The sequence below is a fragment of the Rattus norvegicus genome, chromosome 3 (genome assembly GCF_036323735.1).
Source record: "Rattus norvegicus strain BN/NHsdMcwi chromosome 3, GRCr8, whole genome shotgun sequence".
Classification (NCBI taxonomy): Eukaryota; Metazoa; Chordata; class Mammalia; order Rodentia; family Muridae; genus Rattus; species Rattus norvegicus.
In genome coordinates this window covers 171,983,968-172,124,306 of record NC_086021.1, presented here as the reverse complement: position 1 = coordinate 172,124,306, position 140,339 = coordinate 171,983,968, and the positions used below count along the sequence as shown (strand labels likewise).

At 47.2% G+C, this 140,339-nt stretch overlaps 4 protein-coding genes, 1 long non-coding RNA gene and 1 pseudogene across 14 annotated transcripts; 1 reads left to right on the top strand and 5 right to left on the bottom strand.

Moving 5' to 3' along the window:
* Nucleotides 1-7,809: 7,809 nt before the first annotated feature.
* On the bottom strand, nucleotides 7,810-32,716 carry Ift52 (intraflagellar transport 52). Of its 3 annotated transcripts, none has more exons than XM_063284213.1 (13): nucleotides 32,667-32,716; nucleotides 28,834-28,958; nucleotides 27,979-28,066; nucleotides 27,645-27,774; nucleotides 27,026-27,101; nucleotides 25,066-25,137; nucleotides 23,355-23,481; nucleotides 21,819-21,908; nucleotides 19,398-19,466; nucleotides 16,537-16,691; nucleotides 13,102-13,189; nucleotides 11,020-11,128; nucleotides 7,810-8,715 (listed from the first exon to the last, which is right to left on the bottom strand). In XM_063284213.1, exons 2-13 carry the CDS (start codon nucleotides 28,950-28,952, stop codon nucleotides 8,558-8,560), a joined length of 1,281 nt encoding a protein of 426 aa, XP_063140283.1. In that variant the 5' UTR covers nucleotides 28,953-28,958; nucleotides 32,667-32,716; the 3' UTR covers nucleotides 7,810-8,557. The 3 variants fall into 3 exon arrangements, with proteins under 3 accessions (XP_063140283.1, XP_063140281.1, NP_001295318.1); XM_063284211.1 differs by lacking the exon at nucleotides 32,667-32,716 and adding an exon at nucleotides 32,117-32,288; NM_001308389.1 differs by lacking the exon at nucleotides 32,667-32,716 and adding an exon at nucleotides 32,230-32,282 and having other exon boundaries at nucleotides 7,815-8,715.
* On the top strand, nucleotides 32,331-41,913 carry LOC120101778 (uncharacterized). Of its 2 annotated transcripts, none has more exons than XR_005502700.2 (3): nucleotides 32,331-32,506; nucleotides 37,574-37,788; nucleotides 41,094-41,913. It is a non-coding gene; the product is annotated as an uncharacterized LOC120101778 (long non-coding RNA). The 2 variants fall into 2 exon arrangements; XR_010065453.1 differs by having other exon boundaries at nucleotides 32,343-32,620.
* On the bottom strand, nucleotides 35,307-60,682 carry Sgk2 (serum/glucocorticoid regulated kinase 2). Its single transcript, NM_134463.1, has 14 exons — nucleotides 60,415-60,682; nucleotides 55,366-55,609; nucleotides 53,729-53,788; nucleotides 53,141-53,190; nucleotides 52,557-52,614; nucleotides 52,312-52,395; nucleotides 51,315-51,446; nucleotides 49,047-49,159; nucleotides 48,732-48,768; nucleotides 47,752-47,838; nucleotides 44,403-44,498; nucleotides 43,077-43,232; nucleotides 40,655-40,744; nucleotides 35,307-36,539 (listed from the first exon to the last, which is right to left on the bottom strand). Exons 3-14 carry the CDS (start codon nucleotides 53,762-53,764, stop codon nucleotides 36,375-36,377), a joined length of 1,104 nt encoding a protein of 367 aa, NP_604458.1. The 5' UTR covers nucleotides 53,765-53,788; nucleotides 55,366-55,609; nucleotides 60,415-60,682; the 3' UTR covers nucleotides 35,307-36,374.
* Nucleotides 60,683-71,125: 10,443 nt separating this feature from the next.
* Nucleotides 71,126-109,533, bottom strand: L3mbtl1 (L3MBTL histone methyl-lysine binding protein 1). Of its 7 annotated transcripts, NM_001419616.1 has the most exons (23): nucleotides 102,820-102,891; nucleotides 101,607-101,772; nucleotides 99,128-99,273; nucleotides 98,572-98,786; nucleotides 98,161-98,275; nucleotides 97,850-97,997; nucleotides 97,589-97,706; nucleotides 96,808-96,889; nucleotides 87,403-87,491; nucleotides 86,811-86,915; nucleotides 85,865-86,000; nucleotides 85,445-85,536; nucleotides 82,949-83,100; nucleotides 82,477-82,553; nucleotides 81,716-81,801; nucleotides 81,440-81,550; nucleotides 80,893-81,007; nucleotides 80,440-80,539; nucleotides 80,088-80,285; nucleotides 79,931-79,980; nucleotides 77,150-77,307; nucleotides 76,651-76,713; nucleotides 71,126-73,684 (listed from the first exon to the last, which is right to left on the bottom strand). In NM_001419616.1, the coding sequence occupies exons 3-23, from the start codon at nucleotides 99,261-99,263 to the stop codon at nucleotides 73,550-73,552; spliced, it is 2,481 nt and encodes an 826-aa protein (NP_001406545.1). In that variant the 5' UTR covers nucleotides 99,264-99,273; nucleotides 101,607-101,772; nucleotides 102,820-102,891; the 3' UTR covers nucleotides 71,126-73,549. The 7 variants fall into 7 exon arrangements, with proteins under 7 accessions (NP_001406545.1, XP_017447769.1, XP_017447770.1 ...); XM_017592280.3 differs by lacking the exon at nucleotides 101,607-101,772 and having other exon boundaries at nucleotides 98,161-98,302; nucleotides 102,820-109,533; XM_017592281.3 differs by lacking the exon at nucleotides 101,607-101,772 and having other exon boundaries at nucleotides 96,808-96,886; nucleotides 98,161-98,302; nucleotides 102,820-109,533.
* Nucleotides 109,534-109,911: 378 nt separating this feature from the next.
* Nucleotides 109,912-115,235, bottom strand: Srsf6 (serine and arginine rich splicing factor 6). The gene is made up of 6 exons (NM_001014185.2): nucleotides 115,000-115,235; nucleotides 114,652-114,800; nucleotides 113,266-113,390; nucleotides 112,956-113,164; nucleotides 112,720-112,803; nucleotides 109,912-112,621 (listed from the first exon to the last, which is right to left on the bottom strand). The coding sequence occupies exons 1-6, from the start codon at nucleotides 115,104-115,106 to the stop codon at nucleotides 112,276-112,278; spliced, it is 1,020 nt and encodes a 339-aa protein (NP_001014207.2). The 5' UTR covers nucleotides 115,107-115,235; the 3' UTR covers nucleotides 109,912-112,275.
* A 5,482-nt stretch (nucleotides 115,236-120,717) lies between these two features.
* On the bottom strand, nucleotides 120,718-120,955 carry Coa6-ps1 (cytochrome c oxidase assembly factor 6, pseudogene 1; annotated as a pseudogene).
* Between the last annotated feature and the right edge of the window lie 19,384 nt (nucleotides 120,956-140,339).

Here is a 140,339-nt window from a genome sequence, read left to right as displayed (position 1 = left end):
CCCAACATTCCTCTCACCAAACTTAAACCTCTCCTCTTGGGTTAAACTTGTTACTCCGTTATTGTAAAGGTCTTCCAGATCACCACACCGAGCCCAGAGAGACGAAATTTGGCCTCCCAGCTTTTTGTTTGGGTCGTTATTTGGACCAGTAACTCCCCACATCTCCCCTCATTGGGGTCTCTTGTCCATCTTGCTTTGTGCATTTCCCTAGCTGAACTGTGAGCATCCTGGGACTCCAGCAGCCCCGGGTTCAATTTCTAATGGCTAAGACAAGCTCTGATGGCAAGGGCTGTCCACTTTAGGCTGTCATTTACTATCTAAATACTGAGAGTCATCTTACTGGGACTTCCTGGAAGGGCCCCAGCCAAATGTCCTTTAGGCTCAGACCTCAGATCTCTTTAGAAAAACTGCTGGCCACCTTTAGACAGTACAATTCTGAAAACTTCATTCACTACAGCAGAATGAAGACTTAAAAGCTACCAGTTTCCACCAGGCATAATTCAAGGCTTTCCCCCACCTCTCTCCCTTCAAAGAAATTCATGTGGACATTGGCTCTGCACTGCTAGTGGGCTTACAGCCGTATTTCCCAGGGGTTGATTCCTAGCCCACCTTTCCCCGGGTCCATTATCTCAAACTATCAAACTTCTCCATGCCCGTTTCCTCATCTACAAAAACAGTTCATAAAAATCTTTGATCATCTTAAGAATCCAGTGAGTTATATGCTAAGTATTACCTGGTAGCAGATGGAGAAACTGAGTCACTGACTTCCCCCAAACTGTAATTCTAGAGGTAAAGAAAGGAAAGAATAGGGCTGGAGAGATGGCTCAGAGTTTAAGAGCACTGTCTGCTCTTCCAGAGGTCCTGAGTTCAATTCCCAGCAACTACATGGTGGCTCACACCATCTATACTGAGATCTTCTGGCTTGCAGTCCTACATGCAGGCATGCTGTATACATAATAAATAAATAAATAAATATTTAAAAAAAGAAAGGAGAAAAATGGTTTCCCCCCTAGTGTCTTTGGCTTGTTTGCAAATTGGATGGAAAATAAGTAAGAGGAAACTCATGTTTAATTACTTGCACATCCATTGGAATCCCATAAAAAAATGATGTCATACAAAGGCTCAGAAGTTTGAAGCTTCCTGAGGTACAAAAAGGAATGGGGTCCTAGGACTTCTGTCAGGATGGTGCTGCCACCCACTACTTGGGGACAAGGAAAGGAATTATGTGGCAAATAGGTGGTCTTGTGGTGCAGATAAAAGTCTCCCAGTTAAAAGAAAGTTATTGGCAGCAGCCAGTTCCTGGTACAGAGGCTGGCTAATGTAGATTTCCTTTACAAAAGGACTGCCTACAAAGTTATTTCCTAGTCTACGGTTTCTGCAGAATAACCAGGCCAAAGCATGCTGGAAAAGTAGGAGGTCATTTCCTTCTACACTTTACTTTGGAGTACTGTGGTGCGAACCTTTAACCCTAGGCACTTCAGAGATACCTCCCCTAAATGGCTAGGATCGAGTATGTGGAAGGCGCATACCACTATTACGTGGGGTGTGTTGCTGAGGTTAGCCCTGGGCCTTCCTATGTGCCTTACTCTCAACACCTGTACCTCCTCTATGATTATATTCTGACTCCATTTGTCTTCGCCCTTGCCCCCTGAGGTCTGAGAAGCCGCTCTGCAGGCTGCACACACTCCCATTTAGATTACCAGTCTCCCTTCCGGGCAAGAGCAGGACCTAGAAATCTGCCCAAGGCAAAAAGGCAGAGAGCAGATGCAGAGTCCACCTGGAACTTGGAACTGGCGCCAGTTAATCGGGACACCAGAGTTAGAGGAGCCTGGAGATCAGTGTTGAGGCAGTACGATCACTCCAGAGTCACAAGGAATCTGGTGACCTCCACAAGTGTGTCCTCTAGTTATCAGCATAGCAACACATAACCCCTGGGGAGAGCACTGCCAGCATCCAGGTGCTATCATACCTGGGAGTGGTCTCTAGGCTCAAAGCAGATAACGTACATTGAGAATTACATGGGTATACCCTTCTGGGATGGAAAGGCTCTAGCCATTTAGCCATGCAATTAGCTGTCCCACCCTAGGCTCCAAATTCAAGGCTATTCCTTTTTCAAGAAGACAAAGATCAAATCTTGTTAAAATACACTTGGCCTGGCAACAAGGAGGACACAACATTGACTGGTGGTAAATAATAAATAGGATACCTGTCCAGAGTTACGGTATCCCTCTCCTGAGTAACTCTGGTTTGGGTTTTCCTTTGTTCTGTAGGGCTGCACTTCAAACTCTGGGCTTCAGCCTGCCAGGCAACCAAGCTATAAATAAGCTGTGTGCTCAACCCACGAAGCAAGCTGAGACAATTGCACTGAGCACCTAGGTACTGGGCGGGCAGGAGGAAACTGTGTGCACTCACCCAACACAATGGGACCACTTTAGGATCCTCAGAGTGGGGTTACTTAGGAATTTGCAAGGTAGACAATGTAGGGAATGACAAAGAACACCCTTTGCATAGCAGAGAGGAGAAGGATTTGAAAATCTATGCAAGGTGTGGTGTCACATGTCTAATCTCTGTACTTGGAAGGCCAAGGCAGGAGAATCCCAAGTTCAAAACCAGCCTTCGCTACACCGTAGTTCCAGGCCACACTGAGAAACAAGGAGACCTTGTACCCCAAACCGAAAGATAATTCTCCTTGAAGTACTGGTGCATGCCTGAAATTACAGCACTCTGGAAGGCTAGAACAGAAGAATGGAGAGTTGAAGCATCTGCTTATCTAGCATGGACTAGGGAGATTCCCCAATCAAAAGAGAAAAAAGAGGGAAGGGGGGTGGGGAGAAGGTGGGTGGGAGAAAGGAAAAGACCAAAAGGAGGGGCAGGTGAGGGGGTTTCTCAGAGACTGGCAAGACTTCAAAGCCTTCTTGAGTCCTTTCAAGTCACAACCTTGATCATCTACAGATCCTACTGGCTCTCATTTCAAAATGCATTCAGTACCAAAAGCACAAAAGATGTTTAAAAGCTGGACATGGAGTTGGAGAGATGGCTCAGTGGTTAAGAGCACTGGCTGCTCTTCCAGAGGTACTGAGTTCAATTCCCAGCAACCACATGGTGGCTCACAACCACCTGTAATGGGATCCAATACCCTCTTCTGGTGTGTCTAAGACAGCTACAGTGTACTTATATGTGATAAATAAATAAGTCTTTTAAAAAAAAAAAGTTGGACATGACACAGATCCAGAATCCTAGCTTCTTAGGAAGTTGAGGCAGGAGGATTACAAGTTCAAGGCCAGCCTGGGCAACTTAGTGAAATCTTGCGAAAAGTAAAAAGAAGGCTAATAATATAACTCAGAGGTTCAGCACTTGTGTAGTAACCATAAGTCCCTAAGTATAATCTCTAGCAGTAGCATCAACATCATCAAAACAAAAACAGGAGGAGAGAAAGAAGGAACAAAAGAAAGGATGGACAGAGGAAGGAAATGGAAAAGGCTAAGCCTGATAGCACGTACCTGTAACAGGCACTCATGAGGCAGAGGCAAGCATTCCAGGACAGCCTGGTCTACAGAGCAAGTTCCAAGCCAGCCAAGACCACACCGTCAGATCCTAAAAAGAAGCATGGTGGTTATCTTAGATGGCTACTCTCCAAGCCTCGACAGCTTTGACTATTTGGAAGTGTCCCCCAATGGCCTGTTGCCATCTCTTCACAGAAGGGTGGATTGGACCCTCATTAGACCTTCACCCGAGGGCCCAACTCCTTCCTTCATCTCTCTCCCGGCCATACGGAACTCTATCAAGGCCTCTTGTAGACTCTCGGAGGCTAGAGGACATAGTATGTCTTCATTGGGTTAACTCAAGGGGATCTCCATCTTTCACAGCTCAGAGGGGGGTAGGAGGGGCTCAGTGTCACAGTGAGTTCTACAAGTCAGCCCAATAAACTCACTGGTTCTCCAAAATGGACTCTGGAGGAATCCTTACTTTGGTCTGTTGGTGGTGCCCTGTCTGGGGTAAATGGGCATTTTATCTCCCCAGGAAAAGTTCATGAAATATTGATGGACTTACGCAATCCTAGCCCTCGGGAGACAAGGGGGTTGTAAACTAAAGCCACCCAGAGCTAACTAGGAAGGTTCTGTCTGAAAGAAAGAAAGAAGAAAGGAAGGAAGGAAGGAAGGGAGGGAGGGAGGGAGGAAGGGAGGAAGGAAGGAAAGAAGGAAGTAAAAGAAAAGAGATGGGAGGTGGCCTTTCCATGTAGCCTGGGCTAGCCTGAAATGCATGCTATAGCAGCAGTTCTCAATCTATGGGTACTGATCCCTTTGGGGGAGTCGAATGACCCTCTCACAGGAACCACAGGTAGATATCTTGCATATCAGATATTCGCATTACAATTGAGTCACAGCAATAGCAAAATTACAGTTAAGAAATAACAAAGAAGGGTTGGGGATTTAGCTCAGAGGTAGAGCGCTTGCCTAGCAAGCGCAAGGCTCTGGGTTCGATCCCCAGCTCCGAAAAAAAGAAAAAAAAAAGAAATAACAAAGAAAATAATTTGCTGGTTGGGGGTCACGACAACATGAGCAACTGTGTTAAAGGGTTGCAGCATTACGGAGGTTGAGAATCACCGCTCTATAGCCAACCTTAAACTTTTAATTCTGCTTTATCCCCACAGTTGTTTCTTAAACACATAAATAGCTTTGATACAGGCCTATAGTACCAGCTAGGAGGAAGCTGGTGTGGGAGGATTAACTAAGCCCAGGAGTTCAAGACCAGCCTAGGCAACGTAAGTCCCTGGCTCAAAGAAAGGAAGAAAGAACAATGAAAAGTGCCGTAGTGGTTCGAATGTGCTTGGCCCATGAGAAGTGACACTGTTAGGAAGTGTGGCCTTGTTGGAGGAAGTATGTCTCTGTGGAGCTGGGCTTTGAGGTCCTATGCTTAAGCTCCGCCCAGTATAGGGAAGTAGTAGTCTCCTCCTGGTTGCCTTGGGATCAAGATGTAGAATTCTCAGCTCTTCCAGCATCATGGCTGCCTGCACACTGCTATGCTTCTCACACACATGTGCTTCTCTATGATGATAATGGACTGAACCTCTGAAACTGTTAGCCAGTCCCAATTAAATGTTGCCCCAGTTAAGAGTTGCCCTGAGGGTTGGGGATTTAGCTCAGTGGTAGAGCGCTCTAGGAAGCGCAAGGCCCTGGGTTCAGTCCCCAGTTCCGAAAAAAAAAAAAAAAAAAAAAGAGTTGCCCTGGTCATGGTGTCTCTTCATAGCAATGAAACCCTAACTAAGACAAGCACATGACTGTAATCCCAGCACTCAGGACGTAGAGACAAGGTTGCTAAAGATCCAATGGCTGGCCTACAAAGCGAGAGTTGGGGAGTCGGAGAAGGGATGAGAAGAAGCTTGGTAGTGTGCTTACCAAATAGGCATGAAGGCCTGGGTGTGATCTTTTTTACCCACATAAACCAGGCCTGGTGGCCCAGATCTGCAACCAGAGGCAGATGCAGGAACATCACTGAGCCCTGTTTGTTTTACATGGTAAATTCCAGATTACCCTGAGTTCTATAGTGAAACTCTCAAAACCCAACACCCCAAGTCAACCAACCAAACCTACCCAAGACAGCCCCCTCTCCCCAAACAGGAAGGGAAACTCCACATCTATATGCCACTGTATGACTGCTGCCACTTGTGTAAAACTCCAGGAACTGTGATCCCACTTACAAAGGGGACAGTGGCTGAAGGGGAGAGGAGAGGCTCGCAGCGAGACACAGTGAATTTTCTCCAGTTGCGTCACTCTAGGGGTCTCTCCCGACTCACTGGGGAAAGAGTGGAGCCTGAAGACCTGCAGGTCAGCACCTTGGCTCTTTCCCAGTGCTGAGTTCCCCTCAGTCAATCTAGTCAGCTTGACCTGGTACATGGGTGCAGCTGGCGGCCCCTAGTGGCCAAGACTGCACACGGTTCCCTCTCTGCAGTGGGAGTCCTAGTTTCCAGCATAAGCAGTAGACTTGTCCACCGTTTGTAAAGTTAAAGCTTATCTTTCCACTTCCAGTAACACTGGTTGCAAAGAAGAGGGTGGAGTTCTTTCCCCTTACACCCCATACATAGTTCACTGCTCAAGACTTAGAGTGTTAGTTTTTTGTTTTTCTTTTAATTAAAAACTAAACCGGAGTTTAGTGATGCACAACTGTGATCTATTTCAGTTTCAGGAGACCTGGTGCCCTCTTCTGGATCCACTGGTACCAGGCACAGACATGGTATACACACACACACACACACACACACACACACACACACACACACACACGCAGGTAAAACATGTATACACATAAAATAAAATAATTAAAAACTGTTTTTTCGGGGTTGGGGATTTAGCTCAGTGGTAGAGCGCTTACCTAGGAAGCGCAAGGCCCTGGGTTCGGTCCCCAGCTCCGAAAAAAAGAACCAAAAAAAAAACAAACCAAAAACCAAAACTGTTTTTTCAAGACAGGGTTTCTCTGTGTAGCTCTGGCTATCTTAGAACTAGCGATAAAGACTAGGCTGACCCCAAACTCAGAGATCTGCCTGTCTCTGCCTCCCAAGTGCTAAGATTAAAGGCGTGCGCCAATACGCCCAGAAACCCCTTAGCCAAACAAACAAACCAGCTGGTGATGGTCAGAGGCCTTTAATCCCAGCCCTGCAGAGGCAGAGGCAGACGAATCTGAGTGTGAGGTCAGCCTGGTCTACCGAGGGAGTTCTAGTATGGCCAAGGCTACACAGAGAAACAATGTCTCAAAAAAACAAAAAGGCAAACAACACTCCTCTCATTTCCATAGGGCACAGGAACAGCTCTAAGAACAGAGTATTAAGCAGCACTCTGAGGCCTGTGTGCTGTTTGTTGTTGTGGAGTAGCATTTCTTTATGTCCCCAGTCTAGCCTCCATCCTCCTGCCTCAGTCTCCCAAGGAGGTATGCTTACATGGGTGCTACACTGTACTCGCTGATATTTAAAGGTAGCTTGTGGGGCCAGCCTGGTCTTCATAGTTAGGGGTGTGTTGGATGGCCCAGGCTGGCCTGGAGTTAACTTGGTATGACAGGCTCCTCTCAGCCCTCAGCAGTCCTTTTCCTCAGTCTCGTAAGCGCCTGACCACAGACAGGAGCCACACTGGTTCTGACTTAAGGCAGTAGAGAGAGGATTGGTGCAGATCAGTGTAAAAGTGCTTGTCTCCTAAATATTTCACTGTATAATGCCATTGTCACATCTGCCATATATATTAACACCTGAACTGTCCCCCATGTGCTGAATTACGTTTGTTAGATTTATTTTATTTGGTGTGTTTTTCCTACATGTAGATGTGAGCACCGTGTGTGTGCCCCACATCCATGAAGGCCAGAAGAGGGAGAGAGATCACCCTGGAATGGAGTCATGGATGGCTATGAGTCACCATTTGAGTGCTGGGAATTGGAAATCTGGTAAGAGCAGCCAGTGCTCTTAACCACTGAGCCATCTCTCCTACCCCACTTTCTTCTTTTTGAAACAAGGTCTCCATAGCTCAGGCTGGCAATTCTCCTGCCTCAGTCTCTCAAATACTGGGACTACCATCATATGCTATCATGCTTGGCTCTCAAAATGTCCTGGGATGAAACGCATGTGCCACCCGCGTGCCTTGCTTTGTATTGTCTCTAATTAGTCCATGAGGCCGGCTTTAGCTTGAGCAGTTACTTCCTGCTGGGCTCTCCTCTGACTCTGAACCAGCCCTGAAGTCTGCACAGGACTCAAGAGAGCTCAAGCACTAGGTGTGTCTTCAATAAGATAATCTTGAGCAGGAATGAGAAAAAGGATATCAATGACAACTGTTTTATAAATTACAAAAGTTCAATCACAGATTTAATTTAAGCAAATGAATCATCTCTTCCATCTGGCACTACAGAGGATGGGCAAACCATCCACAGCGTTAGAGAAAACCAAGTACAGATACTTTCGTGAGAAGAATTCAGAAGCACAGAGCTCGGCGGGCAGAAGCTGCTCTATAGTCCTCGGAAGTTCTGGAATGTCACTTCAGCCACATCAACGTCACGTTCCAGGATGAGACAGGAAACAGAATTTCATTTTATTTCAGGTCCGAGCCTGAAATAGGAACTCTTTGGTATTTGGAACATTAATTCGACATTCAGAATCACCGTTAGCTGGACAAGTGGGGTTAGCCGGCCTGAAGGCTGATTCTAAGCCCAGGATGAAGTTCTCACACTCCAGGACGGACTCTGCTCACGACCACAGACAGCAACCACGTGTCACACAAGTGCTGTTGAAGGCTCTGACACAGACAGCACAGCAGACTCTGAGCCAGCTCTGCTCACTCTGCTGAATGCTGGCACACTAGATCCCTCCGGCCTGGCTCTATTGTTTCTATACCAGGGCACTTACCTGGTATCTAAGTGTTTGCTTACATATTTTGGTACTGTTTGTTGGGACCCTCCAGCTAGAACAGGAGTTCTATTCTCGAAGGGATCATCATCTGTTGCTCATCTGGGAGACACTTAGTAAGCACTGAAGAACTAATGAAGGTTGCCAACAGTGGGTAACATCACCTGAAGGGCTGCCACCTCAGTGGGCCTCCTGGTTCAGTTTCTTGAACTCCACCACTTGGAAGAAGATGTGCTCAAGGATATGTTTGGCATCCTGTTGATCTTTTGGAAGTTTGCTTGTTACTCCAAGAATGTCACCACACTTCCTGACATAGAATTCCAGGTCTTCATCAGTACCTAAACACAGAACAGTCTGGTTATCCCTTAACTTCCACTCTTGCCCGAATTCAGACATTGTGTTTGAAGTGTTCCCTTCTGTTCATTACTCAGTTCTTCCTACAGTGATGTCATCATGGATGTGCTGCTTTCATAGATAAGGGCAAGGGTGACATATTTTGTCATTCTTCAGTGAGACAGTCTCATATCATAGCCCAGGCTGGCCTCAAGCCTGTACCAGTCTTCCTCCTTAGACAAGTTCCCTGAGTGCCGGGATCACAGGAGGGAGGCGGTAAGCCCAGCCTGGTCTGTTCTAGCCTCCCCACCCCTAGTCAAGCCTGGTGCACCACAAAGCACAACAACGACCGAAGGGACTCAGGGCACCAGGTCCTAAATCCAAAGGCCACAGTGAAAAGGTCAGATACAAAGTTTAAAGTAACATTTATGCTGACCACAGGGGTACATACCCAGAATCCCAGCATTTGGGAGGCTGGGAAAAGAGGATTACAAATCTGAGCCTAGCCTAGGTGACACAGGATGACTCTGGCACATAAAAGAACCAGACCAGAGCCATGGCTGAGTGGTAGAGCACTGCACTGCAGTACTGGGATCCAATCTCCAGCCCCCAGGGAGGAGGACTGCATTTATCATAAGACGATTAGAGAAAAGTGAGGTTGTGGGTTCAATCCTTAATAAACAGAAACAAAACCCCACCATTTACTGTACATTATCAGAGAACAGCAGGGCATGACACAAGGTGGCTCATACCTGTCCTCACAACGTTGGGGAGGCTAGAACATGTGTCATGAATTTGAGGCCAGCTGAAGTGGCCCAGCTGAGGTTCAAGAGCCAGTTTATAATATACTGTGAAACCCTGTTTCAAAAAGCCAAAAATAAGGGGCTGGGGACTTAGCTCAGTGGGAGAGCGCTTGTCTAGCAAGCGCAAGGCCCTGGGTTCAGTCCCCAGCTCCGAAAAAAAGAAAAGAAAAAAAAAGTTTCAAAATCGCTAATATATAAAAAGCCAAAAAGAAGCAGGGCCTGATGGGAGATGGATACAGAGAAGTCGGAGTTTAAAGTCAGTCTCGGTTAGCTATATGAAACCATCTCAACCCTCATCTCGGCCCCAGAAAATTAGAAAAATACAAAGAAAAATTTACCTGTCATAACAACAGTCTTCTATAAAGCCATTCCTAGTATTCCTAGATCTAAGTTGTGTAGTCATTACTGTTCTTCTTGAGATAGGATAGCACACTGGAGCCAAGGCTGGCCTTAAACTCAGTGATCCTCCTGTCTCAGCCTCCTGAGTGCTGAGAATATGTGAGCTGTTCTTACACCAAGCTCCATACCACAGATTAAATATGAGACAAGTGACTCCCATTCCTTTGCTAGTTGCCATGAAGGCCTATTCCCAAGTTCGTTGCTCTTTTTTCTTTGAGGGATGGGGTCTCTCACATAGTTCTGACTGTCCTGGAACTCACAGATCTGTCTGCCTCTGCCTCCTGAGTGCTGGGGTTAAAGACATCATTACAATGTACAGCTCGCTGTATTTTTAAAATAAATAATTTCATCTGTGTATGCTTATGTTTTTTCTTAAATTGTATTTTTAGGAGTGGGACCACTGCTTGCAGTGGATGGTTAATTTTATCTCTCTTGCCATTTGAGTGCAGGCTTTTTTGCTGTGTTAGAAGTAGAGCCTATCAGGAGGACCAACAGGCAGAAAGACACTCCAATTTGAAGTCTACAGAAGTCTTTTGGCCCTGACTCCTTTTTCTGTTCTTGTTTTTTAAAACGATACTTAATTGTTTTATTATTATTACCTGAATGTGTGTGCTGGGGCAGTGGTTTGTACATGGCACACATGTGGAGGTCAGAGGACAAATTTATAGAGTTGGTTCTCTCCTTTCACCTGTAAGGGTTCCAGGACTGAAACTCAGGTAATCCGACTTTCTCTACAAGCTCCTTTACCTGTGGAGCCATCTTGCCAGCCTGTGAATCTTTCTAATCTAAATGTTCCTGTGACCAGTGACCCAGGTCTACCAGGTAGACACCAGGGTTAGTATTCAACGTGGGTCATTTAGTCCATCGGAACTAAGAGGCTAAGGGGGTCAAAAGTGACCCTTCAGTTCTCGGCACCATGCTGGAATGCTCTGGATGAACTGACCTCAGAGGACCACATTCCCATGCAATGAAGACATGCTCAGCTTCATCCATCTACCCAGATTCAGTTCTGCTGGAACCATCTTTAAGCTTTCTCTTTGAGCAAGTCACAGAGGTTTGTGGTAAATAAAATTCATAAGAGAAACAATGTAACCGGCCAGTACTCACACTTGTTGGTGATCTGAGCAAGGCGTGCCTTCTCAGAAGAGAATGTTTCATCTAGGTCAAACAGCTCCAGGGGAGGGGGTGGCAGCTCCCGGAAACTTGGAGGGAAGACCTAGGGGAGATGCAGTCTTTCAGCCAAGAGTTTCTCAGAGCCTAGCAGTGATGCAAGCACAAGTAATGAGAAACTGACTGAGCCCATTGCCTGTGAGGAACTGTCCCGCTTCATCATTTCATCCATTAGGCCCAAGTACGGCTGAATCTTCAGTAAGCAACCAAGCAGAACCAGCTTTAACCACACCACAAACTGACCAAGCCACTATAACAGCGCATGAATTCAGCCAAGCCTGGCACTCAGGGCTGTGTGGTGATGTCACAACTTGTTCCTACACACTCATGTCTTTCCTGGTTTTGAGACAGGATCTTGATATATATATATCCATCCATTCATCCATCCATCCCAAGGTGGCCCCAAACTTCCGAGCCTCTTGCCATAGCCTCCTCAGTCCTGAATTACAGGCGTACATCACTGCAGTCAGCTAGCTCTTACGTGTTCTTTAGGAACAGAAGTCACTGGGGAAGCACATGTATATTAGCAAAGAAAGGGCTAAACTTAACATTCCTAGGTATGGACCATAAGTGAACTGGTAACTACCAGCTCTCATGACAAGTAACCTGACCTGTAGGATCTGCCGTTTTTTAGGATATAAGCATCAGCATCACCAATTTCAAGCTAGCAAACTGACCAACGAGCTCTTTAAAATCCCAGAATGTGTGCGTACCTTTAAGCCCAGAACTAGGGAGGCAGAGACAGGTGGATCTGAGTTCAAAGCTGACCTGGTCTACAAAGCAAGTTCAGAAAAACGAACAACCCTTCCCCAAAAAAAGATGAACAAACAAACAAACAAACAAAAAGATCCCAGAATGTATGGGGCTAGGAAAAGATAGTGAACGTTCAGTTAATGCTGTACAGATGGCTGTTGTTCTATAGCTGTTGCTTCTCAACTGAAACATTACCCCAAGAAAGGAAAACAAAGACTCATAGGAGTCAGGAAACTTACAAGGTGTAGGAAGCTCATGAAGTTACAAGACTCACCAATCTATCTGGAGGTTAAACTAACAATAGAATGTGGGGAAAGGTGGATGTTACTCTCAGGTGGAACTTCCTTGGGCAGACACTCCAAGATGCAGTTCGCTGAGAAGTCACCCTTTCCCTGCCCTCCTGTGAATAACTCCTCACCATGCTCATGTAAGTAACTGATTAAAAATCTCTCTGGTTTACTAAAGTAGACTTGGGTGGAATCATGTTTCTGGTCTGTCATCAGTGTCCTCTAGGGTGAACATGGCTGTTCGAGTCTCCTCAGCAAGTCTGCAGCTGCCCCCAGGCTGTTAAAATCAAACTAAGGGTCTGAGTGCCCAATGCCTGGGAAGGCATCTCAAAGACTTTCAACCTCATTGCCCAGTGTGGTGATTTGAATGAGAATGGCAACCACAGGCTCATGTACTGGTGTCCTGGGTCCTTAGTTGCTAGAACTACATTGAGAAGGATTAGGAGGTACGCCACTGTTGGAGGAGGTCTGTCGCTGAGGGTTAGCTTTGAGGTTTGAAAGCCCACACCAGGCCTGGTCTTGTGCTCTCTGCCTCCTACTTGTGGATCAGATGTAAGCTCTTAGCTGCTGCTCCAATGCCATGTCTGCTTGCAGACTGCCACTCCTTACCATGATGGTCATGAACTCGCCTTCTGAAACTGTAAGCAAGCTCCCAACACAATGCTTTCTTTCATAAGTTGCCTTGGTCATAGTGTTTCTTCACAGCAATAGAAAAGTGACTAGGGCACTCAGGCAGTCTCATATATGCCTTCCAACCCCATACCCTCAAGATGGAAAGGTTCAATAGCCAGGAAAGTCCATGCTCTGAGGCTTGGGCACTTTCCCACATGGAAGCTCCTACAGCAGGCTAACAGATGTGGTGTCTGACTGTGCTTAGAGGTCGAGCATTAGAACTCCATGAGGGTGCCATGCACAGTACAAAGGTCCACAGGGAGGGTAAGCAGTGGAGCTCTGCAGCAGGCACCCATGACACACTCACCGCAGGCTGAAGGGCTGGCAGCGGCATCTCAAACTGAGGTTGGACGAGCTGCAGTGGTTCATGCTTCACATTTAGTTCCTCGTGAGCCCTGGGTTAATGAAAAGACAAAAACATGGGAATACAGGTAAGACCTGGTAAAGCACAGCTAACTGCTCACACTGTGGGCGCATCAACACTATGCAAAAAACGCACAAAGTGTGTCTGTCGTTCTAAAGGGCTTGGAAAACAGCTCAGTAACAGGGCCAACACGGGCTGGGGATTTAGCTCAGTGGTAGAGCGCTTACCTAGGAAGCGCAAGGCCCTGGGTTCGGTCCCCAGCTCCAAAAAAAAAAAAAAAAAAAAGAACAAACAGGGCCAACACATGTGAGGCCTCACTGCTTCCAGAAAGCCAAACAAAACACCTGTTCTGGACTGATGAGATGGCTCAACAGGTAAAAAAAATCCACACAGTAGAAAGAGAGAATGACTCCTGTAAGTTGTACACACACACACACACACACACACACACACACACACACACACACGCTATTGATAAAGGAAGTCCCAGCCGGCTCTGGACTATACCAACCTCTGAGCACACTGTCCAGGGTTTTTTTGTTTTGTAAGATTTATTTATTTATTTATTATGTATAGTAGCTGTCCTCAGACACACCAGAAGAGGGCATCGGATCCCATTACAGATGGTTGTGAGCCACCACACGGTTGCTGGAAATTGAACTCAGGACCTCTGGAAGAGCAGTCAGTGCTCTTATCCACTGAGCCATCTCTCCAGCCCTGATGTCCAGATTTTTTTTTTTTTTTTTAAAAAGCAAGTTTGCTGAGCATGAGCCAGAGGGAGCAAGCCAGAAAAAAAAAAGAAAAACATTCCTCTGTGGTTTCTCTTCAAACTCCTTTCTTGAGCTCCTGCCCTGACCTCCCTCAGTGATGAATTGTGACTTGGAAGGGTAAGATTAAATAGCCCCTTCCTCTCCAAGCTGCTTTGGGTCATGTGCTTATCACAGAAACAGAAACCAAACTATAACATACAAAACCAGATAAAATGTAATACCAAGGAAAAGTAATGTAAGAGTGCTACTCTCCAGAGTCATCTTTAAAGACCCTTCTCTTCACTCCCACAGTCCTGTCTGAGCTGAGAGAGCTCCCTTTGCCGTTTAATCCCATCGGGCTTTGGTCGTTATCCAGGTGCACTGTGAGCCCTGTAGCTCACGGCATTTCCTGACTTGTTTTCCCTACTGGAGACAGTGGTCCAGTATGAACTGCTTCTGGTGAGTGAGCACACTGAGGATATGAACTCTCATGTGTTCACTTTCCTCACAAGTACTCACTGCATGTCTGCTGTGGACCAGACACAAGCACTGTGGCAACAAGAAACCAAGGAGGCTCCTCTGAGACTTAGACTCTAGAGAAGAGACACAGGGCACACAGAACACCAGGTAACGCACCAGGTATCGGTGAGTAGTATGAAAAACACCAACCAAGGGTAGAGAGACAGAAAGGGGGCTGAAGTAGGGCTGGTCAGAGGAGTCTGAGTAAGAGAGAGGGGGAAGTTACCTTGAAAAGTATCCTAAGCTGAGTCAGGCATGTGTAGCCCGTGACTGTAATCCCAGTACCCAAAAGGCTATGGCAGAAAGGTCATTCAAGGCCAGCTTGGGCTACATTTTAAGTTTTAGGCTGACCTGCAGCACAAAGTAAAATTAATTTTAAGAAAAAGAGTTTAAGGAGGCAGCAGACTAGGCAGACGGGGCTAGAGTCCTTCATCGTCACAGCGCACTGGAGAACAGTGAGGGGGCATTAGAGACTCAAGGGCCAAGCTCAAGGGACTGCTATGGCTTCTGCTCTGTCTTCACTGTCTTTTTGTACTGTAAGGTAATTCTGCAAGCTAACTCCTAGTCCAGTCTACTCTGTCTCCTTTTTCTATTCACTTGGGTTTTTTGAGACAGACTCTCACTTGTCTTGAACATGTAATCCTCCTATCCCAGTCTCATAAATGTGAATAGGCCTGGCAGCTCTGTGCCTCGCCCCACATGAACATGTGATTCATATCTGTGGCCTTTCAAAATTAAGTGAGAGAAGCACATGCCAGTGAGGGACAACTTGAGGCAGGAGTGAGGTCTGTGTCTGTGGAGAGGTGATCAGCTGAGTTACTGCTGCCAATCACTGCCTCCGTATTCTCAGGACCAGAGGGAGAGCCTGTCCTAGGAATGAGGATTATGGGTTCAAGACAAATCAGACACCGCCTCAAACAACTGAAGGAACAGAATAAGGAGAAAAGTCAAAGTGGACTAGGAGTTGCATGAGCTCGTAGTTACGTATAGTAAAAAGGACACATTCCCAAGAAGAGAAGACACCTGCCTCCTACATGCCACACGTTTGACCCTGTACTCAACTCTTTTTATTAGGCCTCAAGACACTTTTTAGACTGTGGCATAATTCCTGAAGGTAATAGGTGTGGGGACTTGAAGTAGCTTCCAAGGCTGATTTTTTAAGGACAGGCAAGATGACTCTCCTTATGTAGCTTGGGCTGAGTTTGAACTCAGTCTTCCTCCTCCAGGCTCTCCACAGCCCATGCTGATTGATATTCCAAGGCTGGACCAGCACATCCTGCTCAACAGTGCTTCTTTAACCTGTGTCTGCTAAGCTGTGCTCTGCATGCTGTCTGGGATGAGAATGGTTTTAGGAACTGAATCCACTGGGATAGGGCACTCTGGGGCAAGCACCATTGTCTAAGCAAAGGCCTGGAAATTTTCCCATGTGGTCTAAGTCCTGGCAAGGGAACAGTTGAGATGCAGGGCCAGGGTCCAATCTTTGAGAAACTAGGAAAGACCTCTAGCACAAGTGCATGCTCTAATCTGTTTTCCAAAACCAGACAAAACATTTTTTTTTTCAGTATCAGGAATAGAACTGAGAGCCTTACGTGTTAGGTGGGCGCTTTTGCACCAAGCTGTACACACAATCCACACCAGTCTGTCACTAACTAAGTAGATGAAGAATATTGATGGGTGGAGCTAGGAAGTGTAGCTGAGCTTTAAAGGATCTCCAGGAGAAAGAGGCCACCAGCATGTGCCTAATAGGCTGTGATGAACAAGCCCCAAGAGCCTCAGCGGTTTCTGACATGTTTAAGTGCTTCTAAGGAACCACACACATCTGTTACTAAGTTCCTGGAACCAGGACTCTGTTAACCCAGAAAAGCTGTTGGCAAAGTGTTAACGGCTTGGCTCTCTAATGCCCTACAGTTCCTGGAACACAGAGAATTGAAACCAAAAGCAGTTCTCCTATGTCATCCATACACCCAACACCAATTTCCTTACTGGCTTCCACAGATCTGAGAATGTCATCCTGCTACACCTGTGTGACCTAACTACTATCGCCACCCTCATGTTTTCAAGCCAAACAGAGTGGAGTGCAGTGGACAGCCCAGGCAGCCTCAGTACTAACTTGATGACCTTGGGGAGGCAGGTGGTGTCCAGCTGGTAAATGGACAGGTCAAAGAGGGTGGTAAAGTCACGGGGGTTCTCATCGCCTTCCTGGAGACACACTCGGAGCTGCTCTGAAAGGGTGGCTGTGTCTGGCACCATCGTGTAGTCGGAAATCTAAAAGCCAAGAGAGAGTTCCTTTCAGCACAAGTAAATGGGAGTTTAATCTGTCGAGCATCTACCATCTTGAGTCTCAATCTACAGAAACTCTATTTGCTTGCCGAGAGATCCCCCCACTAGTCATCACTGACAACTGAACCTTCCATCAGCCACCACTTTATGCAGAAAAGAACAAAGCTCGCTGGGCCGGCAGAGTCCAAGTCTCCAATGACTCACGCCGTGAACGCAGCTGGAGGCAGGCTGACTGACTGTATCCCTTTACTGTCATGGTCATTCTTCAATTCTTGGCAGTCAACTCTTGCTCTCAAAGGTACTCACATCTCCACCTTTATCCATCAACATCCTTTGTAATCACTTCAACTTTGTCAAAAACAATTCTCCTTTTAATGAACAGCTTTTTTATTTTTTATTATAGTGAGAAATTGGAAGTGATAAGAGAAAGCTCATAAACCCCCACTACAACATACACACCGCCCGCATCTGGGCTGGGCCTGCTTTCTCCCATTGCACATCACATCTAAGTCCTTCTCCCCTAGCCAAGGATATCCCCAGCACTGCTCAGAATCAGAGCTGACATGTACTCTGAGTCGGTAATGGTAAAAGACCAGGAGAATCAAAATCTCCACTCTGGATCTCCATCTCAACAGGACACTGTTAAATGCAGTGCGCTATGAACAAGGGAAGACACCGCTCAGTGCTGAGAGCTTTTCAGAGGATTGGAATTTGGTTCCAGCACCCATGTCAGGTGGCTGCAGCTCCATGATGCCTTCTTCTGGCTCTGCTCCCGTCTCCTGCATGCTGGAACCGCAGGTATATGCCATCACGTCTAGCTCCAACAGTAATTTTAAAGGTGTGAAATAGTGTACTTACAATGTGTGCAATATCACCTGCATAAAAGACGAGGGAAGGAGAGTGCACACATAGAGGAGCCTACCTAAGTATCAACTGTCTCTGAAGAACCTATGGGACATTATAGTTGATGTCATGTGAGGGAAATGCTAAAAGGGCATGCTTGAAAGACAGAAGAAAGGCTGTTCACCGTGTATGATCTTCTTAACTCAGAACTATGTGAATGCATCACCTATTACTGTATGCCTGTAACCTCATCACTCTGAAATAGTTTAAAACTGCGCTCAGGCTCAGGGAAGCTCCAGGAGGAGGGAGCAGAAGACTGTAAGAAGCTATGACTTTGTTGGTTCCTCAACAAAGTAGCAACCTAAATAAGACCTGAACGGTGACAAGACCAATAGACTGGTCATTTGGAAGGGGCAAATCCTACAGGGTCCCATCTCTAACAAAGAACGGCAGAGAGCAGGAGAATTAGCTGGTCCCAAGGTTGAGCTCCCTAACTGGTTATCCAACCAAAAAACGTATGAAACTTAAACAAACAAAAAAGCCCTGATATGGAGCCAGATGTGACAGAACAGCCTGTGATCTCAGCACTCAGGAGGCTGAGACAAGAAGGCTGCTGTGAGCTCAAGACAAACACTGAGCATACAGGGACATTCCATCTCAAATAAAGAACAACAAAAGCTCTGGTCATCTGAAGGACCCCGATGGATGGTCAGACATTGAAAGCTTAGCATATAGGAAACTCCACCACGAAACAAACAAACCAAACAGCTAGACCTGTTTCACAAAATCTTTAGCTTTAGCACAGGAGATTAGACTGAGCATTATAGGAATAATAAGATATATTCACTTTTTTTTTTTTTCTGTAGCCCTAGGATCAATTTAATCCCAGTACTTGAGAGGCAGAGGCAGGAGGTTCTCTGTGAGTTCGAGGATAGTCTCCATTTTGAGTTCCAGGTTAGCCAAGACTATGCCATGAAACCCAGACTAAACAAAACAAACAAACAAACAAACAAACAAAGGAAAACAAGCAAACAACCTCTCCCAATCCTCAAACTTTTTTTAAATAAAAAAATAAGCAGATAAATGCCCTTCCCAGCAACATGTGACCTCTTTAGAGACTGAGTCTCTGATAGGATGGTGGGCAGAGTGAGAGTACTGACAAGGAGGCTAACGCCACCATGACACATCCCAGCACACAGCTCAGAGAGGGCAAACAGGCCTTCCATGAAATCCTAGCTCAGAAAGTTTTCAAGGCTTAGACATCCAAACAGAAACATCAGAGTGCTCCCCGATGACTAGTTGTCCTAACTTGCTCTCTTTTTGCATTTATTTTGCACTTTGTTTATTTATTGTATGAGTGGGGACCCCTGTGCCAAGGCGTGCACGTGGCAGTAAGAGGACAATATGTAGGGGCTGGCACTCTCCTTCCATCATGTGGATTCCTGGGACTGAACTAAGGCTGTCAGGCTTGGCAACATCCCTTTAGCTGAGCAATCTTCCAGAGAGCAAGCGTTAAATCCTGGTGTTTATATGGAAGCACTCAATCAATCTTATTACTAATTAAATAGTCCCCAAGTAGCATCTCTTTCTTTCTTTTATTTATGTGAGTACATTTAAGAGGGCATCAGATCCCACTACAGATGGTTGTGAGCCACCATGTGGTTGCTGGGAATTGAACTCAGGACCTCTGGAAGTACAGTCAGTGCTCCTAACCTCTGAGCCATCTCCCTAGCCCCTCTTCCAACTGTCTTAGGGGTGAGTTAAGAGACATCTTTCTGTTCCTTTGGAAGTGTTTCTAAGAGGCTGACCCCATTTTCCACTTCAGTCTTCTATGGTTCAGTCTCCTACCTCTGGGTCCTCAGCATCAATCTGGTTTAGGTGGATGTCTCCTGTTGTGAGCCACTGGAACACAACGTCCTGCATTTGAGAGGACAAATATAGTTAGAGCCCTAGCTACGTGGGAATGCTGAAGGTCAGGCCAGACAGAATAATCATGGGGGGCGGGGGGACAATGAAAATTCAAAATAGGATGATCAGCCTTCTATTGGTAAAATCTTGTGAAACTAGTGAGAATGTTGGTTTAAAAACCCAGTCATGTTATGTGAGAATTTAGTTTTAATCGTAGGTCTGGGATAAGAGGCTGCTTCACAGCAGGTGGTTATGATTTGCCTCCTGCACTAGCAGGGATGTGATCTGTGCCAGCTGCAGATAGTTTAATTGTGGGGACTCTGTTGAGGAGATAAATGGGAGAGCCCCAAGAGGTCCTGGCGGCTGCTGCTCCTTCTGCTGCTGGTTCCTCTTGCTGTGGTTTGTCAAGTGGTCATGAGTAAAGAGAGAAGAAGAAACTGGAGATATCCTAACGAGAAAATTGGATTTGCCCCAAGGAACCTGACACCCCTAAATCAACAGGAAGTAGTCTAAAGTATTCTACACACCCTTTCCCCTCTAACCTTTCTCTTCTAACTAGTGTTCGGGGTTGGAAGGGATTTGGGTGGAGAAAGTTAGAAGTGTAGTAGGTAATAAGAACCCAATAAAACAGAAGAGTATGCCAGCTAATGGGTGTTCTTCAGTCTAATGCTCCCTTTATTATCAGACACTTACCACTTACCTCAGAGCATTCTAACATGTAACAAGTCCAAACTTACTAAACGTTCACAATCCTAAAATCACCTCTGTTTACTGTGATAGTCTAAACTTTTAAAAACACACCTTTTCATCTCTGGCAACTGCAATATGACAAAATCATCTATATACACATACTATATATACATACATACTATATACATATATACATACTATATATACATATATATAATATATATACATACATACTATATATATACACACACACACACACACCCAGCCTTCAAAAGCAAACATTTAGGTTTCAGAACACAGTGAAAGTCACTGGAGCTCCAGGCAGACCCGTTAATCCACCTCCCACTACTGTAAGACTAGAAGGGCTCATTCCACTAGCAGAGTCCAGGCACACACCCTCCTCTGGCAGGTGAGTTGCTACAGTTCCAGTGTTCAGGTCTAGCAGTTCTAGGAAAATACTTGCTTCCCCATTATCATCCTCACAAGCCATGAGCTCTTCCCGCCACGCTGATAGCAAAGCCACACTCTGACTTGGTTCCTCATCAGTGATCAGCCCTATACATAACTCTTGCTACCCAGGCTGCCACCCTCACCACCTCACTAGTCACCACCTTCATTTAGTTGGCATCCTTGCCTGCCTGCCTGCCTGCCTGCCTCCGGTTGGCCTCTCCCTGTCTACCTTCCACACAACAGAGGGTGGTCTGAGTACCACCCCGACAGTGGTGAAACCCCAGCAGAGCTCTGGAGGTTAGTCAAAGGCTATGTACTGTAATGCTAAATTCTCACATTTACAAGCTTTTATTGAGTGACTTCTCCTATTTACAAGCTTTTGTTGTACAAACCTTGTTCCTAGATTTATAACTATGGGTTAAATCAAATTGCCTGCAGCCAATTGGGGGGGGAGGTTGGGGGGACTAAAGGTTTGGAGTGACCTGGTTGGAGGAAGGGAAAAGAGAAAGAACAAGAGAGAAGGAGGAAGCCACCACAGGGGAGAGGAACCATGAGCACAAGGCCAGGAGAAACAGCAGTATCTGGGGTATACCGCTGGGGAGGTAGCCAGGCCTGCAGTTAGAATAGTAGATTAGGGGATGACCCCCCAGTAATTGTCAAAGCCAAATAAAATAACCATTTATTTAGAGCTCATTTATTTATAAGCTCAAGGGGGATATGCTGAAATTGTATGTACCACATCTCTGAGCTTAAGCTACTCAATTTACAAGTGAGACCCCTCTTCCTCACCACTTTCCCAGAGTCAGCTACTTCTCTAATTCAACAATGCTTTTTCTACATTAACTCATCTGTATGTCACTGTCGGTGAGCAAGGCTATGGCTGACTCAACTTTGTATTGTCAGTGCCTACCATCTAATATGTTTAGCATATTATGAGTAATATATATACTTATCAGGACTTTCTTTTATTTAAAGATTTATTTATTATACAGAAGTGTACTGTAGCTATCTTCAGACACACCAGAAGAGGGCATCAGATCCCATTACAGATGGTTGTGAGCCACCATGTGGTTGCTGGGATTTGAACTCAGGACCTCTGGAAGATCAGTCAGTGCTCTCTTAACCGCTGAGCCATCTCTCCAACCCTCATCAGGATTTTCTAATGATATGGAAGTCATACTTACATAGTGTGCATTACTTTGATAAAAGAAAAAAGCTTACCATAATTTTGCTATTTTCTTCTTTATCTAAATATTGGTCACTGAACATATGACACGAGCCCAGCACTGCCAGCTTTCCAAAACCTTGGTTCTGTTGGTGACAAAACCATGTCAGATACTTAGATCCCAAACACAGTGGTTGTATCATTTATCACATCAGCATCCATCTGATACACCAATAAATGCCAATGCACAGATAGTTAACTTTTAAAAAATATCAAAACAATTTCCCTTTACTGTTATTTCTATTGAAAGACTTACCCATTTTTCATTTATGTACATGAGTGCCTCAGCTACAGGAAAACATGTGCAGCAAGTGCATGTACGAGTCTGCAGGCTGAGGAGGGCATCAGATGCCCTGGAACTGGAGATAGGTTTGAGCTCCCAAGTGGGCTGTGAGCCTCTAAGTGGGTTCTGAAACCTGAATGGGTCTCTGCAAAGGCAACAAGTGCTCCTAACTACTGAACCATCCCTCCACCCCCTACAATATGACAAAGTATCTTTGCCTTTCTGATAAATATGAAAAAGTGGTGATCACCAGTGTTGGTTAGGTCTCAGTGAGCGAGTCTTTCACCACACTGCTACTAAAATCGTCAACGTCTGCAGCTGAAGCTGGAGAGAGCGCTTGGTGGGGAAGGTGCTTATGTGAGCACCACAGAAAGCCAGCTGGGGTAGCTGTCCATAAATAAGCACAGCACTCCCCTGTGCTCATCGGGGTAGAGGTGGAGAGAAGAAAATCCCTGGGCCTCTGTGAGCCGGCTAGCCTGGCAGACACAGCAGGAACGAAACGAGACCATCTCAAACCCAGGCCAGGTGAAGACCAGCTTCCAAGCTCGTCCTCTGACCTCCATTTGTGTGCCATGGAACACATGTGCCATATTCCCACACACACATGCAGATACCTGGGGCATGCATGCGCAGGCATCCCCCACACCACATACATACATATAAAGGCAAAACAAAATTTAAAGAAGAAAAAACCGAAGCCCTGCAACGGACCATCTGAAGCATACGGGGATTCTGTGTGATAATCGTAATTATGAGTAATAGAAATAGACCCAATTGGGGCTGGGGATTTAGCTCAGTGGTAGAGCGCTTACCTAGGAAGCGCAAGGCCCTGGGTTCGGTCCCCAGCTCCGAAAAAAAGAACCAGAAAAAAAAAAAAAAAAAAGAAATAGACCCAATTGTTCAGTGGGGAAACAGACTCCAGCGGCTGCCTCATTAAAAGCAAATGCTTCACAGGAAAACTACAACTATTTTGGTTTTTTTTTTTTTGGTTTTTTTTGTTTTTTTCGGAGCTGGGGACCGAACCCAGTGCCTTGAGTTTGCTAGGCAAGCGCTCTACTACTGAGCTAAATCCCCAGCCCCTGTTTTTTCTTTTCAAATCAGGGCATCATTACGTGCCCTTGGCTGGCCTGGAACTGCACTCGCAGAGCTCCGTGTGCCTCTCCCCCGCACTGGGGTTAGAGTCCTGCCTTTCACAAAGTGGTTCTTTACTTCAACAACATAGCCATACCCCGTAACTAAGAAGCAATACCTTTGAGTGATAGAAAGCCAGAATGGGCCTGTTCAGTGGGAAGCAGACAGAGCCTGTGGACAGAACAGCCACTGCTGGTTTCATGACGCTCAATGTGGCACCATAAGGGTAGACAAAGGTGAGAGCCCTGTAAGAAAGCAGACACCAGTGATTCACAGTGGGTTTTCAGAGCAGGAGATGGCTCCGCAGGTACACTTGCCTCCAATCCGCAGAGCCCACACATGGCAGAAGGGCAGAAGTAAGAATGGCAAGCTCTTCTCTACGTTCCACACACATGCTAGTGTACATGTGTCTATCCACCGCACAGACAATAAGTAAAACCCCAGTGCTCACGGCCTGACACAAAGAGACTGAGGCCAGCTCACACACGACATAGCAGGTTCCAGGCCAGCCGGTGACACAAAGCTTTGTCTAAAATTAAAAAAAAAAAAAAAAAAAAAAAAAAAAAAGACTCTGGCGCCTACTAGGTGGGTCTGGATCTAAGTCTGACAACACATTAGACATGTGAGGTCAGACAATTACCTCTACCTCCATCACTACTTAGATAAGTCAGAATGCAGCCAATCCAATCCCGTCATTTAAAAAATAAAGTACTTAGATCATTATATTCAGGGAAGACCTAGAAAACTCCATCCTCATAAGATACAATGACCCTCTCGGGGAGGGGCACAGATTTTCAGTGCAGAATTACTACTTTGCTTCCTTTTGAGCTATGTCATGGGTCGGGGTTTCTGTTTTATTTACATCCCAACCTTAGTTTTCCTTCCCTCCCCTCCTCCCATCCACTATCTCCTCAGTTTCTCTTCAGAAAAGGGTAGGTCTCTCAAGGAGATCAACCAAGCATGGCATATAGGTCGTAGTAAGACTAGGTACCTCCCCTGTATTAAAGCTAGACGAGGCAACCCAGAGACATTACCTCAGAGTAAAGGGTTAGAAAAAGATTTTCCAAGCAAATAGACCCAAGATGCAAGCTGGTGTAGCAATTCTAGTATCTGTCAAAATAAACTTCCAATGAAAACTAATCAAAAGAGATGGGGAAGGACACTTCATACCAATCAAAGGAAAAATCCACCAAGATGATGTTTCAATTCTTAACATCTATTCCCCAAATGCAAGGGCACCCGTATTTGTAAAAGAAACATTACTAAAGCTTAAGTCATACAGTGAACCTCACACATGAATAGTGGGAGATTTCAATACCTGAGTCTCAAATGAACAGGTCATCCAGACAGAAACTAAACAGAAATAAGGGAACTCACAGTGACTGAAACAGACCTAACAGCTATCTACAAAACATTCATCCCACAAACTGACCACATACTCAGTCACAGAGTAAGTCTCAACAGGGACAAGACAACAGAAATAACCCTCTGTGTTCCTCAGATCGTCATGATTACAGTGTTTCCCTTTGGTTTTAGCTGTGCATATGCATGTGTACAGTACCCACAGTCCAGAGCAGGACTTCAGATGCCTTGAGCTGCAGGCGACTGCGAGCTTCCTGACACGGAAGCTGAGAACCAACCTTAGGTCCTGTAAGAACTGTATGCTCTTTTAACCATCTCTCCGGCTCCCAATTTGGTTTTTGTTGGTAATGGGTTTGGCGTTCTTTTGGTGAGAATTACTTTTATAAGCAGAAAACTCTTCATTTTGAAAAAGGCAACTCTTGGGAGAGCAAGTGCCTTCCTCCTCAGGGAGCTGCAGAAACACTCACTGGGCATTGTTTCCACTGTTCTCTTCATCAATGACTCCAGGCACAGCCTTCCCTGCAGCTCGGCTAATCTCTCTAAAAGAAAAACATTAAAATCTAATAAGCAAAAGGTTGGGGGACATCACACTGCCTTTATCAACAGTAAATGTGTACTAGACACAAGGACTCTGTACTTTGGCGGTTTTTAAAAATTGATAAAAGCATACCCACAAACCTACATTCTTCTCAGATATTTGCAAAAATTTAAAGAAATTAGGCTTGAACCAGGTATGGTGGTGCAGGCCTTTACTCCCAGTACTTGGTAAGCAAAGGCAGATGGATCTCTGAGTTTCAGTCAAACCTGACCTACAGAGTGAGTTCTAGGCTACCTAAGGCTAAAGGTATACAATGGCTCCCTAACAAAAAAGCAGGGCAGTGGTGGTGCATACCTCTAATCTCAGCACTCAGGAAGAAGAGGTAGGTAGATCCTTATGAGTTGGAGGCCAGCCTGGTCTACAGAGCAATGGAGTCTGAGGTACAGCCAAGGCTCCAGAAATAAACCAACAGAATGACAGTAACAACGGGAACCCAGGCTTGGGTGGGATATAGCCCAGTTGAAAGAGTGCTAGCCCAGCATGGTCCAGGCCCTGGGTTCAGTCCCTAGGAACACATGAACAGGCTGTGGTGGTACACTCAACACTTGAGAGTAAGGAAGAGAGGCAGAAAGATTGGGAGTTCAAAGCTAGTTTGGGCTATGTGAACCTGACTAAAAAACATGAGAAAAAACCTAGATAAATGTTCAGTTCCCTTGCTGTGCTTTAGGAAGAGGGTCTTACAAAAGGGAGGACACAAAGTTGGGAGGTGTGAGAAGATGGGTGGCTCGGGGAAGAATTAGGGGAGTAATATGATCAAAGGAGAGTATATGAAATTCTCCAAGAATGAACATAGGAAAGGGAGGGGAGAAGGAAGTCTTTCCATGTAGCACTGGATGGTATGGTTGGTTCTCACTATTTAGCCCAGGCTGGCCTCAAAATGAGACCAGTCCTCTACAGTAGACTAAGTGTGGGGATCCCAGGTGTATATAACCAGGCCCTCAGTTCCTCCATCTTGAGTCCTGAGGAAAGGTCTGTGACCTGAGATCCACATTCTACACTGTATAAGCAAGGTCAGCTGAGTACCCACATGCAGCAAGTTCAAGTGTGGGATGAGTAAATTACCACACAGGAAGTAGCCATCAGATATAGCCATCTCAGACACTCACTTCCTAATTCCCAAAGCCCCTCGTCTGTTAGGATCTATAGCAGTAAAAGCTGACTCAGTCTTGGTCTCCATGAGGGGAAATCAGGGTCGGTCCGCAGTGGGCACGGGGCCTGGGATGGCTCAAATAGCAAACCTTGGACTACTCTTGAGGGAATGGTGAGACCAAATCATATTATGCTATCTCTAGACAGTGTGGCAAGTAGCCGTGAGTCAGGGAACTGTTAATACCTGCTGGAATCTGGCTAAAGCAGCGCACACTTATAATTCAAGTACTGGAGAGAGTAAGGCAGGAAGTTTGAGGCCAGACAGGGCTACAAATGGAGACCTAGTTAAAAATAACTTTTTAAAAGGGGGCAGGGGGAAAATAATGACTTTTAACAAACAAACAAACAAACAAACAAACAAACAAACAAACCAAGATCTTCAGCTACCCAAAGAGGAATGCAAATCTGAGAACACTGGGGTCCTTATGCTGTGACTCCTTCAGTCCGTCCATACTCCATGCTACCCTGCTTCCAGGCTTTCCAGTAACACATGGTTTAATCCCACTTGGATGGACTTTCCTCTTTCTTGGAGTGAAAGGTACCCTGACCAAAGGTAAATGAGCAGCTTTCCAAAGCTGGAAGAATATCATTTGAGGAATAAGAAATAAATAAGCAAGAGGGCTGAGAAGCAAGGTGTGGCAGTGAGGGTGTGTGAAGGGCGGAGGCTTCAACACTCTTACCTGTTCAACACTCCGTCTGAAACCAGAGCTTCCTTAGGATGGAAATACTTGTAATACACATTTCTAACCACAGCATCTTATGGAGCAAAACAGGAAAATACATTTTAGATTAGAAACAAACCTGACATAGAAACTCATTCAAATTTTGTAATGAAAAAAAAAACAAAAACAAAAACAAAACTAGAACTCTGTCCAAAGACCTTCCATTTTCTCAAAGGTCCAGTCTACTGTAAGCTCAGAATGTCCAACCATGTTACCCACCAAGAGGTTTTTCCCACTATACCAGCAGGTCAAGAGAGCAATGATAAAATACTAAACAGGCAATCAATTCCTTTGTTTAATAATTATCGAACCGAAGACGGCTCAGTGAGTAGGGGTGCTTGCCACCAGGCCTGAAAGCCTGAGGCTGAACCTTGAAATCCACAGGGTGGAAGGAGAGAGCCAACTCCACCCCATTGTCCCCAACCTCCATACGTCCACGAGGCACACTCCACCCCGTTGTCTCCAACCCCCATAGGTCCACGAGGCACACTCCACCCCGTTGTCCCCAAACTCCATACGTACATGCGGCACACTCATCGACAAACCAACAAATAAAATGTGGTAAGATAACACTCACCATTATTAACCATGATTCCATATTCTTCTAGAAGGAAGTTAATATTGGTATCAAATCTGGATTCTCCCCCTTCTCCCAGCATCACAAGGATGTCCCCACCACTGTCAAGGTACTTCTTCAGGACTTCAAACTACGAAAGGAAAAGACAAGGAATACAGTCAAAGGATTTTTGTTAAAATACCTACACCATGAATAACGTATTAACTTCAAATCATACTTCAAATCTGCTAGCCACTTAAATGGTCATAGGACAGTATAAGACTTTCTCAAATTCATGGTTTCAGACCCTTGCTGGCCCCTGGCCTCCCTTGGTGTCTGCATGAACATTCCTTACCTCTGCAGCAGTAAACTTTTCCCTTGGTCCAGCTGTGATCCATAGTTTCACCCCAATTAACTTCTCAGAAGTGATTTCATCTTTTAAGCTGGAAAGTGATTTTAAAAATAAGTTAGAGCCATAATTTAAGCCAATTTATGAGTTATGTAGCCTTTTGACTATTTAGAACCATAAAGGTTGAGACAGAAGCTTAGAATAGCCTATGTTCAGAAACTCCCAATAAGCAGAGTTCAAGTTAACCCCCACCTAAAGTACAAAGAAATCTTCCAAATTCAATCAACTCTTCCATTACTTTATCTATATTTTAAGACAGAGACTTACAGCCCAGACTGGCCCCAAACTTAAGATGTAGCCAAGTCTGACTGTGAAGTCCTACTGCAACCTCCCAAGTGCCGAGACCCAAGGCACAGGCCACAAAGCCTGGCTCTAACTTAACCTCATACAACTACATGTTTTCACTCACTAAAGACAAAACCAAAGCTGTAACTTAGTGGTAGAGTACTTGTATAGCCTGTGTAGGGTATGAGGGTCAGCCTCGTGACCACAAGGGGGGAAAGACATTTAAAGAAAGCACATTGAAAAACAAAGACATTTTCATTTATCTCTCACTTTTCCTTCCCTAAGCTTAAGTGTTAAACAAACTTAAAATATGTCTGTCTCTTAGCCAAAGTTAAGTATAAAATACGGAGAGACTGTCTGATACCTTAAAATATTATATATGCATAATTATAATGAACCTTTGTTTTTTATTGGAAGGCAACTTAGTAATATGCTGACTAATCTTCAAACTATTGACAAGGTCCACCATCAGGCCACCATTAACTCTCAGAAAACAGTGCCCAAGATCATGATCACCTCTGAATCTTCCAATTACTCCGAAGTCTTTTCTGCAAAGATTTGTAGCCAGTGTTGGTGGTAAACACCTCCTTTTTGTATGCATTGAAAAGAATGGTACTCCTCAGCTCCTTCTCCATGGTTACCTTCGAGATAAAAGACAAACCAAAGAAGCAGGCATTTAAAAGTGCCCTCTAAAGCTGGGGAAGGACACACAGCTGCACATACCTCTAAACCCTAAAGATTCTCAAAGGCTGAGAGTGAAAACCAATGGCCAAACCCAATGCAGCCTGAACCTCGCCTTAACTCTCAGGCTGTGCCACCGGCTCTCGTGCCTGCCACCTTTCATGACTTTGCCTACCATCACCCTCCTGTCCTATACCGAGACTGCTCACAAGTGTAGGGCACACCTCTCTAGACTATTTTAGGCATAACTTACAGTTTATTTTTTAAAATAAGATCATTTATGGATGCTATTCTAAAACACTTTGTATATATGACAACCATTTATGTATGCATCAATTTTTCCAAATAACTACATAGCATTCTGTTTTAAGGACATAATACAACTATTTAAACCAATCATAAACCTAATGAATTTTTTCAATTTTCTTTGCTAGTAAAATACTAAACTAAACTTGTTTTTTAATTTTATCTAGATTCATTTTAAAGTTTTGTCTGTATGTCTATCTCTCTATCTCTCTATCTGAGACAAGGTCTCACTATGTAGCTCTGGCTGTTCTGACACTCATTATGTGGACCAAGCTGGCCTCAAACTCACAGAGACCCACCTGCCTCTGTCTCCAAATGTTGGGATTACAGGTCTGCATCCACATGCCCAGCTACACTCATTTAAATTTTACTTATATATGTGTATGTGCACGTACACGTGCCAGAAGGCAGATTCCCTAGAAGAAGCAGACTTACAGACAGTTATATGCTACCTGATGTGAGTGCTAGGAACCAAACCAGGGTCCTCTGCCAGACCTACTGCATGTCCCTTAACTGCTGAGAGCCACCTGTCCATTTCCCTAAAAGCATATGAATGTGGTGCTCTGTGTATTTTGCAGCATTAGACTACTATCTGTTGAATGGTTAAAGAAATGTACAAACGACCCCTCAAAACACTGATAACTCATATTTCCATTAACCATTTGTTTCCACATCACCATTGCTGTCCAGTCTTTGTCATCTTTAATCAACAAAACAGCAAAGGCTCCTTATCCATTGCTTTGCTTTTCAAGGGGGTCTAGCTTTACAAGAGGCTAAATATGGTCTGAAAATTTAAATGGAAAGTTCTAGAAATAAGAACCATTCTACAATCTCTCTCTCTCTCTCTCTCTCTCTCTCTCTCTCTCTCTCTCTCTCTCTGTGTGTGTGTGTGTGTGTGTGTGTGTGTGTGTGTGTGTGTGTCCTTGCCTGTCCTGGAACCAGCTATGTAGACTAGGCTGGCCTCAAACTCAGCCACTGCCTCCTGAGTAGTAGGATTAAAGGTATGTCCCTTCAAGCTTTTATGATCAAGTCTTAACACTATCCTACACTACCTTGCCCTGGACATGAGTCATATCTTTGTGTAGCCTATGCTATACATATTACCTAGCTATTAGTCACTCAGTTACCAATTCTGTCAACCAGGTTGATGGATGGTCTTGGTATCATAGGGCTCTATTCAATGCTACACAGGCACTGTATTATCTCAACCACAAGGGTATGCCTAGAATAAGGTATTTTGAGAGGAACTTTATTCATCTAACTTTGGCTTTGTAATATCAGTTTGCTTATTTGTTTATTCACTTATGAGTGCTCTATCTGTGTGTATGCCTGCATGCCAGAAGACATCAGATCACATTATAGAGGATTGTGAGCCACCATGTGGTTGCTGGGGACTGAACTCAGGACCTCTGCAAGTGCAGCCAGTGCTCTTAACCATTGAGCCATCTCTCCAGTCCCAGTATTATCAGTTCTATCAGTTCTAATAAACATACACACACACACACACACACACACACACACACACACACACACACACGATTTGATACTGTTTGTAGTCCCAGGCACCTTAGAATAGCTGCTACAGATAAGGGGAAACTACCACACTGGCCATTGGCCATTTGTATTTCTTCTCATTTTCCTGTCTGCCCTCTAAGGCATTTTTTTTCCATGGGGTTTTATAATTTTCTAATCAGTCATCGAACAAGGTTTTCAAAAGTTTATTTGCCTTTAGTCTTGTTCTAGTAATTTTTTTACTTAATTTTGCAGGTCATCCATTTTATTAATCCAAAAGAACTAATCTTTCTCTTTCTGGCTTCTGGATGGCACGATGCATCTAGAAGAGCTTTCCCTGTGGTAGGATTTTTAAGTGTTTCTGATGATGTTTTTTTCTTGGGCTTTTGTGATATAATTCCTTTTTATTAAGACTTTTATTAGCACCTATTAATGAGACAATTTCATGAATGCACAAAATGTGTTTGTACCATCCATTTCCCTTTGTACTCTTGTCCCCTCCCAGTAACTCCCTTCTTCCCAGTCTTCTCTCAACTTTCATGTCTTTTTTTAAAAAATAAGTTTGGTTAGGTTTGCTTATGGGAATGTGAGTAATGTGTGGAAATGCTTTACCATCAAAGAAAATGTCTTCGCTGCCACAGCAACTTTTAAGGGCCCACAGGGCCTCAGTGGGGGACAAGGCAGTACTGGGATATATAATACATACATATATATATACACACACACATACATATATACATATTTACACACACACACACATATATATACATATATACATATATATACATATACCTTTGAGACGTATTTGGGGCGGGAGCAGATTTTTGGGAAAAGTGAGTAACCCTCCTTGAGTATTGAATTGCTCTTAACGGAAGAATACACTTTGCGGTAACAGTTTATTATAGTTTAGCACCACCACCACCTTCTGAGGGAGCAGTATATTTGGGGCCCCGTCTTATTAGAATTAGAAATGAGTTTCCCTAAGAATAGGATAAAGCTTAAAAATCAGTAAAAACAAGAATATTAAAACAATATTTGGGTAACACTGTCCAACCATTCTCTTATTTTCTCTTCAATAACCTAGCAAGGTATATTAAATTTTGCCAGGGTGACGAAAAAACAAAAACAAGCGTGGTTGCAATCATAGCTGAGTCTGACTTGACGACTCCTCGCCCAGGGTTTTTTTTCATACTCTGCAAGACTACGACAAATTCGCGCAGTCTGAGGAGCTTGAAATTCTACATCATTTCCAGGACCAGCTCCTAGCCCATTTACGCGCCCTCAGTTTACCTCTACCGACCTCGGGATTCCCACAAGGTTGGCCTAGGGGTCTCCAGAGCGGCATGGCGAGGCCATCATCATCTCCAGCCAGCCCAACGACCTGGCGGCCCGTACAACCCGACCTCTCCTTACCTGAGGCCAGAGGCCGCCAGGTATCCAAGGCCGCGCGCCGAGAAGGCGTGGCTCCGGCCCCGAGCGACTTCCGTCGCGGTGCGATGACGACAGAGCGACAGAAGGGCTGTGCCAGGTGGCAGGGAACTCGAGGGGGCTGTTGGGTAGGGGTCGGGGCTAGCGCCGGACTGGCTCTCTTCCCCGGTGAGGGATGTCTCCAAGCTTAAGGAGTAATTTTTCAATAAGAAGCTCATTTTGTTCATTTACTAACAACTGCTATTAAAGACCGATAAAGATGGTAGGTCCCCAGGCCGCGAGCTCCGGCCTTCCCGTGGGCGGAGACTGCTGCAGCAAGCCACGCCCCGGCCTAGCCAGGACACGGGCACTGGGCTTATGGTCAGGCTCGGAGCAGGTACCTACAGAGTGGTTATCAGGAGACCTGAAGTGCTAGATCTTACCAAAATTTAGAAGTAGAAACTGGCGTGGGGAGTTGTGAGGCGCCGGAGATGTAGTGGAGCTGGGGAAGCGTTTCCGCCAGAGGTACTTGCCTGTGCAAATGATTGTCATGGTAACGGGAAACATGCTTGCATCAGCAGACACTTCACCGAGAGGGCTGTGGATTTGTGTTCAAAGCGGCAGCAACCTCAAAGCTTGGAGCAAGTACATGTAGGAAGCCCAGCAGTTTTGATTTTCGTCCTTGTCTTAAAAAGAGCACTATGCGTTTAGGATATTAAAACACACAACCTGTCTGGCACTTTCAAAACTGTGGTTACGACGATTTTAGAAAATGGGAAAGAGTGTGAAGGAGAACTATCTCTTCTCTCCCACTGAAGATCAAACCCAGTGCCTTCCACATCATGAGCTGTACCATTAAATTAATCCCCAGCCTGGAGACTCTTCTAGAGGAGTGCTGCAAAACTGAATGCAGTGTGCAATTAATGCAAATGAACGCGATCTGGACTTGGGCAGTAAGTGTACTGGAAGTGCTAGTTCACCAGAATGAGAGCTCCTCCTAGAGCATTCCTTACTGGGTTGCAGAAGGAGCTCGAGAGTTTTAGAGTCAGCTACTCCAAAGTCCAGTTTCTGAAAATGACTTGTATCTGGCAAACTTGGGCATGCTGCTTGATCTGAGTACGTTCTACACGAAAATTGAAAATAGATCCTAAAGGTTTATTCTGAGGATTGTATGGAATTGGGATGGGGCCTTTGATATGGCTCTGTGGGTGAAAAGGCTGAGTCTGACACCCCGAGTTAAGTCCCCGAGTCCCACATAATGGAAATAGAGAATCGATTTCTGTAAATTGTCCTCTAACCCCTACAAGTACTCTGTGGCATGTTTATGCACACACACACACACACACACACACACACACAAATACAAATTTTTAAAAAGATTTATTTACTATGTATACAGTGTTCTGCCTACGTGTAAGACTGCACACCAGAAGAGGGTACCAGATTGTTATGAGCCACCATGTGGTTACTGGGAATTGAACTCAGGACCTCTGGAAGAACAGCCAGTGGTCTTAACCTCTGAGCCATCTCTTCAGGCCCCACAAATACAAATTTTAAATGGGATATTCTAATATATATAGATATACATCTCACAATCAATTTCATAGTGTATTTGTTCATTTTTCTATCCTGGTAACTTTAAAATCTTAGAGCAGAACCAGCTAACTGTGGACTTTTGACAGCATGTTCAGGTTTCTGACAGTCCCCCTTCTGTAAGAGGGAAGATTTGTCCCTTCCGTGGACCCCACCTCTAGCCGTTAACCCACACTAGGTAAGGTAAAAATCAGTTCCTTTCCAGTATCAAAGCTTAAGAGTAATTCTTGCCTGAGCTTTGATCTCCAGTAGAACAGTGTTACTGGTGCTTTCTATGGTGGTTTTTATGTGTCCCACCCTTGCCTCCCCTCTTAATTCCTAGAGCAGGGACAAAGGGGACAACACTGAGAGGAAAGGAGTAGGACCAAGTATGGAGGAAAAGACAGTAAAAATCACCAGCATACACTGATTCGAAGAAAGTCCTCCCATTGTCCCCAATCCAGCGGGCTAACAGGGCTGCCCTGAAGTATGTGCCAGGAGTCAGTGGGAAAGAAATGAAGGAGAATAATGTACCCCACATGGGCAGTGTCCTGAGCACACGTCACATGCCCAAGTCTGGCTAGTGAATTACCTTCTGAAATGATGAATTGCGAACGCCTACAGCTTAATTGCTAGCCAGGGTATTGGCCTCCAAGATCAGCTCTGCCCTTAAGGTAAAGCACATGAACTTGATAACCAGGCCCAGACCTGGAGTGAGGGTCTCATCAAGACCCTTCTTTATCACTCTCTGGTTCGTTCTAGCCAATTCTTGCTTTATTCTAAGAGAATTTCTTTTTTCGAGATATGGTCTCATTGAGCCCCCCTGAATGCCTGGAACTCACTTTGTAGACCACGCTGCCCTGGAACTCACAGATCCACACATCTTGGCCTCCCTGGTCTTCCAGGCATGTGCACTATTCCCATCCACCATGAGAAATGCTAACTTATTTCTTGGCCCTGAGAGCCCAAGGGAGGAATAGACCTGACAAAGGTTACAAGGTAGAGCCCTAGGTCAAATATAGTTCACCATCCCAGCCTGATAGTAGTGTGGCTTCCAAGCCACAGGAGCAGTTTTCCTGACCTTGTCTTTTCATTGGAGAAAGAAGGGGATGTAATCATGACCTTAGGGTCATCTGGATGAAGACCGCTAACAGATATGGACATCAGCTCTACAACTTGTCCAAGAGACAAGCTCTGAGGCTGACTTTGGGCAACTAAGTAAAAAGGGAGTGTGTTAAAGACTTTGAAATCTTCGAAGGAAAGCTCGAGGCTGCTACAGTCTGCACTGTTGGCCCTTGTTTACAGTCCCATCCTTGGGCCCAGCTATGGCACACATGCATCTCTGGACCACAAGCCTCACTCGTGCTAAGAGGAGGATGAGGCAGAATCTACCATTCCCTGCAGTTCTAAATGGAGGTTATCACCCCCCTCCCCGTTCCGAGACAGAGGCTCAAAAGTAGGGAATTCCTTGACTATTGTAAGTTGTTGAGGCAACCATACCCAGTAACAAATATCCAGTGTGTTTAATGCCACCTCAAACAAAGACACCACCCACAGAGCAATGTGAAACCGAAGGCAACACATGACAGGCTCACTACATTTCATCAATTTATACACAGAAATAAAAATCCAGCTACCAAGAGGTCCTCTCCCAGAGTGCCGGTCGCCTCCGCCACATTCTCCCCTCTCCCTCAGCATTCGAACCCTCTTACTAAGAGAGGTAGCTTGTGCCCAGGCTCTATTCCAGTAGAGCTGGAGAATTTATGACACACTAAAGGAAGCCACCAGACCGGGCTTCCGGGCAACCCACTTCTGTCCCGTTCCTCCTTTTCTCTTGCTTAGAACACAAAAGTGACCAGCAGGCCACTTTGTGGTCTCGTAACCCAATATTCAAAGCCATCGTGCTTCTGATCTGAAGTGTTTTCTGAAGGTTGTGGTGTTCAGCTGATAAGGCCTTTCGTAACTGATTGGATCACTATGCAATGAGGGAGGGGCTCAGGCTTCCTCAGCAAGTTAGTCCATTCACAGATTTGTAATTTTATAGCACGGAGAGGTGATAACTAGGACATTGGCCCCACTGGAAGGGAGTGGGTCACTCAGAAATATCTTATCAGAAGGTATCTTATTCCCAACCCAGACTCAGTTTCTGTTTCCTGCTAGGCATAGGGTAAGTCACTCCTTCCAGCAAGATGACTCAACTTCGGCTAAAGACCACAGCAATGGATCAGCCAACTATGGGCTGAACCTTCTGAAACTGTGAGCCCAAATAGATATTCTTTACATTACTTTTCTTGCATACTTTGTCACAGCCTCAGCAACAACAAACAAAACCAAAAATGAAAAACCAAGCACAGAAGTCATTTCTCAAGAAGGGCAAGTCTCAACCGCAGACGGCTGGGTACTCGGGAGCCTAGTCAGCCAGCCTGAACCCTTCACCGTTCTTTTATGGGATGGAAAATGCTCCCCTCTTCCCTGAGCTACTGCATCTGACTTCTTCGGGACTCGTCGTGTCTTAGTGCAGCAGAAGGTAGTTCCTGCAGGTCCCAGCTGGGCTTGGTGGCTTTCCAAGCACTTGGCTCTCAAGAGTCCAAGATGTCATCATCATCCTGTGCATAGGAGAATCCGAGGAATGCACTTGAGGCCCCAGAACTGCTGGACATGGTGTCAGGGGTGCAGCCAATGGACTTGGACACAGCCTCCTGGGTGAACTCTGGGTCAAAGTGTTTCAAGTCAGCGGGTCCCTCCTGCCAATAGAAGTCAAAGATAAGAAGGGAGGCAGGGATCAGAGCCAACTAAGGATTCCAGAGCTGGGAAAGGGGTGTCAGGCCTTCCTGTCTCAGTGCCTCCTGGTCCTTTCTATTTAAGAGTCACTGTCTCACACTCCACACCATCCTCAGATGGGCCATTACTCATGCATATGTCTCTTTTTTTTTCTTTTCTTTTTTTCGGAGTTGGGGACCAAACCCAGGGCCTTGTGCTAGGCAAGCACTCTACCACTAAGCTAAATCCCCAACCCCTCATGTATATGTTTTAAATGCTTGCCGTATGCTCAGCTCATATCACCAGGGATATGGGAGGACAAAGCAGAGGAAACCTCTACATTCAAGGAAAACATATGACAGAGGAGAGTAAGGGGGATCATTTAGAGGGCTGATAACATCCTAGATAACAGAGGCAAAATAAGGCAATGTGGTAGAGATACTGGGCTGCTAGACCATATCGGAGGGAGATCTATAAAGGAAATGGAAAAAAAAATCACAGACAAACTGCTGAGCGTGGTGGTGCACATTTGAAATCCCAGCTCTTGGGAGGGGGAGGCAGGATGATCAGAACTTCCAGGTTATCCTTGGAACAAGGTAAGTTTGAGCTTATCCAGGTGTACATAAGATATTGTCTTTAAAAAGACACAATGCTGGCCATACTGGCTGTACACCCTTAATCCAAAGACTAGTGGGGCAGAGAGGTGGCTCCTTATGAGTTTCAGGCCAGCTGGTCTACTGGTCTACCTATATGAAGAGTTCTAGGACAGCCAGGGACAGGGATACATAGTTAAACCCTGAGGGGTGGGAGAGAGAGAGAGAGAGAGAGACAGAGAGAAAGAGAGAGAGAGAGAGAGAGAGAGAGAGGGAGAGAGAGAGAGAGAGAGAGAGAGAGAATAGATTCTCCATTTTCACTAAAGGGATAGAATATATATTTCTATCTTTTTGACACGGGCTAGTCATTTGACTGCCCAATCAGGTTTGAAAAAAGTTGGGGGTTGTCTCTCTTGATATTCTAGGGCCACTGTATACACAAACTCAGAACTGGCTTGATGGAGGTGAAGAGGACTCAGGAGAAAACCACAAGTGAGATAATTCCAGACCATCGGCGTCAACTGTTTGATTGCTAGCCACAGATTGAGGCACCACAGAGAGATGCTGGCCTGGTATACTCTGAAAAACCCATAGACTCCAGGTAGAAGCTTGTTCAGGGGCCAGAGAGATGGCTCAGCAGGTAAGAGTGCTTGGTGCTCTTGCAAAGGACTTAGGTTTGGTTTCCAGCACCCTCTGAAAAGCTACACAACCACCTGTAACTCCAACTCCAGGGGATCTGTTGCCCTCTTCTGGCCTCCGCTGGTACCTGCATGCACATATCCTCCTACACATGGACTCAGTTCAAATAAATAAATAAAATCTTTTTAAAAAGATTGTCCTGGGGGTTGGGGATTTAGCTCAGTGGAAGAGCGCTTGCCTAGCAAGCGCAGGCCCTGGGTTCGGTCCCCAGCTCCGGAAAAAAAAATGATTGTCCTTTAGAGGGCAGGAGCAAAGCAATACTGTGTTCTTATAGAGGAGACGCTTCTCCTGGGGTTTATGACATAAGCCGGTGAGTGAGTAGTGGAAGGATCTGCAGGTCTACCTTAGCATGCAGGTCTTGGATTGAGGAAATAAACGAGCCATGCTTCTCAGAAGGGCCACAGGGTGCAGTGGTCCAGCCCTGTCTCAGAGTTCCTAGACCAGAATGTGAATTCCTGTCATGTTCCTTGCCTACCATTAGCTAGGTAGCTTTTGACAACCAAATAGTTTCCAGTTTCTACAAATGAAGAATGTGGTATTAAAGAGGTGTGTACAAGGTCTCATCAGTAGTAGCAGAACCAGGAGTCCTCCCCCGTGTCTCCCTCGAAGGCCCATACATCCTTATATTTTCCTTTATCTCTTCCTAGGATTCTGGAGCATTCCCTCTTGTGAACCAACATTCCTGATAGGAACTGTACTTCCCGTCGGTCTGATTACCTGATTAAAACCTCAGCAATTATGGGGAGGTTGGAATGTTGCAGGTCTAGAGCCTAATTACAATTTACCTTGGGCTATCATTTGCTACTCCTCTCCCTTATCGTCATTCCTTAGCCCACCTCTGTCTGACCTGTGGCTAACAGATAAAACTTTTGGAATGTATAAACACCATAAGAATGTCTTCAGGGGGCACTAAGGCCTATGGCGGAGACTTCCCATTCTGCTGCAACCCACATACCGAGTAGTTTCCACCAGAATATTTGAAGAGTGCCTTGATTTCTGACTTTCTTTGTTCCTTTATTATCAAATGTTCATGAAACTGTCACCATACTATCTTCGCTATCACTTTAAGTCCCAAGAAATAAAAGACTGAGGTGTAACTCACTGATAGAGCCCTTGCCTAGCATGTGAGGCTCGGTTCCATTCCCAAGACAAAAATAAAATCTTAAAAGAAAGTAATGTCTCAGGACCCTGTGCTAACTGGGTCCTAACTGACCATTTTTTTTTAATCAAGAACCTGGTGCTAGAACCTAGTCCCCAACAAGCAGTGTCTCGGACTGGTGGCCTTGCGTGAGCCCTGGAGTCTGCAGTCTTTCTGTTAGTCAGGATGAGCCAGACCAGTCAGAGGTGGACAAGGCCGACTCTTCAAAACTGAGTATCAGGGAGTTGGGGATTTAGCTCAGTGGTAGAGCACTTGCCTAGCAAGCGCAAGGCCGTGGGTTCGGTCCCCAGCTCCGAAAAAAAAGGAAAAAAAAAGTAAAAAAAAAAAAAAAAAAAAAAAAACCCTGAGTATCAAAGAGAAGAAAATAGTCCAGCAAAGAAAACTCCAGAAGGAGAAAACATCCAGACATCATCAAATGATCTTGTCTCAAGAGCAAGCCTGGGGCGGAGGGGGCTTGGTCTAGGTTTGTCTTGGAGACTGTATTTGTAGAGATTTTAGTCACATGCTCATAGCTTCACATCTGTGCTATCAGGCCAAGGGCAGAAGCAGCCCTTGTTTTCAAACACCCCAGTGGTGTGTGAATCCCACTGTCAAGAGTCTCACCATTGTTGGTCTTGGCAGGTGTAGTCCTTCCTCTCTACAGGGCAAGCAAACCTTAGCCTGTGTGGGCACCTTCAACTGTTCTGTCATCCTCATGAAGTTGCCTGCTTTTGCAGCTCCCCTCCTCAAATTCATGCTCATTTCCGATGTAGCATTGAATTAAATATAATCCCATGCAAGGAGTGGTGCTGCTTGCCTTTAATCCCGGCGCTTGGGAGGCAGAGGCAGGTGGATCTCTGACTTGTACATAGTGAATTTCAGAATAGTCAGGGCTACATACAGAATCCCCATCTCAAAAAATGTGTATGTGTGTGTATATGTATGTATGTATGTACACACACACACACAAAACTGGTGCTAGCTGGCCACAGTACTTGGTTTGAAGCCAGTCAGGCATACATGGGGTGAGATAGTATCTAGACTCCTGGAAAAATAAGGAAAAAATAAATCTAGTGTCATATTCGTGGGCAGGAACTTCCACAAAGGAAAAATGTAACTAGTGAATGAATCCTGGTAGTGTTTGGGTGTGGAAGGAGGTCTGCCAACGGTGGTTTCTGTTGTCTGGTGAGATACCCAGTCTTTCCCCATTGCTGCTCTCAGTTTCGTTAGACACACTTTGTACAAGACATACATGTAACTTTTATCATTAGGAAAAGGTCTAAAGATATGGCTCTGCCTGGGTGTATTGTTGTGACACAGAACACTATAAAAATCTGTACAGGCACTGGGTGATGGTGACAGGTGCCTGTAATCCCAGTATTTGGAAGACTGCATGGGAGGATCTTAAACTGAAGGCTGATACATTGTATCAGCTTTGTGGGGTTCCGGTGCTGGATTTGAAACATGAAGAAGCAATCAGTGGTTCATCCTCCTAAGGCCGAACTGGCCTCCAGGGGCTCAAGCGAGTTCTGATTCTTGCTACTTTGCACAAGTCAATGGGACTCTCCAGTCCTTGGCTTTACCAGCTATATAAAGATAGTTGGCCTAGATTTTACCAGCCCTGGGAATCAAGAAGCCAAAATCTGGAGAGACCCCTGTGCTTGCTTACCACGTTTGGGTTGAAGGGTGGAGTCAGCCTCTTGTGGTACAGATCATCCCAATTTATGGGACTGAAGAACATGTGGTTCTTTATGTCGAGCTGCGGGAAGAAGACACTGGTCAGAAGCAGTCCTCGCCATAGCTGCTCCCCTACTGGCACCCACTATTGGCCACCAACTAGTTAGACCTTTGCAGCTCTGGCTAGTCTGCTCAGCCAAGAGAGCATTCTGTCATTTCACCCTCCACATCATCTCAACCTACATTCTTCCCTTCAGCACAGGTGCCTTTCACAGTTAGATCTCAGCACCCATACTGTACCAGGCTCTGGAGGCATTTCTGTGAGCAAGGCTGCGGAACTGGTTATAGAAGGCTAGAGTAAGTGGAGGGGGGAGGGGGCTTGAAGACAGACTCCAACTTCCACGAGCATTAATACATCTTGTCTCTTCCAGAATGCAATTCAGAGAAATAGAGCAAACCCACTCACTAACGAAGACATGAGGACTAAAGGCCCAAGAAGAGCTGCAGATTTCCCGAGACCCAGAAGTGAGGGGTGAATCCTGGACATGATTCCCCAGTTCTTTCCTAACCCCGCTTCCCTTCTGGCAGGGTCCTCCCTCTGTCTGCTTCACTCTGAACCGTTCCATAATTCCTTCCATCGGCATGGCCTTCCTGAGGTTTGATTTATGCAAACACAGCATAATTTAATCTAAAGAGTCACAGGGCATGTTCTAAGATACAAGCTCCTCTTTGGAAGGAAGGGCTCTGTCTTCATAGAAGTCTGGAACTTCAAGCCAGAATGTTCTCACACATCACAGTTCCTGGCATGAAGACCTTTTAGTGTACATAATGCTTACAAACCCACGGTGTATGCCAGACATGGGTCAAAAACTGTGCTATTCATAGAGGTATGTGTGGGAGGCAGTCCTGGCCTTTAGAGGCTGGGGCTATCTAGACTGCAGTCACTTCCTCCTTGCTTGAGACAGATCATATTATACAGCATGGCCAGTCTTTTTAGACCAGGCTGGTCTAAAACTCACAGAGACCTGACTGCCTCTGCCACATGTGGAGGTCAGAGAACAACTCTGGGGAGTCATTTCTCTTCTTCTGCTATCTGGATCCTGGGGATTGAACTCAGACTCAACAGCAGGCACCTTACACCCGAACTATCTTGCTGACCCTGAAGTGATCTTACAGGGAGTACTGAATAAGGTTGTCTTTAAAGTGATGCCTTAAAATTTTTTAAAGAAACATGCATGTGTGAGGGGAGCAGATTATGCATTCTATGAATTATTCGTCTCCATATCTTGTGTCTAACGGGCATCTGGCAATGTGAATTGCTCAGGTATTTATGAAAAGCAAGATATCTGTGAAGTCCCCCTCTGTCCGGAAGCAGAAGAAGGAAGCTTCTAGAAAACTTAGATCATACCATTCCTCTGCCCAGCAAACACACGCTGCTTCATGCCATTCTCCTTGTTCATACCTCAGGACTCTTCCACATGCTGTACCTATGGCTGGGGAGCCTTCTGGTTCTCTGCATGGCTCCTCATATTCCAAGTTCAGTCTGTCACCTCCTTAGGGAGGGCATGTCCGGCCACACCAGTGTGAGTGGCACGGTCCCCTTACACTCTTGTTTTCTATCTCTGCTCATCGTCCATCCCCTTCCTGAAACTTCCTGTCACACTTGGTGACGACTGCACAGAGGTTCTGTTTTCTGTCAGTCTTCTTCCACCTTCAAGCTTAGCCAGGTCCGAGACCCAGGCTATTAAATCCCTAGCTCCTAGCTCGGCAATGGTACAAACGAGGGTTTAGCAAATGCTGGTGGGCTACAAAATTCTGTATTCTTAAAAACACAGGGGCTAGAGAAATGGCTCAGTTGGTAAAATGCTTGAGGACCCAAGTCTGCATCGCTAGCACTTAGGTGAAGGCTGAGAAGGAGGGCATATTCTCTAATCTCAGAACTGAGGAGGCAAAGACAGGAGGCTCCCTGCGGTCCACTGGGCAGTCAGTGCAGACAATTAGTGAGATTAGTGAGCTACAGGTTCAGGAAGAAGCCCCGTCCCAAGAAGTAAAGTAGACAACTAGAAAAGGCAATTGACATCAATGTCTGCCCTACACACACACACACACACACACACACACACACACACACACACACACACACGAGAGAGAGAGAGAGAGAGAGAGAGAGAGAGAGAGAGACAATAGAGAGACAGAGAGGGACAGAGAGAGACAGAGAGAGATAGAGAGGGACAGAGAGAGACAAAGAGACAGAGAGAGATAGAATTCATTCATTCAACTGGCAAAAAGGTAATTTCTAGGCAAATGCACTAACAGCCCTTAGGTTTATGGGGCAGCAGAAGACAATCCCACCCCAGGTCCTTCTGAGCTGTCTCTGCAGGAAGGGACCAGTGCTCTTCTGCTTGGTCACCTACAAAGTCTTCCTTGGAGCCCAGCCGCTGCCTCTGGTCCTTGTGGAGAAGACCCTGCAGGAGGTCACAGGCAGCCACTGTCCGGCCTCCAGGGATCTGTAGCGGCTGATGCAAAATGTTCTCATACATCTGGGCCACATCTGTGTTGAAGAAGGGGGGCTGGGGAGACAGGGAGAAAGGCTGGAGGTTCAGTCATGAAGCCATGGAAAGGGGTCTCATAGAGTGTTAGAGCAAGCTGGATAGCCCGGAGGATGTGTCCAGGCCTGTGTCCAGGGCCACAGCTCATGGGGCAGATAAAGGACTCCAGCATAGGAGAAAGGATTGCTGAGAAACTCGCAGGGTTTCCCCATCAACGGAGGCTCCCGGAGGTCCTTGGACCACCTGTGCACCAAGTATTTTACTCTCTCCTTCCTCATTTCTTCCTGGCCTCACAGCCATCTTCTGCCAGAGGCTTCTGGCAGATGAGAGAAGAAGAGGCTAGAGACCGTTAAACCATAGAGCTAAGAAAAGAACAGGGTGGGCTGGAGAGATGGCTCAGTGGTTAAGAGCTCTGACTGCTCTTGCAGAGGTCCCAAGTTCAATTCCCAGCAACCACATGGTGGCTCACAACCATCTGTAATGGGATCTGATGCCCTCTTCTGGTGTGTCTGAAGACAGCTACAGTGTGTTCACACACATACAATAAATAATATTTTTAAAAAAGAAAAGAGCAGACCTCTAAGCTACCTTCACAGTCTACCCCTCTTTACTCTTCCTCCGGCTCCTCTACCCCCCGGTCCTTCTACCTACTCAGAGCTGACTCTTTCTGCAGCACCATGCCATGCTGGAGATCCCAGCCCAGAGGAAAGCCAGCCTCAGGGTGGTTCCCAGTCTATCAGCACTGTGACCTTTCAGTCTCAGTTTCCCTCTCGGTACAATAAAAGTAACTCCATACTCTGCAGAGGGCTGGGTTATAAATGGAAGATTCTAAAATCACATTATTTTTTTAAAGATTTATTTTATGTATGTGAGTACACTGTCGCTGTCTTGCTGTCTTCAGACACACAAGAAGAGGACATCGGATCCCATTACAGATGGATGTGAGCCACCTGGGAATTGAACTCAGGTCCTCTGGAAGAACAGTCAGTACTCTTAACCATCTCTCCAGCACCAACATTATTTTAAAAGATATAGATGTTCCTTATATTTTCTTTGACCTCATCTCTACCCCAGGGTGGACAGATTGCTCATTTAATTCCCCATGCAAAGCTAGAGTAAGCTACATAAAACAGGGACCACCCTCAGCTTTCCCGAGCCACCCGTGCCCTGTAGACACAGATGTCCACTCACCAGGCCGTGCAGCATCTCGTAGAGAACGGCCCCTAAGCACCACCAGTCGACTGCTCGATCGTAAGGCTCTTTACGAAGGACTTCTGGAGCCAAGTACTGTGGAGGAAGTAATAGTTATTTGAGGACCCTTAGTCTCCGTTTCTCTATCTATAAACAAGGCACTCAAAGGAGAACATCAGCAGGGGTCGTTCCTGCCATCAAACGTCATAGCTTTCTCCTGCGTTCATCAGTATTCACTCACTAGAGGTCTGGTTGGTGACGAGCCCTTTGCAGTGTATTGGGACGTACCAGGAATCAGACAAGATTGTCCTGCATGGTTATGCATGTTTTACACCTCACGAGAGAGCCAGCCAAAGGGGTAAAGGGAACTACAACCTGTCTGTGACCTACTCGCTGACCAGATCTGCAGTTCAAAAGCCGCCAAGCCTTCTTATTTGTATGTGGTCACCTGTAGGCTACCTGTGTCCTCAGTCTGGGAAATCACCGGCAGCACCTCACAGTGTATCGAGGTGAGATGGCTCGCCTTTGTAGCTCCAGTGATATGGCATAGGGTCAGGTTAGATAGAAGCAGATTGTCAGGGTAGACACAAGATTGTTGGCCAGTTAGCCTAGCCAAACGGGTGGACTCCAGGTTCAGTTTGGAACATTGCCTCAAAAGAATAATGTGGAGAGTGATTAGGGAGGACATTTCACGCCATCTACTGACCTCTCTATGCATGTGCACATGAACCTGTCCATATCCACATGAATATGTATGTGCCCATACTACACATACTACACACACACACACACACACACACACACACACACACACACACACACACACACAGACACACGGAGTAAAAAGAAAAGTGGGGGGAACATGGAGTCCCTACTGGGGACACAGGAGGAACAAAGGTAGGAACTCTTGTCTGTGTGCCTGGGACTTCAGCAGTGACATTTCTAGAAGGAATATCTCCTACATGAGTAGCAATTCCGTATCTCTCTGTCCCCTGTTGCTAGTCGTACCCAAGAAAGGACTGACTGCTGTCAGGCTTTGGCTTTGGGGGTCAGCCTCATCCAGCACCCCATGTACAAACGCAGCTAGTGGTCCCTGCTGGGAGAGGTCGCCTGACCATCAGCTCCCTGAGTACCAACCGGAGGAACCCATCTGAAGGTCCAGAACAACTTTGCAGGCGAATGGAGACAAAGAGGGAGGCTCTAAGTCCTGCCCCAGGGTGCACAGAGAGGAGCAGCTCCACTTTGTAGCTTCAATTCTTTCCTCCTCTGATGCCTGCTTGAGTTACAGGGGCCCTACTCGTTCAAGGTTCAACATCCAAGACTGGTGGATACTCAAGGAAAGGTTTATGCCCAAAGCAAATCAGATAGACATATGAATTCCTGCACAGACATGCAATATTTACTGATTGATTGATTGGTTGATTGATTGATTGATCTGTGATTCTGGAGGCTTCATGCATGCCACACAGCCTAATTATTATCTTGAGGTAGTGTCTTACAATCCCCCTGCCTCATCCTCTCAATGAGGGTAAGAGTGGGGGTGGGGCTGAAGATTACAGAAATTCAAACATTTTAACTTCCTAGGATCTCAGAGAGAGGGAGGTAGACTTATGTTTAATACTTCCAAACCTATGCAACAGTGCCATCCAATACAGTAGCCTCCGGTCACGTGTGGCTATCAAACAATTGCTTTTGCAGACGATGAAGATCTGTGTCTATTGAAATGTGACTAATCACTGCTGAGGTGGACTGTAAATGTAAACCGTTCTTACATGCTAGATTGTAAGCAGAAAAATTCATCATTTCAACAATTTTACATTTATGTGTGCACGCACGCGTGCATATGCATATATAGAGAGGCCAGAGGACCAACTTAGAAAAATCAATTCTAAGAACCTACCGTGTGGGTTCTGGGTGTTGAACTCAGGTCCTTACACTTGACGAAAAGTGCCCTTACGTGTTAAGCCGTCTTGACAGCCCTAGTTCACAAATTTATACTGAGTGTGTGTTAAAATGAGAATATTTGATATGTATTAAGTGAAATACATTGTATTATTAAAATTAGTTTCACCAATTTCTCCTTACATAAAACACACACCGAGGCAAATCCTAACTACATAACCTGGCTGGCTGGAACCTCTTGTGTAGTCCAGGCTGGTCACAGAGATCCCCCTGCCTCACCTTTCAAACTCTGGGTGTAGCAGCACGTGCCAGTACGCCCCAGCACTACCCGTTTCCTTTTCCTTTGTGTGCATATGGGGTGCTGGGAATCCAACCCAGGGCCTTGACAAGTGCTCTACCAGCAAGCTGCAGCCCCGTTCCTGTCTCTTTTGCTTTTCATAAGGATTTATTTAATTTTATTTTATGTATATGGGTGTTTTGCCTACATGTATGTCTGTGTACCCCATGTGTGTAGTGCCCACAAAGGCCAAAAGAGGGTGTCATATTGTCTGGAACTGGAGTTACAGATGGCCGTGAGCTGCCATGGGGGTGGTGAGACCCAATTCCTGATCCTCTGTAAGAGGGACAAATGCTCTTAACTTCTGAGATATCTCTCCATCCCTGTCTTTATACATACATACATACATACATACATACATACATACACACATGTACACACACATATACATATATATATATATATATATGATTTATTTCAATTTTGTATGTATGGCTGTTTTGCTTGCACCACTTACATGCAGCCCCCTGGAGGCCGGAAGAGGGCATTGAATCCTTTGGACCCTAAGTTATAGACAGTCAGGAGCTGCCATATGTTTGCTGGGAACCAAACCCAGGTTCTTTGGAAGAGTAACCACTGCTCTTAACCACGGGACCATCTCTCCAGCACGTCACTTTACTTTTTTAAAAATATATAGTTTCCTAGCACGCCCGAGGCTCTGAATTCAACCCCTAACATCACAATAGATAGATAGATAGATAGATAGATAGATAGATAGATAGATAGACAGACAGACAGACAGACAGATAGATAAGGTTACATGTATTTGGTTTTGGTTTCATGAAGTTCCCAGCTGACCTGGAACCTACTATATAATTGAGGCTGGCTTCCTGTGCCCTCTTCCCAAGCGTTGGGATTGCAGGCGTGCAAGCCCACATCCAGCTATAGTTGACCTATTTCCACTGGGCGACAGCTGAATTCACCAGAGGTAGCTGAGTCCCCAAAAGCTGGCTCCCTGACACTCACAAGGAAATGAAAACTGAGCACTGGGTTGGCTCAGGGGAGAGCTTGGGAGAATAAAGTAAGGCCCTTCCGCTGTAGCATGGTTGTGTTTAGTGCCTGCATCCTCAGCCATTCATGGTCTGCTTTCTCCACAGATCTTCCACATACCTCAGGGGTGCCGCAGAAGGTGGATGTGGTCTCCTCGGGCTCTACACATTCCTTGCAAAGGCCGAAATCTGTCAGTACCACGTGACCCTGTGTGGGTGAGAGATGTGGTCAAAAGTCACACTCCACATCCTAGAGCAGTGACGGTGGAGTATGGTGAGGAGACACAAGCTGCGAGCTTTATGCTGACACAGTTTGTGGCCCGGATGCTGGGAGACCTCAGGGCACAAGCCAGGGACACGGCACTCTGCGATCTTCCCTAGTTCATTGTGATTCAAGCCTGTTCCTCCAACAGTGGCATTTCCAGGATGCTCTTGTTGGGTAGCAGTCCTTTTGATGGTGGGCAGGAGTCAGACAAGCCCTCCAGAGCTAACAGGATGTGAGGATGGAGAAGGCAGAGAGATACTGAGGGGCTCCTATGAGACTCCCGGAGCTGCCTTGCTTAATCCTCACTGTTGGGACTGTACTGTTTCCAACGTTATGCTGCCCCCTAGAGGACAATCCACATCCAGCAACTGAGCGCTGAGGGTCCTGGAGGCCCAAATCGCCTTGTCTCAATTTATTCCCATCCTAAAGAACAATCCCTGCTTAGGCTCCAAGTTTGTTGAGAGCTCTCTTGCAACCACACAGTGCCAGTTCTGTATATGCATAAGATATGGATGTAGAATATGTATATGTATACGATGTATATGTGTGTATATGTGTATGTATGTGTATAATCTGCACTAATATCCGCATATGCACAGACTCCTATACACATAAATCTATACATACATATGTACAAGATTACATATGTTCTCATACACACACAAGAATGAATGCTACCATGTGCATACATAGGTAACACATAAATGCCAATGTATACAGATCATGTTTAGAGAACACAGATTTGAGCTTCATATATAAACACACACACACACGCACATGCACGCACACACATACGCACGCACACACACACATGCACACACACACAGCTCACATACCTGGCAGTCCAAGAGAATGTTTTCTGGCTTCAGGTCTCTGCAGGAAATAAGAAAAAACAGCCATTTACTGAGTGAATTGGGGACTCGGGTCCTAACAGGAGAACTACTCACAGAAGCTCCCATAGGAGAATAAGGAAAACCCAGGGAGGCTAGGTTGACTCTGCAAATGGAGGACAGTCTCAGAAAAGCTTCAAAAAGAGGAGAGTCCTCCTCAGTTAAAGGACCAATTTCACTGGGGCCTCATGGCCCACACAATCCCTGCCTGGTGGAGCGAGAAGGTTCTGGGACTGATCACAAGGCAAGAGCAGGCTTCACCTGTAGATGATGTTGAGAGAGTGAAGATAACCGATGGCGCTTGCCACCTCTGCCGTGTAGAACCGGGCCCGGGGCTCCAGGAACCTGTGTTCCCGCTGGAGATGGAAGAAAAGCTAGGAGAGAGGAGAGAGGGATGGTGGCTGGATTCCAGCTCCCGGTGCACAAGACAGGGGCTGTCAAGACCCTCTACTTTGCGCAGGCCACTCGCCCTATTCTAAACTGCAGTGTAAATGAACCAAGAGACGGCATGCTGACTCCGCCCCTCCTGGCACTTGGGCTCTCCATGGCTCCAACAGCATAATTAATCAGCTACTGTGTTCCAGGCTGCAAATCAGGCCCCTTGATGCCTTTTATTTAATCCTCATGACCATCTTCAAGATCTCTACTGTGATGTCTGTTTCATGTCAGAGAAGGAGAAGTTAAGTGTTTTGTCTAAGGTCCCACAATTCTGAGTTGACAGAGCTGGAACTTGAAGCCAGGTAGTTCAAGACATAATTTGTGTGTGTGCATGTGTGTGTCAGGGGTGTGTGTGTTAGGTCAGGGAGTAGACTCTATGTAACCCAGACTGGCCTTGAACTCACAATCCTCCTACCTCTGTATCCCCTGTGTTGGGATTACAGGGGTGAGGCACCATGCTCAGCAAAAATGTGCTTTTTCTCTCATCTAAGCATTAGATGTCACACAGCCCAGTTTAGATCTCCCTGTTTGGTCTTTGTAAGTTGCAAAGCCATCATTTAGGGATGTGCAGGATGAAGCTTCCCCTGCTGAACTCAGGCTGAAAAACATTTCGTTAAAGGTGAAACCTGGTGCAACTGAGGAGAGCCCCACTAAATCTTGCCCCTTATTCAGGGAGACAAAGCAAGGCCCAAGATTGTGCCCAGCTTGTCCCTGCCCTGTTTTGGGGTTAGCAGGTGGCTCAGGTCTCTACTGAGGCAGTGACATCAGGATAGAGAGATGGCTCGGAGGTTAAAGTGCTTGCCATGCAGGTATGAGGACCTGTGATAGTTCCCAGGTGCTTGGCCCAGGGAGTGGCAGGATTAGAAGGTGTGGCCCTATTGGAGTAGGTGTATCACTGTGGGTGTGGGCTTTAAGACCCTCATCCTAGCTGCCTGGAAGCCAGTGTTCTGCTAGCAGCCTTCAGATGAAGATGTAGAACTCTCAGCTCCTCCTGCACCATGCCTGCCTGGACGCTGCCATGTTCCCACCTTGATGATAATGGACTGAACCTCTGAACCTGTAAGCCAGCCCCAATTAAATGAGACTCCTTATAAGAGTTGCTTTGGTCATGGTGTCTGTCCACAGCAATAAAACCCCAACTTAGACAGGACCTGAGTCCAGATCCCCAGAAAACAATTTAAATGCCATGTGGTCGTGGCTGCCTATCTGTAATTCTAGCCTCAAAAGATGGAGACAGAGGGACATCAGAGTAAGCTGGCTAGCAAGATTACCTACAACGCCAAGCTCTGGGTTTGCTTAAGAGACCCTGACTTGATGAAAAAGATGGATGATAACCTGGAGGTGACTTTTGACATCAATCTCTGGCCTCCATGTGCAAATGCACATACACTCACATGTTTGTCCTGCACATAAAAATGCATGTGTGCAGTATACATACATGGAAATAAATGAGATTTTTTTCTTTTTCCCTTTTTCTTCTTTTTTTCCCCTTTGTTTTTTCAAGACAAGGTCTCTCTGTGTAGCCTTGGCTATCCTGGAACTCACTCTTTAGACCAGGCTGGCCTCAAATTCACAGAAATCCACCTGCCTATGCCTCTCAAGTGCTGGGATTAAAAGCATGCACCACTACTGCCCAGCTAAGTAAGATTTTTTTTTTTTGGTTCTTTTTTTCGGAGCTGGGGACCGAACCCAGGGCCTTGCGCTTCCTAGGTAAGCGCTCTACCACTGAGCTAAATCCCCAGCCCCGAGATTTTTAAGGAAATGATAGTGATAGTTCATCTCTATTCTGTGGCCTGGGTGTGGGAAATATCAGCATTGGAAATAATGACCACTCGTTTCCCTTGGAGGTGACCTTTCCTGGAGTCTATGGGAGTGAGTCTGAGCCACCTTGTGTGGGAAAGGCAAGAAAGTAAAACAGCAGGCGTGAAAAGGACCCACATGGTGTAGACTGGGTTGTCTTGAGAAGTTGAGAAGTTGACCTTCTGAGCTCAACCTCTGTTTCTTGGGCTACCAAGTAGGTCTGTTGTAGGGGTGCAGTGGGGTACACAGTGGGCATGTGGGAGAGCAGCTCCCTTCACGCAGTCCACTCACCTCTCCCCCGTTGACATAGTCAAGCACAAAGTAGAGCTTCTCTGGGGTCTGGAAGGAGTAGCGCAGGCCCACAAGGAAGGGGTGCCGCACGTTCTTCAGTAGCACGTTGCGTTCTGCCATGATGTGGCTCTGCTGTGGAGTGACAGACCGGCCCACGTCACCGTTCCGTACATTCCAGGTGGCCTTGCTTATGGAGGTGTCCTGCCCAAGACTTTCTCCTTGCTTTGGTTCAAATGCCTACATGGGCTCTCGATCGTCCCCAGCCTCCTTGTCTAGTACTTAGAAGTCAGTGTCCTGAGCCTCAACCCTCGCCACTTCATACCAGTGTAACTTCAGAAAGCCCTGCCCTGGGTGACAAGCAAAGCACATACTATGGCGAGACTCATGACTTTGATTCTGCTATTTTACCCATCTGAAAAGCCCGGCCTCCCTCCCTCCCTCCCTCCCTTCCTCCTCCATGCTCTGCGTCTGTGTGTGTTCCAGAGCATCTGTAATAAAGTTGATGACAGATGCTTCCCTCACCCCCTCTTCACCATAGCCTTTGAGACAGGTTCTCACCGGACCTGTCTCCCTCCACAGTACTGGGATTACAGAAACATGCTGCCATGCTTAACTTTTTACGTGGGTTCTAGATTCAGGTCCTCCTGCTTGCACAGAGAGCCCTTTCCTGCCTTAGCTGGCCTCCCAGCCCCTGGACATGTCACCTTTATTTCTCAAACTATCAGAGTGCTATTTACTGTCAGGGTCCAGTCAAGGCCATTCGTGCAGGAAGACCTCCCTTCCAAGCTGGCCGTGCTGAAGGGACCTTTGAAGAGGGTATGGTGTGAGCCTACAGTGTACACTTGGGAGCCTGATACCTAGAGAGGGCAGAGAGTTGATCCATCAGAGGATCCTGTTAATGATAGGCCTTCTCATCCTCTGTGAGTCTCCTAGGGTGCCTCCCTAGGCTGGAGATCAAGAAGCAGAAAAGGAAGTGAGCTTTCTCGAGCTCTGGTACCTCTTTGTTTTTTAAGATGGACTTCTTCTGCAGCACCTTCACGGCATAGAAGGCTCCGTCTGACTTGCGCTTGGCCAGTAGGACCTAAAAAAAGAGTAAAGATACCCGACATCAGGGATGATGGGGCTCCCCTGGCAGTCCCTACACCCATTCTGTGAGTGGTGGCACAGGAGCCTTGGCTTGCCTAGGCTAATGGAGACAGCAGGCGGGAGGGAGAGGCCCCAGCCTCCCAAGTTCTTACTTACCTTCCCATAGTTCCCTTTGCCAATGACTTTGAGGAAATCAAAGTCTGTGGGTCGGGCACTGTGGACAGGAGAAGAGCAAAGATTAGCATTTGGAAGTGCAGACAGCCGGGACTCTGGTTAACTTCAGACCTGGAAAAGGCAGGTGCCTTGGCAGAAGCCTCAATGCCTTGCCACTGAAGAAAACGTCTCACAACCCGAAGAAACTTAAAAGACTCAGCCTCACACACCTCCCCCTACCCAGCTCACAGACCAGTTAATATCAGGGGAGACAGATCAGGTACATAGTGCAGGAGGCAGTCTGCCCATCTGTCCCCACTCCTGCCCTTGCCCCCACACCCAGTAGGAGAAGGGTCCAGAGAGTTGCTGACAGTACAGATATTTGGGGTCATTCCAGGCAGAAGGCTCAACCTGGGTCAAAGCAGGGAAGTTAATGAGAGATGAAGCAGAGTGGGTGTAGGGGCAGGAGGGATTCTGGGCCAGCTGGCAAAGGTTTTGAGGATACCAGGGACCTTAGATTTTATTTCTGAGGAGAACCAGCCGTGGGACAGCCAGATAGAAATTTTGTCTTTGAAACCAGAACTCACTTTGGGTTGGCTGATGGCCCCAGGTTGATGTTCCCATTGGCCCTAGAGGGCTGAAGACATATAAAGAAAGAAGCAGTGAAGATCGGCAAGCCCCCTCTCCTTCCTTTGACCTAGGCCCTAGTTCTGCCATCATCACTACTAGCTTACCCCTCCCCAACCCTCCCCACCTCCCATTCCTCTTGGGGTTTTTGTCCCTTGTGCCCACCCAGTCACTCCTCCATCTAATCATTCGCATTAAGCTTGTTTCTCCTAACAAATCATGACAATTTAAAGGAAGAAACCAGAAACCAGAGAGGAGTTGCTCAAGACCTTACAGGCAGCCAGGGTGGGACTTGAGCCTACGAATGTTCAAAACCAAATGTCATATTTTTTTTCTAACTAAATCTTTTTCTTATAATCCCTAAATCTCTCTTCAGTTTTTCTTGCCAATGGCCATCCCAGGGAACTCACGGTCACCTGGAAGAGCCAAGTTCTGGCTGAAAGCCCATAGGACTGGCCAAGATCTCTACAGATTTCCTCAGCCTTGGCAGAAAGTGAGACTCTGGTGCAGGATACTGGGTATTGGGAGGAGGATTAAGAACCACTTACCTGGGGGCTAGGAACTCCAACTGGGCTGGAGGCCATTCTGTAGCTATGATCTGATAGGCTCTGGGGGCATAGGAAAGAACATTGATTAATTAATTGATTAATTAATTAATTAATTAATTAATGGGAGTACACTGTCACTCTCTTCACACACCAGAAGAGGGCATTGGAGCCACCATGTGGTTGATGGGAATTGAACTTAGGACCTCTGGAAGAGCAGTCAGTGCTCTTAACCGCTGAGCCATCTCTCTAGCCCCCCTTGCCTTTCGAATACAACCTTAGCAGCTCCCACCCCAAAGGTCAGCAGTCCATGTATGGCTGTAATACGTGACATTTGCCAGCCCAGCCTTTCACATCAAACAATCCAGTGGGGTGGAAAGGGCTAGATAGGGTGGCCCTTGCCTGTTGGGGTCTTTGCAAAGGTTGGGGACACACTGGACAGGAAGACCCTTGTGGTTCATAGAAGTTCCAGAACTCCAAGGTGGCCAGAGCAGGAAGGACCCTTGCAGGCCTAAAGCTGAATGTTTCCCTGCACCTCTCAGTGAGGTACCCCAACCCTTTTAAAAGGTCTTATGTGGTTTTGTTTCTCTATTGTTTTAGACAGGGTCTGGCTCTGGAGCCCATCCTGGCCTTGAGCTTGGCCTATATATCCCAGGCTGGCCTAGAACTGCCTGCCTTAGGCTCCCAAATGGTAAGAATGTGGAAAGGGGCTACCACACCTGATTTAGAAAAGGACTTTCTAGGGTCCCACCCTTTGTGGGTAGACTGGGCTTTCCAGACTCCTACCTAGGCATGTTGGCAGCCCTGAATTCTCGTGGGTACTCCCTGGTTAAGTGAAGCTCTGTGTTGAAGACAATAACCTTCTGGCCCATGTACTTTCTCCGGTGTCCAGTAACAGCAGCTGCATCAGGGACTTTGGACCAGAATCCCAGAATTCCCCAAGTAGCCAGTGTCTACATGAGGTCAAATGGTAGAAGCAGTGGGCAGCTGGTCTATGTAGCCAGCAGCACAGTCGAAGTAGCTGACTGTCTAGGACTTGGTTCAGGGCCTTGGAACCTCATAAACCCTACTCCTCCCATAGGGGTAAATGCAAGCATAAAGACCCTAGTTCGCGGTTGGGGATTTAGCTCAGTGGTAGAGTGCTTGCCTAGGAAGTGCAAGGCCCTGGATTCAGTCCCCAGCTCCAAAAAAAAGAACCAAAAAAAAAAAAAAAACCCAAAACAAAACAAAACAAAAAACAAAAACAAAAAACCCTAGTTTGGGTGGCTGTGAGCCCTGGGCTACACAGCCCGGCATCTCTCCAGGGAAGGTCTTAGAGGCACCACTCCTGTGGGTGGGTGGGACACTGAAACCCATTCATCTGTAGCCAGGAATTTCCATCAAGTCAGAGGTCACCACCGGCAGAGAAAGGAGCTTCAGGGGAAGGGAGGGTATTCCCCCAGCAAGGCTGATCTAGAGGCTCAGCTCGGTCAAAGTCCTGCACAGCTGCGGAATTAACTCCACCAGAGGGAGTGCATTTGGGCCTCTCTGATGCACACCAGACTGGGCTCCCACAGCCAGGCTGTGACACCAGTGCCCCTCCCCAGGTGGTCCCCCATGGGCCCAGTGCCTGGCCCTGGCTGACCCCCCAACCCACATACCTATGCAGCCTGGGCAGAGCAGAGCCTCTGGGAGATGCAGCAGTTGGAGCGGAGCACAGGCCGTGGACAAGAGAGACTCTCACTGTTCTCTCAACAAGAGCCAAGTGTCAGTGCCTGGTGCCCCCAGCACAGAGCTCAGAGCTTCCAACAGTGGCAGCAGCGAGGGGACTGGTGATGTCACGCAGGATCCAGCAGCTTAGGATGGGATGGGAGACCTCTGTTCCCACGGGGTCACCATTTCTCCCTAAGGAATGAAGGAGCATGCGGCAGTCACAGAAGAACCTGGGGACCACTGGGGACTGTAAAAATGTCTGTGTGACTGTGTAGGTCAGGGTATGTGCTCTCTGCAAGAGTTTTGTACAGAGACGTGCTTTGTCCTGTCTGGTGTGTCACTGTCGCCCCAGACCTCAGATAGATGTCTCTCTCTCTCTCTCTCTCTCTCTCTCTCTCTCTCTCTCTCTCTCGCTCTCTCTCGCTCTCGCTCTCGCTCTCTCTCTCTCTTCCTCTACATATATACATATATGTATATATGTGTGTGTGTGCATGTATTTATATGTATATATATTCTGTTTACTAGAGAGTGTGTGAGTCTGCTTTGAGTGTCCATGTGTCTGTCTTTAGACAAGAAGCACATCTAGTAATGTGTGTACATTGACTATGTAGCCACATATATAAGTCTATCACTGTGTGTGTATCTATATGTATATGTGTTTACATATACACACACATGCGCACACACACACACACACACACACACACACACCATCTATTAGAACCAGGGGCCCATCCAGGCACCATAAAGACTATGTGATCTAGAGGTCCAGACACCTGAGCTATGGCGGCAGAGAACAATCCTCCTGCCAAAACCTATAGATGCTTCAGGAAAGCTGGCTGGAGCTGGTTCTCCATCCTGCTTGCTGCGGTCTTGAACTACTGAGCCCTTGACTACCTAGGTCTTCAAGAGCTCTGGCCCACTGCCCCTAAAGCTGACCTGGCTGGCTCACAGCTCTTTTGCTGTGTGAAAGCTCACATCTCAAGAGCTCACAAAGGTCTGGCTGTTAGGCGTGACCATTAAGTTCTCACAGGGTCCTGATCCTCACAGGGGATCGGGAGGGGTAGACAGGCATTCTGAGGAAGGAAGGAATGTATGAGATCAACATAGCAACCATCTCCTAGAGCTTTCTGTGGCTATTCAGTCAGCCTAGGGAGGGAACATAATTGGCAGAGAGTGGGTGGGTCAGGCATTCTTATAGATTCTACACTTTAAGGGACCTGGAGATGTTGGCCCACGAATACTGCAGTAAACAGTACCAAAAGTCTTTCATTTTCCCACCAAATAGAAATGTTGAACCAATACACAAGTCCGCAAGGTGACGTGTTGACAAAACACATGTCTTTCCAAGGACATTTCAGTAACAAGAACCCCTTGGGATCCTCTCTGGGCAGAAGCTAAGGACAGCCTAAGTGTCCCCGCCTGGCACTGAGAAACACCTCAAGCTACGCTGGCCCTGCTCCTCACTTTGCATCCCGGCTCAACTCTTTCTTTCTTCATTAAACTCCTCTAAAGAGTTGTCTGCCTCCTTCATCTCACTCCTTCTCTGTTCTGCTCCTGTACCCATCTCAGGTTTCGTCCCAGCATCCTAAGGGGTCAATGAACAGTGGATGACTGTCTACAAGTGTGCCGGTGAGGACACCGGTGTCCTCATCTTGCTCAGCCAGCTAAGGGTTTGACAACCTACCAGTCACTCTCCCTTTACCCACTCTGCTCTGAGATGTCCTGTGGTCTCTTCTGGCTCAGTTCCCTTACTGGATTCTCCTCCTCTTCTCCTTCAACCCTGGCGCAGTCCTTGGATCTCCGTTTATTTCTTACACCCATAACCAGTTCAATGGCACCAGACATCACATGGTTGACTTCCAATAACATGGCAGAGACCTCGATCTCAACGGCACCTCTAGGCCCTTGTGCTGACTGATGTCAAGTGATGGGTTGTCTTGGACTGTCTGGGGTTTAAGGCTTCCGGTGATGAGCCTCTGCAGACCTGTACAAACCCTGATGCTTGCCCCAGGCCTCCATGGTGGCTGCCCTGTCCTCTGGCTTTGTTTCCTTGTCTCTCTTCCCTCCATCTGTGTCACTAGTCAAGCGCTCAAACTAGAGCATCTGCTCATGGAGGCAGACTCTTCTTGCTTGGTACTGAATTCTCTACCTCTAGAACAGGCCTGAAATATAGGCGCTTTTCACGACACGTTTGACTAATGAAGTCAAGGAATGGGACAGTCGATTGTGGTATACATGCAAAGTGAAAAATTGTATAACTCAAACCTCTGTCTATAGACGCCTATGTGGATCAAAAGGGGGGCACACAGCTGATACAATTTTCAAGGAGAAAGCAAATTTAGGAATGGTGGTGCACTGGGGGTGAGTAGTCATTTATTAAAGTGGAAAAAAAAAGACAACGGGAATTTGCATGAATAGCTACAACAAAGGCAGGAAGCCTCGAGCACCATGGTTAGACTATTTGATTTTAACTTTGAACTATTGCAGAAAATTTCTCACAGTGTCACTGTTGAATTTAAAGTGCTAAGCCTCAGCAGCCCTTCAAAATGTCCCCTGCCCACTCTCCCTGTCACCTTGACGAAGATCCCACATCTGAAGAGTTCCTTTGATCCTGTATTCCTGTCTTGTGATACAACCTGGCCCAACTTGGAATCAGTGTGTGTGTGTGTGTGTGTGTGTGTGTGTGTGTGTGTGTGTGTGTGTATTAGAGGACAACTTGCAGGTGTCAATTCTCTTCTCCCACCACGAGGGTGCCTGAGATCAAACTGAGGTCATCAGGCTTGGCAGCAAGTGTCTTTGCCTAGTGAGCCATCTCAGCAGCCCTTCTCTTATCGGTGAGCCCTTAGCCCTTCTCTTACCCATGAGCCCTTAATTCGATCCCTCCCATCACCTGCTACTGCTTAGGTGTGCCTTCCTCTGGCCATGTTTGGTAGGCCTGCTTTCACATCCCTAGACCTGCTTGACGGGCTAGGTAGGAACAACATACGGATCTCTCTCTTGAGAGCATCTCCCAACCCACATGGCCTGCCTGCCTAGCCCTTTCACGGGTCCTCATTGCCACCTCTAAAAACTTTGCCCACTGTTCCTTCCTCCTATCTGTTTCTGTCATCGGACCTGCCTTCACTCCATTGGAATGTCATTTACCTGCCTTCTTAGCTCAAGGGCTGGCTTGACCTTCTTTTGTCCCTATAAACCCCACAGGATAGGAACTATCATCATCCACGCTGTGTGTGTGTGTGTGTGTGTGTGTGTGTGTGTGTGTGTGTACCTGTGTGTATGTGTGTGTACCTGTGTATATATGTGTGTATGTACTTGTGTATATGTCATATATGTGTGCTTGTATATATGTGTGTGTACCTGTGTATATGTGTGTATGTGTGTACATGTGTGTACCTGTGTATATGTGTGTATGTGTGTGTACATGTGTGTACCTGTGTATATGTGTGTATACCTGTGTATATGTGTGTATATATGTACTTGTGTATATGTGTGTATATATGTGTACCTGTGTATATGTGTGTACCTGTGTATATGTGTGTATGTGTGTGTACCTGTGTATATGTGTGTATGTGTGTGTACATGTGTGTACCTGTGTATATGTGTGTATATATGTACTTGTGTATATGTGTGTATATATGTGTACCTGTGTATATGTGTGTATGTGTGTGTACCTGTGTATATGTGTGTATGTATGTACTTGTGTATATGTGTATATATGTGTGCTTGTGTATATGTGTGTATACCTGTGTATATGTGTGTATACTTGTGTATATGTATGTATTGTGCATACCTGTGTATGTGTGTATATCTGTGTATATGTGTGTATGTGTATATGTTGTATATGTGTGTACCTGTGTATATGTGTGTGTATGTTGTATATGTGTGTACCTGTGTATGTGTATGTACCTGTGTATGTGTGTGTACCTCTGTACATGTGCATGTATGTGTGTGTGTTGCTGAAGAGTGAATCCAGGACTACTAACCAAGTTCTCTACCTGTAAGCTCCACCCCCATCCCTATGATCCCTGTTTCAATGAGGAGCAAATTAAGGCATGGCAAAGAGAAATGACATGAGATACCATGCTAATAAGTGATCTAAATTGGATTTGAACTCAGGCAAGATGACCCCCAAACTCACAGCCTAGAACCTCCAGAAGAGTCTAGACAGTTAGAAATAATGAAAGTGGAGAGGAAGGGAAGCTGTGATGGACTGGTTCATTAAGAAAGCAGAAATTTCAAAGTCAGTTGGTTGGAAAGAAAGCCATAGCCAGACTTCCACTGCTTTGTGGGTTCTTTTCTCTTCCACCCTTCTCCACCCCTCTTCTTCCACCCTTTTAACTCCTACACTTAATAAGGAGAAAAAAAGGATAGAAGGAAAAAGGGGGTGGCAGTATCATTAGTCTACATCCTGTTGATTAGGGGGCATGGAGTTCCTTGGGGCAAGTTTGATCTTCACAGTCAGGATATCTAATTTCTTCTTGTTGTTTCTTCTTTGTGCACAGCTACTTGACAAACTGCAACAAATAACAACAACCAACCAAACAACACACACAGCCTCTGGGGCCCTGGCATTTATGTACCCTCTGAAAAGCCTCCAGAATTTCAAACATCACACAGTAACAAAAAAACCTCTCTGTAGCTGGCAAAACCATGCCCCCTGCTAGAGCACGAGGCAAATCATAGTCAGCTGCTGTGGACAATCTGAAGCAGCCTCATCCCACACCCGAGATTAAAATGAACACACATTCTTAGGAGAGTTCTGTCTTTTTAGAGAAATCAAAAGTCTCACTTCAGAAAGGAGAGAGGATTTAGGGAGTAAGAAAACTTGGATAGAAGAAAAGGAGGAATGGAGAGATGAAGTTAGGGAGGAAAAGGGGGAGAAGGGTATGAAAAAGAAAAGGTGTGTAGCTTGCAAACAATCTAGCCTAGGTTGGAATAACTCAGACGCTGTTTAAGCTGAGAGTAAGGGAGGTACCCTCCGGGAAGCTCCTCACCTGGAAACCCCCAGGTTCCAGCGCAGGTCCTGGAGAATAAAGGTTCTCTCCCTTTGCACCGTCCTTCTGACCTGAAACCCAATCCTGACTCACCCTACAACCTTCCTAAGCAGGAGTGACCTGTCACCCACTCGCCTGACTCTCAAACCAGCACAGGTCCAGCCTCCCAGCCCTGCCAGCTGACAGCCAGCTTCGAGACCTTCCGGTTACTAATTAACTGCTGGACTGAATCACCGTGGTTGCTGTACCACTGGCTCCCGGACAGCTGTGCCCTGGGGACCCTCTGAACTGTTAAAAACAGCAAACTTAAGCTGTGTGACCTTGGGCAAATGACTCCAGCTCCCGGAGCCTCACGTGAATCCCCGAGCCTCCACGAAGGCTCTGCTAAGTCTCTTGGAACACTGTAACAACTTCGTTCTTGAAATCACCCCCTCTCCATAGTCCAGCCGGGAATTTGGTTTGACCACTTAACCCTCCCAGATGCCACCATCTGAGTCACTTCCCCCTTCTCCTGGAACGTGGAGAACGGACAATAAAAAGACCTGTTTCCTCCCTCTCCCTACACCATTTCCCTGAGGAGGACTGCCGGCCTCTGGGTGCAGCCTTCTTCCTTGATGGCTTTTGGGAATGGGCAGCTCGTTCTTGCTGTGTCTTGCTGCATTGCCAGTCTCCTCTCATTCTCTCTTGTATTGAGCTGACGCCGAACCACCCAGGATTCACCTACCCAGACATCATTTTAGGAGAATGATGTGGGGTGGAACCGAGATCCCGCTCTGAAGGTTGGAAATCTGAGGGCCAAGCATCACACCAGGGTTCAGCTAAACTGAAGGATTTTTTGTGAATGATCTGAAGCCGCCGGCCAGGCATTCTGACTCAGGCAGGGGGCAGGGCCAGGCAACTAGGCAGGTGGGGACAAGTTCTGCCAAGTGACCTTTCTGAAGTGTTTGATTTTGATTTCAGCGTTTAGAGTTTGATTTCACTCTGTTTAAAACAGCGTGCCACGTATCCTTAGCTGGCCTGGAACTCCCTATATAACTGGGACCAATTTTGAACTTCCGGTTCCCCCATTCCACCTCTCAAGTGCTGGGATGACGAATGGTACCATCTTATGTGGTGCTAGGGAATCAAAGCCAGCACCCTGCATGTGCGAAGGGAGTACTCTATACAAGCTATTTCCACGGCTGTTTGCCATTGACTCTGTTAAAAAAAAAAAAAACAACTTGGGGCTGGAGAGATGGCAGTTAAGAGCACTGACTGCTCTTACAGAGGTCCTGAGTTCAAATCCCAGCAACCACATGGTGGCTCACAACCATCTGTAATGGGATCCTGTGTCCTCCTCTGGTGTGTCTGAAGACAGCAACAGTGTACTCATAAATAAAATAAATACATCTTTTTTTTTTTTTTTTGAGCTGGGGACCGAACCCAGGGCCTACCCAAGCGCTCTACTGCTGAGCTAAATCCCCAACCCCTACATCTTTAAAATTAAAAAAAAAAATGCCAACAACTCAATGGTCAAGCTTAGTGCCTTAAAAATTACTGCTCCCGTGCTGTGCAGAGCTCTCCAGTCGCCTCAATTCACTACTTTTTCCAAGACACACAGCAGCACACGTCGGGCCCTGGTCCAGAGAGGGGAGGCAGCTGCTGCTGGCCTGAGTGTACTGAGCAAATCAGGACTCTGGCCAGGGCTCTACCTCTTTCCCTTGCAGCCTCTGCCAAGCTCCTCCCCTGATTCCCAGAGCTGTCAAAAAAAAAAAAAAAAAAAAAAAAAGCCATTCACACAATGGCATCGATTGTGCAGACCGAGTGCAAGAAGAATGCTAAACTGAAAGCGAAAGCATCCGTCATAATCCCTCATATCCTCAGACTTCTAGAGGTGTGTGCTGTTAATTAAACAGCGACAGCTCCTCCAGACTCTGGTCTGTGCCCTAGTGGACAATCTGCCATTCGAGTCTCAGGAATTTATTTTCTCAGGTATATCTTTCCACAGCGACACAGGTTCGATTTTTTTCTTTTTAAAAAAAATATGTGTACGTGTGCCCGAGTGCATATGTACTCCATGCATCAGGTGCCTGAGGAGGTCAGAAGGGCGTCTGACTCCCTGCTACTGGAGTTATAGTGGCTGTGTGCTGTCTGGTGTGGGAGTTAAATGGGAACCAAACCTTCGCCCTCTGCTCTTAAGTGACCAGTCATCGCACCACCTCTTACAATTGGAGGTCAGAAGGTTCTGGGAGTTGACTCTCTCCTCTCTCTTTTCACTTTTCCTTGGCTTCTGGGGACCAACCTGAAGTCATCAGGCCTATGTGGCCAATGCCTTCACCCACCCAGACTTTTTTTTAAAGGTTTATTTTTTTTTTGTTTTATGTATGTGAGTACACTGTCGATGTCTTCAGACACACCAGAAGAGAGGGCATCCGATCTCATTACAGATGGTTGTGAGCCACCATGTGGTTGCTGGGATTTGAACTCAGGGCCTCTGGAAGAGCAGTCAGTGCTCTTAACCGCTGAGCCATCGCTCCAGCCCACACTGAGCTGTCTTACCAGCTGAACTCTATCCTTTCCTATCAGATGCAGCACTCTGTGTAGTGTGGGGTTACTTTCATGGTTCCTCGTCTCAGTTCTTTGTCGTTAAGCATTCGTGCTGTTACTAGTTTCATGATACTTTAAATGAGACCCCAGAGAAGAGCTGTGGTCCTGTACTAACACTTCTGCGTGCCCTGTAACTGGGTAAGCTGGATGATTTTAACCCACCTACCAACTTACTATACCAATCACCATGGTTGTGGTCTTCCATGACCTGCAGCGAATAGCCAAGATGGTTCCTGTGTTGCCGTACACACCTTCTCCCGGCTTTTCTCCCCTCTTCCTTTCCCTTCCCTCCTCCTTGCATGGACTCTATTGCATTGCATGGGTATGAAGGTCAAAGGTACACCCTTGGGGTTGGATGGCTCAGTGGTTAAGAAACCTGATTGCAGAGGACCTAAGTTCAGTTTCCAGTGTCCATGTGGCAGCTTAAAATATCTGCAACTTCAGTTCTGGAGGATACCCTCTTCCTGGTGCCCTTAACATACCAGCAAAACACTCCCATGAATAGAGTGAAAAATAAATTTAATAAAAAGATATTTGTCCCCGGGGACAAAGATGGGGAACCAAGACACCACGCCAGTGCAGACGTATCTCCATGAATACTCTCTCTAACTTGACATGCTCTGGTACGCTTTGTCCTTTGGCCTGACTTCTCCACCCTCCACTAGGGCCGCCTGCAGACTCATCCACAGGCTGAGTGAGTCACATGTTCACATTCAGTCCAGAAGACTTCTACCCCATCAGCCCTGAAAACTGTGACCCTTGTGAGCTGGAAACAGAGCCCTCGAGATAGCAGACGTACAGGCAGTAAGAAAGGACATTTTTCTGTTCTGAGAAAACAAACAAACAAACAAACAAACAAAAACTACGAATAAAAGATGTACAAAGTTAAAAACCAAATAGGTCTGTCAGGCAGGGGTGGCGCACACCTTTAATCCCAGCACTCGCCGGGCAGAGGCAGGTGGATCTCTGAATCCAGGCCAACCTGGTCTACAGAATAACTACCAGAACAGCGAGGGCTACACAGAGAAACCTGGTTTTGGAAACAAAAAAATTCAAATAGGCCTATTAGGAAAATAAGGAACCACCTCTTCTTTCCCATACCTCATGCAGCGGTCACTTCCGTGTGTCTAAATAATTGGCATATGTTTTTCCTTCTTCTAGTTTGGAACCTCACCAAGTTGCTTCCTCCCCACTCCTGAGCCTGGGTGTTTAGGTCTTCTCCATCCAATCACACATTTCTGATTCTTTCCACAAATTAACCTATGGTTGCCTCAACTGTTGGTTGCTTTTTCTTATCAACTGGACACAAACCTACATGTATCTAGAAAGAGGGAATTTAATTGATACAATGTCTCTGTAAGTTTGGCCTCTAGGCGGATCTGTGGGTGTTGCGTATAGGAGGGTCTTGTTCATTGTGGGTGGTGCTACCCTGAGCTAGTGGTCCTTAATGGTTTAAGAAAGAAGACTGCAGAAGCCGTGGGCAGCAAGCCAGGTACGAGTGTCCCTTCATGGCCTCTGCTTCAGTTCCTGCCCTGATTTCCCTCAGTGATGGACCTGTTGTCTGGAAGCATAAGATGAAGTAAGCTGGGCTGGAGTTAAGAGTGTTGACTGCTCTTCTAGAGGTCCTGAGTTCAATTCCCAGCAACCACATGTGGCTCACAACCATCTGTAATGGGATCTGTGCCTTCTCCTGGTGTGTCTGAAAACAGCTACAGTGTACTCATATACATAAAATAAATAAATCGTTAAAAAAAAAGAGCAATGGCTTGAAAAATTGCCTGTGTGCAGCATATACATATACATATATGGTCAGTATATGTAGGGAGAGCATACATATATCACAGATTGCTTGATGAATATATGATCTGAGATGTGTGTTATTTGGTCTTTGATGAGGATCATAGAGTATCTTCCATAAACTAAGACAGACATGGTGTTATTAGACTTAATGTTGTACGATCAATTGCCCTAACTACGGTAGAATTATTGACCATGATGTCACCGTGTAGTACATGACTGCATATTAAACATCCTTACCCAGAATTATACATTACCATACACAATTCTGATAAAAACAGTCTATTCTCATCTGTCGGTCTGAGTTTATTCAGATCTCTCCCATCTTTTCTGGTCCTTCTCGTTCTATTGTTCTTCATGGACAGTGTCCGGCTTCACACTGGTCCTTCCTTTCCCATCAGTGTATCTCTCTTGTTTAACATCCTCAGTGGAGTCTATGCCTGCCCCTTACAGAGGCCTGCTCAATGGAGCCTACGCATTCCCCTTACTGATTATTTTATTGTGAACTAGGGAGGTGGACCCGTGTGGGTAAGATGATGGCTAAATAGGCCTGAAGCGTCAAGCTTGGTCCCCAAACCACGTAAAAGCTGGACAAAGTAACTGGAGTCTCTGCCATCCCAATGAGGCAGAACTGGGGACTGGATAACCAGAAGTTCCCAGGCCGGCTAACGAGAGATATCCTGTCTCAAACAAGGCAGAAGGTGAGGACTGACACCCAAGACTAGCCTCCGATCTTCAAACACTCACTCCTGTTGGTGTGTGCATGCCGGCACTCGCATTCACAAACAAATTACACAACTGTTGTTGTTATACCCAAGTCGCAGGGACCCCAAAGACCACCGACGCAAACACATAAGGGTCTTTATTAGGAGTTCGTAAGCATGGACTCCCCATATCATCACAGTGGGTCAGAACTGAGAACCTCAAGTCTAGGGGTGCAGGGTATTTATTGAAGTTACAGCAAACTTGGGGAATTTCCAAATGGGTCGGCAAGTTACTATTTTAAAAACTGCATTTCTGGCATAGTCTGCAGGAACCAAACATGGGGGCAAAGCCACTTGACAAACAGGATGGCTAGGTTATCTATTTTCTGCGGATGTCTTATGTTATCTATATGTACCTTGGCCCTGCTGTGGTAGCCTGACTGGCTGTTGCTCAGGGGGGGAGGGTCTTGGCCCTGCTCTTGTAGCCTGACTGGCTGTTGCTAAGGGGGGAGGGGGAAGGGGTTGTCGTAGGATGTTTGCGCAAGTGGACTTTGTGGTATTCCTCCTGGAATTGGAATTTAGCCCCTTTGCACAATGGAGATTCTTCTAAAAAAAAAATGGAGTTGGCTGGGCTTTACAGTGGTGAATATATATTTGTAACCAGCCCTACTATGCATTTCAGTGGCATTTAAGAGCCGCTGACTTTGAAAGGAAAATCCCCTTGGTGCTTTGGTATGGGATAATTAGTACGGCAGAGGGATGCTGACACAGTTTTGGGCTGGTCATTGCAGGTGGATAAAAACCGTAACTGATTTTTGCGTGTCGATCGTCTTTCTCTGATGGACTAGCTTGATAGATCTGCACCCTAAAGGCTCCCTACTGATTCAGGACTTCTCTAGAAATACGGTCATAGTATTTCTGAACATAATTCTACTTCTTCTTTTCCGACATGGATTTTTTTTTACATTTCTTTTTCTTTTCTTTTTTTCTTTCTTTTCTTTTTTTCGGAGCTGGGGACCGAACCCAGGGCCTTGCGCTTGCTAGGCAAGCGCTCTACCACTGAGCTAAATCCCCAACCCCTAAATTTATTTTAGTAGGCGGCAGAATAGCAGCAGGCGAAGCAGGAGTCTCGTCCTTGGCCTTCGACAGAAATGTTTGGCTTTCCACCACGAGTGTGGCACTAACTGTGGACTTGGTGCGGGTGGCCTTTTCCATATGGTGGAGGGCTTTTCTGAATGTTTTTCTCACGGGAGAACGTTGGATTTTGTCAGATGCTTTTTTGTGTCGTTTGAGATTATCACGTGATTACGTCATGTTTTATTAATCACCTAAATCTTCCTTTTGGGTTTTCGAGACTCTGGAGACAGAAACAGGCAGATCTCTGTGAGTTCGAGGCCAGCCTGGTCCATGGAGTGAGTTCCAGGACAGCCAGAACTACCTAGAGAAACCCTGTTTCAGAATACCACTATAATACTGTTACCACCCCTTCTCGATATATATATATATATATATATATATATATATATATATATATATATATATATATATATATATATATATATATTTGTGTCTCTCTCTCCTTTTGAGGTGGGAAGTCTTTGAGACAGGGTCTCACCAGGTAGCAGTCACGGAACTTTTTATGCAGTCCAGGCTGGCCTCGAACTCACAGAGCTCTGCCTGCCTCAACTTCCCAAGTGCTTGGGATTTAAAGGCAGGGGCCATCATGGCCAGCTCCTTTCAAATTTTAATGACGCGCATCGCCCTGAGGACAGGTACACGGGAGGTAAAGTCTGAAGAGTTGTGCACTTGTAAATGTTCTTCTGCCTTTGTGACTGACCGGCAACCTCACCTTGGGTACACACGTCTCTTCAACCATATCTTTTTTTTTCTTCCTTTTCCTTGATGGTAACTGGGTCCAGGGCTTCATGCCTGAAATATGACATATTCCACCCCTAGAACTACTTCCCCATTCTCTCTTCTCCTTTAAACTAATTAAGATGCTGTTACTGTTGTGTCAGCAACTGCTGTAGAGAAACCCGATGACATTGTCATTCATGTTGTCCCATGGTTTTACTCCCCCTGGAAGAAGCTTTCCTACCTTCTTTCTTCCTTCCTTCCTATCTATCTATCTATCTATCTATCTATCTATCTATCTATCTATCTATCTATTGTTTACAGTACTGCTGTATGCTATTGCTCCCTGTCCTGGCGCTCAGGACATGTGTGACCTCTCAGTTTGGACACTAGCAGATCTCAGCTCTAGAACAGTTCCTTTCTCCCTTAGTTTTTTTTTTTTTTTGTTTGTTTGTTTTTTTTTTTTTGTTTTTTTTAATGTGTGTGGATGTTCTGCCTGCATGTAGGTCTGTGTACCACATGCATACCTGGGGCCCCAAGGAGGCCGGAAGAAGGTGTCGGTTCCTCTGAAACTATTGTCACAGACGCTTGTAACCTTGAACACAGGTCCTGTGCTTTAACCACTGAGCCATCGCGCCAGCCCCCAACCTTGTTTATTAAAATAATTCAGTTTGCCTATTTTCAAATATTTTTCCTACTTTCATCTCACTGTTTTTGTGTTTGGAGACAGACTATCCTTGAACTTGTAGTCTCCCTGCCTCTGCCTCCTGAGGGGGTGAATCTCTGGTTAACAGGGTTGCGGGCACCCTCTCGCCCCATATTCTTTCTAGGAGGTGACCTCTGCTTTCCCATTCGACCCATATATTAACAGTTTATTTCTGCAATCACATTGGGTTGTCCCAAAGCCTTTCCTCACATGTCAGTGTTTCTTTTATTGTAGCTAGCTGGTCAAGGATTAATTTCAGGAAAAGGAGGAGGAGGGGGAGGAGGAGGAGGGGGAGGAGGAGGAGGGGGAGGAGGAGGAGGAAGAGGAAGAAGAGGAGGAGGAGGAGGAGGAGGAGGAGGAAGAAGAAGAAGAAGAAGAAGAAGAAGAAGAAGAAGAAGAAGAAGAAGAAGAAGAAGAAGAAGAAGAAGAAGAAGAAGAATCATTGACTTGTCCACCGCGATAGAAAAGGAGAAGAGATGATAGCAGGGAAGTGCAAGCACTGTTTCCTATGACATTGTCGGCGAGGCCGTACAGGAGATGATGGGAAACATTGTGGAGAGGAGGCTTGAGGTCCATGTAAAGGGAGGTTGGGGCCAAGCTCCTACAGGCACAGCTGTCCCTTAGATAGCCACACAAGCTCCATTCACAGAAGCCTGAGGCCATCCGTCTGCCTCTACACCAATCTGTCCAGTCTGGGAAGTTCCTGCTCTGGAGGAGGAAGCTGAGCTCTTAGACAGCTCCATGGTTGCTGTTCTTTTCTTCTTTTCTTTTCTTTCTTTCTTTTTTTTTTTTTTCCCGGAGCTGAGGACCGAACCCAGGGCCTTGTGCTTGCTAGGCAAGCGCTCTACCACCGAGTTAAATCCCCAACCCCCATGGTTGCTGTTCTTAGTCAAGTGGTTTGGAAAGGCAGTGGAGCAAAGGAATTAAAGGTTTTGATGAAACGGTTACAGTGACCATGCATGACTGGTGACCGTCAAGTTGAGCCCTCCAGGTTGACATTTCAGCACCAGAAACCTTCGCACTAATTTTAAAACCAGAGGCGCCATTGAATTCTCTATAAAATGTTGTTATTAGACCCCAGGGGTTCTCATTGCTTATGCTTTTAATTTTTTTAAAAAATGTATGCATGTGGGTGCGTGTAGCTGGGGTAGGTGGTCAAAGATAAACCCTGTGTTGGTCCTAGGCCTTAGGTGTTTATCAAGTGGGCTAGACTAGCTGACCAATAAGCTTCCAGGAATCTGAACTTAGAACTTTGTCTGGTTAGGCAGGCACTTTATTGACTGAGTCATCTCCCCAGCCCTGTGCTTTATACTTTCTTTTTAAAGTGGGGATTTAGGGACTGGAGAGATGGCTCAGTGGTTAAGAGCACTGACTGCTCTTCCAGAGGTCCTGAGTTCAAATCCTGGCAACCACATGGTGGCTCACAACCATCTGTAATGAGATCTGATGCCCTCTTCTGGTGTGTCTGAAGACAGCTTCAGTGTACTTACATACAATAAATAAATAAGTCTTAAAAAAGTTAAAGTGGGGATTTAATTATTCAACAGATATATTTATTGTGAACATGCTTCTCTGTGCCATGCAGTGATTTTACATGTTTTTCTTGTATGTATATATGTATATCTGTTTGGTGAGTGGAAGGGCCAGAAAAGGGCGTCAGATCACCCAGACCTGGAGTTAGAGACAGCTGGGAGCTGCCATGTGCATGCTGGGAACTGAACCTGGGATCTCTGCAAGAACAGTCCTGTTCTTCACCACCGAGGCGTCTCTCCAGCTGAATGCACTTTTCTAAAAAAAGGATTTATTTTATATACTTGACTACACTGTAGCTGTCTTCAGACACCAGAAGGGGGCATCAGATCCTGTGACAGATGATTGTGAGCCACCATGTGGTTTCTGGGAATTGAACTCAGGACCTCTCTCTCTGGATTACACTTTTAAGATAAGCAGGTGTGTAGTTATTACTGTTCTCTTTCTTTCTCTTTCTCCCTTAGATCATTTCATGAGAACTAACCTCAAACTCGTTATGTAGTAAAATGGCCTCCACTTCTCACCTTCTGCCTCCACCTTCCCGGTGCCGGGGATTTAGAGGTACAACCCCCAGACCGGCTTCATGTGGTGCTGGGGCTCAATCTCTGGCCTCCTGTGTGCTAGGCAAGCGCTCTACTAAACGGACCCCACTCTCAGCTAACACCAAATCCCAAAGCTCCATCCGTGTCTGACATCTGCAGCTCTTGATGGAACCCTCTGGGCTCTCCCAGCCTTCAGCACCCCAGCATCTCCAACTCTGCTGGGACCCAGATAATCTGCCTTAGCCTAGTTCTCCTTCAGACCTGCAGCTGTCCTTGGTAGGGATCCCACAGTCCTGGCATCTCAAACCATCTTGATGCCTTCATTGTAACTTGGGGTTGGCCTTTATCGATTCATACAATGGCTGCCCGAGGCCTCCTAGAAAATCTAGCCCTATATATAGTACACGGTCTGGCCTTGGAGCAAGTTTCCACGACCCCACCACACTTCTATCTCTTCCGCTTGCAAAACCAGTGCCAAGGTCCCCTGTCTGAGAGGTAGTCTGGCTCACTTTACCACAGCCTCTGTCACCTCGGTGGCCTTCTGTGAGAACACGTTCCTAGGCAGGTGTTTCTAAGCAGGGAATCCCTTCGACAGCAGTCTCAACTCAGCTTTCTCCTTTCCACACATTTGTGTTTTTATAAACTGGATCCTTTCAAGTGTAAAATTCATATTCTCTAGGGCAGTAGTTCTCAACATTTTTAATGCTGTGACCCCATAGGTCCCTCGTGTGGTGACCCCCAGCCTCAACATTATTTTCATACTTCATACTTTATAACTCTGCCTCTGTTGTGAATCGTAACATCTGTGGTTTGCAGTGGTCTTAGGCGACCCCTGTGAAAGGGCTGATCTAACCACAAAGGGGTCACGAGCCACAGGTTGAGAACCAGTGCTCTAAGGCCTCTACCTAGCAGGAGAAGGAAGGAACATGGCAGCACTGATGTTCACCTGTGTGTTCTGGGCACTTTACCGCAAAAGAGAAACAGACTCTGAATACAGACTGGTCAACCATTTATTTTTTTGTGTTGTTTCAATACACAGACAAATCTCACTATATTTTCTTTGTACTGTTTCCTCTCTCAAGAGTTACTTTAGTTCAAACCAGAGGATTTTCTTTAAGAATGTACACTTGAGAGCACACACACACACACACACACACACACACACAGAGACATACGCGCACAGTGTAAGTAAAAAAAAAATGTAACCCCGTGTCACGGTGCGTGTGAATGAATTTGCAAACAGGTTTCATTGTCAGACTCTGGAACCATTCTCTCTGCCTTGGAAATTAAACAGAGTTCATCTCTGTCCTAGGCCAGGGCTGGGCCGAGGCGGGACAAGCCTGTTGAGGACAAAGGGTGAGTAGTTCCTGTTGCTAGTGGTCAGGGTACAAGGGCCAGAAACAGCCACCCACTGCCTGCGCGCCCAGGTTAAGGTGCAATGGTCTCGTCTGGGGACCCAGTGTCGTGGATGGGTGGGGGATGGTCGGACGGCAGGTTTGACTTTTTAAGATTTGGTTTCTGGTATTATTGTGGAAGGGGTGAGTCGTCTTCTCCACGGCCGTCAGTCCGTCTGGTCTTTCCCACAGGCGGTCATCACTGGCAGAGCTGAACAGTCCCTTCCTCGGGAGCTGTGTAGTGTCACAGCACCAGCCAAAGAACACAGAACGCTTGCTGCCTCAGACCCGTCAGAGTGTGGCGGGCAGACTAAAGGCCAGGGGGTGGTAGGTTCCACCGCAGCCCAGACAACTGAGATTGGAGAGAGAGTGGCAAAGGGGCAGTGGTGTCACATCTGTCACCCACCCCACTTGGCCAGCCTTGTCCGGTGCCCTCCTAGAAGGATTATGCTCAGAGCTCAGTTACCCCCGAGGGCTGAGAGGGAAAGGAAATCTGAGCCTCTGCCAGACTAGCTGGGTGCCACTGGGCTGTTCCCCAGAAGCTGTCTGGCTTAGGGCGGGGAGGTCCCCAAAGCACTGGAGAAAGGACTTTTGGCTTCCCATTTCTGAGGAAATAATAAAGCCTCACAGTTTAACAGTCGCCCTTAATAGTCCCAACACTGCACCTGACAGACACTGCGGAATGACCAACACCTGTACACACACACACACACACACACACACACACACACACACACACACACACACACACACACACACCACGACTTAGAAGTATACCAGACTGGGGGACGACCCTGCTCTTCAGCCTGCGGGCCCACCTCAGCACCAGATGATGCTTGGCACTGGTTCCCACCTATTGGGCTCTGGCACTCCCCGCTTAGGCTGGGAGGCGGGTTTGGCAGTAATTGAGCAGAGGCTGAATCTCTACTCGGACGGAAAGGTCCAAGTCCTAGAGCCCCAGCAGGAACCTAGCTGGCAGTGAGAGACTGTTGGAGACTGGCAGGAAAGGCCAGGAGAGGGGACCTTTCCAACTTTCTACTGTAAGTGGCCTTTGTTAGTCTTAAGAGCAAAATGAAAAACGTTTAAGGGACAGAGTGGACGTGATGTCACAGGGGTTGTATGCTGGACGGCTACACTCTACTGGCAGGCTGGGCTGGCAGGGGACTCTCCCTCATGTGTGATATCTTGGCTGAGATCCACAGACACAGAGAGAAGGATGCTGCTGTCGTGCTTTCTGGAGCTACTCTTCAGGTCAAAGACGCCGATGTGTCTGACGATATCCTAGCCTGGACTGCTAGTCAGGCCAGGCTTCTCCCCACACCCAACAGAGAAAGCATCAGGGGACTTAGACCCTGCTTGTTATGACAGGGGCTTTAACCATCTGCTCACTCCGTATGCCCACTTCAGTGCTCAGTGATCCTGAACTGAATGTGTTCAGGAAGGTGCCTTGGTTCTGAATCTCTGCCTAGACAGCCAGAGGCTCCTAGTAGGAAGTTCCCATATTTCTGAGACTTAAGCATCTACAGGGGAAGAGCCATGGGGCCTGGCTGGACCATGAATGGGGAGCAAGGGTACATAGCTACCAGCAGAAAGGGAGGAGGCACCTTTCATGTGTAAATATGTATGCCAAGGTCATGGTCACTTCTTAATAGGAAGAGAGGGTCCGAGGAGGAGAAAGGGCATCGAGATGCCAAGAAGGACATAGGTCTGAATAGAGACTGCCTACCATGTCTTTCTACTTCCTAAGACGATAACCAAGGTGGCTGCCCTAGTCAGGATACGTGCAGCCCTTTCTGTCAGTCAGGCCTCAGTTTAGTCACACCCTCCCTGGGGCAACTGGAGACAAATGAACTCCAGGACTGAGGACTTAGACCCTCTTCCCTGGGCGCCTCTGCTCCCGTACACCTAGTCAGACAGTGAGGGCAGGGGTGCAGAACTCAAGTTGGGAGAGAAGCACCATCTGCAGAGGGAGCCCAGCGAGGGTGGGAGGAGCATTCCACACTGCCCCCCCCCCCCAGTCAGTCACTTAAAGACATCGTCATTGTTTTTGAACATGAGAATGGCATTATAGATCTTCAAAGCTGGGCCCAGCTTGACACTCATGATCTTCACAATATCCGCCTGTGTCAGCAAAAGGAAGGCCTCGCCGTCAATCATCTGAGGGGGTGGGAGAGTGAGGAGGTGATCGGAGGGGCGGGGGAAGGCATGTGGGGGAGGTCAGGTATGGGGGTGAGGTGAAAGGAAGGTAGAGGCAGATATGACGGATATGACGGGAAGTATGGGGAGGGGAGAAAGGGCATGTGGCAGGTGGGGAAGGGAGGAGGAGGGGGGCAAAGAGAAAGGACAAAGGAGGGAAAAAGGAGAGAAGGAAGACAACGATGGGGACGGAGAAGGAAAGCAAGAAGCCTGGTCCCCGAGTCACACACATACAGGCTTTCTCTGTCTTTCTTCTGACTTGTCTGTATCAGCATCTACACTGGAAAAACGTCTGGAGCTCTTACAGACAGTAGCTTCGAGAAAACAGTTGCTGCTGATACAGTTGTGGGGCTTGCTACCAAACGAAAACTCGGAGCTCCTTGTCTGAAAGTTAGCACGGATTTCAAAATACAGCCGAGCACAGAGCCAACTGCCAGGCTCTCCTGAGCACAGGGCCCCAGGATGTTGCTGCACAGGTCATACGCCCACCCTGGGAGCCAGCCTGGCTCCTGGTCTAAGCAGCTTCATTCATTAGTCATCAGCTTCAAAAATGCTGTCTGGACTCATTTTGTAACCTGGGCAACAGCCTCCATATCTACACATGTGATCTAGCATTTGTGAAATGCCCGAAGCCAAAACAGAGCCAGGACGAAGGAAAACAGAAACAGCAGAAACCCACAGCAGCCCATGGGGACCCACCCACCTGCTAATCCCAGGGCTAAAAGCAAGCTGGGCAGACACTGGATTGTGAGGGCGATCGATCGCACGGGGTCCACTGTGATCTCTGACCTATTCTTGCCCCCAATCAGAGAGACAGAGAACACTTGGATGTAAACGCGCCTTTGGATCTGATTTCTAGCTTTAAATCTCTTTCTATTAAAGTTATCTATTCTGTGCACGTGCGAGTGTGGATGTTAGTGTTGGATGTGTGTGTGTGTGTGCATGCGTGTGGGAGTCAGCGCTCTCCTCCCATCCTGGGAGTCTCAGGGATTGAACTGAGGTCCTCAAGCTCGGTGTCAAGCACCTTTACCTGGCTTTTAGCCAACTTGCTGGTTCTGACTCCTAGACTTTTAAAAATGGAGAGAGAGAGAGAGAGAGAGAGAGAGAGAGAGAGAGAGAGAGAGAATATATTATCCTAGAATGGGAGATATTGAAGGGCTACGAAACACCTGAAATAATTTATATAGGGCCTTACTTGGCTCAAGAATGATTTTTAAAAATGTTCCGAGGTGACAGGAAACGTGGGGATAGGCAGGGCGTGGATGGTAAGAGGGGCCAGCACTGATCGTTTGCACAATAACAGGGTTGTATAGAAAAGAGTCACAGTGGTCAGGGGTGAAACACTGTGATGCCTGTAATTCACTTCAAACGACCTCACCCCCAAGACAGACGGAGTAAGCAGTTGTGAGGAGGTAGTAGGGTGAAGACAGTAGGGGCAGGGGTTGTCTAAGGCAAGGGACTCAGAGGGGGAAATTTAAATGTCCATGAACAGGAGAGCTGCCATCCGAGAATTAAATGGAAAAAGACTATGCGTATAGGCAGCATTACACAACACCCCTCCCCTCCACTACAGGGAACAAAGAAAGGCCCACAGAGCACCTCCTGTCTGATCCTGCTCACACGGTTCAAGAACAGGCAAAGCCAGTCTACAGCGCTATAAATCCGCAGTGCTAAAAAAATGTGGCGATCCACAGTGGTTACAGTTTGGCGTGAGGCCTGACTAGAAGGGGCCGAGGGGATGTTCTGTCTTGATAGAAGTGGATTCGAGTACCCGTGTTTCATAAAACGTGTGGCACTGGCTATTCGCCTCAAACATCTGGAGTGGGTGGATGGAGGCCATCGCTACTGAGCACTGGTAAAGGACAGTCTTAGTGTGCAAGAAGCTTGTGGCTTAACCGAAACCAAACCAAACCAAACCCCGAGCAAAATGAAAGAGTGGAAAAAAAAATGAGCCATCCCAGGGAGAAGGAGCTCAGTGCATTACTCCATGTTGGAGTCAGTCTGGACACCCAGAGAGCGTAAGTAAGATTGACAAAACAGGGGCAAGACCAGCACTGAGACCAGAGACCACACTGTGCTGCCATAGGGGAAAGCCTCCGTTGTTTTGGAAGGAGGCCTTAAACATACTCAAAGGCTCCTTCCAGTTTCAAACTCTACGAATTAAGAGAGTCACAAATAAAGTTCTTTATTTAAGGACAACTGCACACAAAAAGTCAGACTACCCCTTATTGAGGTCTCCCCCATCCTGGGCTTTTGGTATAGTGGTGGGGCTTCTATTTGACTCTGTAATACTGCCGGATACAGTACACACGTGCCAGGGATACGCGCTAGATCGACTGCAGTGAAGACTCCTCCTTTCCAAAGTTCATTATGACTTACAAGGCAGCCCTCAATGCACTCGCTCTAGCTCCATCATAAAAATAGGAGAAGGTGTGCTTGGAGACAAGATGCTCAACTAGGGAGGGCTAGGACTGCAGCCCACTGCCTTCAAACCTGGCATTCTCTTCCCTGTAACTTACGGCTTCATATCTTTCCTAAGCTCTGGGGGTGCTTTAGTGCCTTAGACTCCCCAGCAAATGCCTACACCTGTGCCACCCCGATACCTGCTTTGGGTTCAGTGGTATGTAGGCATGTGGCTCGGTTGTGGGGTAGCTGTGTTCTCTCCCCAGCACCCCAATCTGTGAAATGCTTCGGTTCAAACAGCCCCAGGCAGAGAACATAAGAGCCAACAGATTCCTTCCCAAAGGGAATCTGAACACAGTATCCCCAAGTGGGGCCACAGTCCCTACAAGACTCCTCCCACAGACGCGGGTGACTATGATTGGTCAGAGCCTCTCTCAGGCTCAGGTAATGCTGGTGAGGGTAATGGTTTCTTGCCGGCTCAGTGGCAGTGACTTCATCTCTGTCACTCTGCACTTGTACCTTACCTCCTCTTTGAAGAGGCGCGCTTGGTCCTCAGAGCCCGTCAAGGTCTGAACGAAGCCAAAGACCTTGGAAATCAAGGGAGATGTATTGAGCAGGGGATGAGAGCTAGGGGAGGGGTAGAGACTACATGGTCTTGGTGCCCTTAAACTGCCAGCAGGTTCTTTCTTATCAGCCTCGGGGATCCTCATGCCTTATGGCACACGAGGGAAGGCCCCTTGTTCCTTAAAGCATGGCTGACAGGAGGCCCCCTGTCTATCCACCACAAGGGGCCTGTTTTGGTCAGCCTTGCTGGGCAGCTCAAAGGACTGTGGCTAGGAGGGGTGAGCACAGGTTGGGAGTGGTATGCAGCTCCATATGAGCAGGCCCTGGCCTGAGACTCCTGTGAGGGTGTGGTTTAGAGGGAGATTTAGGGTAGGAAGAGGAGGAGGAGGTGGAGAAGAAGAGGAAGGAGGAGGAAGGAAGAGGGAGAAGGAAGGAGGAAGCAGAGGAAGGGCTCTGTACCTCTTCGATGGTCCACTTGGAGACTGCGGAGGCTGAGATGCCTGCCACTCCTGGCAACAGCTTGCAGTGTTGCTCCCAGCACACAGACAGTGGGCGATCAGCGTGGGTCGGCAAGGTGGACATGAAGAGGGACTGGTGTACCACACTGGGAGGGAGGGCTAGAAGGCAGAAGCAGAACATGATGGGCAGGCAGAAGTAGGGGCGGCTCGCATCTGTGTCACGGGGGACACTGGTTGGTCGACAGATAAGCCATGGCCCCTTCTGAAAGCCCGTGGAGCCACATGGGTGACGTGGTGCTTATTCCTGCTGGGCAAATAGACTGACTGCTACCAGACCTCAGCACCTACCGTCTAGAGTGGCCCCAGGACCCTGGGACTTGTGAGGACACTCTCTTGGAGCTGCTGGCCTCAAGTAGTCTCCAGTGTCTAAAGATCTCATCCCTGACGTCAGAGATGGGTTCCATGTGTCCTTTCTGAAATCCTTTTGAACTCTGATCAATTCTCTTAGCCTAGGGTGATTCTGGCCCTAGAGAATGAGTTCTTATCAGCTCCCCAACCCCAGGCTGCCGATCACTTGCTTTCTGATCTGCTCAGAAGCCCTGGCCCCGTGGGTCAGGTGACTGATGCTATTCTGCTTGGCTTCCTCTTTAGCAGGCCGGGCACTCATCCCTTGGACCTTAATTCATCTGCTGACAACCAGAACCCATCCTTTCCAGCAGGTTCAGGAGGAATTGGAGGCCATTTTCCTGCAGGCCTTACTCTGCCTTAGTCCAGAGTTCAGGATAATTGCTCTCTTTTTAGTGCTTGTTACTAATTCTGGTTGCAGAATATAGCACTACGGTAGCCCCTGCCTGCTACAGACCATTCCTTTCCACCTCGGTCCCTAAGCCTCAGCCTCTGGACTCCTCATCTCCACCCCAGGCCTCTTGGGAGTCAACCATGGCCTGGGCTGTCACTCCTTCCAGTCCTTGCGTCTTGGCCCATGCTCGTGTACTGCTCACCTAAGCAGCACTGAGGAGCTGTGCCCCGTGACTGATGGCCTGCTATGACCCAATGGCTATGCCTCCCTTGCCTGGCCATAATTTAGGTTCTCTTCCATGCAAACCCCTTTCTGATACCCTGGGTCCTACCTTAGTCCTCAGGGCGGAGTTAGACTCTCTTGAGCACTTACAGAATTTTTAAAAACCATCTTTCCACAGAGCCTAAAGGTCCTTTCACAGGGGTGAAAGATGTGCACGGTCCCATGCACATGCAGAACCTATATCAAGGTCTGCCATGGATGTGTGAGGAATCTCCCCTAGAAGGGTTAGTCATGGCCAGTGTGTCCCTTTTTGGTTAAAGGCCTGCTGGTGCAGTAGGGAGCCCTCTATGGAGGTGAGACACCTAGGCTTTGTCCCTGAGATGTCTCAGGGGTTGGGTGAGGCCTGGGCCTTTTCCTCTCCTTTGGGCCACAGCTACAACCATTGGAGAGACTGACTTCTGAGCTGGTGAGATGGCTTAGCAGATAAAGGTACTTAAGGTACTCTCTGAGAAAGCCCGAGAACTTGAATTGGATCCCCAAACCCTTAACAAGGTAGAAAGAGAGACTTACACTATGAAGTGACCTCTGACCTCCACGTGCGCATCATGGCAAAAAGCACACACACGCGTACAACCCCCCAACACACACACACACACACACACATACACACACACACACACACACACCCAACGAGCCAACAACTACTGTCCACATTCAGCAATCAGGACGTGCCCTCTGGTGGTTAGAATGTAGTCCTGCAGTTGGGAGCTGATCAGGTGCACCATGACAGTTAGAAGAGGGGGCATAGCCTGTCCCCGGGCTAGCCTGCTAAGGAGAGCTGAACACTTTAACCAGGTCACACCACACAGCGGGCTGTTAGCATCCTCAGCATCTGGCTGATGACATGACACTCACAATGGTGTCTGGATACACAACGAGGTGCCTGGGAGGATCACACAAGACAGACCAGGAGGGGAGGTACAAGTGGTCTGCAGGTCAGGGAGAAAGGTCTGAAAAGATACCCACCCAGACACCTTGCCTGTGTGTCCAGAACTGAGAGAAATAAATGCCTGCTCTGTAGACCACCGAGTGTGTTCTACTCTGTTACAGAGATCCATGGAAACGGATCCAAGGGGTCCAGGCAAGGACATAACATCAGGGCACAGTGCTTTAAGCCTAACACCACGGAGCACAAGTCTGGTCCAAGTGTGAACCCCAGCTCTGCCCCTCAAAAGGTGAATGCCCCCGAGCAAATGATTTTGCCTCTGAACCTCCCATCCCTCCTCCGTTAGACACAGTGCAGGAGGCTGGAGAGCTAGAGAGGGTGGATGAAGCCTGGGGATGTAAACTGTGACCATCACTGTTTCAGCCACTGACGCTACAAAGGTAGGCACTAACCATGCTTTCAAGTGAGGAAAGGGAGGTGCTGAGATGCCCAGCAACTTGCTCAACGTCACACACAACTGACAGCCACGGTCTCCTGAGGAAGCCTTGAATCACGGAAGAACCAGCAGGGCAGTGGCTCCACCATGGGGAAATACAGTGCTGTCCCCCTTCTTGCCATTTCTAAAGACTTCTAGCAGGTCCATAGGAACAAATGCCCCTCAAGGCCTCATCCTGTGTTCTTGCCATGGTGCTGTGCACCCCAAAATCTCAGAACAGCAACCTTTTTCCCAGCTCCCTTCACCCTGGCACCCTGGTGTTGGATTCCATCAATCACAGGGTATTTTGTGCACCCGTTTGCAGGGGACCTGTACTCACCTTGGAAATCTTCATCTGGCATCTTGCGATACTTTGGAGGGCGTCCAATCCTGGAGAGAGAGGGACCAGGGCCGCAGCAAAGGATCAGTGGCTGCCTCAAGATGCTATGAGGCCCCACACCCGTGAAGCCCAGGACCTGACTCCCTGGCCTCCGCACCGGCCTTGATGGCGAGGCTTTTTCCTTGGGGACAAATTAGACTGGTTCTTCTTCCTGGCTGTGGTCTCTGAGTCGGACAGCTCCGCTTTCAGCCGGCTCTGGTTCCTCTCAGCCAGTGGGCAGCCAGAGAGGCAGTGATGAGCTGTGAACTTACCAGTGACATGGCCGGAGCCGTCACAGCCAGGAGTGGGGCACTTCCTGGGGAGACGAAGGCTTTAGTTGGGTGGACCCAAGAGTCTCTACTGAGCCTCCCTCACCTTGGCCCTGTTCAGGTCCTGGGGAAACGCTGATGGGTCACACTCTACAAAGAGTCTCCCTGCTTCCTCTGGGCCTCACCTGTGACTTTACTTACCGGTGGTGAAAGCTATACTTGGAGGTCTTTGTGTGGGGTGGGCTCCTGTGGCTGAGAGGGGGGCATCCCCCAGGGGAGGCAGAGCTGGACTCTCTGGGCCCTGCACAGGCAGAAAGAGAAGTTGGCACAGAGTCCTGGAGACAGGGGAATGGGATAGGGAAGCAAGAGTTTCTATGTCGGGGGAAGGTACTCAGAACTGGTTCTTTGGAGACCAGGCCCAGAGCCAAGCTGTGCCATTCTTGCCACTCAGTGTCAGCTATCAGTGGAGAAGGAAGGCTTGGCTCTTGCTGGGGCCTGTGGGCATGCCTTGGTTTAGTGTAGCAGGAAGTCCTGGGTGTTAGGTAGGGGGATAGGCATCCCAGGCTCCCTGCGGGCTCTGGAGCCCTGGAGGGTTGTCAGAGATTGATAGAATGGTAAAGAGAAGCGTTCCCTGGGGCGGGGAGGGGTACACACGGAGAGGAGGCTCCAGGGGATGTCCTGTCTTGGAGCACCAGCCTGCAGGATGGATGTCCGGGTGATCAGCATCAATCCAGAAATCATAGTTGTGACTCCAGCCATCAAAGTGGAGCTGGGGGAGAAAGGCCCTCGGGGGTCAGGTATTGCTCTCCGAGCCCAGCTCAGTCAGGAGGTTGGCTGGGCTCAGGGGTTCTCTCCAAGCTCGGGCCAAGATCTTGGAGGAAGAACACAGAGACCGCCTACACGGTAACTATTTTTGGCCGTGTAGTCTCAGTGCTTCACTGGTTAAAATGTCATCATTTCCACTCAGTCCTCGTGTAGGACAAGAACTGCTAGACCCATTTTGCAGATGGTAAGATTGGCTTGGAGAGGCAAAGGGACCTACCCAAGCCCACAAAAGCAAATCACAGATAAGAAAAGAATGTAATCTGGGGTCTTCAGCGTTCTATCTCATGCTATGACTTTGATTGATCTCTAAATGTTCTGTAGGATTCCTGTCCCACTGACCTGTCCACCCGTCCCCAGCCTAGGGTCCCAGAGCCACCTTTATCCGGTGATCCTCCACATCCTCCACACTGGCTACCCGAATCAGTGCTGGGTTCCGGCGGTCTACAGCCTCCAGCTTCATGTTGACCAGGAAGCTGTGAGGGGGTCGCTGTAGGGAGACAGGAGCTTTTCAGGCTAAGGCTCAGCTTGGAAGATCTGAGGCTCCAAGAAGAGAGCTACAGGGGAGACTGTCTTGGTTATGGCCCTCTTCTGGCTGACTGACAGGACCACAGCTTCCTAAGCTCGGTTCTAGAGAAGGCAAAAGTCGACTTACCACTTTGAAGGCCCAAGTGGGCACAGCTGAGGTCCCAGTTTCTTCTAGATATTTCTCCCAGCAGAAGCTGTCAGGGTCTGGGTAGTCTAGAGGAGAGGCGAGAACAGTATCTGAGCCAGCCAAGTGACTCAAGGAACTCTGCATCTCCAGTCAGCATCAAGAGTGCGGAGGGAAGCCTGGCATGGCAGTGCACAGCTTTAATTCCCGTGCTTGGGAGGCGGAGGCAGGTGGGTCAAGGCCAACCTGGTTTACAAAGCCAGTTCCAAAACAGCTGGGGCTACACAGAGAACCCCTGCCTCGAAAACAAAACAACAACAAACGAAGGAATACAGAAGGGGTAGAGACTCTGGGGGAAGAAACTTCCCTCATGTGACCACAGTTAGCTGTTCACATGGGGCTCCTGGGGCAGATGGATCCTGGAGAGAAAAAGCACACAGAACCCCAAGAGCTCAGAGGTGCTGGAATCCTAGCTCCCATCACTTCCGACCCTACTGCTCCTATGCAAACCTCTGCTGCCCCTGGGCATGTGTCAGTCCTAGGAGGAAGAACACAGGGCCTTTGCTTGAGACCCTGCCTGCTTGAGGTAGTCATCTAACTTTCTTTTCTGAGACCCCAAAAAGTCAAGGCTCCAGGCCCTATCTGTCCCCTATTCTGATCCTGAAGGGCCTACTAATGAGGTAGGGGGAACACGTCTAACATGTTAATAGATGAGGGGAGAGACCCGGGCCTGGGAAGGATGCATGCTTGGGCAGCAACCTCACCTTGTGGAGGGGTAAGGGGCTTTCCTTGCTTCTGGCACCAGCCTACTGGGTGGATGTAGGGGCTGCTGGCATCACACCTGAAACCCAAGAGTACGTCATCGTCTCAGGACAAGTGGGGAAGGCGGAGTCTGGTGTTCTCACAGCATGGTATCAAGGATTTCTGCATCCACCTTCTCGGTATGAGAGATAGGCGGCTGACACAGGGTCAGAAAATGAAATGATTGAAAACTCTAGCACATCGGAATAGCTAGTGGAGATCCATGAAGGGATGTGCACATCCGGACCAAAGTACTTCCTGATGAAATAGCCCATGACACAGCTACACGGGACAGCTCACTCATTACCAACCCCCTCTCCTAATCTGGAAGGAGATCTAAATATCAGGAGTGGGTAGGTGGAACCACATGCTGTCCAAGGTCCTAGAGAAGTTGCCTCCAGCCCCTGGGGTCTCCTCCCCAGCAGCCCCCAGTACCAGTAGTCATAAGTATCGTCCCAGTCATCAAAGTGCACCAGGAAGCGGCTGGCCACCACATCGGTCACGCTGGCCACACACACGAGGGATGGGTTCATGCGGTCCACAGCTTCTAGCTTCATGCCCACCTGGAAGCCCACCGGCGGAGGACTCTAGGAGCAAGGAGAGGGTTGCCACAGCCAGGGCCAGGCCGCCTGAAGCTAGCCCAGAGCGCCTGGCAAACACAGAAGCAGGCTCTCTAAAAGGATTGCCTGGGAGGGGGAAATGGACACAAGGCGGAAACAGGTCAGGAACGAAGAAGGTTGCTCTGGGCCACTCAGGGACTTCCTGTCCTCCAAGTGCAATGATCATCAAAGGCTGACTCGTGGGAGAAGGTAAGTGGCTGTGGGGATGTATTTACCCAAAAGTTCAGCCAGGCTGAGGACAAGTCTTCCCTACCTGGACAAGCCTTGCTTTTATGTCTGAAGCAGCTGGGGCAGTCGTGGGATGGTTGGGAAGGAGGCACATGTTCCATCCCCGAAGGGTACAAGGAGTGGGAAGCGCTAGTATTGTCTGGGGAGTTGCCACAGTCAAGCAAAAGCTTTGAAAAACAGCACCTTCCTTGTCTTCCAAGATGGCCAACACAAACATCTCCTTTTAGAAGGAAGTGACAACTGTGGTCCAGAAACAATGCCTGTTAATGGCAGGGTCTGAATTCAAATAGTTTGACTTAAAAAAAAAAAAACAAAAAAAAAACAAAAAACAACTGCATTCCCTGTCACGGTAGGAGGTGGGACCCTATTAGTCACCTGTTTCCCCAGCTATAGCCTCTGGAGCCAGACTGGAATGGGAGAGCAAATGGCCCTGTGAACAGTCTAGTGGAGTCCCTGACCCTTCCAATATGGTCATCTGGGAGGGCACTCTACTCCTAAGCTGTACATCCAGCACCCGGTTTGGAAGTAATTTCAGTGGGGGCTCTCTTTCAGACCAGACCCTTTGCTTGAGATTATGTGATATGTAACTGCTAACGGGCTCCCTGACACCTGCCTCTCAGCGGGTTAAGGACAGGAGGCGAGCTAGTGCGAAGGTCAGAGACAGAAGGAGAACGAGCGAGTGCTGCCAGGATTGACTCTGACCATAGGCACTAAGCAGCAGAGCAAACCAGAGGATGAATATCAGAGAGCAGAGACCAGTCAGTGTCCAGGCTGTGCAGCCAGCAGAGGGTGCTGTGGCTTAGATGTGTCCCCTAAAGGGCCCTGGGCTGGAAGGGGACTGGAGGACCCTGGCTGGTCACTGAGAGATTGGATCCTTATGAAAGAATAGAAAGCAAGCTTTAGAGATGACTTGGTGATTATGAGTGCTTGCTGCTTGGTCATAAGGCCTGGAGTTCAGATTCCTGCACCCACGACCTGCAAATGTCTGTAAATTCAGCTCCAGGTTCCAATGCCCTCTTCTGGGCTGTGTAGCACATAGGCACTGACTGGCATATGTAGCACAGAACACACACACACACACACACACACACACACACACACACACACACACACACACAGAGAGAGAGAGAGAGAGAGAGAGAGAGAGAGAGAGAGAGAGAATAAATTAAAAAAAAATTAAAGCTTGAGCCAGGCAGTGGAGGCACACACTTTTAATCCCAGCACTTGGGAGGCACAAGCAGTTGGACTCCGAGTTCAAAGCCAGCCTGGTCTACAGAGAGAGTTCCAGGACAGTCAGGGTTACATACACAGAGAAACGCTGTCTCAAAAAACAAACAACCAACCAACAAAAACAAAACAAAAAACCCACAAAAACCAAAGCCCCTCAAAAACTAATCAAAACAAAAACCCAAAGAAAGAAAAAGAAAACAAAGGAAGTTAGGAAGAAAAGAGGGGAAGCAAGCAAGCAAGCTTGTGCTTAAAGGCCTCTGGCTCCTGTGATCTCCTCCATACATGTCTTCAACAGTGTGGGTTCACCTGCCACGGGGCCTCCTCAGAGGCTCAACAGGGGCTACCTAATCATAGACCTTCCTCTTCTGAAGCCACAGGACAAAACGATGCTCATTTCTTTCTGTATTATTCAGGTTTAGATACTTTTTTATAGCAATGGAAAATGGATGAGGGCTGGTGAGATGGCTTCAGGGGGTTAGGGCACCAGCCTTCAAGCCACACAGAGTTCAAATCCCTGGATCCACGTCTGGAGGCAGAAAACCCACACCCACAAGCTGTCCTCTGACCTCTACGTGTGCTATGCGGCATGTGCATCCCACACACAAGATACGATTTTTAAAAAAGGTAATTTAAAAAATGGATGAAGACAGGATGAAGGAGGGGGTCTGAGCGGGAGGACGTAACCAGCATCCTCCATTTTGGCTTTGGTCTTTCCGCAGTCGTGCCTCTTGAACCAGTGGAAACCAGAACTGGGCTGAGTTCCACTCCGAAGAGGTAGCTCTCCTTGGCCCGCTGCACTGCCTTTGGCCTCAGGACTGATGCTCACGTGTTACTCACGTGACATGATACTCACGTGGCTCTGGCTCACAAACAGATGCTTGGGGGCTGCCTGAGCTTTCGTGCTGCGCAGGTACTGGCTCCAGCTGAACTCCTCCTCCTTGTAACCTGGGCCCCTCGAGGGGGGGAGGAACAGAGACCTTGCAGAGGCTTGGGCCATGGTGAGGGCCCCGAATGAAGTAGAAACAGGCAGGTCTGAGGTCCCCAAACCCTCGGGGACCCTCTGCTAAAGGAAGACAGACCTGGTGAGCACTTAAGGGGTTTAGAAAAGCCTCAGAGGGAGCTGTATCAGAACAGGAAGGAGAGACTGCCCTGCGTCTAGGATTAAAACAAAACAAAACAACAACGAAAAACCAAGCGGGTTGCAGGGTGACCTGGAGGAGGGGATGGCTCTGGGACTCACTGTCTTCCAGGGACCAACCCAGGGAGATCTTACCTTTGGGAGGCTGCAGCTTGTGTCCAGTCTTCTCAAACCAGCCGGCAGGATGAATGTCCGGGGAGTTGGCATTGACCCAGAAGTCATGGCACTCAGAGTAGCCATCAAAGTGCAGACGCAGGCGGTAGCCACACACCTGGCCGCAAAAAGAATCAGAGGCAGGCCAATGGCAGCAGGCGCCTCCCCCTGCTTCCTTCACCTATCCTGGTCTAGCCTGCGGCCTCGGGGATCCAGTGCTAGCAGGTTCCTTGAGTGCTGAGTGCAAGGTGGGTACTCTCCAAAGCAGTCTCCTGCCTCCCTAAACCCCAGACCGGATGTGGAAAGAAAGGACTGCAGGTTGCTCTGTGCCTCTGGGGTCTCTCTGCCACCTCCTCTTACTGTACCCTCTCAATGCCCCTGGCTATGCTCACACTTTTTTTTTTTTCTTTTTTTTTTCGGAGCTGGGGACCGAACCCAGGGCCTTGTGCTTGCTAGGCAAGCGCTCTACCGCTGAGCTAAATCCCCAACCCTATGCTCACACTCTTATCTCATGTCCCCGGCCTGCATCTGGGATTGCCGGCTTTAGCACAGGAGGGTGGCAGGTAGGTCTTCCTGTGCCTTTCCTACCCCTCATGCCACATGGACTATGTCTTCATCTGCAAGCCATGGTGTACCAAGGCTATGCCCATCTCAGACTCCCTTCCTAGAGTACCCTTATTCCATCTGAGACATCGTCCCCGCCTGTTGTATCTTTGACATGGCCCCCAAGCCCCCAGCATAGACAACTTATAGTATTCAGTAATAGTGGTGTGCCATGGCTTCTCCGGTGTTTGCTTTTCCATCTCCCTATATTCCAGTGGATCCCCCTGGATGTCCCGGCTTCCTGAGGCAGGGCAGTGCCTCCCTTACATCTCCCTCCTTCCCACCCCCAGCCAAGGCTCAAGGGTGGGTGCTATTTCCCGCTCACCTCAGCCACAGTGAGGACGAAGTACATGGACGGGTGTTGGGGGTCAACGCCCTCTAGCTTCATGCCCAGTTTGAAGCCATTCTTGTTATGGGTGACTGCCTGGGACTGTCAACACACAGAGTGGAGAGGACCCAGCTTCCATCCAGCCTTATCCTTGCCTAGTGGGCTTGGGGTGAAGGGGCTGTCTTTAGGCCTCATCTGCCTTGCTGATCTCAAAGGGTGACTTATTGGGGCTCTGTCCTGCAGGGGTCACCAGAAGATGAGAGAGCTGCAGGACTATTCTGAAGGGCTTGGGTCAGGGCTAGACTTAAGGGTCCTATCAGCTGCCTCATGGTGAGGTCAATGCTGAACTGGGTCAAAAGTCTTAGAATCCACAAGTCAGGTGGTGAGGGGTGAGCTTAGAGGCCACCTCCCTATTTCTTCCTATCCAGAAAGTTCCTTACAGTGCACCCTTTTCAACTCTGGACTTCTTCATTCTGCTAGTGCACCAAGGATTGATTGTTCAGTAGAAAACACCAGAAGGCTTGCTCTTAGTGGTGAGTCCCTGAACTGAAAGGATAAACTCTGCTTGGGCCCGGACTGCCCAACTCACGTCCTGGAAGAGGCTAACTGGGGCCGTGACTGCCTTCTGCTCCTCCAGGTAGGACTCCCAGGACCAGCCTTCCTTCTTCTCACTGGACACTGCAGAGACAAGAGAGGCAAGTTGGCTCCTGAGGCATGGACCTGTTTCCCCTGACTGAGCTCTCGCTTACCTCCAAGCAAACCTTTGCCCACGTGTATCTCTTGCCCTACTCAGCTAGGACAGTGCCAGGCACAGGGGGCTCAGACCTGAGGTGAGGTCACCGGATTATTTGTCCCTCCTTCACCCTCAAGCTACTGTCAGCAGAAGCCCTTGGGATTATAAACAATGAAGGTCGCAAAGACTCAGCCACTCTGTCCTTGGACATGTACAGGGTGAGGATTAGTGGTGAGACCTGAGCCGGAGGACTTAATTATAGTGTTCACAAAGGGAAGAGGAGGAAATGGAGAAGTGTGTGTGTGTGTGTGTGTGTGTGTGTGTGTGTGTGAGAGAGAGAGAGAGAGAGAGAGAGAGAGAGAGAGAGAGAGAACGAACACAGGGAGGAAGAAGTGAAAGAGAGAACCCACAGAAACAAGAAACCTTTCTCCTAAGTACTAACAGGAAAGACATACAAAAAATGCGGGCATGAAGCTGGTGTGCTGCGGTACGTGAACCAGTCCCACAGTCTTCTCAGACATGTGCACGCTGAGTGTGAGCACAGATGTGTGTCACGAGTACATGCGTTCATGGACACAAGTGTGTGCAAACCCACACGCACATGCGCGCACACAGGCACACAAATATGCATGTATTATTTCAAGAACCTATGGTTCAGGTCCTGTTCATATCCCAGAGTCTTAAAGAGTCCTGGGGAAGGAGGGAGGGGGAGTCTTTCTGCTAGTAGATGGCTGGCCTCCAGGCGCAGGACACTTTAAAGGCTATGATAGCCAGTTGACCAAAAAGTGGGCTGACCAGTGCAGCTGAGCTGCCTTCCACTGAAGAACACACACAATCAGAGACCCAACAACACATAAGAATCAGCTTTTATTGGGGTGGTGGCTCTAACTTATGGAGATTGATCCAGCTTTGTGATGTTGTCTGCCTTAGAGAGTTTGTGAGGATTTTGTAATACGTGGTCTAGAAGAGGTCCTTATGAAGTGCTAACAAGACTTGAGTCACGTTACTGGTCCTTCCTGGATCCTTGCCCAAGACTGACCCACTGACCCAGTTCCTCCTTGGGTCATTTAAGCTTGTGCTGGTTTGCTAGCTCAGGAAGACATTTGTTCCTCCGTGGAACTTGTTTATTCCACAGCTGCTGTCTTAGTCAGGGTTTCTACTCCTGCACAAACATCATGACCAAGAAGCAAGCTGGGGAGGAAAGGGTTTATTCAGCTTACACTTCCACATTGCTGTTCATCACCAAAGGAAGTCAGGACTGGGACTCACACAGGGCGGGAAGCAGGAGCTGATGCAGAGGCCATGGAGGGATGTTACTTACTGGCTTGCTTCCCCTGGCTTGCTCAGCTTGCTCTCTTATAGAACCTGGGACCACCAGCCCAGGGATGGCACCATCCACAATGGGCTGGGTCCTCCCCGCTTGATCACTACTTGAGAAAAGGCCTTATAGCTGGGTCTCATGGAGGAATTTCCTCAACTGAGGCTCCTTTCTCTGTGGTAACTCCAGCTTGTGTCAAATTGACACACACAACCAGCCAGTACAGCTGCTCAAATTCCTTAGTTGGCTGCACCAAACCTTCAGGTCCCACAGACCCGACTCCACTGGGCTAAGGCAAGTATTTTGTTCAACAAATGATTAATCAAGCTATCAAACTCTCTCAGAGATTGATGACAATGCCAAATCTAGTGTACATCTCTTCAGGGCATCATCCTTGGTCCTGAGTAACACCCCTACCACGTTCCTCCAGACCATCTGTTCTCTACACAGGTTCATCCGTACTCACTGAACAGGGGTGAGAAGAAACAAGCTCAGAGCTCAGGGTGCCAGGTTAATCCCATGGGTGCTGAGCCCCCATCCTCACTGGGATGCCACGCCACACTGTCTGATTCATTATTTTATCCAGACCACTGCTGCTATGGCTGAACCCTTCACAACACCCTGGTCTTTCTTCTCAGAGGACATCCCATTGGCCTTACCCTCCCAGGACTGCGGCACAAGCTCAGTCAGTGGCTGAGCACTTGCCAGCATTTTTACCTCAGGCACCTCTGTTGCTCCTAGGTACTTCGGTCCTGCGTTCACTCCCCTTTACCCATCTTCCAACAGAGCCGAGCTCTAAGATGTCCACACCACGCCACGTCACATCTGACACGTCTCATAGGCACCATGTTGATCTGTCCGCTCTTACCTCATCAGCCCCCCTCACATCGATTCCTTCCCTGCACTGGTACTTAATTTTTTTCAATGTACATTAGTGTCTTACATGCATGCAGGGCCCATGGAGGCCAGAAGAGGGCGTCAGATCCCCTGGGACTGGAGTTAAAAAATGGTTGTTGAGTCACCATGTCGTTCTCTGGAAGAGGGTTAGTGCTCTTTAATTTTCGTTGTTTGCTTGTTTTCAAGACGGGTTTCTCTGTGTATCCCTGGCTGCCGTGGAACTCAGAGGTCTGTCTGCCTCTACCTCCCAAGTGCTGGGACTAAACATGTGTGAATTCCAGCACTGCCTGGCTTCCAGCTGTTGTGTTTAATCATTGAGCCATCTCGACGGCCCCCACCAATGCTAACGTGATGCTCTCCTTGGCATGGCATGTAACAGGCCTTCGGCCTTCCGTCTCCTATCACCACCACTTTGTCCTTTCACCATTTAGCTGAGCCACCTGTGTGCCATGTCTGCTGCCAGGAACTGGGGGTCGAGAGATGCTTCAGGGATTTCATATACGTCACCTCTTTTAGAAAGTCAACTCTTAGACGGGAAAGGCTGGTCGTACCCTTTCCGTAGATGAGAGAAGAGATCTTGTATTGCATTGCATATCAGCCACTAAAACGAGGCCTGGTTCCCACACCTCCTTGTAATATCTGGATTCCTTCTCTGGACAAGCCCGGGTTTCCTCTAGTTTCCTGCATCCTTTCTCCCAGTGAACTTTTAGTCTCATCCCCAAGCTCAAGTAAGTCCCAAAGCTCCTGTCTGTGGCTGCACGATCAATATACACTGATACCCAGCCAAGGGGCTACCTGGGGCTGCCATCCAGGCTGGGTTCCCTGCCAAGCCATGTGGCTGTCTATAGTGAAGAAGAGGTGGATTTATATGATTTGTATGAAGGTATCACAGAGGTCATCTATAAAACAGATACCCTCTAACTTCCAGAGGTGCTCCAGATTCCAGGGGAAGGGGTGCTTCAGCCTCCAGAGATTCTTCTTTGCTTGCTCCTGCTTCCTCACATGCCCTTGGAAAGCTCAGCCTGGTCAAAGCTAACCTGGAAATGACTGCACCAAAGCCTGTGGTTCTTTTGGTACTGTTTATCGCAGACAGTGGCAGTCTCTCCATTCATCCAGCTAGGAACCTAGCCTGTACGTCCGTCCATCACTCTACTCCCCAGAATCCTCCAGTCCTGCTGACTCCAGCTCCTGAGTCTGTCTCCTCATTACTCCTTGCTCTGAACCAGTCCGTGATCCCCTTGCCAAATATCTCCAAAGGAAAGACTTTTCCATTCAGTCACTTATTTATTTATTGTACTTCCCAATATCAGTCCCCCATTTCCTCCTAGTTCCCCTCACACAGCTCCTCTTCAAGTTCCCCTTCTACTTTCCCTCTGAGAAGGGGGAGCCCCTCCCTGGGTATCACCCCACTCTGGCATATGAAGGACTTTAAAAAAAAGTCCCAAAATATCTTATCTCCTATTAAAGAACAAAACCACACATGTGCCCACAGCCCACCAAGCCGCTGTGAACTAGCCACTCCTTCCTGCTCACACTGTATCGGGAACTTCTACGCCTTCCTGTCTGTGACTCTGCATAGGCTGAGCCCTCTGGTTTGAGTATCCGGCACCCAACTTTCTTCCATCCTCCTAACTTTCTTTACCTTCTAAGACCCAGACCCAGCTGCAGCATTTGGGTAGTGCTTTCCAAGGGGCAGATGCTCAACAGGTGTTGGTTATGTGACTACAGAAAGGACAGGTGGACGGGACGGACTGAGTCATGGAATGACGGACTGCATGGCTGTCCTGGGAAACAGCTTTGTATTTACAGACCCCGCACGTGATGCCTGTCATACTGTTATATGATATGTAACATACTGTTAAATGATATATAATACGGCACACTGTTACATGATAGCAGCTTGTCTACATAGCCGTCTGTGCAACTGTGAGCTCCTGGGATGAGCTTTGGTGTCCAGCTCACTCTGAACTCGAGCTCCTAGCCAGTGCCTGATAAGTAGTAGATAAGATCTCCAGTCGTTCAATGTTCAAGAGCTACATAGTGAGACGCTGTCTAATAAAAGGTGGGGTGGGGAGAGGTGACTAGGTCAGGAGGGCACTGCCTCATGAACGTGCTCCTACTGAGGGGTTACTGTGAGAAGCTAATGAAGCCAGGGAAATATCTTCTCCCCCAAACTAAGAGTTTGTAGAATTTTGCATCAAGATTAGGACTTAAGAAAGTGTTTATCTAGCTGAGCGCAGCGGCACGTACCTGTAACCCTAGCTCCGTGGACGTAAAAGCAAGAGCAGCCAGAGATGCTTACTGTGTTCCAGGCCAGCCTGGGCTTACAGGATGAGTGCTTCAGAAAGCAAACAGAAATCATCGGAAATCGTTTCTAAGCCAAGTATGGTTGCTCCTGCCTGTAACTCAGGATCTGCACAGTGGAGGCAGGAAAACTGGGAATTGGAGATTAGCTGGTGCCAACGGGTAAGACCTTGTCTCAAAAAACAAAAACACCTCACTAAAACGGGACGCAGTGGTACATGCCTCAGAAACTCAGTGGCTGAGGTAGGAGGGTCATTCCTTTGAGGCCAACCTGGGCTGAATGGTGAGGTTATGATGTGAAAACAGAAAGGGGCCAGGACGGCTGGTCCACATCTTTAACCCCAGCACCAGGGAAGCAGAGGCAGAGGAGGCTCTGTGAGTTTGAGGCCAGCCTAGTCTGTATAGCAAGTTTCGGGCCAGCCAGAGAGGGAAGACAGGGAGACCCTGCTTCAAAACGAAAGAGAAAAAAATATGCCCTAAAAAGCCAAAGGGAATTTTGAAAGAAAGAGATTGGGGAGAAAGAGAAAGAGAGGAAGAGAGGAGGAGAAAGCCAGCAAGAAGCAAGCTAGATCCCTGTATTTGGTATCCTGACTGGTTTCTCTACTGAACTACACTCATATTCTCAGCCCCTCTCCAGTTCTATGTCACCATAGCATTTTAATATAGAATCAGTTTCTTACATCCAGTTTACAAATGAACAAGGGTCTGAACAGACATTTCTCCAAAGGAAATATGTAAATGGCTAACAGACTGCATAAAGAGATGTCCAACACATGGCTTACTAGTCATTGGGAACACACATCCAAACAACAGGGCCATACCACTTCACACCCCACAGGACGGCTAGGAGGGAAAACCAGACACAGGCCAGCACACGCTGAGGACAGGAGCAAGCCAGAGTCCCTGTACATCCCGGCAGGGGTGTAATATTACAGTACAGCCACTTTGGAAAACTTAAGGCGTGTGCCACCAAGCCCCGCCCGTCATTTGTCCAAATGATAAACACAGAGTCATTGTGTGGAAGAAAACTTCACTCCTAGGTTTATGCCCAGTAGACGGAAGCATATACCTACGCAAAAATGTATACAATATTCAGATGAGACAGCATAACAGTCCGATACAGAAGCAATCTTAGCCCAAGGGCATAAAGTCCCCATGTGTACTAAACTATGGCGAGGCCTTGTTAAAGAGATCGAAGCCAGACGGACACAAAGGACCATGTGTATGACGCTGTAAGCGGGGGCGTTGAATGACATGTCCCAAGCAAGCAAATCTTATACATGTAGAAGGTAGATTGCTGGTTATTGGGGGATAAGAGTGACTTGTGGGGAATGACCACTGATGGGCAGGGGATTTCTTTGGAGGGAGACGTTTAAACGTCTAAATGGTGATAGTCACATGATTCTGTATACAATTCTGTGCCACAACTGCATATTTCAAATAGATGGGCAGTGGCCTGTGTGAATTATAGCTGAATAAAGCTGTGAAAGCCCTTTGCTCCATAAACATCTATGCCTAAAGCACTGACCGTTAAACACGGTGGACTGACTGAGTGTGCTGACACGAACCTTCAGTCCCGGCACTTGGGAGGCAAAGGCAGGTGAGTCTCTGTGAGTTCCAGGCCAGCCTGGTCTACAGAGAGAGAGAGAGAGAGAGAGAGAGAGAGAGAGAGAGAGAGAGAGAGAGAGAGAGAGAGAGAGAACGAGAGAGAGCGCTCTAGGACAACCAAGGTTACACAGACCCTGTCCCGACAATCCTCCCAGAGATAAACTGGACATAATCAGCTCTATAGGCATCATTTAAAAAAAAGAAAAGACAAGGTAAAAAAATCTGTAGTTACCTCAGACTTGTATCTGGAGACATAAAGAATGGGCGAGAGGTGACGAGAGAGGGCTCAAGAGTGTGAGAACACTGGCTGCTCTTCCACACGATCTGGGCTTGGTTCCCTGAACATACGTGGCAGCTCATAACCATCTATAACTCCAGCCCCAGGGGATCCAATGGGCACTCTGAGTCCCTGTGGGCACTCTGCGCATGTGATACATAGGCACACAGGCAGGCAGAACAACCCACATACACAAGAGAAAAACAAAGCTTTAAAAAAAAAAACCAACAAAAACAGGCTACAAAAATTAAAAAAAAAAATGAACGGTGCCGGATATGGTAGCATACGGGTTCATAATCCCGGCATTTTGGAAGCTGAGGCAAGAAGATCGCCAGTCTCAGGCAGTTGCAGAGATTCTGTCAGAAAACCCCAAAATAAAAACAAAAGCGAAGATATCAAAAAATGAATGCTAGAAGATAACTGACCAAGCTATATTTGCCTATAATAAGAAGTGTCTGGGTATATAGCCCAGAGGCAAAGCATTCGGTAGGTGAGCTCCTGGATTTTATCTCCGGCAATACAAAAGATAAAAATAAGTTGATAAATAATAAATAAAAAGTGAGTGAGTGAGTACAAAGGAGTAGAGAAAGATGCTCTGAATCTAAAAAGGCCATGACGACGATCCTGGAGTGCCACTAGATTATGAATCCGGATGTGTATGGAATGAGAGATTGGACATGGTTGTCCTCAAATGCCAAATGCCTGGACATCTCTGCAGCTAGACCCAGCACTGTAGAGCGAGGTTCTCAAGTATCACTTCTTTTTTTAAAAAAAAAATTAATAATAATAAAAAAAAATCATGTGTCTGCAGGGACCAGAAGAGCACGTTGGGTCCTCTGAACTTGAGTTGGATGACTGAGTCACCCTCTGGGTGTTGGCGCTTCAGTCCAGGTTGTCTGGAAGAGCTTTACCTGCTGACCACTCTCACTGTGTAGCCTTGGTTGGTGTGGTGGCTTGAATAAGGGTGGCCCCAATAGGCTCACGTATTTGAATGCCTGGTCACTAGGAAGTAGAGCTGTTTGAAGAAATTAGAAGGATTAGGAAGTGTAGACTTGTTGGAATAGGTGTGGCCTTGTTGGAGGAAGTGAGTCACTAGGGGTGGGTGGGCTTTAAAGTTTCAAAATCCTATGCTAGGCCCAGCTCTTGCCCTCCCCCTCTGTGTGTGTGTATGTGTCTGTCTATCTGTCCCTGTCTCTTCTCTGCCTCTGTCTCCCCCCCCCCACTACTCTCTCTCTCTCTCTCTCTCTCTCTCTCTCTCTCTCTCTCTCTCTCTGTGTGTGTGTGTGTGTGTGTTTCTGTCTCTTCTCTGTCTCTGTCTGTCTCCCTCTCCCTCCCAACCAACCTCTCCCCACCCCCCTCTTTCTCTCTCTCATTCTGCCTGCCAATCAGGATGTAGCTCTGAGCCATTTCTCCAGCTCCTCCTGCCTGCTTGCATGCTCTCCACCACGATAATAATGGACTAACCTCTGAAACTGTAAGCTGGCCCCACAATTAATTAAAGGCTCTTTTTTATAAGAATCGGCTTGGACACAGTTTCTCCTTACAGCAATAGAACAGTGACTAAGATCGTTGGCCTGGAGTTTGATATGTAGACCACGCTGGAGTACAAATTCACAGAGACTTGTCTATGCTTCACAAGTGCTGGGACTTAAGGTGTGTGACACCAAGCCCCACCTGTCATTGTCCTTAAAATGAGTACACAGAAAAGGTGGCACATGGTGCTTCTGGGCTCACTCTTCTGGTTCTCCCCAGGTTGGAAAAAACTCATGCAACTGAGGTACGGTCCACAAGGACTCACCAACACACACACACACACACACACACACACACACACACACACACACACACCATCAGTTCACCTACCGAACAAACATTCACTGAGAACCTACGCCACGCCAGATTCTAGGCTTAAGACACAGTGATCCTGCCAACCTCAGATTTGGTCCCAGACCGGCAAGATGGCTCAGTGTAAAAGCACTTGCGACCAAGTCTGATGACCAATCATTGGCTCCTCAGGACCCATGGGGTGGAAGGAGAGAACTGACTCTAGAAAATTGTCCTCCGATCCCCAACAGGCTCTGAGGCACATGCATCTCCCCTCAGTGTAATAAAACTAGAAATAAGGGCTGCAGAGATGGCCCAGTGGTTAAGAGCACTGACTGATCTTCCAGAGGTCCTGAGTTCAATTCCCAGCAACCACATGGTGGCTCCCAACCATCTGTAATGAGATCTGATGCCCTCTTCTGGTGTGTCTGAAGACAGCTACAGTGTACTTATATATAATAAATAAATAAATCTTAAAAAAAAAAACTAGAAATAAATAAATACACTCAGGCCCAGTGCTGATAGAGTTTAAGTGTTGGGGGAAGAAGACATACTCATCACTACATTGATGACGACTACTAGTCTGATAAGTTCTGCTTGGGCCCAGTTGACAGTTGTCACCTGGGACAATAGAAATACTAACAGCAGGGCCCGAGAGCAGAAGTTAACTCTGAGGGGTTCCCTAGAACCAAAAGACCAAGAAAGGAGCCCAAATAGGAAAGTCAGGCCAATAACTAGTATGGGCTTACCAATCCCGCCAAAAGGAGGTAATGTCATATGACTCCTCAAGTCCAGATACATAGCCCAGACTTCCTAGTAGGGCCTCCCCACAGATGTATAATGCAAGATAAACAGCCCCAAGAATAAATATATAGTCATGATCAAACTACAAATGGCCTTACTGCCTTTCATATACACTCGCCTGTGCTCATATGTACCATATACGACCATAGCCACGCCCCACACCTTCACTCTCGCACTTTCAGAAGTCTATAAGCACTTCACAGAAACAAACACACACAGGCTGCCTTACCCAGCTGGCTTCTGCTCCACTCCTCATTCTCTGAGGTGCCCGGGGTGGGCTCTCTGTCTGGGTCTTTTCCTTTTCCTTGCTTCTGTGAAGAGAAAGCCTAATGCCAGGTTACTGTCCTCATGGGTTGGGATACAAGTTCAGCCCCTGATCCCTGGCCCCTGCCTGACTCTATGGTCCAATGTTATGCCAGAAATTGAAAGAGTTTTTCCTCTAGCGTATGTGCAGTCCTTGACAGAGTTTCTGCAGTCAATCCATTGCTTGAGTCTGTACCATGGGAAGGCAGGGATTCATGTGAGTACCTAAGTCCTCGCTATATAATCGAACTACAATTCCCATTCCTGGTGGGGAAACTTGAGTATATCAACAGTTCTGCTTTGTGATTTTTACCTGCTCAAGAGAATCTTCCTGTATATTTCTAAAGGAATCATATTCTTTTTCTCCTCCTCTCTCTCTCTCTCTCTCTCTCTCTCTTTTTCTCCCCCTCCCCCTTTCTCTTTTTCTCCCCCTCTTTCTCCCCTCCCCCTCTCTTCCCCTCCTTTTCTCTCTCTCTCCCCCTCCCTCCCTCGCTCCCTCCCTCCCTCCCTCGCTCCCTCCCTCCCTCCCTCCCTCCCTCCCTCCCTCCCTTCCTTCCTCTATTAAGGTCTATCTACAACTTGATTCAAGATGGAATCTTAAAATATGCAACAGGAATCTTCTTGACTCAGATCCCTATCTGGGATTGACAAGAATTTGAAACTGAGGTTCCCGCTTCATATTTCTCTCCCCGCGGCCCTCCTTTTACCATGGCCTCCGGCTCGGACTCCTCTGACGGGCTCTGATACTCCTTATGTTTCCTCTTTTTCATGGGTTTTATCAGCTCAGAAGCGACGGTACAGCCTGAGTTCTCAACTATGACTGACCTACAAATGGAATGGTCTTAGAGAAAAAAAATCCTATACGTTCAGTAGCATCCAGTGTATCCACATTCTCCTAAGCCCGGAACCGGAACGAGGCTTTAAGAACTAAAAACAGGACAAGCAAAGCTGCAAGCCCTTGTTCTTACCGCTTCTGGAAAGGCTGAGGACACCGGTCTCCGGATGAACCAACGTCTAGACCAATACTTTGTTGGGGCCCACAAGTCTGGCACTTGCAAGAACCTGCGTCTACTGAAGGTTCCTGAGGAATGACTTCTTGAGGGTCCTTGTGAACATCTGTTGGGGCCAGGGAGCCTCAATCTTTCCCCCCATTGACAGCACACTCAGGCTCCGCCCACATACACTTAGGACCACATCCGGTCACGAGCCCATCTAACCAAGTCCTCTGGGAACACAAGCCACACCCACCCACGCATTGCACCTGGAAGCACGGTCCTACCAGGGTGCTGGATGTCTGCTTCTCTTCCAGCCGTGCCACCCTCATGTCGCTGCTCTGGGCTTCGTGGCCGCTCTATTTCGATCATGTTCTGTGTCGCGTACTCGTTTATCCGGAACTGGGATGCAGGACCAAGTTCTGAGGGCTAGGACCTTTATTTCAGCTCTCCATACCTTGGGTCACCCACGCTTTATTTATTTAGCTCTGCTAGCTAGTACTTTAGGAGGCCTCAAGACTCCGTCCATGCCCCAGAACCCCTTCTCCGACCACCTCCAACCTCCCCCACCCCTACCCCGGGCCACCAAGTCCGGTCCCAGGATGTCTCTTTCTGAGTCTCAGCTTCTTTCCGCCTCAAGTCCCGCCTTCAAGCCCCCTGGCCCCGCCCTGTAGCTGCCAGTCTTTATGGAGACTGACCCTCATGCCGCTCCCAGCTAAAGGTGCAGAAACCCCTGTCCAGTCCAGAAGCCTGACTGTGCTATTGGTCCCTGGTCCGGTGCTCAGCTGTGGCAGAATGGTGGCTGTGACGGGTTCGCTGCCAGCCACTCGCTCCGCTGCGCCCACGTGGACTGGCTCCCGGGGGTAGGACACATCCAGGGCAGTGCTAGGCAGACCAAGGGTAGCTGCATTGGCTAGAAACAGATACATACATAAGACAAAGAGCATAGATGAGCCCGGTGACCCTGCCTCACTCCTGCCCCACGCATGCGTATCAAGGTAAAAAACAGAGAAAGGTGAAAAAACTGGGAATGGTAGCACAGGCTTTTAATCCCAACACTTGGGAGGCAGAGTTAGGAGGAATCTCTGAGTTTCAGGCCAGCCTGATCTACAAAGCAAGTTCGAGGACAGCCAGGGCTACACAGAGAAACCCTGTCTGAAAAAACAAAACAATAACAAAGAGAGTGAAAAACATCTTCCCACTATCCACACCTTGAGTGAGTACGGAACCTCCAGACTCCTGACCCTGACTTACTAGGAATGATGAAGGTGGTTGTAGGCAGGTGAGGGTGGGAACCCGCGCTGTCTCTGGCCACCAGGTGTACGTTGATCTCCCCCGTGGCAGACCCTTTCACTGCCCTTATTATTTCCATGTCACTGTGCCCCTCCATCTGGTTGCGTCTACAAACCAAGCACAGCCACCATTGTGATGAGGCCAGGGAGGCTTCTCGGAGCAGAAACTGACCACCAGCAGCTTAGAGAGAAAGGTCTCATCTCTGAGTAGATGTTTCAGGACGCCAGCAGCAGCAGGTCTGACTCCTGGCCTTTACCTAGGTTATTGCTAGGACTCTGGCCTGGTCCTGCATCCTCCCCTCCCTTTATTTGTGAGGGTGGGGTGTAGTGAGATGTGTGAGGTGTACACTATGTGTATGGAAATGGGTGATGGGACACGTGACTCAGGCCAAGGTCTGGCTTTGGCCAGTGACAAAGGCCAGCCTAGGTCCAAATTCACTTCTTTCTTGGTCCCTCGCTTCTCCATGAACCATATCCTACTCTAGCTAAATAGGAATGGTCCTTGTGGAAGGTGACGTCTTCCCTGATGCTGCTCGTTTGTGTTTCCCCGTTCACCGCTCCATCCAAACCCAGGCACAGCCATGGGTGGTTAGGCCAATGGAGGGCTTGCAAAGCCACCCCGGAAGCCTCTGTTGAACAAATCCACAAACCTGAGTGGGGAAAGGCAGGCATGTGAAACCTCTTCAGCACAAGATCCAGAGGCTGCGGACACAACTAGCAAAGTACTTACCTAGCATGCATGAGTCCTGTGTTCAAATCCAGCAGAGAGGTTGGGGGATTGGTGGAGAGAGAGGAGGAGAGAAGGAACTGTAGCTGCTTCTTAGCAGCGCCTGGCAATGGCGTCTGGCGTATACGATAAGGAAGGGATAGGAGGCTAAGCTTAGGGCAGAGCTTTGAATCGGACTCTCTGCTTCTCTACATTTACTTAATACCTGTGACTCCAGATAAGTAACGTTCCCACTCTGAGCCCGTTTCTTTTTTTTTTTTTTTTTTTTTTTTTTTTGGTTCTTTTTTTCGGAGCTGGGGACCGAACCCAGGGCCTTGCACTTCCTAGGTAAGCGCTCTACCGCTGAGCTAAATCCCCAGCCCCCTGAGCCCGTTTCTTAAGTTTGAAATAAGACAAAAATGGTAATGGCACCTACCTCAGGGAGGTTTGGTAACTGCTGGATGTGACCTGTTGACACCAGCAGGTCTTCAGCAAAGAACTATCCTCTCTCTCCCTTTAGACAGAAACTCCAGGGAGCCTGGCAGCTTCCGGGCAGTAACATGGACCCTGCCCACTTGTAAAGTCGTGTGCAATGGCTGCTGCCTTGTGTCCTCCCTCCCTGCCTCCCTCCCTGCCTCCCTCCCTGCCTCCCTCCCTGCCTCCCTCCCTTCCTCCCGCTGTTCTTGAATGTTCATTTATTTCCTAGGTTTTCCTCCCTAAAACGCAGAGTATATTATGATGCCTATCATGAAGAGAGTAAAGCTGTGGTATAAACAGGTTGACAAAGTGAAACAAAACAAGATGGGTTTGTAAAACTCATAATCCAGAGTCCCCCAGATTTCAGTCCCAGTTAAACAACTTCTCACGGCTGAAGAGTTTGTACCAATTAGAAATATTTACTTTTATTTTACGTGTATGGCTTGCTTTTGTTGGCGTGTTTAATGTGGTCGCCATGTGCATGTAGTACCAGTTGAGGCCACCAGAGGGCTTCTGATCCTCTCCCCACCCCCCACCCCCCAGCCCCGCCCTCCAAACTGGAGTTCCAGATGTTGTCAAACACCATGTGAATGCTGGGGACTGGACCTGGGTCCTAGGCAAGAGCAACAGGTGCTCTTAACCCTGAGCCATCTCTACACCTTCCCATCACTTTTAACTATGTTAAGTAAAATCAATCTTTTGTTTCAAATACTGGAGATCAAGAGGGGTGGTGGCTTATTCAAAGGACTCTCTTTTAAAACCAGTCCCACGCAGCCCGTGTCTCAAAGAAGAAGCCGAAGAGGGCCTTTCAGATCCAGCTTGATGCCTGGCCTCAGCAAGTCCAGGAGAACCAACGAAATGTCAGCGCTGCTCTGTACTCTGGGGACATAGGTGCCACCAAGACAAAGGGCTCTTGTGAGGCTTATACTTTAAAGAAAAAGGATGAGATTGGAGCTGGGGACAGAGTTGAAAGGCGTTGTGTGCAGATGGTATTTAAGGCAGAGAAAGACCTACGGGGGGAAAGAGTGGAGCCTTAGAGAACCGAAACAATTACAGGTTGGGAGGGCAAAGGGGATCCAGTGCCAGTCAGTGAAAGAAAAGTGTTCAGTGAGGCCCTTCTGGAGAGCAACAACTGTCAGCCATCAGCCTCAGGTTTCTGGAACTGGCCAAGGGAAGTGTCTCCTAAGTGCTCTCTCCTCACCCTAAGTCAGCCATAGGTGATTGGGCATAAAGGGCTAGAAAGACCCCATGCCTTTACCTTCATTTGAGGGGTCTCTGCAGGGCCATATCAGGTTCAGGGCTTCCTGCTCCCCAGGCTGAGGCCTCTGCCGGGACTAGGTCAGCATTTCACCATCTCTGCCCAATCTTGCTGGTTTCACAAGGCTACTCTCATAAACCTAGTCTGTGATTCCAGGGAATCCTACCTAAAACAAGAGTGGTTGGCACATAGCAGATGCTCAATAAACCATTTCTGAACTAACACTCACTCACTCTCTCTCCTCTCTCCTCTCCTCTCCTCTCCTCTCCTCTCCTCTCCTCTCCTCTCCTCTCCTCTCCTCTCCTCTCTCTTCTCTCTTCTCTCTTCTCTCTTCTCTCTTCTCTCTTCCCTCTCCTCTTCTCTCTTTCTCTCTTTCTCTCTTTCTCTCTCTCTCTCTCTCTCTCTCTCTCTCTCTCTCTCTCTCTCTCTCTCTCTCTCTCTCTCTCTCTCTCTCTCTCTCTCTCTCTCTCTCTCTCTCGTCCTTTGAGACCATCACACAAACAGCAGATATCCAATAAGGTGGTAAGTGCTGGAGAGAGGGGAACTAGTGCTGGATGCACACAACACAGTTGGGGATGGGGTGGGGTGGGGTGGGGGGAATTCCCCCCAGCTCACTCCCTGCCGCAGCTAACGGGTGGAAGCGGCCCTGCAGGGCTGAAGTGTCCACCCACCTCCTTGGACTAATGCAGACAGTAGCGGGAGGGGCGGTCACTGATCTATCTGCTCTGCAGAAGGGTTACTTTTTTAAACGTTAAAATGGCGGAATTCTTTAGACACCACCGCCCGCCCCCGCTTTATAGCCAAAATTTTTTTTTTAAAATTCTGTTTTCTGCTGAAAGTATTGAAAAATCAATTACGGTGGAAAGTTTGCCAAATGGCCTATGGATAGCCCAAACTCGCCGTCTACACCCTCTCATTAATGGAAACTCTTGATTGCATCTCTCTGCAAGGCCGAGGATCTGCCCTCCCCGCGGCTCTGGATGCGGACAGTTCCAGTGGGCTCGCTCGCCCGCAGCCCGCAGCCAGCAGCCCCCACCTGCAGCGCCACGGCCCTGGATCTACAGAGCCACCCACCCAACCCATAGCAGGTGCCGCAGGAGCTGGAAAAGGGCCTGGGGCGGTGCCTGCAGGACCCCAGCACTCGCCGTGCGGGCCAGGACCCGGGTGTGGCGTCCTGGGAGCACCCAGCCCGAGATCACTGCCCCGTGCTTACCTGCAAGGCTGGCGGTTGCCGCCCGCACCGAGCGACCGTGGGAGCCTGGTGCGGCGCGCGCCTGCGCACACAGGGGGCGGGCCTGTACCCTGCAGAGGGGGCTCAGAGCTCCTTAGCTGGCGGGTCTGCATGGCCATGGCCCTAGGTTACAGCTTTTGCTTTCCGTCGGAGCCTTGGGGGTGCAGGCTTAATTGTCTCTCCCCTGTGAGACCCGCTAGCTGCGCTGGAGAAGTGGGTGGAGGTTTTTATAGCATCCTGGGAACCACAGAGCCAGAAGCAGTTAGCCTGTTGGATTCCTTCCAGGCCGTCTTATCCAGCAAGGCTGCAACCTTGCCTAAGTCGGGTTCCACATTTGGAGGGGACTTTAGGAGTTTCAGGGAACTCATAGAATGGGTGAAGAGCACGCACAACCATAGTAGGGACGCCTTGAGCTTGCTTGGCATCGAGGACCCCAGCCATAGCAGCCTTTGGATGATCCACTGCCACTGGTTGACCATGTTCCCTGGGAACATCACTGTACCTCCTGCGCTTCCACTGAACATTGGAAGACTATCATGCTGCATTCTAGAGTTCGAGAATGGTTCCTTTTGTGTTGATTTGAGCAAATCATTGCTCTTGTGCCTTCCACTTTTTTTTAATTGATCTGTCTCTACCAGACCGCTATTTTTATTGGTTCTTATTCTAACACCACGCCTGTATCATAGGAGACTTGAGTAACTCAGGAGTTAAAGAGACCCCACACTCTAGGAAGAAACCCACTGGTTCTTAGTATCCGCAGTACTAGCAGAGTGGGTACTCGTGTCTTCTGATTGACTAACCCATGTGAAAGAGGTCAACTCTTCAGTCGCCCCAGTTCCCTCTTATACACTCATTTTTAATTTTACTCCTTTATTTCGCAGAAAAGAAAACAGGTTTACTTGGCTTATGTAGTAGCTAGCCATCAGCCAAATCTTTAGATTTAGTCCAGATGAAAGATAGTTCTTATTTAAATGGTATTCTCCCAACTGCTGTGATCAACAGTTTAAATTTATATAGATCTTAACTACTCTTTACACGTGTTCTGCCTTGCCTCCACAGTTTTAATCACATTTTGTATTTTTAGGAACAAGATTAGTCAGAAAAGGATGGGGATAACCATATCCACAGAAGCCTCTTCACTCACACACACACACACACACACACACACACACACACACACACACACACAATCAATCAGTTTTCTTCTCTCTATCCAGACTCTACTTATTTAGAGATCCCAAAATGGTTAAGTACTAAAGTGGTAAACCCATTTGAACACATGGTTTCTCAATTACAAATCTTTTTTAGTGATTCAAACAGATGCATGGAATTTGAGCAGGAGGGACCCAGGAACGGCTCATGTAGACACCAGTTGCTACTTTTTGCTCATTTGCATACTCACTGGTCTTAATACTGGCTTAATACCTCACCCAGCATCCTCAGGGGTGGCGAGACCTTTCTAGGCTGCTGTGATGTGGGCAGCTCTGCTGCTATGCTCGCCTTACCCTGGGGGCCTCCCAGCCTGCTTTTAGGAATAAGCACAATGTTTTCTTCATATTCCCCCCTCTTCCCAAGAATGGGCCCAGATGGTGTTGCCATACAGAAGCACGGAGGGAACTGTTTGGAAGCAGTCCATACTTCCTGTTTCTATCAGAATTGAAGTCAATGATTTAGTAGTTCAAGGATCTCAGAATAATAGCAAGCAGGGTTTTGCTCTTCGAGCATGAAAACATTTCTGCCTCTACAGACACATCAGACTGTGCAAACTGGGAATATTAACAGAAACCCAAAAGGGCTACATAAAGCTGGAGAGATAAGTCAGTGGTTAGGAGCACTGACTGCTCTTCCAGAGGTCCTGAGTTCAAATCCCAGCAACCACATGGTGGCTCACAGCCATCTATAATGGAATCTGGTTCTGGTGTGTCTGAAGTGTATTCATTTACATAAATATATACTTATATACAGTGTACTCATATAAATAAATCACCAGAGGGCTTGGAGAGGTGGCTCAGTGGTTTAGAGCTCTTGCTGATCTGGCAGATCACCAAACATGGTCTTTGGGGACCATGAAATAGGCCTATGACAACCTTATTAGATTATATGGAGGGCTAAGAAAACACACAAGCCATTTGGGGTGCAGCTCAGAAATCATGTTACTTGGATGCTCAGTCAGTGCTTAGTGGAGACAAGTCATCCATGAAGATCAAATCCCTAGGCTTATACCCATATGCACGGGATCTCTAGGCTTGTTGCATCCTTTACAAAGTACTGATGTGTATATGATGTGAGTGCCATTGGCTCATGAAGGAAGGTCAGAGTAAGACTTTGGGGAGTCAGTTCTTTTCTTCTACCAGGGATCAAACTGATGCCAAGCTTGTAAAGCAAAAGCTTTTTCACCTGTTCCACCATCTCAATGGACCTACCCTCTTGGCAGTCAGTGAAGGCAGAAAGGTAATGTCATTCACTTGTAGAACTAAATCTACTACTGGTCCAAAGAGACAACACTGTTGTCATGGGAACATCCCCTTTTAACCATCAGACGTGTTCAGATCTGTTCAGTAGGGAGAATAGCATCCGCACTGAGATATAAGAACAATTTGAGAGTATCAGGGCACAGAGACATATTCATATAGTCCTGGTGACTCAGGAGGCTGAGGCAGGAATGACTGAGCTGTTCTGGTATTGTTAGATTATCTTCAGACTGCTTTGCATACACGAGTGTTCTGCCCACAAGTTATGTCTGTGTTATGTATGACTGGACCTCCTGGGATTGGAATTGAAGTTGTTGAACCACCATATAGGTGCTGGGACTTGAACCCGAGCCCTTTGGAACGGAAGCTCATGCTCTCAACTACTAAGCCATCCTGCTGAGACTGGCCTGTTTGGAAATTTAGCTTCCACTTGATTTCTCGGGAGGTCAGATAGTTTAGTTTAATTTGGGTTGGTAACAGGGCTGTACCAGAGATAACTCTAGTTTGGTTTATTGTGTTTACATTCTAAGTTTTGTGTGCACATGCTCATGTGCCCAAAAGACAGCTGGCAGTTCTCTTTAGATGATGAGTCTCAAGGATCTAACTCAGGTTAGTGGCAAGGTGCTTTTACCTGTTGAGCCATCTCGTCAGTCACCTCAGGAAGAGAAGCTCAAGATTTTGCCTCACCAGCCTGTCCTTAGACTGTGGATGCTGCAGCAGTTTTTGAACCCACCCACGGGCAATGAAAGCCTGGGATCTGAGATGTCTTAGTAGTAGTGCAGAGTAACTTAACAGAGGGGGAAGTATGGGGCAGCCATGACTCAGTATGATTAGGTCCTTTAAAAATGTACCACAAAGTTCCAGATGTTCTAGACAGGTAATCCAACAGAGCAGAATCAAGCATTCCAATACAGGACAAGGTGACAATGGAATCCAGCCCTGCAACCTAAGCCCCACTGCTGAAAGTTCCCTTGTTAGTTGGTCCCCTTGTTTGGTCAGAAGCACTCAGAGCTCACTTGCCTTTCCAATGGCTGGCAAGGCAAGCATGTGGCACAAAACAAGAAAAAGCTCTCTTCTTTGAACACTTTTATGTAATTTTTAATTTCAATTTTGCCCAGGAATGATTACAGTGAAAATATCAGTAAGATATTCCATCCACTGAGGTGAAGGATGGACTAAGACTTTCTCCTTCCCATGTCCATCTTGTTTGCACAGGCTAGCAATAAGCATGAACATGTGACCTGCCACCTAGCTGGCTAAATAGTCCAAAAGGGACAGTACAATTACATAAAGACTTAGTTTGGGAACTTTAGAGATCTTTCTTTTATACTCATTGATCTAACTGGTTACCTCCAACTTCCTGAGCTAAACATTGAACCAACTTAAGCCTTAAGGGTCCCAACACTCAACTATCGTGAGTTAGCTTGGTCTTCATGCCTTAAAGTCACGGTACTACAGCAGTCACCAGGGGTAAACTGGGAGGGGAAGAAATGATATGTACCTCTGAGGGTACTCCAACTCATCATCAGAGTACCAAGGTCAGGAGATGGCTTGGAGGCTAAAAACTTGCTAATTCTGGTCACTTGAGTTGAAATTCCCAGGACACACATGGCAGGACTTGTGAAAGCAGTATGACACCCATATATACACACCAGATTGTCCAGGGTTACACAGCAGTTTCCTGAAAACCTGGGTATCATTCCATTTCCTAGAGGTTTTTTTTTTTTTTTTTTTTTTTTTTTTTTTTTTACACAGTGGCAGGCCCTGAACCTAGGGCCTGGTATGTGTTTTGTCAACACTACAGCTGCTAACACTACTGGCCCAGGAGTGACTCTACTATACTGCCAATATAGATGCACACCACCACCCTCAGCTCAGGGGCAGGGCCAATGCAACCTCCAGTGAATGAAGCCTGCAGCAACCGTCTGTGTGATGGCAGTTGTGTTCTAGAGCAATGGGCATTAACCCATAGCCTCACACACGCCACGGAAGTGCTTCAGCACTTAGTACACCTCAGGCCTCAAGCTTATTTTGGTAGCCTGTTAGGGAATTCAGAACTGAGTGTAATCACAACTACCATGAAACTACAAGTAACTTGTATCAAAATATAAAGCTAAAATTACCTTTTGTGCTTCATCTACTTTAGAAACCAAAAGCTCTGATTTGCTGAGCGTTGGCTTCAGAGGCAGAAGAAGAATGAAGGAACAGAATGGGGCCCTTGATTTTTCACTGTTGTTCTTCTCATAAAGGTCAAAGTGAAAGGGACTTCCTTTTCTGGCCAGTAGGATCTAGCTACTGCCCAGATCAGTTCCTCAGACCAGATAAATGACTCTGCTGTCTACATGGTGCCATCCAGCTTCAGCATGAATAACTCCACTCTGTTCTGTTGGGCCTAGTGGAGGGCAGTCCAAACCAACACCCTTCGCAAAATTTCACCAGAACCTCTTGAGAGCTTTTTAAAGCCATGTAAGACTCCATTCCACTCAGGATTTCTGGCTCAGTGTTTCCAGGGTTGGGACCCGAGAAGCTGTATTTTTCATCAATTTCCCAGGTAGTGGTTTAAGTGGAAAAACAACTGTCTAAGATTTACCTATTTATAGCAAATACAAGGCACAGATTCTAACCAGCAAAACCAGAATTGGGAAACTACCTAATATTTGTCTATTTGTAACCAATTTGGAACAATCGATTTAGAGACCCTCTTTTGGGACAATCTTACCCATATAGCCCATGTGGACATACTCTGGTCTCAAAAATAGCCTGGTGTTGGATCAGTCTTTTGCCACCCACCACATATGGCAGGACTTAAGACTTGGTTTAAGTGCCCTCTACAATTATGTACTACATCAGCATTATTAAATGCCAAGGTTACCTTCAAAACTGGAAGTGCACAAGTATACATTGTTAAAGCTAGATGCTTAAGTGGGACAGTGGTCATCCCACTATTAAATGTTTTCAATTCACTGTAAAAGTAACAGCAATTGTCAAATGTTATGGCATATGTCTGTAATTTCAGAGTGAAGGCTGAGGGAATAATACTTTAGTGAATTGAAGGCCACCTAGGATAGAACTGTCTCTAAGCACGTATTAATGCACAAAGGCCATTCGTGAGTAAACAGAATCTCTGCTTTGTCTACTTTTAACTGGCTAGAATAACTGAGGGTCAGCTCTGAAGCAGTTACTGCTTAATGACTGAGGCAAGGGCACCGATGGTGCCTGCCTTTCAGAACACTAGTAGATACTATCTTAGAGTCAGGGTACAGCCCACTTCTTCATGCTCAAACAACTCTCCAGAGCCTTCTGGCCCTGAGCAAGAGGCAGCTCTCCTTTCAGATCACTGGAGCTCCTCAGTAGCTCACCTTCTCCCAAAAGACAAAACCCTAATAGCTCCCTTCTGCAGATAAGCTGTCAAGAAGTGCCTCCAAAGTAACTGGGTACTATGTCCTGCTTGTCAAAGCTGATTTTGCTGCATTTCCTTTTATTTTGGAACTGAAATAGCTTTCTGGTCAAACTAGTGTCAATCACTTAACTAAAACTTTCAATTTTGAGAAATGCATTCATTCAACAGAATATTATAGAACAGACCACTGAGTAAATCAAGTCACACATTACTCATGGTATGAACAAACTGTTACAAACAAGACAGATGTGGTGTGGTAGCTGATGCCTAGAATTCCAGGACTCAGTCTGAAGTGGTACGGGACTGCTGAGTTGGAGGCAGACCCTGAATGCACAGTGCCTATCCTAAAAGGAACAAGTCAGGTGTGATACAATACTTGTCAGTAATACTGCCTAGAGATCAAGTCCAAAGTCATCCTTAGCTACAATTAGAGATGATAAATATATACAAATACCAGAGTAAGATATAAATAGATACTGTAATTAGTGGCTACCACAGTAATTAGACTCAATAAATTACTTTATACTCTAAGAAGTCTTCCTCCCTTGACAAGTTTCTTGCTATCACTGGCTGGCCTCACAATCAGAGCAACCCTGCCTTAGCTTCCTATGCTAAGATTAAGAGCGTACTACACTACAATTAGCCCCTATTAGTCTGTATGTGAGGGAGAGCTGCACACCACTGAGAACTGAATTCAAGGCTGTACACATGCTAAGACCACATGCTCATCCATACATGAAGTCCTAGATTATTTTTATAACACAAAAATCAAACTCCACACTTGGTTTTACCACCACGTATCCTGAAATTAGATCAACCACAGGCAAAGCCGCTGAGAACAAGGTTAAGCAATGGGAAATACAATGGTACTGACGGATAAACTCGCAAAGCTTATTTAAGAGTGCCCTATGTCCAGGATTAAGGACATTAGGTTAAGGATTTCCAAGGTATTTAAAACTTCCTAAGTTGATAAACTGGGTTGAAAAATGTCAACTACAGATAGAAATGGACACGAGTAAACACATGAAAATAAAGTAAATCATTAGTACCAAGACAAACCATCTACTTTAAGCCCCCAAACCCTGCTTTCCAGACCTAAAACAAGAGAATAAATACATCAATGGTAGCCAATGGTAACTCCACTTCAAAAAAACACCTGGCAAGTATTTAGTGCCAAGGGACACAATAAATGTAGAACAAGTCTTTCCCTTGGTAAGCATTTTATTGAGATAAAGCATAAAGTAGGTTAACAAAGTAGAAAAAAAAGAATATGCAAGATGAAAGCTAACACAGGAGGAGTGGGGACAAAGGCTGAGTAGGTAGGACTCAAGCTGGCCACCAAGGCACTGTGGCATACATATCAAGAAACACTGTCACGTCCAACAGGACTCCAGATGTTCCCCACTTCTCTTGTGCTCTTATCAGTTGGTGCTGCTGATACTCCACTCAGGGCTCCAACCAATGTGTGCAGGATGGGATTCTTAGATTCTGCGCATTAGTTGGTAGGGAACTGAATTCACTCACCAGTAAGGAACTAAGTCAGTCAATTCTGCTAAGGCCAATGCTTTAAATGCAGTTTTTTTTTAAGTGCATTTAATAATCGGGTCGGTATGAAAACCTAGATTAATCAAATGACCTTTGTCCCCACTAGAAAAATTGTTATGGGTATTGGCATTTATTTATTCATCATATACTTATTAGGGCAGCTAAAAAAGTCTAATGCCTCTGTCATGTATTACCACAGAAGGCAAGCCCAGCTCAAAGTTGCATGCAGTCAGAAAGTCAAATTTTACTATTAGCCTTTCCCCCTTTAAAAGGCTGTGGCTCAGAAAGCTTTTATATAGTTTTCCCTGAAAACAAAGAGAACTTTGGTCAAATCCAATTCTTAAAGAGCCATCACATTTGTTTTTAAGTAGGTAAAATAGTAAACTATAACCAGACACAATTTTCTTTAAATTCTGAAATTTACACTGGAAAAATAAACCTATTTCTTATAAACATCTAAACAAAGCATCAAAGAAAAGACGACTAAAGCAGCAGCTGTATCTGACACTTTATTCCTAAAGTCAGTCTCTAAGATTTTGAGCAGGATAAATGTCTTGAAAACATTCCCCTTTCCCTGTTTTTCCAAGTATTCCCACTTACTGACACCTACCTAGGCCCTTGAATCTTTTTCCACTCAGCCTGACTTTATTGCATGTCCTGATTATTTAACCCTACAAACAAACTCTACCTTATAATCTCTAATCCAACTTTTGCTAGATTATACAACAGCTGAGGAAGGAATTAAACCTCACCCAATCCATCTACACCTTTACTAAAGAATGAGGTTAAGCACTTAGATGAAATGACTTTACACACGTCTGAATAATGGAAAGGTTGTTAAGTAACAATTGATCGCAGTCTCAACTGACTGGGCTTTGGGATGTATAGAAACTGCAAATCTAGTTATTCCTACACATTTGCACTATTTATTTTAACTTGGGTTTCCACAGCATTCCTAATGCTTAAAAGTATGAAGCATTTTAGTTTAACCATGTCACTGTTTTTTAAACTAACCACAAAAGCCCCACCAATACAAAGGGGACTGATTGAATTTTAACCAGCAAATCTTATCAATAGTCTGCTAAGCACCTGTTAAACAGATTCATCTTTCAGCAGAAAATGCAGTGTATATGCTTTTCAACTTTGAATAAAAATAACTAAATCTCTAATTAAAGGTTACTTCTGTTTTTCAAACATTAAAGACCACCAAATCATACATTAACACTAATTATGCTGACCACTTCCAGAGCACAGGATAACAAGATCCCAAGTACTAGGACCTACTTCTTGAAGAGTTCAAATTGTAATCCTTTAGTTTCTTTTATTTATCATGTGGCACTAACTACAAAGTCCCTTTTACTTTTAACTCAACTTATAAAAGGGGTAGACAAAAGACTTTGGTAGATTTGATTAACAGCACAAAATAAGGTTAGCCAAACTGAATAATTTATTGCTGGTCTGAGGCTTGCCTTGTTTTACACTTCTGTAGAATTTACACTGTCTCCACCAATGGCAGGTATCAACACTTAAAGGGCCTTAGGAGTGACCTATTCAATAAGGCAATCATCTTGGTAGCAAACTTTTATTTAAATCTTACATAACTCAAGCTTTATAAAAAGCCAACATAATTGAAAATTTGGGTTCTCCCTCTAAAGCCTGCAGTATCCAAAAGCTTGAACAGTTAATTTAAAAATAAGCAAAACAAAACAACAGAACCCTGCAGCAGATCCCGCTGCAATACTTTAAAAAAAATCTAAGTGAGCTTAATCTTTACAAAAGTTATTTTAGCTCAAAGGCTACAAAATCAAAATTATCTTAATTCTACAAAGAAGGGAGAGGGCTTCATACCACCATTTTAGAACCTCATCTTTTCTCATTAAATTTGGCCACAAATCAAATTCCTGTGTTCCCTTTTCAGGAAATCCTCTTGAAGAAGAGGCCGAGTACGAACTCGGAAGAGTGACTGCCTAGGCAAGTAGGAAAGAGTTCCGTCATAGTGTGCAAAGAACGTAGAGTTCAGGGCTAATCTCTGGAACTTGATCTGGACCTGGAACGAGATCTAGAACGGGACCTTGAAGCTCTTTTTGGCGGAGGGGACATGGACCGAGCCTTTGAGGGTGGAGCAGGCAGAGGCGAATGGGATCGAGACTGGCTCCGGGATCTGGATTTTGACTTTATATCTCCTTTTCCATTTTCTTTGGGGGACCGAGAACGTGACCTACTTCGTGACTTCCCATACTTATCCTTAGATCTGCTTCTTGAATGTGAATGGGAACCCCGATCAGACTTGGGCTTAGATTTGCTCTTTGATCTGGATTTCCTGCCCTTTGAGCGGGATCGGGATCGACCTTTGCTCCGAGACCTAGATCTGTACAAGAAAAACCAGATTTTTTTCAGTATTTTATCAGAAAACACTTGTACTCCATCAAGTGGTAAAATTAAGAGACCCAATACCACATTATTTACCGCGAGCGACTTTTTGAGATACTTCGAGATCTACTGCGGCTGCTTCTGCGACTCCTACTCCGAGATCTTCTTCTAGACCGTGATCTACACACAAGAGACAGTAACATTTTAATCTTTCCAAGAACCTGTTTGAACAACTTAGCTATGGCTGGAATATCTGCTTACTATAACCAAAAAACACTGTAAACACAATTAGGCAACAACTGAAAAATCACAAGCCTCCCCGAGCCCATTACCTGGATCTACTTCCAGAGTAAGAGCGCCTATGGCTTGTTCGTGGCTTATCTTCAATAAGCCGTATATTCCTGCCATTTATTTCTGTGCCATCCAGTTTATCCAAAGCACGCTTCATGTCAGAGTAGGATCTAAATTCAATTACACCCTCATTTGTTCGTTCTTTGTGAGCATCTGCATAAGTCACCTCTCCTGCTTGCCGCATGAAATCCTAAAACAGTTAAGACTGGTGAGCCTCAGAAGTCAGAAGCAAAACCATGCAGCCTCAACTCTCAGGGAAGCCACTGCCCTGTTTTCAACCTCAGGACGTACCTTTAAGTCTTGCCAACTGCAACGACTAGATAGATTTTCTACAATAAGCCTGTATTCTGTACGAACAGGTGGTCCATATTTGTCTCTGCCAGAAGTTCTCCGACTGCTGTATCCACCTCCACCACCTTTATCACACGGAGGGAGTAGTTAATGTATTGCAATGACAGGGACACATGTTTTTGAAAGTTAGTACAAACATAGCAACGTTTATTTACTGGAGTAGGACTTTGCTATTATACTGCTAAACCCTCGATACATTTGTGATTTGCCACAAATTAAATTAAGGGCAAGTCAAATAAGACTATATCCAACTAAACCTCTCCTACAATCTGTTAGAGAGTGACTGCTCCTTTATTCAATTTACCTCGCTAAGTTTTATTTTACAGAACATTGTAAAATATAAAACTTAACTGATTACATGCATTTCTACATTTTACAAAAATGTTTACTAGTTACACTAAGTACTTACATCACAGTGTGAGGTTTTTGGTGGTGGTTTGGCCACAAAACACGCAAGGTAACAGTCACCTAGTTCAGATTAACCAGTTTTGTCTAACCCTTGGAATCCTCACCATCACCCTGCGTCTAATGGCAAAAGGCTGCTGTCGTCATGGCTTCCGGTAAGGTCAGCCAAAGGGTCATAGGGCAAGGGTCACACAATGTATGGAAAAGCCAAGGCCAATCAGGAAAGGCAGTCATCTTAGCCTCAGTGGACACAGCCTCAGCCCCATTGGTCACTTTCAAATTGAAACATCAAGGACTTGTTAAAAAGTTTGAATTCAACATGCAACAATTTCAACATTAAACATTTCACATAACCAAAATCCCCCCAACCCCCTCCCAGTAACATGCCAACTAGTTCAGATACAGCATAAAGCTTATTTAGATTTACTTGGTGGTACTATGCCACATTACTTAGTTTAAAATGGCACTTTCTTTGCCCCCCAAGTCTCCCATCTCTAAGACTTAGGCTTCAAGCTCCTCCCCTCTCCCCGCCCCCTGCCCCACCTCCACCCCAGCCTTCCTTAAAACTTCCTCCACGCTAGCTAAAAGCACTGACAGATAAGCAAGGGGGAATAGTACAAATACAGCCAACCCTCGCGTTCAATAATGGCAGAAACCACGTCAGTGCCAGAGGGCCAACTTAGGCCACTCCTCCCAAACTTAAGTCAACTGGCCATCCGACCCCATTCCCCGCGCTCCGGTGTCCCACGGCTACCCGGGCATGCGTGGAGGTAGAGGAGCCTAGGAACACCCAGGGCCGACAACCCCCGGCCTCCGCGCCTGCCCGGGCTGGGGAGGTCCCACCCTGCCCACCCCGGTGACTGCACCCGCCCCGTCCCCCCCAGGTACCCAGGACGCGGAGCGCGCGGGGGTAGGACTCACTGCGGCTTCCGTAGCTGTAGCCATCGCGGTCCCGGCGCGGGCCCCGGGCGTGCTCTACGATCACGCGCTCGCCGCACAGCTCCTTGCTGTTCAGCTCGTAAACGGCGTCGTCCGCATCACGGGAGTCCTCGAACTCCACGAAACCGTACCTGAGGAGGGGCGGAGCGCGAGCCGCGCACCGGCGGGCGTGTCGTTAGCCGGCGCCGCGCGCTCCCGCGACCTCCCCCGCGCGCGCTCGAGGCGCCGCCGCCATTTTAGAGGCCCTGCCACGCGGCGTCCCGGCCTTGGCCGACTCGGTCCTTGGGGGATCTCTCCGCCTCGGGGCGCGGCCTCCCAGACCCGACTCACCCATTTTTGAGGTCGATTTCGAGGAGGCGGCCGTAGCCGCTGAAAAAGCGCTGGATGTCCTTCTCGCGGACGTTGTAGCTCAGGCGTCCTATGTAGACGCGCGGCATGGCCGTGGTGGGTGTTCTCCCGGAGGCTAGCTGAGGTGCGGCGGGCCGCGGGGCAGGGGCTGCGGTGCGGGTGCGGGGACGGCGAAGGCCCGAACACGCGCCTCACACCGCAGCTGCGGCCGAGTCAGCCACACAATGGTGCGCGCGCGCGCGCTGGCCTACGCTATAAGTGACCGGGGGCGGGGCGCGGCGCGTGACGTCGGCGCGCAGCACGTCCTCTCCCGCGCCGCGTTCCACTCCAGAGGGGCTGGGGCGGCTGCAGCGTGTGCTGGGCTAGGTGCGAGCCGAGCTCGCTTCCCTGATGTCCCCTGGTGCTCGGCACCCTCTTCCGAACACAGCCGAGACCGGGACCTTTGACTAGTACCCATTAATAAACTGTTCTTGTGCCCGGGCACGCGGAGAACAAAATCCTATTTCTCATTGGTTGTCCGGGCAGTCGGTCTAGACAATCTTGCTCTCTGATTGGTGTACTAAGAAAAAGAGGTTGCACTTTCCTTTCAGCGGGTAGCTCGTGCTGGTTTCGATGGGTATAGAGGACTCTTGGGAGTCGGACAGTTCCTTAGTTTCTCAGAGACCTGGGATCTGTCCCTGAGGTTTAGTGACCCGCAGGGGAGTGCTGTGGCGGATCTCGGTGGCGTCCCTCACTCTGCTCCGAGTTCTGACAGCTCTGAATCCCGCGCTCGCGGCGACTCTTCACAAAGGGACTATGGGTGGGCCCCATGCACCAACAGGCGGGCGCTGGAAGCTTGGAATCAGACCTTGTGGTTCTCCAAAACCCCCGACCCCTACCCTTACTGTCCTTAACCTGGTTGACTCCGAAGGCAAACTATATATGAAACAGAAACACACACATAGGAGTTTATGGAGGTGACATTTAACGCTGTAGAGGTAGATAAACAAAACACAGTCTCCCCCTCTCCGTGAGTAAAGTTAATTGACTACGATAGGAGCATGCCTTGGGAGTACTCGGAAATTAAGGACGGCCAAGCTTTGGCTAGAGAGGTAAGGAAACTGAAAGCAGACATAGTGTGATGGAAGCTGGGAGAAAAGACTGTAACCGAGCTAGTACGTGTTCTTCAGGAATTTGTTTTCTGCCCGGAATCTCCACAGCCCCAGGCTTTTCAACTAGGATGGGAAGAGGCGATTCTGTTATCTGGGCCAGACCGGCAATTAGAGTAGCAACCCAGGAGATGAGTTAATAATATTATCTGGAGGGAAGAGAACTAACTTCCTTAAGTTAGAACTAGAAAAAATATAGGTACACAGCCTTAAAAAAATATTCATGGAACACAGAATGAATTCAATACTTAAGTTTCCTTTTATCAAATTGTCAATTTCTTAAAACGTGTTAAATTTTATTTGTGAGTGGTGAGAAGACCGAAGCAGGTAAAGAAAGGTGCTTGCTGCCAAGCCGGAGGACCCGAGTTCGATTCTACAACCCACAAGGTAGAAGGAGGAACAACAGCAACAACAAAAAAACAATTTTTGCTAGTTGAAATCTGACCTCCTCATGCTTGTTATGCTTTCAATAAACAAATAACTAGGGCTGGAGAGATGGCTCAGCGGTTAAGAGCACTCACTGCTCTTCCAGAGGTCTTGAGTTCAAATCCCAACAGCCACATGGTGGCTCACAACCATCTGAAATGGGATCCGATGCCCTCTTCTGGTGTGTCTGAAGACAGCTACAGTGGACTTATATAGAATAAATAAATAAATCTTTAAAAACATTTAAAAAATAAATAACTAAATGTGACGGCACATTTTAAAATTAGTTGTGACAGCAAACAGCACCCACATCTGGACAGCACCCGCATCTGGATAGCACCCACATCTGGATAGCAACCACATCTGGATAGCACCCGCATCTGGACAGCACCCGCATCTGGATAGCAACCACATCTGGATAGCACCCGCATCTGGACAGCACCCGCATCTGGATAGCGACCACATCTGGATAGCACCCGCATCTGGACAGCACCTGCATCTGGATAGCACCCGCATCTGGATAGCACCCACATCTGGATAGCAACCACATCTGGATAGCAACCACATCTGGATAGCACCCGCATCTGGACAGCACCCGCATCTGGATAGCGACCACATCTGGATTCCACAGGAGAAAAGAAAGCCAGTGTTTGTCCATGTTTTGCTCCCCATTCCTCTAACTTTGCTGCCTTCACATAGTAACCTTTTTACTTTCATGTTACACACGCACACACACACACACGCACACACACTTATAAATATAAGAAAATCAACGGGATCATTTATCTTCCAGAGTACCTTGTTGGATCAGCAGCACTGTGGGGAGTCTTGCTGCTGACCTAACTTGGTACTTTGCAAGAGCAACATAAATGTTCAACAGTAAGTGTGCAGCATAAGAATTGTTTCAGTCACACTGGATATGGGAGTAAACCACTGGCAGTTACATGGGCAGAGCTCAGGGAGGTTGCCGAGTGTCCCCATAGCACAGAGGATAACTTAATTGCTTTTTTAGTGGGCTGGGGGAGAGGAAAGCCAGACAAGCCAGGTATCTCAGCAACTGGGTCGCTATGGGTTCTAGATCAGCCTTGGCTAAGATCGAGATATTGTCTTAAAAACAAGGAAGGGAAGGGTCCTCTGGGAAACTGTTTGCTCCTGGAGCTTGCCCTCTTCCTGCGGAATGATACCTGAGGTGAACCTTGGCCTCCACACTCGATGCACAGGTACACAAGTGCACACAGACATACATTTTTGCACACATACGCAAAAGCAAAAATGTCCAAATAAAAATCGGTGGTGGATGGAGCCTTGTTACTGTGTTTCCTATTTCTGCAGCCTTTGGACAGCCTAGTTTGGAACTCCAGAGCCTCTATAATGATGAGAGCCAGTTCCTACAGGTTCACTCACCACATCTCCCTCGCCGATGCGGATTCTGTTATGGTGTTGAAATCCCAACTAGCACAGCTACCTCAGAGTAGCTGTGGGGACAGCGTGAATGTAGCAGAGGCTGCTCAGGGCAGAACTGCAAAGCGTCCATCCATGACAGGAAGAATGGTCAGTCAGTCAGATCTCTGAGGCGTGTCTATGGGAGATCTGTGTGAGCATTGCCAAGCCAGATGTTTAAAATCATTGGAGCCAGATGTGGTGGTGCCCACCTGGAATGCCACCAGGATCAGACTTCCTAGCAAGAGGATCAGTCTATTTAGCAAGGTGCTGGTGGTACGGTTCTGTGGTTAGGACACATACTGCTCTTGCAGAAGACCTGAGCTCGGTACCTAGAGTGAAAATCAAGTGTCTCACAAATACTTATAACTCTAGCTCCAGGGGTATCCAATGCCTCTGGCTTTTGTGGGCCTCTGCACACACAAGTACATACCTCTAGACACATACACACTTTTAGATAAAATACATATTTTTTTAAAAAAAAAAAACTTCAAATTGCTCCAGAGCTTAAGAAGCAGAGGCAGGGGGATCTCTGTGAGTTCAAGGCCAGCCTGGGCTATACACTGAGACCCTGTCTCAAACAAACATATATCCCTGGATAAAATAAAACTTTCAAAACATCTGCAAGAGATCCATTTAGAGCGGGGCTCTCAGTCTCCACATTGCCGGCTTCTGGGTCAGATCACTTTTTGTCGTGGGTTATCCTCGGTGCTATGGGGACACTTGGCAGCCTCCCTGAGCTCTGCCCATGTAACTGCCAGTGGTTTATTCCCATATCCAGTGTGACTGAAAAAAATAAGTCTCAAGCCTTCAGATAGTGACAACTGCTGCTGAGGGACAGTGTAGTAGAACCACTTTAAGCTTATTCCTGACTAGCTTAATAGACTATGGCTATTTTATTTGGCTTTGATAATTACTGGGGTGGGGGCTTAACCCCTAACCTACTCTTCCAACTGCAGGCCTGGCTGCCTCCCCAGCGGTGTACCCCAGATACTTGCTGTTTCTCCTGGCCAAGTGCTCATGGTTCCGTTCCCCTCATGACCACTTCTTCTCTCCTCCTGTTCTTCCTTCTTCTCCCCTGGTCTCTCCTCCTCCAATCAGGTCACTCCAAACCCACCTACCTCTAATCTCCTCCAGTAATTGGCTACAGACAATTTTATTTAACCAATAGTTGGAAATCAAGGGACAAGGTTTGCACAGCAAAAGCTTGTAAACATGAGAAATCACTCCTAGGCCTATGCCTTTAGCTACAGAATTTAGTATTATAATACAGAGCGACAGACCAAATGCCCCTTTTGAGAACTGGTCCTTATGTAAGAGAACTGGACCTGCCTCCTTTGCGTTTGTGTGGTTAAGGATTAACCAGAGTTCTCAATGAGATGTTACTAGACGTTGAGGTTGTTGCTCCTAAGAGCAGGCATATGTTGAACCAGCTAAATATTTGATGTTATCTGAGTGATGTGCCAAGGATATTTAAAGGTTACAGTGTAAACGAGCAACTGTTGTCATACTAAACGCACAAATCTGGACCTACAGCGCCCAAGCCCATCCTAGTGTGAACTTGCAAACCAACTCTGTCAGTGCTACCTGGGACAGTGTGAATGATTAGATAGACAAGTCTGTGCGTTGATACAAGGTGGCAAAAACACCCAAGCGGATGTGCTGCAGACCAGACCTGAGCATCGTGTTCTGAGGATTAATTACTTTTTCTATACAGCTTGTCTGATACTGGGCAATGAACCCATATGTGATGGTTTCAATATACTTGGCCCAATACATACATAATACATATGTACATACATACATACATACATACATACATATTAGGAGGTTCGGCCTTGTTGGAGGAGGTGTGTCATTTTGGGGGTGGGCTTTCAGACCTTAGCTGCCTGAGGACAGCCTGCTCCTGGCTTCCTTGGATGAAGATGTGGAACTCTCAGTTCCTCCACCACCATGCCTGCCTGGATACATGATGATTCGGGACTGAACCTCTGAACCTGGACGCCAGCCCCAATGAAGTGTTGTCCTTTATAAGACTTGCCTTGGTCATGGTCTCTGTTCACGGCTGTGGAAACCCTAATGAAGACCCCATACCAGGCAAGTGGTCCTCCACCAAGACTGACCCTCAGCCATCAACTCCTATATACGCTTTTTTTTTCCTTCTCTAGACAAGGTTTCTCCGTGTAACCCTGACTGTCCTGGAACTCACTTCGTAGAGCAGGCTGGGCTCGAACTCAGAGATCCACCTGCCTCAGCCTCCTGAGTGCTGGGATTAAAGGCAAGGCCCCCATCACAGGTTTCTTTTGATTGCATAAATCTTCTGCCCTTTACCATGTATGATTCTTTTTTTTTTTCCTTTTTTTCAGAGCTGGGGACCGAACCCAGGGCCTTGCGCTTGTTAAGCAAGTGCTCTACCGCTGAGTTAAATCCCCAACCGATTCTTTTTTTATAATAAACTTTTTATATAATAATTTCATGCTTTTTCTTAAAATGGATCCCTCACTAAATTAAAGCAGTCCTTCACAGTTTGAATGATGAGATCTGTTTTCTTTTCCACTATTTTAGTAACTGTTGTTTACAGAGAACAGGAGCTGATGTGCACTGTGATTCAAGCTGCTTTTGTCTGGGAATCATTTCTCAAAGTCCAGAGGAATAATTTCTACTTGTGTGAAAGTTCGAAGAAAGTCTAGAAATATTCAGTCGATGGTGAAGACTGGAATCCTTCTGCTTCAAATTTTTCCTTGAATTTTAAGTAGTCTCTTTTTTGTCAAAATATTTTATCCACTTCTGGGGGCAGCTGGCCTCGAACAAGCTCCTCAGCTTCTGGCACCCAGCCGCGTCCTCCGCATTGTGGAGGCAGCGCCAGTACAGGTCGCGCGCGGGCCCCAGTGTGCCTGCTTTTTCTTCATGGATGGGGCTGCCATTCCTGCAGGGGTCACGCGGGAAACCACGTGACATGCGACCGGGGATCGGCCCAGTAGGAGCGTGGTGCGGACTGTGGTCCCTGTGCTGCAGTGTCACCCTGTGGGTCCACTAACTGCACAGCGAAACCCTATGTACACTTCTTAAGACGCTATAACAAAGTACCAGCAATTCAGTGGCTTCATGCATCACAAATGTGTCATCTTCAGATATGAAGGTCAGAAATTTCCATGGTTTCCTGGGCAAAACCAAAGGCGACAGTAAGACCTTGTCTTCTGGAGGCCCCAGAGAGAATCTACTCCTTTCTCCTTCTCTGGTGTGTAGAGGTTATTTGCACGCTCAGGCTGGTCACTTCTGCCATTTTCAAAACCATTGACTTGGTGGGATCTGTTACACGGATCACTCCGACTCCAATCCCAGCTTCCACTGCCCCGTGTCTTCTCTGAGCCAGTTCTCTTCCTGCCTCTATGTGGGCCCTGGTGATGACATTGGTCCCATCTGCATAAGTCAAGCCAAGCTCCCTTCTTTAAGATGCCTAAGCTAAAGGCCTCTCTCTGCAAAATCTCTTTTGCTAAGGAGGGTGACATTCCCAGGTTCTAGGGATCTGGGGATCTTTAAGGGAGGGTACATTCTGCTTATCATGGGAACTCTGAAACTGAGTCAAATTCAGGAAAAAAAACAAAACCCTTAGGGAACTGTGGTTAAGAAGGTAGAAAAACGGGGCTGGACAGATGGTTCAGAGGTTAAGAGCACTGTCTGTTCTTCCAGAGGTCCTGAGTTCAATTCCCAGCAACCACATGGTGGATTACAACTGTTCACATCTTCTGGCCTTGCAGGCGTACATGCAGGCAGAACGAAAGAAAGACAACAGGACAATCAAGAATGAGTGTCAGAGTAGGTAGAAATGGGGAGAATTTCAAGGAACTAAGTTCATAAGCCTTTCAGTCAGCCACCCCACACCTAAAACTCTATGTGACAAGTAAGGAGTCCACTGACACTTGTTCCAGTTCTGGAATACTCTCTGTTAAAGAGAACACACTTCATTCATTTGCCAAAGGGGTGTTGTGTGAACTATTTTCAGTACGGAGGATTCAATTGTGCACATGACCCTGCAAACTAGGGCCTTAGTCCAACTGGCCCTCTATTTATTTTATAAATAAATCTTTATTTATTTATTTATTTATTTATTTATTTATTTATTTATTCATTCATTCATTCATTCATTCATTCATTTAATAAATGCAGCCACATCCATTCCCTTACGTAGGGCCATGGCTTCTGTAATGGTTATTCCTGGGTGACAACTTGACTACATCTGGAATGAACTACAATCCAGAAATGGAGGGCACACCTGTGATCCAGATCTCGAGGATGAGAGACACAAGTTTCTGCCCTGGATCTTGGCTTGAGATGACACTCATTTTTGATCTAGATTTTGAGGCATGGTGGCCATGAAAAGTTTAGGCCCAGGCAAGGTAGTACATGCCTTTAATCCCAGGAGACCGAGGCAAACAAATCTCTGAGTTCAAGGGCAGCCTGGGACAGAGCAAGTTCCAAAGCCAGGAATGGTGGTAAACCTGGGCCATACCTCCTACTGGAGGCCTACATACGGACATTGGAAGAAGGAAGGCTCACTCTTTTCTGCCTGTTTGCAATTGCCAGCACATCTGTTGGAACCTACTTCTTCAGGGGCTCCAGCTTGTACAGAAGCCCAGCTGAAACACCTAGCCTCGTGGGACTGAGCAACTACTGGACTCTTGGACTTCCCATTCACAGCTGCCCACTGTTGGCTTAGGTGGACTGCAGACTGAAAGTCATCACAATAAATTCCCTTAACATATAGAGACATTCCTTAAGTTCTGAGACTCTAGAGAACCCTGACTAATACAGCTTCTCTCAAGTTGTAAAAGCATCAGTAGTCATTGTGTTGATGAGCTGCTACAAAGACTGTCTGGTCCGAAACACCTAAAAACATTATTCAATTAAATTAATCAACATGCAGCCCTGGCTGGCCTATAACTGCGTAGACCAGGCTAGCTTTTGACTCATAGAGATCCACCTGCCTTTGCTTCTCAGTTTCTGGAAATAAAGGTGTGTGTGCCACCAAGTCCCACTTTATGTTTTTTTAAAGATTTCTTTTTTTAAGTGTGTGTGTATATGTATCTTTGTCTGTGTGTGTCTCTTTGTCTTCTCTGTGTGTGTCTGTGTCTCTCTGTCTCTGTCTGTGTCTCTCTGTCTCTGTCTCTCTCTGTTTCCTCTCTCTCTCTCTGTGGATATCTTTGTCTATGTGTGACTCTGTCTTCTGTGTGTCTGTGTCTCTCTGTCTCTCTGAGTATGTGTGTGTATGGTGTGTGTGTGTATGGTGTGTGTAGGTGTGTGTGTGTGTATGGTCTGTGTGTGTATGTGTATGTTTGTGTGTGTATGTGTATGTTTGTGTGTGTATGTGTGTGTATATGTGTGTGTATGTGGGTATGTATGTGTGTGTATGTGGGTATGTATGTGTGTGTATATGTGTGTATGGTGTGTGGGTGTATGTGTGTATGGTGTATGTGTGTATATGTGTGTGTATATGTGTGTGTATGTGTGTATGTGTGTGTATGTGTGTGTGTATGTGTGTATGGTGTGTGTATGGTGTGTGTGTATGGTGTGTGTGTATGTGTGTATGGTGTATGTGTGTATGTATGTGTGTGTGTATGTGGATGTGTATGTGTGTGTATATGTGTGTGTGTATGTGTGTGCGTGTGTGTTTTGCACATTCACTGGGGCATGGAACTGCCCCAAGGCCTTGAGCATGCTAGACAAGCGCTCTCCTCGGCCCTTGACTACTGAAACAGTAGCCAGGCAGCTCCCATATGTATTGTTTAGTTTACGTCATTTGTTTTGAATTGTTTTATTTATCAAAATGGGTGTGATTTTAAGTTTTGTGGTTGTTTTTATTATTCTTCTGGGAAAGAGGTCAAGCTAGAAGTTTTCCTGGTTCCCAGCTGAAGGACATGCTGATTTGGGAGAAAGGCTTTGTCTTTGCGTGTTCAGAAAAGGTGACTAGAGTCTGCACATCCTCCAGAGGTGTATGGATCAGGCGTGACAGAGGCAGCCCCCCTGAAGGACTAGATTCAAGAGAATCAAACAAAAAAGATAAAGATTCTTCGTGCCATCCCTCACATGCACGAGTGAAGACTCATGATTGGTTATTATTATTAAAATTGGCTCATGAAAAGGACTGTCTTTCACATGCTCAAAGAGCAGAATTTCACCCTAACGAGTCTGTACACCCTAACAGACTGTACCATCCATACAGATACCTTGATGATACCTAAATTTTCTTTTGAGATTTGTCTACTGCAGAATGTACAGCTTTCGTGAGATCCATCGTCAGACGTGCTGAACTGATGGCTTAAACTCCCGATCTCAGGGACTTTCAGCCGGATCCAGTCAGGACAGACATCAGAGACTATCACAATTGTTGGCATGGCCTTCTTAAGGCCAACCAACTCCCTCATTGTCCAAGCCCCGCCTCCCCCACCTTCAAAGATATCTCAACCCCATATTCAGCAGGAAGAAGTTATGAAAAGTCATTGTCCCAGTTCCCTGGGCTTGGGGGTCTGAAGGTGGTTATTGTAAGGTTGTCTTTCTGGGGAATTTAGAAATTACCAGAACTTAACAGGGAGAATATAGTTAGAATTGATTGTGCAGTCATAATCTCATTTGGTAGAAATCCTTATAATTGTTACTAAGTTGAAGGTATTATTCCTCACTGGTACAGAATTTGTTTTGATGCAGAATTAAGGTTTTCATTGGTATAAATTTCTTCTAGTGATACAAGAATTTTAAAAATACAAAACTTAGACCCGGTCCTTCTGTAAATGCCATTGCAACCTGATGTTAGATGACAGAATGTGCGAGTTAAGGGCCAGAGAGCAAGTTCACGGCTCTGAGCTCATTGCTAGGGTGTTTTCAATATATTTTAATTAGAAATAGCTGAGAGTAGTTATGCGTTAGAAGTCCAGATTATGTACATAGATAGTTTTCAAAAATGTCAGAAATCCACAGACTGTGACATTTAATGTTATTCAGTCACGTGTGGTTGAGACACATCTGTTCCTGACACTCCTTTCTTGGATTCAAAGAAGAAACTGAGCATTTCTACCTCCGGGTGAGTGAGGTTGTACATTGTGGCAAGGTAGCTGCTGGGCAGAAATCGCCCATTTCTTCTACAGACCTGTGCTGTCCACAGAAGGACACAAGATACAGGATAGTTGACAGCTTAGTTCTGCCAAGACACAGTAAGCCAGTCTTCCGTAATTCCTGTTATACAAGGTCCGTCAGAGAATCCTGGACCACACACCTACATCTGATGCTCTGATGGGTTGAGATCCAGGGGGCCGTATAGGTCTGCGGCTGTCTCTACAGATTGTCTCAGTTCTGGGAGCTGTGTTAGGCTTCCTATGTTTTCAGATAATATAAGTCATCCTCAGATTTCTGAAGGGGTTGAAGACTAACCGTAGTATCTTAGCCAACCCAGGCTATTGAGAGAATATATTTGAGAGGACGGTTTTTTGGTAGTGTACAAACTCAACTAGGACCTAACAGATATGGAATCACAAGCCTTTTAAAGTTAGGATAGATAACAGAGGTTAGGTGTGTCTCATACTTCATAAATTACAAAATGGTAATAGCTATGCTCAATTTAAATTTGAAAGGTTTATTTATTTATTTTTTATTTATTTATTTTTTATTGGGCAGAAAAGGTGAGATGTAGCGGAATTTCCCCCTGATTGGTAAAATAATCAATACAAGAAGCCAATCACTGGGTGAGCTTCCGGGTCCAAGAGAGGATGAGGGAAGGCAGGAGGGAACCTTGGACTGCCGGCTGGAGGTGGTTAGTGCGGGTGGACCCGCCACCCGTGGATTTCTTTCTTTTTTTTTCTTTTTTCTTTTGGTTCTTTTTTTCGGAGCTGGGGACCGAACCCAGGGCCTTGCGCTTCCTAGGTAAGCGCTCTACCACTGAGCTAAATCCCCAACCCCCACCCGTGGATTTCTAACATAGAATAGTTGGTGAGATTAGGATTCTAGGTTCCGTGCCCAGAGATTGTGTTATCTGTTGATTCTAAGCTAAGATTGGCCTGTATTTTCCATTTCTTGGTGATTCAACTGAGCTCCAGGGAAAGGCAATCGCAGCAGAGCCTGGATTTGCGAGAGTGCACCCTAGCTAGCTGCGGACATTTGGGAGTGCTAAGCAGGTTCGGTGGCAGCTAGCGGCAGGGAGGAGAGAGCAATCTTGGAGCTCTGGAGAGGCAGACCCAACTTTGGTAGGACAGGGTTTGGCAAAATGGGAAAAAATGCATCTCGGCCTATGAACAGACCAAGACAGCCGGCCTGGCCTGAGAGAGCGTGGACTGATTTAATATTACAGGCAACACCTATATAAGTCACGCCCCATTCAGTCCCATAGCCTTCCTTTTCTACCTGATTTTATCAGCTTTTCTTCTGAATATGTCAAACATACACCCATAGTCCCCCTTCATTGAACAGCTCTCTGTTTCTGGAACATTCTTTCTTACAGCCTGCTCCCTGGCCTTATTCTACTTTCTGTTCCAAGTTCCCAGAGGCACCCCTCCCACCCCTTGTGTCCTCCCTGCATTCTGCATTCTGCATTTTCATTCCCCGGCCCCGAGCTCCCCCCACCTCCTCCCGCTTCGCCCCATGCTGTGTATTCGCTTCTCTGTTTTCTTCTTCCGTGGAGCTTCTCAGCGCCTTCACCAGGGAGCAAGCAGCGAGTCTTCTTTCTCTGTTCCCAGCACTTACAGAAGTGTGGAGGCACTCTGCAGTCTCAGCTAGTGGGATGCCATTCTGGGCTTGTTCAGAACCCAGGACATGGAGTTCTGCCGGAAGAGTTTCACATGTCTGGGTTCCTTGGGATATAGGAGAGGGAGATTTTGCAGCCTGTCTGTGGTTACCTGTTGCTGTGGCCCGGACCCATTATAAGCGCCACCCTGGAAGGAGGTATAAGGGTTTGCAGGAATAGCTTCTCTCCTCCTCTCTCCCTTCCACCAAGGCACGTCTGAACGGAAAATTCAGGTTTGTTGAGGAAGCCGTGGAACCCTCAGACATCATTTCTGGGAGTGTACATTTTTATAGTCACCTTGGGACAATCTGGAAGTGACCATGCCAAAGGCCGAGCCGTTCCACACCCACCAGAAGTAAGTTCACAAGCTTGCAAAGGCAAAGTACTGGAAATGCTGAACAGCATTATGGGTAAACTCCTTCAAGCTAGAAACCACACAGATGCCACCCTCCACCCACCACCATACTGTAGAGGATTGAATTGATGAATATTCACACTAGGGCACAGACAGGAAACCTGCCAGACTGATCAGGGTGCTGGAGGTGGGGAAGTCCCTTCGCTTTGGTGGAGGAGGGGCTCGAGGAGGCCTGCAGGGCTTCTGGGGTCCTGGTCCTGGCAGAAAAGAGCTGAAGTGCAGATTCCACAAGTCCGTTCTGCTCATGAACATCTGTTACCTGGTGTCTTATGATCTGAGCATTTTGCGTTTTGTGTGTGTGTTTTAATGGAACACTTAAACATATGTAATCTCAAAAAAAAATTCAGTCTAGATGTGGTAGCTAGTGCCTATGATCCTAACTCTTAGGAGGCTGAGTCGGGATCATTTCAGGAGTTCGAGACCAGCCTGGACTGCACAGTGAGTTTCAGGCAGATTGTAGACGGTAAAACTGGTAAAAAACAAAACAAAACAAAACAAAACAAAACAACAACAAAAAACCCAGACGAACACAGATTACTTATGTTGGAGCTCTTTGGGTTGTTCTGGGCACCAACTCTTACTGGGGGCTTTGTTTATAGTGTCTGATCACGTCTCTAATGTCAATTTATCTGAATCATTTGTTTTTTTCTAGTTCCAGAGACTGGCTCTGAACATGTGCCTTTGTCGCCACCTAGTGGCAGCATGTGTGACTGCAGTGGTAGGGAAACTCCACGAGTTTCAACGAAACTCTGAGTCAGAAAAGTTCTGAAGTTCTGAAACTGGAACCTGGTTGTCAGATCTCATGGCGTCTGAGGGTTTCACGCCATTACTTGAAAGCTCGTTTTCCGTCTTTCATTGTAAATTATTCTTTATGCAAATACAGCACTGCCTCCAATGGTGACCTCTTGTGGGTCCTAGTGAGCCCAAAGCTGTGCAAATAAAATACCACACCTGTTTCCCACAAATAAACCTTCCATATCTTTGGGGTCAGCACTCTGCTCCTCTTTTAAATGTCCTTTCTTATTCACTGTCCTCCAATTATTTCTCCTATGATAAGATTTTAAGTTCATCTGTCACCTTGGCTGCTGTCACTGACGTACGGCATCTCTGATGTGACCCTCAGACCTCAAGGTCCCCACACTATGTGGGTGTAACTGTGTCCACTGTACCTGTACTGTCCACTGCTCTGAGCCACTAACCAGCATAGGTGAAGGCTGGTGCCAAATTCTTCACTTGGTCCAATGTGGTTCAATGGCCCAAACAGGGATCAAGATCCCCCCCCCCCCCCGAGAGGAGCTGCCTGTAGCCCAGAGGCTTCCTTTTAGGGTTTTAGCTGATTGGGTGGAAGGATCAGGGGCAGGCACTTGTGTGTAGAAGACTCAGGAGTGTTTCTCAGGTTCAGGGATAGCAGGTTGACAGAGAGGCTGAAGAAGAAAAATCGTTGTTGGTCACGCATCCAGGGAAGAGCAGGAAGACACGAGAGAAAGGAGGACACTCATTAAGGTGACCCAGAGGAGGAAAGGGTTAGCTTCACCCATGGGCCACAGCCTATCATTGAGGGAAATCAGAGCAAGAACACAAAGGAGGCTTGCTTGCCTTCCCATAGGACATTCTTTCTTTCTTTCTTTCTTTCTTTCTTTCTTTCTTTCTTTCTTTCTTTCTTTCTTTCTTTCGTGTGTGTGTGCGTGTGTGTCTGTCTGTCTGTTCTCTGTGTGTTTGGAGTTCTTCCCTTCCACCATGTGGGCTCCAGGGATGGAGCTCAGGTCATCAGGACTGGGTAAAAGTCTTCCTCCATGCTGAACTACATCACTGGATCCCACAACGTTATTCTGATCAAGGAGCCCACTTCACAGTCAAGGAAGTACACCAGGTTGTGGAGGATGTTGCTTGCTGGCTGCCTTGTGGCTTCATCCCTGGCTAGTTTCTTATAAAATCCAGGGCTACTCACCCAGGAGTGGTGCTCCCCCTTCCCACAGTGGGCCCTTCCAAATCTATTAACCATCAAGACAATCCCCCTCCCCCACAGACATATCCCCAGGGAAATCCTTAAATGAGATTCCAATCTCAGATGACTCTAGGCTGTGTCAAGTTGACAGTTAAAGCTAGCCAGGACGGGAGGCAATGGTATGCTGTGTCTGACTCTGTCTGCACCATCCCGTCTTCCTAGAACATTCAGAAAGCCTTTCCTGAGGTTATAAAAGTAGTAAACAGTTGCCAGGCACAGGACGCTCTTGTGTGGAGCTGCCTGCAAGTTGGGCAGCGGACCCTGGGGATGCAACTTCCTTGACTTCCTGTCTACTCTTCTTGGTGATGGAGTTGCTGCTGAAAGCCTGAGCCATTCAACACACAGTCTTCACCTCTGCTTCTGTAAGTTAACCAAGCTAGATTTGGGTGGAGTTGTTTCTTTGCTTGGCCGCTGGTGCTTTGTCTGGGGAGAAGAGACATTTCTCTTCTGTGACATTTCTCCCCGTGAGAAGTCACACAGCAGCAGGTGATGAATAAATCTTGTGAGAGTTTGTCCTGATGGGTTACCAAGGATGGATGGGCTGGGGAAGATTTTGGTTCTCTCTTCGGGTGGGGTCGGGGAGAGGGGAAGGAAGTGTCTCTTCCTTTTATTCTCTTCTGGTGACAGAATGGACATAGTAGGGAATATTTACTGAAGGAAGAGAGCAACATGTGATGTTGGGAGAGAATCGCCCTGGAGTCCAAATCCACTCCCGGTGTCCTCGGTTTGTCCTCCGGGCTTAATAATATGACTTACTGTGTACTGTGGTGCAGGCATTCATAGAGATCACAGTTAAAGAGCACACACGCTGAGAAGTACTTTCTGAAGAGAAGCGTGAGTCAATTCGCTTTCTTCCATGATTGTTTAACCCAATGGCCTTTAAACCGTAGTTTCTCTGCACAGAGGCCATTTCTTATCTCCTCCAATCTGCACATAAGCAGCACTCTCAGGCCCCTGAGGGGTTCTGGGAAGAGGTAGGAGAGGGCACCAGGAGAAGTGTATAAAAGAGGGTAAGGGGACGGTCATACTCTATGTTCTGAATTCAGGGCCAGGCTGACAGTAACTGCAAACAGTCAGCCATTGCCCCAAGGGTTCCGAGTTGGCTGTAAAGAATTAATGACCAGGCAAGGTGTCTGCCAATTGTTTTCCCACCGAAGGTGCAGAGATTACAGACATTCAGTAGAGCCCACCTCAGATCCAGGCTGGCTCCCTGTGCTGGCTGGCAGTCACCTAGAAGGCATTCATCTCTGGAGAGCTCTGGGAGTCAGGATCTCTCCTGTTAGGGAATGCTTAGAGCCCATATGTGTGCAGGTCTACACGCTTCTCAAATAAAGCTGTCTGGGTTGGTTGCTTTTCAGTGGTCCATCAAAGAGACCAGATGCTCTGTCCCAGTCTGACTGATTCCTTCAACACTCCCCTGCCTTCAGTATCATTTGGGGCTACAGAGCAGATGGCATCAGTGGTAGCAGTGAAGTTTCAGGGGTGACAACAGTCACCAAGATTACAGGGACAGCGATCGCCAATGCAGATGGCTCAGCTAAGAAGGCTTTCACCTTTTCACCAGCCCAGGAGATGTACTCAGTCTTCACAGAACCCTCTGGTACCCACAGGTAGAATGTGACGCCGAGGGAGTAGTCAGGCAGCCAATGTGCAAATACCGCCAGCACCATGGACAGCCTCCAGGACGCAAGAATGCGTCCTCTGTGAGCGCCAGCACTTCGTTGTAGACAGTGCGGTTGGCAAAGACACGGAGGTCGGAGGAGAAGGGGTGTTTACCAGCTTGGCTTCATTGCTTCCCACTTTAACTGTATGTCACTCGGCTGTGCCTCTGGAGAGGTTAGTGGTGAGGCCTAAAGGTTGGAAGAAGGAGGTCTTCTGGGGCCCCACACAAGTGTTTTGGGCTGGCACAATGACTTCACATGGGTCAATGACATCAGTGTGGACAATTTGTTGCCACCTTATTGGCCAGCAGCATGTCCTTGTCTCAGTGAGGTCCTCCCCGGTGAAGAAATGCTCTCCTGCTCCCAGATACAAGGCAAGGATTTCTCCATAGCTGGATTGTTTTCTAGATGTCCTATGCTGGCCTTGTGTGCCACGGCTGCGCTGGCTAATTTCAACGGCAAATTTGACGAGATCAAGGATCACTCATGAGATGGGCATTCTTCTCATTGGTTATCTAGATTAAGGTTAGTTTCTGAGAACGAACTAAGGATTAACATCTGGAAGGATCACATTAGTCGACGTGGGAAGACCTGACCACTGTGGGTGGAACCATTCCCTTTGCTTTGGCTCTGGAAAGCATAAAAAGGAAAAATCCAGTTGAACGTACACGTTCATTCCTCTCTGCTTCCCAACTACAGATGCAATGTGACCAGCTCCTTCAAGCTCCTGCTTTCCCCATCATGATGGACTGTAAGCTGCAACTTTGAGTCAAACCCTTTCTCCCTTGAGTTGCTTTTGTCAGGGTACTTTGTTACAGCAACAAGAACGTAGCCAGTGCAATGGTATTCTTGCCCCATGAGCACCAAAGCCTTTCCTGTAGGAGCATGCCGACTGCACTTGTTGGGATCCCCAATGGTGAAACATTTTTGGGTGAGCATCCACAGGTTGGATGGTCCTAAGGAAGTAGTTGTATTTCTAGCTCTCACCCCTCCCCCTCTCACTGTTAAACCCTGCTTGGAAATCACGACAGTGTGTTAGTGATCACCAAACAGGGTTTAAAGATGATGTCAGGGTTTAAAGATGATGTCAGGTAAGAGGCAGAATATTCTCTTTTTCCCCCTCCACAGAGAAGAAGGCCAGGGAAGTACAGTATAGATGTATGTCTTGGTTTGGATTGCTCTGGAAGTAGGTCTTGAGACTAGGGATTCAAGCGCATTCGGAGACCTGGGAGGTGTCCTAAGAAACCCATAGGAGGGTCTGGCAGTAAGATGGGGAAGGGATTCCATGCTGGTGTGATCAAGACACTCTCGGGTATCTGAAATCTCACCTGGGGACTCTGGGAAATGAATCCCGAAATTATATCTAGAAATCCTCCGATGTGAGGGACAAGGAAGATGAGATACTTATAGACTATATCTCGAGTGTCATTGGCTGGGGACAGTTTCAGGGATGTTCATCGCCTTGTCCTTCCAATCGATTTCACTTGGTGGCCATGGGAATCCTCATACAGGGAATGCATCATTGATGGCTGGTGTGCCCATACCATGGCTTGAAGGTCAACTCTTTTTTTTTTTTCGGAGCTGGGGACTGAACCCAGGGCCTTGCGCTTCCTAGGCAAGCGCTCTACCACTGAGCTAAATCCCCAACCCCGAAGGTCAACTCTTGTCCGGGCACAGAGCACCTGTGATCTTATTTTATCTGTCTGTGTATCCAAGGCTGAACATTGGTTGATCTCTCTCCCAAGACCTATTCTTCAGCATTGAGACTGAATAGGTTAACTCAATAGTTTACCTCAGGGCAAAATTTAAGAAGGCATCGAAACAAATACAACAACCCCCCCCCCACCAACAACCTAGCAATCAAATAGATTTTAATGCAATATGAAAAAAAAAAAAGAAACAATACAAAAAGAAAACCCCATGATGAACAAACTATTAAAAGTTTTAATCAACGGGATCAGTGACCTTGCTGAGCTGAACCATATTGGAGCCTGAGGCAAAAGGAAAAATCAGTTCTACAGATTGTGTATCCGATGTATTGCTATGCACTCAGTGTGAGTTTTACAAAGTTATTGCATTAAAGCGTCTTGGATACTAACCTCTCCCCCGCACCCTCATGTCTTAGCCTGACTTCTTTTCTTACAATGAAATTTACCCACTGACTGGGTAATCCACCAAGAATAGAGGTCTATTTAGTCGATCGTTCTGGAGACTGACTTTAAGAGCACAGCACACCCATCTGGCAGTTAGCTACCGTCTGCAGAGTCATGAGATGGGACAGGGCATGGTCAAGTGAAGATGCTCAGGAGAGACAGCTAAATTGGATACATTCTTGTGGTGACCAGCCCACTCCTCCCTTTGGCAGTCCGAAATGGCTTCTTGCCTTTTCTCACGAGCTCGCTTCCGCCAGGGCTTAGCAGACACCAGTGGCTACTTCTGTGACCCTCTTTCTCAGAGTCCTTCCACATTTGAGCACATTTTTTGCCCCAACACAGACCTCTTTCATCCCATTGGGCTCATAGAACGACGATTTGTTTTTTATTAAACTCTGCATTGCAGCCATTTCTCTGCGTGGTGGCTTGGGGAACCCTATGGCACAGTCTTAGAGCTTTGGTGGTGTGGAACGCCCGTGGTCCTTCTTTATCCCTCTTCTGGTGGTATTTCTATTTCCCCACTTTCTCACATTGGCACCAGGCCTAAGGGAGGCGTTCCCAAGGGATTCAGGCCAATGCCTTCCTCCTGGCCACACGTTCTCACCGTCTCTTTGCTTTGCTCCGCCATCCTCTTCTTGTGGGTGTGATACATTCCTGATCTCACTAAGTCTCACTAGAGACTCTAGGCTCATAGCTTGAAGCTCTGCCCTTGATATGGGAAGGGAAAGTTCTGGAATCAAGAACCTCGTTCTGTGTCTCCAGCTAGGCAGGTTCGTTTTGTTTTGTTGTTTTTTGAGACATGGTTTCTTTTTGTAGCCCTGGTTGCCTTGGAGCTCATCCGATAGGCCAGGCTAGCCTGGAACTTGAGAGATCCAAGCCTGTCTCTGCCTCCCGAGTGTTGGGATTAAAGGGGTGCACCAGTACCACCTTGCACCAGGTCAGCTTTTAAAGCCACGCCCTCCAGACAGACTCCAAGCTGAGCTACCGCTTCTTGATGTTAGGGGGGTTGCCCATACCTCCCTTAAACACTGAATGAGGGCAGGGGGAGATAAAGCTCTTGCAGCACATGCTCGAGGGCCTGAGTGCGGTTCCCAGCAGCCACAGTAGAAGTTCATCAAGGTGATATGTGCCTGTAATACCAGTTCTGGCCAGGTGGTGGGTGGGAGAACCCCTGGGGCTCACTGGAGAGCCAGTCTAGCTGAGTCAGTGAACTCTGGGTTCAGTGAGAGACCAAAAAATAAGGTGGAGAGAGATTGCAGAATACATGTGGCATCGACTTCTGGCCACACACACACACACACACACACACACACACACACACACACACACGGTTGCAGACACACACACACATGATAACTCACAGGGATGGAAAATGAGGGCACCTGCTTGACACTTTCAGAAACATATCTCGGGGCTGGAGAGATGGCTGAGCGGTTAAATGTGTGCCCTGCTTTTGCAGAGGACTCAGGTACAGTGCACCATGCTAGGCAGCTTGCAGCCTTTATAACTCCAGCTCCAGGGGACCCTGTCACCTCTGGCCTTCATGGGCACATTTACATACCATCGCACCTCATACATAATTTAAAAAAAATCTTAAAAATAGAAACACAACCCAAACACCATCTCTCTAGACAGCAGAAGAGATCCCCAGGTTCCTAATATGTTTACTCACTTCTAGATTCTTTGTTATTTCTGGAGCGTTCTGGTAAGTTTTGTGCAGCATTCCTTTCCTATATCAGACGGAGTCCTGTGCTCTTTCCTTTGAGAGGCCTAACGTGTCTTGGACAATTCTGGTTTTCCCTATGTGATGACTCTTCTTGGTCGTCGGCTTGACTACATCTGGAATTAGCTGTAACCCAAGAAGCTGGGCACTGAATTTTTTTCTTTTTCTTGATTGAATCATTTGAAGTAGGAAGACTCACTTTAAATCTGGGCCTCTGCCTCTGTGGCGTGTCTTGTGGCAAAGGACGTAGAAGAAGGAAATTTTTGCCCTTTGCCTGCCTGCCCTTGTTCTCATTGGCAAGTTCATTCCTTCATCAGCATTAGCGTCTACTTCCTCAGGATTCTGCTGTATATCAGACCAGCTGAGACACCCAGGCTCACGGACTGAACAACCACTGGAGTCTTGGACTTTCCTTCAGAGACAGCCATTGTCAGAACAGTCAGACCATAACCTGTAAGCTGCTCTAACAAACCCTATATATCAATATATTCATTCTATCCATTCTGTTTCTCTAGAGAACCCTGGCTAATACACCCAATGTGGTGGTTTGAATATGCTTGGCCCATAGAGAGTGGAACTGTTAGGGGGTGTGGCCTTGTTGGAGGAAGTGCGTCATGGGGGTGACTTTGAAGAGTCAGTCTTGGCTGCTGGGGCTCTCGGCTCCTTCTCCAGCATTGTGTCTGCCTGCCTGGATGCTGCCATGCTTCTTGCCATGATGATAATGGACTGAACCATGAACCTGTAAGCCAGCCCTAATTAATGTTGTCCCTTCTAAGAGTTGCCTTGGTCACAGCTGACCAAACTAGGACATCTGAGGAAAGCTGTTTCTCAACCCAATGCAGCAAAGGTCATCCGGACTCCTGGTACCTTGGACTCTTGGCTCAGTACAAGAGTTTAGGGAGCTGGGCAGGAGCAGGGGAAAGCTCACCGTCTTGCTAGGTACCTGTAGCCACTCTTCTTCCCTCCATTTGCTTGTGTGTCCATTGCGTGTGTGCATGAACATATGTGTGTATGTCCACATGTGTGCGAGAACATGCATTCTTGTGTGTGCTTATAGTACAACCAATTTAAGCGTATCCTCAACTAGCTTAGAAATAAACGAGAGTCAGACTGTGGCTATTTTATTTGGCTTTGACAATTTCTGGTGGGTAATCCCTAACTTACTCCTCTAACTGCCGGCCTGGCTACCTCCCCAGCGGTGTACCCCTGATACTTGCTATTTCTTTTGGCCATGTCTTCATGGTCCATCCCTCCATATGGTGATTCCCTCCTATCCTTTTGTTCTTCCTCCTTCTCCTGGCCTTTCTTCGTTCCTCTCTCTTCTCCACCCTGAACCAGGTCACCCCAAACCCAACTAACTCTAATCCGTCCAGTAATTGGCTGTAGCCAATTTTATTCAACCAATAGTTTTAAATCAAGGGACAAGGTTTGCACAACAAAAGCTTGTACACATGAGAAGTCGCTTGTAGGCCTAGACCTTCAGGCACAGAATTTAGCATTGTAATACATAGCAACAGACCAAACCTCCACAGAGCTTGAGTTGCGTCTGTTTACGTGTAGGAGATTATGTGTGTGCATTCTTGTGCGTGTGCGTATCAGTCAGAGGTTGACGTCGGACGTCTTTTTCATTCACTTTCCACCTTGTTTTTTTGAGGCAGGGTCTCTCTCTGAACCTAGAGTTCACTGATTGGTAGACTGGCTGATCAAGAAACTCACTTTGTACAGCAAGCACTTTACCCACTGAGCCATCTCCCCTGCCCCTACAACGACATTTTGATGGTTAGAAACCAGCAATCTCTCCCACCTGTGGAGCCTCCTCACCTGCCCTGACAGTTCCTTTGAGTTGATGTCTCCTCTCCTTTCTCTTCTTGTGACCAGCTTCTCATTGGTCAGGTGATAACTCACATGTCCTCCTTCAGGAGGTCTTCCCTGACCATCCTTTCTAAAGAGGACCCTACTGGGAATGTTTATTATAGAACTTCCTTCATAGCATTAATCGCAGCCTGTGATTATGTTAACTCTTTATCTGTTCATTTATTTATTTATTTATTTATTTATTTATTTATTTATTTATTTATTTATTTATTTATTTTGAGATAAAGAATCATGAGGCTCACTCTAGCCTCAAATATATTGTGTAGCTGAAGTTGGGTTTGAACTCTGATCCTCCTGTTGTGCTCTTTTTTTTTCTTTTTTTTTCAGAGCTGGGGACCGAACCCTAGGCAAGCGCTCTACCACTGAGCTAAATCCCCAACCCCTCCTGTTGTGCTCTTAAGTGCTGGGATTACAGGTGTGCACCACCCACCTGAAGATTAGTCTACATCTTTATTTATTTTTCTGTCCTCTCTACTAGATTCTACATTCTTCAAGATATGAACCATTTTTTTGTTTTGTTCATTACTCTATCCCCCAAACCTAGAATAGTGCTGGCACATAGTACATACGTAGTAAATGTTAACGCATGGCATGCATGCTGTTCACTTCTGTTTGTTTAACTTGTAGTTGTTGTTATTTGTGTATATGTGTGCATGCATGAATGCACATGGATGCACACTCCACAATGCTGTGTGGAGCTCGGAGAACAACTTTTAGGGGTTTCTCTTCTTCCATCGTGGGTGTGGGGATTGACTTTGTGTTGTCAGGCTTGCTCATTAAGCACTTTTGTCTACCGAGCCATCTTGCCAGCCCCATTTTATTATTTATTAGCATATAGTGGCTGTACACATGAGAGGTCTCATATGTTGACTATACACATGAGAGGTCTCATATGTTGACTGTACACATGAGAGGTCTCACTGTGGCATTTTGGTACATGCGTATCATGTACTCTATGATCCCTGTTGACTTCATAGACAGCACAAGAGCATATCTGATTGAGCCATTTTGAGTATAGTTTCTGGGGATGTGTCTCAATCTTTAGAAGCATCTAGGGTTAGAATCTCCAAAATGCAAAGACTGCAGGCTATGAAATGTGGACTCATATACCTTGGCTAGGGTAATTCCAGTGGCCTCCTCCTTTCTTCTATTCCTCTTCCTCCTTCCTCCTCTTCCTCTCTTCCTCTTCCAGTCTTCCTCCTCCTTCTTTCTGGTGAATGATTCTATCTATATCTGTGGAGTTTCAGGGATGGGACCTTGTGATGGTTGATGTTGATTGTCAACTGGACAACATCTAGAATCCCTTAGAAGACAAACCTCCGAGCACACCTGTGGGCTACCTACACTAGGCTAACTCCTGGGCGTGACCAGAAGAGATTGTCTAGATTAGGTTGAGGTGGGAAGCTCACCTCAACTGTGGGTAGCACCATCCATGGGCTGGGGTCCGGGACTGAATGAAAAGGCACAAACCAGCTGAGCAGCTGCATTCACCACTCTCTGCTCTCTGGTGGTGGCGTGGCCTGCTGCCTCAAGCTCTTGTCACCATGGATCACCTGCGGTGACAGACCGTTTGCTTAAACTGTGAACCCAAACCACCCGTTCCAAAGTTGCTTTGGTCACAGCACCGAGGAAAGGGACCAATACAGGACAGGTTTTCCGGTCTTCTCCCAGCACTGGAAAGCTGAGTGAACACACAGGGAGTCATTTCTGCAGTTACATTTTGTCATGGCGTCTCATCTTTAGTGGAAATAACAGGAACGCAGGGCTTTCGGTCTTGCGCTTTGGGTGTGTGGGGCTGGATGATTCCAGCTTGGGTAGTGCAGAGGTCCCGTGTGTTCTAGGGTGCTTGGCGGCATCTACCCACTAGATGCCAGTAGCAAACCCAGTTATGACAACCGAAAGGCCTTTAGACTTCACCAACTGTTTCCAGGTGGCAAAGTGACATCTTTCCTCACCCTTCCCTAGGAAGAGCTCCAACCGTATCCGCCTTACACCATTGCTGGTGGCGTGAGTGAGACAGGCCCTGTGAGGTGCTTATGATGACTGCTGGAATAGATTAGGGATTTAATGCATGCATAAAATTTGTTGCTGTTATTCCTATTATCACATTGAGCGCCCCGGGGATTTGGGGTGTGTGTGTGTGTGTGTGTGTGTGTGTGTGTGTGTGTGTGTGCTTGTGTGTGTGTGTTTCACATGGGGAGGGTGGTGGTTATAGATGAGAGTCCAGGAGAAGCCACTCTGGTACCATCGGTGTGCAGCGGTTACCTTGTCCACACTTCTAGAGGATTCTGACGGTTCCATTTTCAGGGGATATGCAAACAAATTGTTAAACATAGCTGTCCTTGAACTTGGCAGTAGCGACGTAGGAGTATTCGCAGTCAGAGAGTTGGCAAAGGCAGTGAGCAGAGCTGTAGTTTTAGAAGCTGCCAGGCAGTGTTCTCTCTCTCTCTCTCTCTCTCTCTCTCTCTCTCTCTCTCTCTCTCTCTCTCCCTCCCTCCCTCCCTCCCTCCCTCTCCTCTCCTCTCCTCTCCTCTCCTCTCCTCTCCTCTCCTCTCCTTTTCTTTTTGAGACAGGTTCTCATGTAGCTCAGGCTGGCCATGAATTCCTGACCCTCCTGCGTCAGCCTCCGGAGTACTGGGATCACAGGTGTGCACGGCCACGCCTGGCTGACGTACTGATTCATGCAGGAAATAACAAGATGCCCGGGGCCGGTCTACTGACTACCGGCATGTTTTGAAACAGTTATAAACATGAAGTAGGCGTGGACATCAGCAATAGAAATTGTAAATTGTCACACGCTTGTTGAAAGCTGACTTTGAGGACAAGATGGGCCCCCTTGTCTCAGACTCCAGCACATTTCCCTCGTGTCCTCGGAGAGTCCTTTTCCTGGGGCAGGCTGGCCCTCTGACCTTGTCACAGGGAGGAAGGAGGACAACAGACAGCTACGGGTATTAAAGACACTGCGCCCTTGAGAATGGCTAGAAGACAGAACATTTACAACAGGGGTTACTATTGTTTATCCCACGATATAAAAGCATCTACAGTGGGGGGAGAGGAGCTGGAAGCTCATCTGTGGAGAGGACACACTGCTTGGAAATCTCCCTACTGGGAGCTCTGGCATGACTGTTTCTGCAGGGCTTCCTGGCCGTTTCTGCTGGACGCTGGATGTTTTGGTGGTTTTTCTCTTCCCCTCCCCCTTCCCCTCCCTTCCCGCTCCCCCTCCCCCCTCTCCTCCCTCTCCCTCTCCCCCTTTCTCCCCCTCCCCCCTCTCTCTGCTGTTTGTTATTTGTTCGTCTGCCTTTGCCTGATGCATGGTTAATAAACTCACTCATTCAGGTCCCTAAGTGTGGCTATTAGAGGTCATTTCCAGACAGAACGAACTGGGATATAGTATCAGGATCTGTGATTTCTACGGGTAGACATGTCTTGTCATGTCACAGGCACTAGTTTGCTACCCTCAGTTAGCTTTGACGGAAATGCCGAGTTTCATTTTGAGGTGCGAGAAAACATTTTAAAAGATTTATGATCCGCCCCTCCCAAAAATTCTATTAATGGACCTCAGGGAAGATTTTTGTTGTTGTTGTTGTTGTTCTGTCGGCTAGCAAGATGGCTCATCTGTTAAAGGTTCTCTCCTTGCGATCTACATGGTGGAAGGAGAGAAGAAAGTCACAAAGTTTGTCTCTCTGATCTCCACACCTACCCCGAGACA

What these genes read in the sequence shown, in the direction of transcription:
- Ift52 (XM_063284211.1), bottom strand. Translation starts at nt 32,161, where the DNA reads ATGCCGCTCTGGAGACCCCTAGGCCAACCTTGTGGGAATCCCGAG. An exon ending in AAGAAAATAGCAAAATTATG is followed by an intron (nt 19,467 to 21,818) that starts GTAAGCTTTTTT and finishes TCTCAAATGCAG; the next exon opens with GACGTTGTGTTCCAGTGGCT. An exon ending in TGCCTCCCCAAGGTCATCAA is followed by an intron (nt 13,190 to 16,536) that starts GTTAGTACTGAG and finishes TCATTAACCCAG; the next exon opens with GGCTCACGAGGAACTAAATG.
- Sgk2 (NM_134463.1), bottom strand. Translation starts at nt 53,764, where the DNA reads ATGGCCTCCAGCCCAGTTGGAGTTCCTAGCCCCCAG. An exon ending in GGGCCATCAGCCAACCCAAA is followed by an intron (nt 52,615 to 53,140) that starts GTGAGTTCTGGT and finishes TCCTGTCCACAG; the next exon opens with TGCCCGACCCACAGACTTTG. An exon ending in ACGAGATGCTGCACGGCCTG is followed by an intron (nt 43,233 to 44,402) that starts GTGAGTGGACAT and finishes CTGTCTCCCCAG; the next exon opens with CCCCCCTTCTTCAACACAGA.
- L3mbtl1 (XM_017592280.3), bottom strand. Translation starts at nt 102,956, where the DNA reads ATGGCCATGCAGACCCGCCAGCTAAGGAGCTCTGAGCCCCCTCTGCAG. An exon ending in AGCAGACATCCAGCACCCTG is followed by an intron (nt 97,998 to 98,160) that starts GTAGGACCGTGC and finishes TGGCCCCAACAG; the next exon opens with ATGTTCACAAGGACCCTCAA. An exon ending in TCCCCTGGAGCCTCCTCTCC is followed by an intron (nt 80,540 to 80,892) that starts GTGTGTACCCCT and finishes CTGCCTGTGCAG; the next exon opens with GGCCCAGAGAGTCCAGCTCT.
- Srsf6 (NM_001014185.2), bottom strand. Translation starts at nt 115,106, where the DNA reads ATGCCGCGCGTCTACATAGGACGCCTGAGCTACAACGTCCGCGAGAAG. An exon ending in GCAGTTGGCAAGACTTAAAG is followed by an intron (nt 113,165 to 113,265) that starts GTACGTCCTGAG and finishes TAACTGTTTTAG; the next exon opens with GATTTCATGCGGCAAGCAGG. An exon ending in TACTCTGGAAGTAGATCCAG is followed by an intron (nt 112,804 to 112,955) that starts GTAATGGGCTCG and finishes TCTTGTGTGTAG; the next exon opens with ATCACGGTCTAGAAGAAGAT.